This window comes from Phalacrocorax carbo, chromosome 9 (assembly GCF_963921805.1).
Source record: "Phalacrocorax carbo chromosome 9, bPhaCar2.1, whole genome shotgun sequence".
NCBI lineage: Eukaryota > Metazoa > Chordata > Aves > Suliformes > Phalacrocoracidae > Phalacrocorax > Phalacrocorax carbo.
The window spans coordinates 20,710,565-20,825,525 of record NC_087521.1 but is presented as its reverse complement, the minus strand read 5'-3'; the positions used below and the strand labels follow the sequence as shown (position 1 = coordinate 20,825,525).

General features: G+C 39.9%; 1 protein-coding gene across 3 annotated transcripts; it reads right to left on the bottom strand.

The window, feature by feature from the left end:
* Positions 1 to 3,162: 3,162 nt before the first annotated feature.
* Positions 3,163 to 104,617, bottom strand: SLC24A4 (solute carrier family 24 member 4). Of its 3 annotated transcripts, none has more exons than XM_064460605.1 (17): positions 103,960 to 104,617; positions 101,468 to 101,578; positions 46,916 to 46,992; positions 45,623 to 45,697; positions 43,221 to 43,305; positions 38,906 to 39,009; positions 38,103 to 38,177; positions 37,105 to 37,130; positions 36,347 to 36,400; positions 35,132 to 35,274; positions 30,207 to 30,376; positions 27,342 to 27,486; positions 17,063 to 17,229; positions 14,708 to 14,822; positions 11,972 to 12,084; positions 11,268 to 11,333; positions 3,163 to 9,496 (listed from the first exon to the last, which is right to left on the bottom strand). In XM_064460605.1, the coding sequence occupies exons 1-17, from the start codon at positions 104,114 to 104,116 to the stop codon at positions 9,344 to 9,346; spliced, it is 1,836 nt and encodes a 611-aa protein (XP_064316675.1). In that variant the 5' UTR covers positions 104,117 to 104,617; the 3' UTR covers positions 3,163 to 9,343. The 3 variants fall into 3 exon arrangements, with proteins under 3 accessions (XP_064316675.1, XP_064316677.1, XP_064316678.1); XM_064460607.1 differs by having other exon boundaries at positions 35,189 to 35,274; XM_064460608.1 differs by lacking the exon at positions 3,163 to 9,496 and adding an exon at positions 9,512 to 10,709.
* Between the last annotated feature and the right edge of the window lie 10,344 nt (positions 104,618 to 114,961).

The window sequence follows — 114,961 nt, the reverse complement described above, 5'->3', positions numbered from 1 at the left end:
TTAAGTGGTCAAGTAGTGTTTGCTGTACTGGAAACCCGACTGAATATAGACCAGCTGCGGAGCTGGGGACTGATAGATCTGCTGTTAGACGGGGCTGGTGGCACTCCTCTTTGGCAGTCCTATCATTCCGGAAATATTTGATGTTAGGAGAATACATAATGGAAAAAATAAGGCGGAAGTATGAAGCAAAGGCAGAGAAAAGCAATTGCATGGAACGGAGAGGGAGGCAAAGTAACTTTTTGCCCCTTTTATCTTTAGAAGGAACTTCCCAGCTTTGTAAGAGTAAGTAGACTGTGTGCCACACAGCCCACAGCAGAAATGCAAACACCAGGCTGGTGCCAGTGTGTCAGCATGAGGGAAACCACACCTCGCTGTAAACTCAGAGCCAATTCTGCTGGCACTAAGCTAGGGAGAGTCACAGGGACCTTTATGATCAAGTCACACCTTCTGTGTAACACAAGAAAAACTCTTCTCAGGGTTTTTTGATGAAGCCTGCAACTTTTGTTGACATTAGAAAATTTTTCTTCTAGCTTTTAGAAGGATTTCTCTTAGAAAGTCAAAAAGCCTGACTGAAAGGCTACATGATAGAAAATTCACCACCCTTCTATATAAGGTGTCTCGGTGTTTTACTGTGGAATTATTTAAATTCACATCTGATTTTTTGCCTTGTCTATTTTTAAATTTTCAGCTACTGTATCTCATAAAGCTTTTTTCTACTAAATTAAGGAGCTCCTTGCTCCAACTCATGCAGTAATTTCAGAGGATTATGACCTTATTCAATGAAGACTTTAGCCGTCTTAGATAAACTGGTTGGCTGAGATTCACTCATCCCTCACAGCAACTTGTCAGATCTCAGCTCTGAATCCTTCTGTTGGTTCTGGGCACAGAGGTCCAAGAAAAAAAATACGCTGTAGATTCATTCACCTTTGAAATGCACCTTGGGTGTTGGCATAAGAACAATCTCCTAGATGCATCACACAAATTCAACTCTACCCCAGGTTTTTGTTTCCCTCCACTGCAATTTAACAGGGACCGGGCCCACTCAGAGTTTACCTTTGCTTTGCTGGAAAATAAGTTTGCCAATACAACAAACTGTAAAGGTGTGCTGTCCTGCAGGGACCTGCCCTGATGGGGGAAATACGTCTTCACACAAATATGCAGCCATCCTAGGCAAAGACCTAAGATTTTGCAAGTGCAGGTCATCAGTTTTCAGAAAGTGTGAGGCTTTTCCAAAGATGCTGTTAGGGAAGAAGAAACAAAAGGACTAGACCTATTAAAAAGATCCAGGAAAAAATGGCAAAAATATATAATATAAAAATTCACTATTGTGGCACTATTTCTGTTTGACATTATTTGAGAGAAGTTCATTTTTTGCTTTTTTGTGAAATCTTTCACAGTATTTGCAATTTAAAGAATGTAGTTTCAGAAATTTGAAGTTTTGAAATGACTTTTTAAAAAAATATTGACCAAATTTCATTTAAAATATCTCATATTTTTCTGCAAAATACTTAGTATTTCTGCAACATAGTTAAGTATTTCTGTAATATATTTAAAATATGAAAATGAAGACAAATTTTAATGTAAGAAATTTTGTCCGAGAAATTTGACAGGTTTGGAATGTGACACTGCATTCTGTATCAGGCTTTGGAAGTAAACAATTATACAAAAGCTAAATGACAAAATAATATCCAGTTGCTGCAAAATGCCGCTTCTCTGTGATAGATCCAAGTCAAATGGCGGAATTCTTGTCTTTCCTAGTACTGACTCACCCTTTCCATCTTAAGCCACAGCATGTTGCAGATCTTCTTTGTATTTTTATGCAGCTCAGTTGGAAAGGTTTAAAAATGGCTTGTGGGGGAAGCCCTTTAGTACAATGAGCACTTTGGCTAGAATAAAGGGCTTTCAGCATATGCACAGATTATACGACGGTTCTGCTTTCCATACAGTAGGAAGCGGCTGCATCAATAATATGGCATATAATAAGAACCCACAGGAACTGTCATTTGTATTATGTCATTAATCTATAGATTATGTGCCTTTTATAGAGCCTGTGACATAACAGATCATGATGGGTCATCATGTCAAACCTATGGGGGATTAAAAGAAGAGTACTTGCCACATTGAGATTTTGATTTTTAAAAGTTAATTATGCGTTTAAAAAGGAATCTTTTCCTTTCCCCAGCTTAGAAAAAGTTAGCCTAGCATCCACCAAAGAATGAACCCATACACAAAAGTCAAAGAATGCAGGACATCCCTTTTCTCCACTTCACTAGGACTCTTCTGTAGATGCAGAAAATCCACAGCGGCTAATGACAAGTTTATACAGCAACAGGGATTCCAAAAGCATGAACAGTGATTAAGAAAAATAAGGTCAAGCTTTGTTTAACTTGCATGTCCTGGTAGTAAACTGGCTAGCAGTATTCATGTGAAGACTTGTCTAATGAAATTGTTAATACACCAGCACATGAGAGGACGTTAACTCCTAGCTCCTCCTTTTCCAAAGAACTGCATTTAAAAGCTTTTCATCACCACAGAACAGACTGTACCAGAGACTATGTATGTATACCAGAAGTCATCACAGAACCTGAGGTGGCCTACAGGGATATTGGAGATGGGCAGACAAGGGTAAGAGGGATTATTCCTCCTCTTCACAGTATCTCCAGAGCCTAGTCAACTAGGAAAGGAAAACAGTACTGTGTGGCTATTGGACCTTGCTTCCATCACCTCTCGTCAGCAGCCAGTACTCAGTGTGAACCTCCTGGATGCCACTACAGCACAGGATGAAGCAGCCAAAATACTCTTGATCTGGGTGTTTCTGAGACTGCCATAATTGCTTCTGGATCAGTGCCTCTGTACAGCAAACTGTGTTCTCAGCAAAGCACACATTTTTAGTCCCAAAAGAGCAAACTGTATGTCTCAGAATTGTTATGAATGAAACTGATGCACTTAACTCACCCCAAATAATGGCTTGATCCAGGTGCTACTCCCTGGAATAGATGAAAATGCGGGCCTTCTGTCATTCAGTTCAGCAGGGTCCAGATTTCACCAAGAAAGTGCAGGGACATATCCTAGTTGGGTCCTGAAAATGTAGATTTTCAACAAGAAACATGAGAATGTTTCACACGTTCTCAGCATCTGAGAAAAAAACCAGCAAACACTCTAGTTGTTTATATAATTTATTGATAGTGTATGTATTTTTATACAGTGCATTACAATACTGACTGCTATAATCTTTTATAAATGCTGAATTAACTATTTTTTAAAATTTTCACAACAAAAATAATCAAATATCATGCCAACATTTTGTAACAAATTATCACATTAAATCCATTTGGATTTCATGACATATCTGTACAAAGGACCCCATATCACAGAGCATTCACAGTGCATAAGGTCACAGTCATTGAAAAAATAAATAACATGATAAATAGATTTGTTATTTACAGTTTACAAACCCATCCCTTTCTGTTTTCAAAGTAAGCAGTTCTAGAAAGTTTTTATAGTATTTAAAGAGGTATTGCACCTCCTAAGGGTGCACTGCAAATGCCTGCAAGTATGAAACACAGAGAATTTTAAAAGTTTCAGAAGTTATTTCAGTGACCATAAATGATTCCAAATACTCTCTTGCAATGGAGGGGATAGTGGGAGCCAAATTCTACTCTCAGTTCCACTGATATAAATTTGTGCCAACTACCAGGACGTTAAAGAGCACTGGCACCATTCCCAAGAACACGACGGCAAGAATTTGGTCATAACTTTGCTGCAGAGTTTCAGCCATTTGAAACATAGATGCTTCTGGGGAAGCAGACTTAAGAGTGTTCTTTGCATACACAACTAGTACATGAATGAAGGCCATAATCTGGCTGTAAAAGCCCTCTGAAGGAAGCATCTCATTTGGTATTAGCCTTTCTAGAGATTATACCTGTCTGGGTTTGACATATTCTGATACCTTTAGATTTTGTCACAATTCCCTGTTGCTATAAATCAACCTTTATACCTGTCTTTCAAGTTTACCAAGATCATCTCAGTGATAAGATGGCAATGATTGCCTACATTCTTTGTGCAAGTGAATAAGAAAAATAAATGGAATTAAATTCAAACTGGTAATCTTTGTCAGAAAATATCCAAACAGCGTTAGTCTCCCATAATCATTCATTTCTTTCAGACAGTGCTTTGTATGTCAGAAGTATGGTAGCAAGCAGAACAATGTGATGTACAAATTGCCACAATCACAAGCCTGTGGAGAAGGAGCTACATGTAGCTCACATTTCAGGACAGGGATGTATAGGATTTCACAGCTTTCTCCGCGGAGAAAATACCAGGACCCCACATAGGGGGAAATGTGAGAAAAGTGTATCCTCAAGTTATTCAAAAGGAGTTTTTTAAACATATTCACAATAGGACAGAAACTGGAATGCACATGTCAGTTGAAAGACATTCTTCTCTTTAGCAGAACATGGAACACTTGCATACAGATTTTTCAAAATAGTTCAAGGGAAAAATAAAGGGTTTGGTTTAGAATTGCTGGACTAAATGATGACATTTACCTGTGCAATTAACATATAAATCTCACTACCCAACAAAATGAAAAATCCGGAGCTCAAACTCAAAGAAATAGACAGGAAATTGTGTAAATGCACGAGCTGCTGAGATTTTCTTCTGAGTGCTTGAACACAAATAACTGAGAGATCTGAGGCTTGCAATAAGAGAACGTTATGCTCAAAGGTGATGCATTTCAATTAGGAAGATTCTTTGGTTTCACCTGGCTATCAGTGTTATTTTAGTGTCTCTTTCATATTACATTAGGTCTGATCTTTCCTTGGCATGAATAATCAGGCAGAATTAACACAGCTTAAAGTACCAAAAACATCTAACTGTAAGACACAAATAAATGGTATTACCATTGCAAGAAACCCAAGAAAGGAAGACAACAAAACTAATGAGGGATTTGTGCAACTAGAGCAAACACATAATAGAAACAAGTGTGTGTAATTAGAGCACAGTCAGAAAGGAAACTGAGGCAGAATAGAGTCTTCTCTGTAACTGCAAAGTGTTAGACTAGTAAAGACCTTTTTCATTTGTTTACATGTTGACAGGATGTTTACAAATATAATCTAAAACCAGAAAATAATTATAGGTTTGTTACAGCTGCAGCAAGCATATAAAAATAAAATAAAATTGGCACGCCGATGACTGAGCCAGGAGAAAGGTGGCTGACTATGCTGTACCTGTTGGGAAGACTTACGGTGTTCTTCTGGGCTAGACTTCAACACAGAGAGCAGCCCTTAGGTCATCAAATAGTCATTAAGATAACCATAACTGTAGCTTTTTAGATTTAGACATGTAGATCCTGAGCCTGAAATCTTTACTTCGGCAATACTTTTTAATGCAGTACAATTGTTAGGGTAGATAAATGGAATCAAACATTGTTGAACTCAATGGAAACACTCCCACTTGCTCACTACAGTCAGGATTGCACCCTGTGGGTCTGTGTGGGGCTGTGCTACTCCAGTGGAACTGCAGTGGAAAAGAGCTCCTAAAAACTCTCCTTGGCCAGCGGTAATTCAGTTTTGAACCTTCTGTACACCAGGGCAGATGCATGGTTTTGAAGTCTGAAACAAGGAACCAGTTCTTTTATTTACAAGACTGGAAATCCAAAGTGGTATCAACAGACCAGAATTCCACAGATTCTAGCCAAAGCTTTTAATCTGCGAAAGAAATAAAATCTTTAGGCTACGAACCCAATAGAGTATGAAAAGATCTCAATACAACAGAAAACCTGGAAACCATGCTCTGCTGTCATCTTAGGACACAATCCAGCAAGGCACTTGGATATATGCTTAGCTTTAAGTATTGAGTCAATCCTACTGAAGTTAAGCTTTGCTGGATATGGGGTATCTTTTTCTGAGTTGGATTACTTTTCAGAGTTAGTGTGCTGGCAATTTTCAGATCACAGTAACAGTTTTCCCTCTCACATCCACCAGCTTTCTTTTCACTCTTGAGCTGAACATTAACTTACACAACATTGTGACATAGATTCCAGACTCAGCCAGTTTTGCAATAGTTAGTACAACAAAATGGCTACAAAATTTTACAGACAGAATCTGAACAGCTGCAATATAGAACTGTACTAATTGCAGAGAGCCAAGCACAAATCACTCCTTTTCTTGATTGGAAAATGGCAAAATTTGTAGTGGTTGCCTGACTACATGACCACATTTTTTTTTTCGTACACACGTGAAAGGCACTGGTCTGCTATTACTCAGCAACAGCCTCCTGAATTACTGATACATTCTGATCTGGGTTTATCTGACATACAACAATTAGTCAGTCAGATCTTCCTCAGGCCTTCAGTTTATTTGCACGGCTTGGTCTATCTTTATTTATTTTAGTACATGGATAACGACTACATAGGGACTCTTTAAACTACTTCATATGATTATGTGTCATCAATGCCCTGATACAGCATCTAATAATTCTTTGGCAAACAATACAACCCTGGTCATGTGGTGCTGTCACAGGAGAATCTTACTAATGTTATTTATAATGATAAGCATGGTATGGTACCTGTCTCACAGCAGAAGATGCACGAAATGCAACGAATTCAATAAAAATTGTCCTGAAGTGGGTCTATGTTTTATGGGGGACTATAGATGACAGGACTGGCCATGCAATTTAAGGTCAGTATTACCTTCTGAGACTGTCTCTTGCTACAACAGAACACTCTGGTTTTCTGGAGCAGGTGATATTCAGTTTAGGCAGAATAATTCTAAATGATGTCTAAAGGATTCATGGCATTAGCAAACACAATTTTATGCATATTTGGGCATATTTGCTACAGAACAATTTGGTGCCCCTATTCTTCTAAAGTTGCCCGGCTCAGAAATATGAAGGTACAGTACGATTTGCCAGGTCTGGCACTGTAAACATTGATGCCCTCGTCACTGTCAACTCAGCTGATGACTAGGCATTCATAACTAGATTTTGGAACTACTCTTCTGTAGTGTAAAGACATCTGAGCTGCCTGAACTGTGCACAGAAGAGCAAATGTTTGCTTGGAGATGGCTAGTGCTCCAAACCCACCCAACAGCAGAACATAAGAAAAACCCATTTACTCAGCCTCTCTCTCTGCTCCTTTCAGCCTCACATGACAAGATTTTCAGCAGCAAACTGTCCTCTTGAAAGATAGCAGGGAAGAGAGTAAAATGACAAGAGGGATGCTCCTACAGTGGCGCAGCAGTATGCTGCATCTTCACAGCCTTTCTGCAACAGAAGACTCATAAAGATGAACATGAATTCCGTTAATTCCTCAACTTTACACTGCAGCAAAAATGTCTTGAATGCCTGGAAGTGGGGTCACCGGCATACTTGGATCAAATGTGTTTACTGTCATGCTTGCCTATACAACAAAGCATTTTAATAATGCTGTATTTGTTGCCATCTTTAGGACTGGCTAGTATAAGTACATAACTACTTAAGGTGAAAAACCCTACATGGATACTAATACTGACATTTGTAACAAAGTGTAAAGCAAATAACAAATAAGTTGCTCTTTTTTTCCTTAGGATTACATTGAAATGAACCAATTCCTACAAAAATTCAACAGCAGAACACACTCCTTAATTTGTACCAAAGTAATTTTTAAAATAGCCTTACTTGTAAACACATTGCCTGGTGTAAACAGTATTCTGCACATGAGCTGGCTAAACAGAATTATTTGTCATATATGTCAAAATAAGGAACTTTATGATTTAGCGCTTATTTGATAAGGTTTTATAGTATGTTCGCATTGACACAATAATGGGATTTTTTTATATATAGTCTTAAGTGCAAAATATTAATATATTAAAAACACATCAACTGTTAGTTGGTAGATTTGTTTTGGTTTATAAACATTAAAAAATTAAAAAAATCTATGTATAAAGTTAACTGTGCTTCTTTAGAAACTTTATGTGATCATTCACATGCAGCTTTAAAATATTTTCAAAGTTTAGTAGCAATTCAAAATACCACTGTCTCAGTGGTTTGCAATCATATGACTGCTACAATGTGGAATGTTACCCATTATTTTTAATACTCTGGGCCAGATCTTGCTGTCAATTACATCCAGAGTAATTCCTTATATCAGATTTATGCTGGTGGAAAGGATATCAAAACTTGGCTTCTACTGGGGGTTAAAAAGAAGTATATCGTCCTTCAAAACTGGTACGCAATCAAATCAAGGACCGCATTCTCTTGACAGACTTGCTTTTGTCTAGGTGTTTATCTGCAGTGCTCAGTGTCAGACACTCATCTTCATTAAGCTTCTGAGAATAAATAAAAAATGGAGAATACACCTGCTTCTTGACCAATGAAATAAGCTTCTTCCCCCCACCAATCAAATAAAATATCAGGGTGGGTTGTTGTCAGAAAGTCTGGATTATGTTCAGATACTACTCTCAACTGATAACAATAACTAATAGTTACTGAGCACCCAGTTTTATTTTATTTGTTTAGTTTCTTCTAAATTTACACTATGGGCTTATAAGGGCCAATGCAAAGTTTTAATTGTGGTGTAATATTCCACAAATGTTAGTTTATATTTACGTATACAGCATTCCTCATTAATGGTAAAGCGTATTTTTCAAGTATGAATTTCTGCATGTAATTCTCTTCTTCAATATGCAGATACTCTGACTTTTAGTGTGCATCATCACAAGTGATACAACATACAACCATTTCCTCTTCTTTCCCTGCCACATTGTTCATGTACATTGAAGAGAGTGACAAATATCCAACACTGCCATCAAAAACTGTCAGTGCAGTTCCTCTATAAGCAGAGCACTTGAAGGGGGAAATGATGTCCTCAACAGTGCATGCCATGATATGTGCCTTGGACTTTCTGGTCCTGTAGTTGAGATATTTTGACGGAGCCAAGAAAAGTTCTGAACTTTCCTCTTATTCTTCCATAGAAAGTAAATGTCAAACCAAAAGAACTAGAAAGATTTTTCTCTCGTCCTCTTGCTAAATTGGTGGTGGTGGTTGATTGTCTGCAAAAGGAGAATGAAAACCGCAATAGAATGTCCCAGAAATGGGTCATTTTAGAGTCCTGCATCAGATCCATCCACACATCTTTCTGACTGAGCAGCAATATCCAGAAAGGAGGAAAATGCTTTGGTTGCCTGGAGCTAGCATGATAAAAGAAAGGTATGCTTTCCTTCCACACAGGTAAAAGTGTTTGTTAGCTGATGAAGCAGGAACAACACTCAAATTACTGATGGAAAGAAGGTAGAAATCTGAAATGCCTCCTGTCATTTACAGCACATGTAATCAGAAGAATTTCAGTCTCTTTCCCTATTGTGGTTTAAAGTTCTTCTCGGCACATAGGGAAGTTGACAAAGGTGAAGACATTAAATTCTATCAATATAGAGAAACACAGGAAAATAGCATAAAGAAACAACACGTAGATGCCTAATTTCCTGTCAAGTTTCCACTTATTTACATGGATTCCAAACACCTGCAAGCAAACAAAGTGTTAGTTAATTAAGCCTCGAAGGAGACTTTTGGAAATAAACATTACAAGCAAGAAATTAGTGTCTTTTGAATTAGAGATCCTGAACAAAGATAAAAATATATTCTAAGTATTTTATAGATCAAAAAGGCAACATTTGTTTTTCTGATCAAGAAGGAATGTAAAAGCCCAAACTAAGAACTCAAACCCTGCCCTGACTCTCAGATGTCCTGAGATCCTTCTACAAAATATTAAATGAACCTGTTTTAAGGCCCCTTCACAAGACCTTTCATGTAAATGAGAAACAGGCCCCCTAGGTGCTCAGTTTCAGTCTATGGTGCATTTTCAGAACATCAGGCATGTTCTAGTCAGGCAGCACTCATTCATTGATTCAGTATAAAGTAAAGGAAGGCACTGAACTACATGAATGCCTCTCCCTTCAGTGTTCCCCTTACAGATCCTCTATGTCCCAGTAGTACACAAGCACCTAATGTTCATTCTTCCAACAGCTTCAGAGGAGGTGCTTTCTTTGATGTTTTGCTCAGCTCCAGAACTAAGGGGAGTTACAAGTTACAGGCCGCAAAGCAATGAAGTCCTCATGAAGTAATCTATTTTCAATGGTGTTGAGTGCCTCTGAATTATTATTCATTTTGCTCAAAACTCTCCATTGAGTTTTGCTGGGAGGGCCTGTTCAAATCAGGGTATCCAGCATAACAAATGATACAACAACAGATGCTTTGAACTCAGGTGCTACAGCTTCTGCTATGAAAAGACTCTTCAGAAAAGCATGAACAGCTAGCATAGTAACACATCTGCATAATCCTCCCATTTTTTTCCAAAGTGCTGATTACCAATATGCATGCAGCAACATCAGATACAAATATCTACAGAACATCTTTGTTGGTTCACAGGCACTGTGCAGCATGGCAGAATTGGGGATAAGAAAAGATAGGCTCCCACAGCTTATGTATTGGGTACATTAAGAAGTTAGTGGCAGAGTGAACAGCCCTGGTCATTCTATCACTTAAGTCATGCACAGGTGATGCAGAGTTTTGTAGGACCTAGTCATGCAACAGTGTGAAATCTCCAGTGACAAAACCCTCCTCTACAGAGTCTCCACAGGTGATCAGTGAAAGACATTAGTATAAGTGAATATTTTTATACCTTTGGGATTTGCTTCTTCCCACAGAGGGTTCCCTGGGAGTCAGCAGGATCAGACCTTAAGTACCAGCAAAATTGACTTTTGAAACAGAATTATTGTTTCAACTTAACAAGCCATGCGTTACAAGGGTAAATATCTTATGCTGAGTGACATTTAGCATGCCTGTTCAAAGTCCTGAGGTTCACAATCCTCACAGACTAGCCTTCATTAAGGGTTTTGGCTACAGCACTTCATTAGTCCAAGCTGGCTCTGGAAATCAGAGACAAGGGCAATGGGTGATTACCTGGGTCTTGTCCCAACGTAAAGTACAGACAGGCCTGGGGTATGCAGCTGAACACAGGCACACAGGTGTATTATTGGATCCCACAGTTTCAACATGGCCACTGAAATCAATGGGACCTACATGTATCCAGAATCTCTTACATAAAATGTCATATTTGAGTCCTCACTGAGGACAATGTTAGCTCTTGAACTCATGGTATTGCTAGAAGAATGATACTTTACAGGAATCAATGCTTTGGGGATAATAAGTATTGCCATTTTGTCCTTCTATAACGTGTAAATACCCATTAAATATTTTGCAATTGGAATACTTGGACACACTCAAATACTTACAGTAAGTGCCACTGATCCTAGCAAAAGTGCAACTGAATAGACCAGCCCTTTGCTGTTTATCTTAACCTGTGGGAATTAGATAGAGAAGAGACCTTTAAAATGCTCAGCATATAATAACTGTGCTTTGGAGTTATTTACACTACAGATCAATTTACTGATCTATGGTCCACCTTCTGTTTTGAATAGTGACTGACTTACACATTTTAAACTATGTGACAGATTTATCAAAATGAAGAATGGGACGATTAAGGAATCAAAACAAATGTATAAGTAATCCCACCTCCGTAAAAACAATTTGGCATTTATAATGGATTTTATATTAAAAGATCCTCATGAGAGAGAGAGATATGCCATTATGCTCATCTTACAGACAAAAATACTAAGGTACAGGGAGACAGGTGTGCTTGAAGTTGTGTAGTGAGAAAATGACAGAGCCATGAATGGATATCCATGGTGCTATTTTTCTTCTATACACTATAATGTACTGCAGTTGAGAAACTCAGAATTAATTGCAGCTTTTGGAAGGAGAATTGCTGCTGTAAGTCCTGGATCCTTGGCAAAGAAATAATAACTTATTTAGCAAACAATAACATGCTCAGCGGGTTGTTGGGGTTTTTTTAGAATTTTATTTGCATGCTTTCTTTTTTAGGATTTTTTTTTAATAGACAAAAAGAACAAATTAAAGATTTGCCAAGTATACATACAGTTGATCCACAATCAATCACCATGGTCTGCAAACCCCATGGAATGCCAAGGCCCACCAGAATGTCAAAGACATTGCTCCCTACTGTGTTGGATACTGCCATGTCACCGAGGCCTGCAGAGAAAAAAAAACAAACTCTTGGGTAAAAACAAAGTATAGGACCGTTACTTTGTGTACTAGAAGGGAATGATCTTTAGTACTTCGTGTACTAAAGGGGAATGATCTACACTGATCCAAGCCCCCTTGGACTGGCCAGAGTATCTGAGGTAGGGAGACAATTTCCATAATCTTTGCATGACTCCTGAAAAAAGTACCCAAATAATTGCACAGTCCAACTACATCCTCCTTGTGTCTTGGAGAGCCTTTGCTGGGCGTGTGTATCTGTTCAGCACCCAAGTTCAATGCCAGTTAAAATAACAAGTCTTGTTCTAGGTAGTCTGCAGCCACAGGGAACCTGGAGATTATGTACTGGATTTAGTTTGTGGACAGGTGGCCTTTATCTCATGCGAATGATGAAAAGTGATCCTGGAAAGAACCCAACCAGATGTTACTCAAAGATATCAAGCACTTCTGTGGGGCTTAATCAGCACTGATAATACTCCAGGAACAATAAAATGCTACAGGAAAGGAAAAATAAAAGAGTGAATGGTGGTCAAGTCTGAAGGCATTACTCAAAATCGACTAATGCTCATCACTGCTGGCATCTCATTCTGCACCAGTGTCAATGGGTGTGAGGAAGGCATAATTCTTCTCTGTCCCTGCTCACTTCCCTTAGGCACTGGCCTAACTATCGAATCACTTCCACAAAGGGAATACTGGAAAGGAAGAGACACACTGACGTAAATGGGACATGTCCCACAAATACTTTGAGAGTACAGAGTGGAGACAGACACTACCATGCCACAGCATCTTCTTGCAGGAAGCTGCTGAGAGAAAGGTTATGCTTTGGATCCATGTTATGGTAGCATCCATCTCTACTTTTTAGGTATTTGTCTGCAATCTGTCAGTAAACATCTCTCTTGAATCCAAGGAGTGCAAAGTCCCTGTACTGTCTTTGAGAGAATAGGACTACTTTTTGCCAAGCTAGTGCTTACCTTCACTTTGAGAGGAAAGAAACCCTACAGTAGTTTTGCCTAATGCTAAACCATAAGTAATCTAAAGAAGCAGTCTGTTAATTTTAAAATGTAACACATTTTCCTTCTGCTCTTGCAAAAGTCTGTTCACTTTAATACTATACATGGAAAACTAATTTAGTAGGAAGTCCTGTAAGAATCCTGAATACTTTTTTGTCCTGCTTTTTGTGAGACTTTCCTGCACACGACAAATAATGCAACCTGGAAAATGGAATATTTTAAATATATAATTCTTCTCAATCGAGCAACATTTAACAGCACTTGTGCTGGTTTTGGCTGAGAAGGGGTTAATTCTCCTCACCGTGGGGGCTCAGCTACTTTTCCAGCTTCCCTCTGCCGCGTGGCGGGGGGGCTGGGAGGGACGGGGCCATGGTGGGGGCAGCTGACCCCAGCTGGCCAATGGGATGCTCATTCCATACCATGTGACACCATGACCAGTATATTAAGGGGCGGCAGTTTGTGGCTTGGGGGTGGTGTGAGGTTGGTGGTTGTGTTGTGTGTGGTTTGTTTTGGTGGTTCGTTGTGCTCCCTCCTTCCCCCCTGGGGTTTTGCGCTTCTCGTTGTTCTCCTTTACATTGCGTTTCTGTTGTTGTTTCTTTTAATTATTAAACTGTTCTTATCCCAACCCATGAGCGTTACCCTTCTGATTCTCTCCCCCATCTACCGGTGGGGGAGTGAGCGAGCGACTGTGTGGGGCTGAGCTGCTGGCTAAACCACGACAGCACTACTCATCTCAAACTACAAAGGTGGGGGGCTTTTGAATACTTAATTTGTCACTTCAGAACCCTTGTTCTTTGCCCAGTGATGCGTGCTGGAGATCTCATTATCTGGAAAAAAAGACTATGGGAATTGGAATAGTGGAAAAGAAAATTAGGACCTTTTTTTATTCTACTGTAGTACAGGATATCACACTGTCAGTTTTAATGGTTTTCAACAACAGGAAGAGATGTGGCTACAGGTATTTCTCAAGTGAAAAAGGAAATGTAAAGAGCCTTAATCAAAACTTAAAGACACATGAGAAAGCCTTTGACAATTTCAGCTGGAAAGCTGATAAGGACATAGCTGACATTTACCTAAAACCCCTCCAGTGTGGCTATCCGTATGTCCCAATGGGAAAGAGGTCCTCGTCTGGATGAGAAGTATGCCTGGAGCAACATCACTTCTGCCAGACCCTCTTAAATCACTTCACATCACTGGGCTCAAGAAGTCTTTTAGAAATCAGTACAAGTCTTACATGGACATGTGTTGGTCAGCATATATTCTTTGATGAAGTTTTCCCCAGCTGATATTCCAGTTTTGTCTAATGCTTTTATCTTTTTTACCCTGACTGATACATACCATACATGGGATAGCTGAGTGTTGAATGACCTTCTAGAATGCTAGGGTGTGCCCAGTCCCAATAAGCAAAAGATAACAGGACAGGGATTATTTTTTTGGTTCACAATAATTAGCAAAGTGTTTTGGCTTTTAATGAGGCTGTGAAACAGTAAATATAAAAGAAAAAAAAAAAAGAATAAAATTGCATTGAGGATTTGTGTATATGGAGGAAGCAATTTAGAGAGCACGTACATAAGATTGCAGTTGTGCTTCAGCAGACACAGTACCTTGTCTTGCAACTATTAAGCTGGCCATGCAGTCTGGGACGCTTGTTCCTGCAGCTAGGAAAGTAATGCCCATGATCACATCTGGTATCCCAAGGGTGTACCCAATCACAGTCACCTGAACAGTGAGGAAAACAGATTAATCTATCATATTTGGAAAGTCTCCTCATTCTAATGTAGTTGTGGCATACTCTTAACTTTAATTTCTGGTGTGGACCATAACAGGATTAGATTCAGGATGCTTATCCATGGCTGCAAATTAAATTATTGTGGAATAATCAGCCTAAAACCAATGCTGTGAAAAGGAAAAGTACTTTGGGTTATATTATTTAACATTTTATGAGCAAACAAAAAGCTCAATTTTCTCTACTTCTAACAGGACACAGAAATCTTTTAAAGAGGAGCACAGACACAATCCAACCTGTGGGATTTTTTTTAATTATTATTCCCAAGAATGGCAAGATTCTCACTGGTTCTATTCTCAAAAGGACTGCAACCAATTTATATTGTGATGTAGGGGCAGAGATATGAAGAACTTATTTTATGCCAACACATGAAGAAGGAACCAGTTCCTTGCACGACTTCTGATATAATCCCAAAGTGAGCAAGCCTGGATATATTGTTCCCTGAGAGTCCAGATGCAGCTTTAAAAGAGCTTAGGAAATGGCTGATGCTTGTAGCAGAGATCTTGGAAAGGACAGGGAACTGTATTTAGCTAGAACATCAGAAGGCGGTTGAAAAAACATCAAGAAAAAAGGCTGAACAGGCAGCTGAAAAGGAAATAGCTTTGTGAGAGTGAGAAGACTGAATCAGGGACAGGCAGCTGCTTCCCTGCTGAGCCTGCTAATGGTGGCAGTCTTTAAGGCTCTGTGTTGTTTTTTTGAAACAGTTTGCCAGTCTCTTACATGAGGAAAACTGGACCCTTTGCCAAAGAAAAGGTGTATTTTAGGGACCCACTCATAAACCTTATTCTCAGGGGCAAGCTGTGGCTCAGAAATAGGAGTGGGCATGCTTCCCCTGCTGTGAGTGATAATGGGGTATTAAGGTTTGGCTGCCTCTTAAAATAAGCAGTGTTGCAGCCTTCATGAGCACATCTCTCATTTGTGAAGGGGATATCTACAGATAGAACCAAGGTACAGAGCATGGCCTTTCAAAGGACATATGGTATGAAATGAATGTGTGGCTTTGGCACCATTATGCCAAGAATGAGTGGCTGCTATATGAATTTCTCCAAAACAGTCTATGTTAAGAGGAAAGAGGATTACATTACAATGCAAAACTTACATAGGAAGTTGCAAAAAGTATATAGAAAACAGAATCTTCCATGAAAGGAAACATAAATATAAAGCAGTTTGCAAGTGCATGACACATTTGAGGAAGGTAGAGACGTTCTCCACCCAAAAAAGATTTTGCAGGTAATAAGCTCATGAATAAAAATCCTTCCATATGTATGACTAAAAAAGTATATATATGTAAATATATATGACTATGACTGTATATACATGACACTACACATATTCCAGTATGAAACCAGCTGAAGGTTTCTTCACTATATTTTCCTCTGAAAGGAAAGATGGGCATATAAATTCTTCAGTGGCACATCCTATTAATCTTCCAATTATAGGCATATACAACTTTTTGGGTTTTCATCTTTTAGTGTAGAAAAAGGTAACTTTCTATACTTCAAAATATGGCTAATTTTTCCATCACAGAAACTATTTGAGGAGCTTTCCTATTCATGCCTCTTCTCTGACTGAAAATGTAAACTTGAGAAACTGAAAGAGGGAAAGAAAGAAAAAATAGGAACCGATTCAAATCTTCAAGGAAGCATGCTCCTGAATTGACAATGTTTTACAGGCATGCACCTCATATACTGCTTCTCACAGACCTAGGGCAAACGGAGACATACCAGCAATCATAATACTCTTCACTAAGAAGGATTTTCTTGCTTTATTCCAGTCTGCCCAAGGTCTTTTACATCACTTCTGAGTCTTCAAATTACGCCATCCATCTTTTGTGAATGTTTCGGCATCAGACCCTGTAGCCAAATTTCTAAAGGTGTCTCAGCTGCTGAGAGTTAAACATTTTCATGTAAACTCCTTTTTACTAGTAGGATGTGGACGTCCACGTTCTCTTGAAAATCAGGCTGGAACCTTCCTGTACTGTATTGGGCCCTATAGAGTAAAGGCCCAATTCTTTGTGCAGAAAAGAGCAGCAGAAAGCTAGAATTATAATAATTAGAGTATGAGCTGAAGAGACTGCACTACAACTACATGCCTTTCTTTAATAAATGCACAAAAGATCTATTTTGAGATGCACATTTCACTCAGTATGGAGAGTCCTGCTGCATGCACTTACCATCCACACCATGAAGTAGGAGAACAAGGCAATCCAGAGAGTGGATAAGATGAACGTCACCATAAAACATCTCTCCCACCGTGGTTTGCTGCAGTTTGGAATGGTGCAAAAGAGCACGAACATCAATGGCCATGTCAAAATCCATTTAATTTTGTTCATTTTTCCATCTACAGGACAAAGAAAGGAAAGAACCAGCTTAGCTTTCCCATCACTATCCCAGGTCCAGTTACACCTCTCTGAACACAGCAGATAATCCCAGAAGGATGCTTACAGCTGTGTGTGTCAGCTCATTTTCCAGTGTACCTTTCATCTATACTTGCTCTCATCACTCAGCGAAGTTTTGCATGTGCATCCAGAAACTTATAGTCAAGTCTGCCAAGGTCTATGTAAATCCATGAAAGAATTACAATGATTTAAAAGCATGGCTGCTTTTAAAACCAAAATTAACGGTCATGTTTGTTGCTCTTTCAAACACCTATATTACTATTAATCCAAAATAAAAAAAAAAAAACACACCACAAAACAAACAGAACCAAACAACCTTTTAAAAGGGAAGATGGAAATCCTTGTAGTGAAAATAACCTATACCTTCTGTGCAGCAACAGAAAATACTTTCACAGAAAACCAGAGCACAGACCCAACCTATGAAAATGACAAATTTGTTTCACATGCCTCAGTCTGGTCACTTGGGCAGAACTTTAAACTGGTACTTGGGAGATCTAGACTTGTTAACTCTCTCCAACTGCATATAGCGCTACCTTGAGATGGTCTCTTATCCTCTATAAAAGGAAACTGAAGATAATGACTTCCCTTGTACAGCTCTCCAAAACCAACTGGTGAGAAATACAAGAGAACTGTCATTAGTGAAGACAGGTACACACCTTCTCATTTTTTAAAAATGTAAAGTGTTGTTAATGAGCATATAAATCTTAATACACAAAAGAGAATTATTTTATAATTGGGCCATAAATAAATGGGGCATTTATATTTCTATGTTTCATGAGGTATCTTGCTAGTAGGATAACAAATTTGTTTATCAGGCTAAACCAGATTATCACAGCCAACAGCATGGTGTGGTTTTTTTGGGTTTTCTTTACATTGCTTTAGAATTATGCTAGTAAGGATTCCCTTCATTAACTGATAGCAATATGCATGAGATCTAATAAAATATGCCATTTTGAATAAAATGGTTGATCACATTGAAGAAAATTCCCAGATACATCTTCAGTGAAGTTATTTAGCTAAATTACAAAGGGCAGGTAATAGTCAGTGAAAGCCTCTATCAATTTCACCAGGAATTTTCTTTCAGCAAAGACACTGGGATTTAGGATTTGTTTAACAGGAGTTTCTGTAAGTGAATTTAATTAGACTGAAATCTGTTCTCTGGATCAATGTGCGGTAGATGCAATGCAATTAAATACTAAACATTTAAAAGTTAGTAATACTTTTGTAATTTATGAGGCTACTTACTAATCTAATTTTACTTGGTGACTCCAAATGCATGTCTTCATTAATTTACTTCAGTATGCATTCTATACTAAATTGTCTTGCCTAAGTTATGAATCAGCTCCTTAACTTGAGATTTCCTTGTGAATTCTGAGATGCCATCAACCCACCAGGAAACCTTAGACTAAGCTTGGCTTTTTATTCCCATTTAGCTTGTGGCTGTGGCACTTCTAACACATAAAACTACGGAAGTCTTCTGGGGTCAAGTCTAATTCTAGAATTTTACATGTCACTGGGGATCTATTACAGATTTTACAGGAAAAATCTGTTATACAGATTTTTAAAACAGTTATCTTTTATTTGTTCTGTCAAGAAAATGACACTTCTTAGCTCACATCTCACTTCAATTCTGTTAACAAGTCTGTAAATATCCTATGGTAATTTATAACTCCCCCTGTTTAATTTGTTACAGTTTGGATCATTAAAAGACTCCTGTTAGTTGATTTGTACTCTTTTGTCTACCCAAGTTGCTAAGCTTGGTTCAGAGTCAAACAAGTCAGCATGGCCTAGGCCTGTAATTTCCTCAGTACATAATTCCAAATGCAGGGCAAGTGGGCAACAGTTTGTCAGGAAAAAATTATGGATCTGATTCTGATCTGATGTGGGTATAATCTCACTGACTTCAGTGCTGCTACCCACAGGAGATTCAGTCCCATTTCTCTTTTCGGTAGCATGAGCATAAGAAACAAAATTGCCAGGAGAACAGAGAATAAATAGATGCACCCAGCCTCTGCTGGGGAATATCTATCTTGTCAGGGATCCTGTCTAGTGCCATGAATTACTTAAACGCTTAACTCTGAGAGTTCACAGTGCCTTACCACCGGTATTGGTATGCTTGCTCAGTTCCAAGAAAACCAAAATGTTAATGGAGGAGGACTTGCCATTCCCTTATCTTTGCTCCGTTTGAATGGATGTGTGTCAGATTAAAATTCCTGGCTCTATTAGTGGTTATACTTTATCTACACAACATAATCAGTAAGAACTGTTTTTTATAGCTAGATGGTTTGTGGAAGTGACATTTGCATTCATTACAATGCAACTAGGCTTGAGACTTCTGGGAACAAGAAATGCATGTGATTCTGGGTTTTCTTGGGTTAACAGAGGATCTGTCTGGCCATTTACCGTTAGCCTGGTGTTTAGTTCTGAACCACCACGGCCAAAGCAGCCTACTTGACTCACTTTACATTGTTTTCTCTTTTGTGCCAGAATCTGCCAGCTTTTATAAACTTCTCTATAAAGCCTTAAGCATATCTGGCTTCGGTTCTGCTCAGACGATTTTCTTCAGCTCCTACTATGCTGGGTCATAGAATTTGTGTGGCGCCCAGTGCTAAAGAAGTCTACTCTTATTCTGTAAACTTGGCAGTTAAGTAAGAATTTAGTAAGTAAGTTTAGCAGCAACCTCGATAAAGTTAGACTTCATTTCCTCAGGAATGGATGACTTTATTCATTTCACCTGGCTTCAATGAATGCACAAACAATATATAGCTTGAAAATTTTTATTTTTAAAATTTCTTTCGAAATTACTTCTTGAGCTGCTCTATTGTTTGGTTTTTGACCATCCACTCTAAAATAATCATTATAATGATTTAGTGATAAATATGTTCAAATTGGGGTACGCTTTTAGTTCATGACAAATTGTTTTATGATTGTTGCTTAGCTCACTAGTACATCTGCAAGGAAGAAAATTATCATCTTCATCAAGGCTATTATTCAATACAGAGATGTTCTGCAAAAACAAACAGTCCCATTACAAGGCCTTAGCTCAGCTGTTTCAACAGCAGAACCAGGCACTCCTGCATGCCCTGGGTCTGAAGTCTCCTGCAGCAACCCACATAGCTGAGGAAAGGTGTATTTTGGTTGTCGGACCTCCCATGACAATAATGAAAGAATATTGCCTTATTACAGAAAGCACCATGGGTTTATATTCTGTTCACTTTGCCCTACTGTGAAAGAAAAATATGAGGGTTTTTGCATGAAGTTGGTCCTCCTATTTTATACATGCATTTTTCTGCTTCTCCAGATATCTTGAAGCCAAGAATGCCAAGTATTTCAGAGAGGTATCATTACAGGACAGCCTGATTACAAAGTTTCTGAAAACAAAGCAGCATCCCTACAACAAAGAGCCCTTTGCTAACTTTAAATATATTTCTGGGGTTGTTACCTTTCTAGATGTTTTGCTCACAGTAATTACTTTCACATACAGGTACTGTCCTGGTGAATGAAGTCAACAACACACATTACAGCACAGACAGAAAAGGAAGGGTTCCTTAAGGTACTAAAGCAAGTGCCTTTTTACAGGAAAAATACTGTCCGATTCGCAACGTTCACAAAGAATTGAGAGGAGCTCAGTATAAAAGTATGAAACTACATTTCTGTTTTCATTTGGATCAGGACCGTACCCTTGAAGTAAATCTCCTGATTGTCCCCATTGACTGTATTTTGATTTGCAATTTTACTGTATTTTAGTTTGCAACACAGAGCAGTCTTGCATCGCACCAACGTGATTCCCTTGGTATAAAGCTGAACCAGAGGCACAAAGTCCAAGGTGTTCCAAGTAATAGTGGGCGTTTAGTCCTTGGGACCAAGCTAGAGCTGGTCTGAAACAGAACTTCCAAACGCATATAGTGTAGACAGCCTAAGTGTCCCAGTCAAAAAGTTGCATAGAGAACACTTTTGCTGAGTTTAGACGGACTGGAGTCTGCAACTACACCATCAGGAGTCAGATCTAAGTTACTGTAGTTAGTTAAATGTGATAGCTTTTCCACTTAGTCTTCCCTTTAAAAGTGTGGCAGTCAGGCACAGACCACTGCTCCGCACATTAGCTACTTCAGAACACGCCTGAACCTTCACATGTGAAAAAAGTATCTCCTTACACAAAGCAATTAGTAGCTGATCGATCTAAAAAACCTGTAACATCCCTGAAAAGCATGAACCTAACTGGCACACAGGATTTTTCATAACTGTATTGTTATAAATCCATATAAATCTCTAATTTAAAGGAACTTGAAAAATGGGAAAGGTTTTATCTAATTTAAGTCTACCTGCAAAATGAGAAAGGCTTCCTGGAGTTTACTACCTATTTCTATTTTTCTGGGATTTTGCTTTTGACAATGGTAAACTTAGAAGAAAAATAAGGCCTAGGAAGATTATTGCTGCTGATTTTTTTTGGTGCTCCACTTTTTCATTTTTAAATTCCTTTTATATCTTTTTAAATCTCTCTACCATTTTTCATTTGGGGAAAAAAAAACCCAAACTGTTTTTCCCCCAATTAAAAGTCTCCTGTCCCCTTGGTCCTAATTAGGCTTTATGTTTACAAATATATATTTACACCCACATATCATTAGCAATATTAATTCACATTTCAACCTGAAAATGTCTAACAGTAACATCCACACCCCCACACTGAGAGTTTTGTACTAATCCAGACAGCAAGTAAATTTCTGCTAGAAAGTACTGTTGTTTATCAGAGTTGAGACTGACTGGAAAATTTTAATATATGTAAATTACCCAATCTGAAAAGCCTTACTCATTTCTGAGCATGTGAGGAATCCAGAGGGATATAAATTTTTGACCCAAGTACAGGACTCAATATAGAAACAACTGAAACAGATATAACAAACTAGATCCATTGTGAATTTTCCATCAGAATTATTTTCCACTGAAAAATGCCTTTGTTGCAAAATAAAAAATTTCTGAGAAAATGGTTTTCAATTTGCTGTTAGGAAAACTAACACAGCAGCTGCCTCTCCACCTTCTCGGAGAATCCTTCTTGATTTCAGCTCTGCAACTTTCCTTAGAAACTGTGGAGGCAACAGATGTCTGCATTACCACACTAGAGACAGAATACATAGTGTGTAAAAGGGTATCAAAGAAGGCCTAACCTTTGCCAGCCTTCCAAGCAGGCAGTTGACCTACTAAAACATTCCTACTGCAATACTCCTGCAACACAGCTTTCTAAACAGTTCTTTTTCTGTGGAAAATACTGAGGTTTTACTTCTTATCCTCACCCAAAAAGACAGTATTTTCCAAACTACTGACACTTTTCTTGGAAGTTCCATTTTCCAGAATACAAGTTCCAAATTCCAGACCATGAGATCTGTCCAAAACAACTCAGATTTCTATTTTCAGCCTGTGACTTTACTACACTTTGCATATTTGGATTTATGCCAGTAATTTTTTCTTGAGGACACATTTTTGGTACAGTGGGAACTGGTCCAGAAAAAGAATTTGCTCCAGTATGCAGAAACAAGCCTTACTCTCAGAGTTACTATAGGTTTACACATGACAATATTAAACAAAAATAAAATGTAATTGAGCGGAGATACTCCCCATATCTTGTTTGACTTCATTGGATTTTGGCATGGTTTATTTTGTATGTTTTAACCTTGCTGTCTACTTTATCAATGTTCTTTGTAAGGGAGAACTGGGATTTATAGAATTCCTCAAGTCCTTCTTTGACCTTTCAGAATGAAGTGATGAGTTATTAGACTAAAGCCTTGCCCACTTCTCTTCCAATTTATCCTGTGTATCCTCCTCCAAGGCAGAGCACACTCATTGCTCTTCTGGAGCACATTTTCCAGTTTGGTTTTCTACAAAAGGAGCCTGGTTCATGAGCTCCAAGAGCATGATGCAAATAGAAGTGCAGTTCATAAGGACAACAGTGAGATGTGCCTCAGAAGCACATTTGTGTTCTGAAATAAAATTCTAAGGTAGATATGCCATTACATAGGCAGTGGCAAGAGGAAAAAAAAATTCAGAATTTCATTCCAAAAAACATTTCAGAATGCTACAGTTCATTCTTGCTCTGAACTACCTTCTTCGAAGAACTTCTCTCTTGTAACATCAAAGAAGCTATGGAAACTAGCTCTCTTCCTAACTCAGCCGCTTCATGTTTCTAAACTTTGGCAAAAGCACCATAAAGCAGGCCAAAAAGAGAGTCTGAGGAGCAACTACAAAGAGGAATCAAAATTCTCAATAAATCTTACTTCAAATACTTAGGAGCAGGAAGTCTGCTGGGTCCACGAGTGATCAAAGTATAAAGGAGCACTGAGAGAAGATAGGGGCATTGCAGAGAAGCTAAAAGAACTCTCTGCATCAGTGTTTGCAGAGACAGAAACTACAGAGGTTTCTACATGGAACTCTTGCCTGTCTTTAGCTCAACCTTGAGGACATACAACTCCATAGGGGATATAACAAAGAGTTACAGCATCCTCAGTGTTCAAGTGAGGTACATGGGGTTTGCTTTGTTCACTGTGTTTTCCAATAAAAGAAGACATCAAATGAAGCTAATAGGAGCCAGGTTCAAAGCAAGTAAAAGGAGACAGTTCTTCACACAGCCATGAAACTCCTTCCCAAAGGATGTTGTGGGTGTTAAATTTTTGCAAAGATTCAATGAGAGTTAGACAGCTTAATGAAGAAGAAATACATTAACGATTTTTAAATACTTAGACATTACACCCAGTCCAGGAAGATACTTGAGCTGAAAATAGCTGAAGGCCAACTTGTCCTGTCTCATTCTTCCCCAGGCTTCTTCATAAAGTCATGGTTGTAATCAGAATATTGGGCAAGACAAACATTTGGTTTGACCAAGTAGAAACATTTTTAATGTTATTAGCAGATACTGTTAATTCCTTTTTGTGTTTACCCTACGTGTTGTCTTCGTATTTGGAATCCATACAAAATGGGCAGGATTGCTAATCTCATTTTAGCTCTGGGAATTATTATTCCTATTTTAGCTAACACCATCACAATTTATATAAAGCATGCATGGTCCAGTCCTGTAAAAGAAGGAGCTCTTCATTTCTCTGAAACAAGCAGGAGCTGAGAACTCTGAGTATTTTAAAGGATCCTGAACATGTGACAGTGAATGGGATTTAAGCATCCATTAAGAGCTGCACAGAAGTGCTTTTCTAAGTCTAGTCTCTAAAAGACTACTGAGCTATGCAAGGATTTTTACATATCATTCCATTGTCAACATATGCTTGCTCAGTTTCATCCTGCTTTATTCTGATCTGTGTGGGTTTTTTAAAAGTTTAAGACCTGTTTCCAAACAACTGTAGAGCAATCGAACTCTAAAGCATCAAATGAGACTTTCTCTTGGAAGGTAACCATCATGGCCTAAAAGTTAGGTCAAGAAATAAATTCTTCTTTTAAAGGGACCGTTTCTTCCCACACAGAAACCAAAGGCAAAGGCTGGTTTGTATGATACTGTAGGTAGTTTCCACAAAAACTATGTGTTGTCTGCTGTTTCAAGATGGGTCTGAACCACGGCCTCGGGCTGAATCTCTGAATGTTTGATATATGGGATCTGGGCTGGATGCTGTAGTTTGAGGCTGTTTTCATGTAACATTTTAATTCTCTATTTCTGTGTGCTAAAGCCCTACATTTATTGCTGATCACTACCGTTGATTGAGGGTAAAAGAACATTAAGAAAAGCTTACAGATGGTAAATGATTACTGGGAATCACTCAGAGATTATATAGTGCTTTAAACTTCACTTATATTTATTTGTTTCAGAAAAAACTTGTTGCTGCAAAAGGCTGTAGAATACACTATTTGAAGGAGGAAAGACAAACCCCAAACTAGGCTAAAAAAGGTGTCTACAGAACAGCAGAAAAAAGGGTTTGGTCCAATTCATGGCCATTTCTGTTGCAGCTCTTAAAATACTGGAGGGAATTTTCTACTTAGCACACTGCAAGCACTTGCCTTCGAAAGTTGTGCTGGAAAGTGAAAGCCTATTCTTCACAGAGCTCTTTATAGTACTGAAAGAATACATGAACTTCTGATCTTTAGAAAATATATGTGCCTTATTCCTTGCCTGAAAATATATCAAAAGAAAAACAGAAGGGATCCTGGGAAACTGTCTGCAAACTACCTTTTCCCTAAAGCCATTTCTAAATGTCAGGATTTTTTTAGGCTACTGATTGTGCCACAGTATTTAAATAACAACAAAGCATGATGCTGATTCTTTACATTTTCTCCGAAGTTATTAAAGTGATACTTCTGAAAGCAAAAATAACAGAACTGTCCCTCAGAATAAATGAGTTAAGCAATGAGAATCCAACCAATAGATAATCATCTCCAGACAACAGGAGTAACAAAACCTGAAGATAATGATGAGGATTTTAAGCAATCACTTTATGACTTTTATACAGCTCTGAGTTCATGTTGAACTTCTGCTCCATTCCAGTATGAACTGTATCATCAGTGCTTCCACTTTGGCCTGTTACACCTCCATTATCTTTAAAGACTTTCTAAAAAATGCAGAAAAACTGCATTTAAAGAAGGCCAATGGCATAACTAATAACTCTGTCCTTAATTCAAAGCATTTTGTCTATTGTGAATGTCTCACACTTAGGAAGCTCTACTCCTAAATCTATTTTTTATTCATAAAGAAGTTGTCTGAGTTTTGAACAAATCCAAATACAGTCTCCAGGTAATGTTGCCCCATGTTAAGATTTCTGCATTGTCCTGGAATGTAAGAAGAAATGCATGATTGCACTGCCCTAATTAAAACTAGAATCCAAAAACTTGATAAAAACAATTCTGTTAAAAAGTCTTCTTTGCCAACACATGCATTGAATCCTGCATTTTTAAGATCGTTTGGGGAGACATTTTTGGTTTATAAAAGTTGTTTATTACTGTTAATATTATTATTGTTGTTGTTGTTAACAACATGTTCATGTGCACAAGCATATTGCTGACTTGGATCCACTTATTTCGCCATAAAATAAAACCAGTTTTTTCATTATCTCATTGATTATCATGAGCCCTTCTAATGGGCCTATCTTCAGTGAATCAGTTTGTTTTCGTCCTTCACCCCCAATGAAAGTCCATAACTGCTGACTGCAAGAAGCTCCTGTAAGAGCAAACAGTACAGTAACACATGAAAACATACAGTTTTATCCAGTCTTCATATAGTATGCCTCAATGTTTGTCAGTCACAAACTTCTCTTCTAAAATGACAGCAACAGAAGCAATCGGATCTCTAAGAAATTAGAATCACATACAATGTGGAAAAATCTTCCTCCTTTTTCACTGCGTGTGGTATTCATTTATGCCAAGTAATATTTGTGTTAAACAGTAACTGTGTGACAGACGACTGCTGACTACATGTCTGTAAGGGGTGATCTAATCTCTGCTGTCTAATCTCCAAAGCATTTGGGGGAGCATCAACCTGCGATGTGTTAAGGGCACCAACATAATAAGGTTGGTTATACATAGCCCTTCAGACCAAAGCATTTCCAAAAAAATTGAAAAGGTGAATATTATTACATACCGCTATTCTAAGAATTTTAAACACTGTCAAATATATTAAACATTCTTTCTCCCCCTAAACCTTTCTTCCTCTTCATCCAAGAAACCTAAATCAAGTTATTATATATTTATACACCTAACTGCCTCTGGCCTATCAATCTCCAGCAGGCCATTATTAACTACGGACTTCAAAATTACTAGCAGTGCAGTGCTTATTGGGTTGGTCTCACATGATTTTTTAATATAAACCTGCCTTACTTGCTTTCCCTTCGCCTCTGGCAAACCAGCACTTCTACCGTTATTGTGCATGATGGCTGGAAAACACTTTCCGAAGACCTGCTTTTAGCCATGAAGCCTCCAGCCCAGTTCACCTGTCAACAAATCCAGCCTTCAGAGAGTCAAATCAATCCCCCACCTCCTCTCTCCCCACATATATTGTCTTTTCTTACAACCAAGTCTTTAGCATTTTAATTCTCTTCTGTTTTCTTGCAATAAACACCTGGAAAGTAAGACTTACCTGGCAATGAAAAAGGAGATAGACTGTCCTCTTCTTTCTCCTCCTCTTGGTTCACCACAGGGATGTTCCCATTTTCAATATTCTCACGTCTCCCATTCTGAAGTGGTTTGCCTGAGCCATTGGCAGACTGGATTAACCGCTGACGCTGCACAGTGTCAAAGACAAAACTGCCATAGTATGGAGAATATTGACTTTGTTAAATCTGGGGTTTGCTGTCTGTCTAGCCCCAGTCACGCGAGCCGTGATGTTTCTCCACAAAGCCTTCCTTCCAGTCAGCAACAAAAAAATCTGTCTGTGGCCTACCTGTCTTCATCAGGCCAGTGTTGACCATCCACCTCAAAATTACTGGCAGGAGTCTTTCAAGCCATGATGGAGAAAGTTGTCATATCTGTTCTTCCACACCATGTTTTAATGAGCATGGTTATTCTGAAGCACTCCTTACCCAACAGTTCCCACTCAAACCAGCAATAGCACCATAATCTAGTGGTAACAGTCAAGACATTTACGCACTGTTAGAGTTGGTTTATGAATGACTCATTACCCAAGACTAACTCCTGTTGCCCTTGTCTGAGTATATACTTTCATGAAGCTCATAACTGCCCCTGCAGACATGTGTAAGACTGCTACATTGCGAATACATAGTACAACAGTTACACGGACAGGATTTAAATGTCAGTATATATGCCCAGTAATACACTGGAGAACGTGAGATGTAACAGTAATTGTCTATGTTTATAAAGAAAGAAATAACTTTAGGTTTTCAGATGAGATAATGCAGGGTTGATAAGTGTTCTCTTCTTCATTGCAAATTGTTGCAACTTCCTAAAAAGTGCTCTGAAATACCTTGAAAAAATAGTTACTGCACAACATGCAAAAAAATTCTGAACTAGTAGATCTGGATAGGGTGGAAGAGTGGGCTAACAAGAACCTTATGAAGTTCAACAAGGAAAAGTGTAAGGTCATGCACCTGGGAAAACATAGTCCAGGAGTGCAGCACAGACTGGGATCCACCTGGCTGGAGAGCAGCTCTGTGGAAAGGGACCTGGGGGTGCTGGTGGACAGAAAGCTCAACATGAGCGAACAGTGTGTTGCTGCAGCCAAGAAGGCCAACAGGGTGCTGGGTTGCATCAAAAAGGGCATCCCCAGCAGAGATAAAGAAGTCATTATCCCGCTCTACTCAGCGCTTGTCAGGCCACACCTGGAGGACTGTGTACAGTTCTGGTCCCCACTATACAAAAGGGATGTGGACAGGCTGGAAGGGGCCCAGAGAAGGGCCACCAAGATGATCCAAGGAGTGGGAAGCTGCCATACGAGGATAGGCTGGGAGAGCTGGGTTTGTTCAGCCTTGAGAAAGGGAGGCTCAGAGGGGATCTCATCACCACGTACCAGTACTTAAGGGGCAGCTACAAAGAAGATGGAGACTCCCTTTTTACATGGAGTCACATGGAGAAGACAAGGGGGAACGGGCATAAGTTGCTCTTGGGGAGATTCCAATTGGACATGAGGGGGAAATTTTTCACATTGAGGACAGTCAACTGTTGGAATAATCTCCCCAGGGAAATGGTTGACTCTGCCATGTTGGACACCTTCAAGAGTCACCTGGACAGGGTGCTGGGCCATCTTGTCTAGACTGTGCTCTTCCTAGAAAGGTTGGACTAGATGATCCCTGAGGCCCTTTCCAACCTGTGATTCTCTGTAATTAAAAATAGAGAAAACTCATATCTGAATACTTTCCAAAACTTTAGCAGTGAGAATACCTAAGAACATAGATCCAAAATGCTCTTGTTTAGAGAATGTTTTTTGCAGGTGTTGAACTGGCAAGTATCAGCTCTCTGTGTGCTTATCCATTAAGAAAGAAATATTTTCTGATCAGTGAATTGCCTTCAAGGCAGAACTTTTACAGGGTCAACTGCTGCTGTGTGCCCTAACTGATGTTCTGCTCGACTGTATACCACCAAACTGACTTCCTAATAAATAAATAATAAATGTTTTACTGTTAAACTGAACTTTTAGTACAAATATATTAGTGCTGCATTCTTTCATTGGGGTATTCACAGTACTGGGTAGACACAGGAACTGTGTTATGATGTTCAAATTCCAGGAAATTGCTAAAGTTTGTATTTCCTAAACTATTGGAATTAATTTATTTGCCAAAGTAAAAACCTCTCATATTTGACATTGTAGAGTGCAAAGGATAAAATCCTGCCTTCGCAGAAGCCAAGGTTGGCAGGCCAAAGTTTTCACCCCAAGCACTTCATACAAGCTCAGAACAACATCACTTGGCCAGTCCTGTCACTTCAGCTGCAGCGTATGAAAGAAGCAATATGTGGTGGTGACAATATATCAAGAAAGAGTTAACAGAAACTGTCTAGGGCAAATTCGCCTCATGAAAATATTTTGGTCCCCTTTGGTTTTGCGCTGAGGACTATGCTGAAGACTAAAGAGGTAGGCAAATATCTGATGTGATCCTGATGTGCTGCTAATGTAAGAGCAGTTCTTACAGATTTTTGGTTGCCCTGTCCATTTTCCTGTCTTAGCCTGACCACTTTTGTAATGATCAAAAACAATTCTTCTGCTGCAGATAAAATCCAAATGAGCATACACACCACAAACACACACTGAAACAAACATCATCTGGCAGGGAGATAAGGGAGTCCCTCCTTGATTACTGCCCTCCCATTAAGGCAGGAAGCTTCACCAGTTGGGAATCCATCTTCAAATCTGCTGTGACACATCTGCTAGAGGAAAACATAGCTCTACCCCATCCCTAGGAACATGGCAGTATTTGACCTGAATCACTATGAGCACGGCTTTTTGGCAACCCCTCTGCCTCATAGTCATTTATTGCTTTCTTAATGAACCTACCTCATTAATGATGAGTCGGCTTGCCATCCGCATTCTGGTACGTGGTCCAAACTTATTTGTAATCATAATCCGTAATCCAGCTTCAGGGAACCGGTATTTGGGGGGACTGGAGCAGATGATCTCATCCACCATCACAACACTGTTTTTGCCATACTGCTGCATTCCCTTCACTAATGATCACAACAGACAGAGTTAGTTGTGGAATTGATCTTACCATCTTTCCCATCACCCAGAGCCATTCTTTTCAGGCTCAGGTGGGGGTAATATTCATCTGAATGCTTGAATTTATGAGTGACTTCCTTGTAATATTTCTACAGCCTGATGAATCTGCTCATCAGTTGTGCACTTTGTTTAGATCACATGCTGAAAAGGGATTTCACCCTGCTAAAGTAGCCACCAACCCACTCTCAAATGAGCAGGAGCAGATTTCACCCAGCCATTCATGCTGTAGTACCAGTATTCATTACTTGTCCCACTATGATTTTGTAAGCCTTCTCTAAAAGCATGTACACTGTGGCAGTGTAGACAGCACTCCTGAAACCACTGAAGCTATCCCATTGGATCAGGTTGTTGCACATCCAGAAGTCCCTAATGTTGTGCTCACTCCTTTTGGAAATCTTCACTTTACTGTCACAGAATATTATCAATATCTCTAACATGACATGATTTGAAATTATGAAAAACAATTGTCACAAACAAATACATGTTATAAGTAAGCCTTTGTTAATATAAAGGAACTTGTACCAAGGTTAAGAGTTTTGTTCTACTGTGTTAAGAACACAAAGAGACAAACTTTTACTGGGAATCAACACAAGTACAGGCAAGGACTTTCAGAGCTCAACAACAAACCAATATTCTCACAAATGCTACAGACTACACATAGCAAGCAGTGCAAGGCTCAGCAGACAGGAGACATACCCATGTGGTATTAGAAAGCAGGGCAGGAAATAGGCATATGACTGTAATAAATATTAATTATTACATGTAATAACATGTATGGAAAAAACCCAACAAAATTCTTTACTGCTTGTTTTCTGCTTTGCTTACCTTGGCTTCACCCTCCCACTCCCCTTTTGCATTAAGTTACTTACATTAAGAAGAGGAAGAGAATTTAGGAGGTAGAAGTGAAAGGTAATTATTAGTGCATGGTTCCACTCAGGGAGCAAAGGAAATCTAAGAAAATATTCAACTCAAACAAAGGAATTAAAACAGACCTGTTCTAAATACACAGAAATCTGTATTGGTTTTTTTTTTTTTGTATTGCTACAATGTTGAAACATTTTTGTTTTTCAAGAAGAAGACTGGATCCATGCATGCATGTAAACCACATCATGCAATAAAGGCTTTGCTGTCTCAAGGACCTTCTAACGTATCTCAAGTTGAAGAAATATATCCTTCCACTGTCATTCAACAAGAAAAACCTAGCAAGCCTCTAAATTACCAATAAACAGCTATATCTTTTACCCTTAAGCATTTGAGTGTCTTGCTTTGTTTAACTAAAATGGGTTTTCAGTTGGTACACTGGGGTCCCCTGAAGTGTCATAAAGAGATCTTTGGTTTCACAAAGAAATACGCCCTACTCAAAGAATCCATGCTGTAGTTTTGTCTTGCAGCTTAGTATATCTCTAATAGAGAATAGGACTAGTAGTAATTTGGTAAACATAAAGAAGCAATTATCCTCCCCCGGCGCCGACATCTAAAACAAATTAACCTTGATGAGTACTGCAGCTGATGACACAAATAAGTAGCAAATCCATTCCAATGACTCTTAGAGTGTAGCACCTTTTCTATGAAGGAATATATAGCCAGACAAGCTTCCTAGGAACCAGTCCTCACAGAACAGGACTCAACCACAGTAGCGTAACATTTGCTTTAGTTAGACAAAGAAAAAGAAATGTTTGACAGCAATCCTGGTAAGGTTCCATCGGATTAACTGTTCTCAAGTGAGTTTCTCCAGTGGTCTCCAAAGTGCTTCTTTATTTTACAGTGTAATGAAAAACATGGAAGCATTGCAGTTTCTCAGAGCACTAAGGAGACAGTGACCAAACATACCCAGCTTTGATGCGATACCATGATAAAAGCCTCAGAACTGATGTAGAATACATCACTATAAATATATAACTAACTGCAGCTATTTTGACTTACTGCAGCACATTGCTCTTCCGTTTTCATAACCTCTCTTAATTCTCACTCCCCATGCCCATAAACACATGTACATTGGCCCCATATACATTGGCCCTGTACAAACAGGCTCCACCTAAAAATGGCAAAAGTGGTTTTCACAAATGTGAGATGGAGAAAAGGCTTTTTCACTTCTCTTTTGTGATATTCCTTAGAAAAATATCTTCTGAGAACAGCTTTTGCTTTTAACAAACTATCTAAACTTTATGCTCACCATGAAGAGTCATCACCAACAACCCTGTCAAAATCAACAGAAAGCTTCTTGCTGGTATTAGCTGACTGCTGATCAGGCCCTCAGAAACCCACTTTTTTCAAGAGTTTCTGGTTTGAGGCAGGAATCAAACCATGCCACCTGGTGGAAATTTGGGTCAACATAATAAAAGCCAAGGACAGTGAGCCACATGTTTGTACTTTTAAAACAGGAGCATTATAAACAACGTACAAATGTTTCACCTTTACTTGTGTGTTCGCCCTTGAAATTGAATTTATCTTATGGTGAAAAGCTCTTTTTTCTCTCTGAAACTTGAGTAATGGAAGCTTTTATATTGTGCCATTGGAAGCTCTTGAAAGTAATAAAACAAGCATAAAAGAGAGCTGTGCAGCATGTGAACTCCCCTTTTATCTGCACCTTGAGCAACAGACTAACCATCCGTGGCAGGAAGAAAGTTCCTCACCCAAAGCAACTCTTCTTTTTTGGGAAGTAACCAGACTTTCCTCCTGTGGAAAATCAGACTAAGGTTAGACCTACATCTTGGTGAAGCCAAGAGAGATTTTTTGGTGGATCCTGAAACTTGCTAACCACTGGCTGGAAGTAAGGCAGAAGCCAGCTCTAGTTCTCTCCCTGCTACTAGCAGTGCTCCTGTTGCTGAAAGGTGCTGCTGGGATGGTGCGACGCAGCTTGTGAAGCCAGCCAAGTGTCAACTAACAACAAATCACTGATAGGTCATGGCATATTTTGACTCAACAGAAGGGAGACGCAACAGGCAGCCATGTGACTGTTTTCTAGGACAGCTTCTTGACACATAAAGCACCCATCTATAAAGCAGCTAGGCTAACACTGCCATCCTCCTCTCCCACTGCTCACTCCAAATCCTGTCACCTCCTTAATCTGTTCTTCATGTCCTCTTTCATCCCAGGTAGGTTTGCCTGTGATAATATCTATACTCTCACACTTTGAACAGTAGTTCCTCCAATGGAACATGTATTTGTTTAATGGATGCTGGAGAAGACAAAGGGAATCTGACTGAAACTGCAGTCTCAGTGCATCTTTGAGGGAAATTAGAGAAGAAATCTGCTGTGGACAGTTGCTGGTGGAGACACTGTTCTCATGAGTCCAGGTTTTTATTAGCTTTCTTGCTCCTTTTCCTAAAAGTTCTGCATGTTCCTCACAAGCACTAAATAATCTTCACATTTCCTGAAAAGGAGCTAGGTGGACAGGCAAGCACTCTGTACTATTATGCCTTTAGCACATAGTGGCTAGAGAGGAGAGCATGCAGGGAGATGACATCAGAACCCAACAAATGCCTCAGAAGTAAAAACCACTACTATCTGTGTTCTTTCACTGGATCACCCTTTTCTTTGTCCCCACTTGAATATGTAAGTAACAACTGCCCTAGGAGGTATCCTCTGAACCTTGTGTGTATGTACCTCAACATCCAAGTGACAGACTTCACTATATCCTAGCCAATGCTCACAAAATTCATTGTAAAATGAGATAACAGTATTTCAAAGACATATTCATTTAATTATGCTACAATGTTCTATGAGAAGCAATTTAAAATCTCTATTAAACTATTGTCTAAATACCGTGTGTGCTCTCCCTGCACAAACCTATTGTGACAGTACCTACCTTGAAAAGATTCCAGCCTAAACACTAAAAGCAGAAGAGTGGGATTCTCTGAGTCTGCTCTAAATTCCTGTTTGCCACTATTTGTTATTACATGAGGAGCTTTCCAAATGCTACCTACATTGCTGCTGAGCTCAGTCTCCTAGAATGGGAGATGTTTGCAAAGAACAAAACAAGGAAAGTTCACTCATGAAGAATAGCCCAAGAGCTCACTAAATTATATGGTTTGTGCTTTGAAGGTAGGAATGATTTTGCTCTACAGAACAAAAAGGGAATGGAAGAGAAGAGGGATAAGACAATGATAAAAACAGGCTTACAAAAAAGCCAAAATTACCCAGGTAAGTTTGCTTACCTTCTGTACCAAAAGTTGGGTATCATCATCTTCCCCTTTATGACAAAGACACAGACAGCAAAGAACCTGTATTTCTCAATTTACTTATGTGCTTGGCAATGTATGCAGAACCATTTAGGCATGTGAAAAGCCAGTCTTCTGAGGATCTGAACTCAACATGTAATCCCTCTTGCCCACTGATCTGCCCATGTCCTTTCCTTCAACACTCAAGCCCCAGCTTCTAGTTCCAAAATAATTTTTGAAGTGAAAATTACCTTCTTCCTGGCAAAAAAAATGTATTTCTTTCACAGTGTTGTAGCTCACCACTGAACAGGAGATAAAAAGGGAGCAAAATTGCCAATGTGCAAAGCAGTTTGTTTCCAGAATATAAAAAAAATTTTCATTGGGTTTTTTTTATCTAGCAGTCTGACTGCTGAATTGTCAAGTTAACCCAATAAAAGTTTCTGCTTATGATTGAATTGTAATACTGTTTTGATCCGCATTAAAGAAATAAAAAGAATATCCTGTGAACTACTCTTTTTCCAAGTCCTGTCTGCTCAGCCTTACCTTTCCTTAGTAATGGAATGGATGGGTCATCACAACTAGAGGCATAACATTTATTACCATCTTCCAGCTCATTGTTGACTGTGTCACCATTTCCAACATTCTTGCTTTTAAGGTTGAAGAAATTTTGCAACCTCATATTGTACCTGAAAGTGCAAAGTAAAGGTCTGAAAAGGTTGGATTGTTGCATTTCCTCGTCAAACTTTTAAGCACCTGAGAACAACTTATGCAGGCAAGCAGTAAAGCCTAGATGCATGTTCTCTGACAACTAACAGGAAGTTAAGAGAAAGGACTATACAATTTAGTGGCAAGCTGATAGGAAAGCAAGGGCTGTACCTATCTCTCATGAGACACAACAGACTGCAAAAAGACACTAGAGCAGATTTATTGATGGCAAAACGCTGAAGCTGCAGATTTTGGAGCCAGGACATTCACTATACAATGGCTTCTTCCCTCCTGCATCAGCCTGCAATCCATCTCACTATTTATCTCAGTACTGTTTTCCCCATGGCAGGTGCTTGAGCATTTCTGGGACTGTTGACCTTACCCTTCTAAAGAAAGATGCACGTATTTTAGCACTGGGGTGGGACCTAAGAGGGCTGTCAATGAACTCTGCTAAGACCTGATGTAGAAGAAAAGGGAGGCTGAAGTTCCAAAAAGGGTGATTTGTGAGGGAAGGGCACCAAGTCTAAGTAACTTGCAGTAGACAGGTGAACTCACAGACCCTTGCAGTAACAGTCAGACCTCTAACTCTCCTGTCAGAGGCAGTGACACTACAAAAGAAGGATGTCAGTATACAATCTGGTATGAGACGATCTGAAGACCATTACATACTTAGCAGTCTGTGTAACGCTACTTGACCCTGTTCTTTTGTAACCTTGAGGTTATAAAATATGTCTAATAACTGACACGCTGTGTGCTTACAATCCAGGGTACCCAGTGGACTTTTTAATAGATCTCTGTATAAATGACATTTTGTCTCAACTTCTTCTGAAAGCTACTTTATTTCAGTGCACTATGAAAAGAATGCATGAAAATATTTGCTGTTGACTGAGCACAAATCTAGATGAAACTGATTAAGCACAAAAAAGCAAGGGATCTTACACAGAAACATAACTGGCTGTATTGTCCTCAGCAGGAAGGCCAAGGACAAAACCACACCAAAAGAATGATGGTTATTTAACACCTAAAGGGCATACGGAGGAAAAAACCACTTACTTCATGATAAGTATGTAGAATGAATACATAATGATGAGTACAAGGCTTTCCCACCTCAAAGAGAAAAAAACCCAAAAACACCTGTTAAAAGGCCATTCAAACAGCTGTATGCTTTACAAGTTTGATGTAGGAGTGTGCATTAAACATCTAGTACAAGTCACATTTTTATGTACACAGGATTCACATCATTAAGATTAGATGGTGTCTCAGCAGACTGGGGGGAAGCAGACTCTCAGGTTCCAATAAATTGCAAATAAAATGTAATGCTTATATTTCAGAAATGTGCTATGCAGACTGAAACCATAGCTACCCTCTGAGGATCATAATGGCAATACCTTTTGTCATTTCAGTGCTGAAGCACAGGCCACACACTCTGAAAGGACTCTTAGAAAATGCTTATGATCTTCCACTAGGAGCCTGCTTGGACTGTTCCTAGGGACACCTAGCACCCCCATAAATGTTAACAGCCAGAATCAGAGCAGCAGAACTTTGGTTACCCTCTCTGCATGTGTGAGTCTTCAGGCCTTACATATAGCTTATTTACTTCATTAATGTTTCCAGGTTCTTAAATTTTCTTTTAGTTTTCCCTGATCATCATAAAAAATATAACCAAAGAAAATACATAGGATTTCCTAGGTGTCAAATCCAGCTCGTACTCCCAGTGGGTATGAATGAAAGTTAATTACACTGCAAGTCTAATTTACTGATCGAGTCTCATGGCAAATACAGGACTGTAGGGAATAATTTACACAACTTACCATTCTATTTTCTCATCATATATGAACTAGAAGAAGGAGAAAAAAAAAAAACATAAATTGACCATTTCTCTCATCTACCTTGAAAAACAGTCGAATTTATTTAATAAATATCAGTCATATCTAGCCAGAAACCACTCAAGCTTTGACCCTTCCTAATCAGAACTTTCACTGTATGGATTGTGCCCCTCACAAAGCACAGACCTCATGAACAAGGCTTAGATACCTCTCAGTGATTGTTATAAATACTATTTAGTAAAAGAGTGTAAGCATGTGATATGCACACATGTACTTGCACGCTGTGCGGTAGAAAAGACAGCAAGTATTCTGAAGATACCCAGCTCTGAGTCCTTTTAACAGCTAGACAGCAAAAAAAATCAGTCATTTTACTTCTGCTCTTAGGCCAAAAGGTTATACACATTTTACTCCACCCTATGTAACTTCTGTAACTGAATGGGTGGCAAGTGATTGATATTAATTACCAAACAGACTAAGTGGATTCTTGCTCTCCTTGCCACCAAACACAGTAAATGCGTATGTTCAAGAACTACTACACTGCTCTAGATGAACAAAGTGGTATCTCACCTCTTCTCTATTTAGAAATATTTACCCAGAATCTGTGAAATAAAATTACTGTGTAGAAGCAAGAAACAGCCACCTTCCCTATTTAAAATAGAGATGCAGCTTAATTTTTTTATGTCCACAACAAGCAGTCTCCTAGGTCAGAAGAGAGTACTGCTCTGTTTAACAGTAGCCTGCAGAACCTTACAGGCTGTAGGCACAAGATGAATGGACATTGATGAACATGATGGACACATATTCTGTGGGTCTGTATGAAGTTTTCATGTTTGAACCGTATTGTGGAGCTGAGCCCTCACTTCCAGATGTCACTAGAACCAGCTAGAGAAATAAATGTTTACCAATGTGTATCAATGGTTAGCAGGCTGGTCCTCCAAAAATTCAAGCAATGAAACACATTAATTGGTAAGAGAACTACTTACAACAATAAGTATGATCACAGATATTGTGTAGTACACAGAGTCCCGGAACACAGACCACTGGGTGAGACAAACCACCTGAAAAATATCACACCTTCAACCAACAAAGTATGTGATTTTAAAGACAAAACAAAGGGGTCTATCTTGCAATCACTTAGGTGTGTGAGCAGAATTATTATTAGCAACAATTCTGGAACCAATCACAGTTTTATGCTAACAGGAAGACATATCAATCTGTTAGACAATGGATCTATAATAGCCACCAGTAATAAAAATCATACAGAAACTTCCATTAATGAAATACATTTCTTACTAATGATATTTTAATTATCATAATTTCAACTGTAAAGTACCATTCATTGTACTGCAGTAAATCAATGATTCCCACTTCATTATATCTGTGGATATATCACACTTATTACTTGAAAAAATATGATACACATTCTAACCAACTACTGAGTAGATGGAGCAAATCTCATGCTTGTGTCCTAGATTCTTTGATCACCATCAGTACCAGGAAGGATTAGCAGATACCATGGATCAGTTGACTGTGAACACATTATTGTATGAGAAGAACCAGTTTGCTCTGTATGGTACATGTTCAGAGTGCTGGAACTACAGCTTAACTTTTTGGAAACATTTGCTATTTTTATAGCATTTGTACATTCTTTCCAACATTTCACATTTTTCACAATGCCAGCTCATTTTTGGCTTTGACTAATGCTCTTTTTTTTTTTAAATAACTGCCCATGGAAACATCTAAATTGTAAGCAAATGAGCTCCATAAAGATAAGTATCTTACTAACCTGTCCTGCAAACATTCCACAGACACCAACAATGCAGAGGATGTTGAAAACTGCTGAACCGACAATGGTCCCTACTCCTACGTCTCCATGAGTGATAAATACACCTGCAGAGGGAGCAAAACATGCATTATTACCTCTGCCATTTAATTTTAGGTCACAGGCAATTACTTAGAACATGTACCACCTGAGAACAAGACATAGTTTGAAAGATTAACCAAAACAGGTTTCATAATAAATGCTCACTTCTATGTGGAATACTTTGTGATTTTAGTCTAGCTAGCAGCTCACAATTTTTGACTTAACATCTCTACATATATATTTTTATTAAAAGTAAATTATTTTTTAGCTAGTAGTTCAACAGTGAGTCCTGTATTTCACAGCTTAGTTGTTAGTGATGCAGTAATCCATTGAAATGAGTATAAAATGCCTCCAATCATATCAGGAGCAGAGAATTTATTTCAAACAGTGTAATAAAGCACAGAAACCTTTCTCCCAGGTATTCAATATTTAGTGTGTTCTTCTTTGCAATGTCTCATGAGAGTAAGAGATTCTTCCCTCAAAAAAATGGTAGTCACGTTGGGTGCAGTATTTTGTGCCTTCTGACTCGAACAGACAAGCAGGATTCAGACCTAACCTGTTCTAGTACTGACTTTCAGTTTTCCCTTAGTACTGAACCTACCTATGCCTCAGATCTGTACCTATGTCTCTATCTGTAACATAATTGTATCAGAATGACAAAAATTAATGGCTGGAGTGGAACTCCAGGGATTATCTAATGTAATCTTCAGCACTGAGACAGAACCAAAGATAATGTGAATGCACTACAGGGCTGTATCTACTTGTACTTTAAATTGTTCACTAATGGGAGCATTAAAGGTTTACACTCACTGCTTTTTCATAAGTTGGACTTGAGCTTATAGTGCATTCCCTTTAGCCTGTATTTCCCAAAAGTTTGTAAAAATGTCAGTTGGGATAGTAGCAGGAAGCTTACTAAGGCTTTACTAAAGAGAGATTTATCAAACTTAAGGCACTGTGCTGCTAGAAAACTACAACCTAGTTGCCATTACTGAAACTTGGTGGGACAAATCCCATGACTGAAGTGTGGCTATTGATGGCTACAGGCTGTTCAGAAGTGACAGGCGAGGAAAGAGGGGTGGAGGGATTACCCTCTACATGAAGAAATGGATAGATTGTGAAGAGCTGTCTCTGAAGAATACTCATGAGCAGGTTATAGACCGAGGCAACAAAGGCAACCTTGTGGTTGGTGTCTACTACAGGCCACCCAGTCAAGGGGAGCCTACTGACAAAGCCTTCATACTCCAGCTACAGGAGGCGTCATGCTCGCAGGCTCTCATGCTGCTGGGGGACTTCAGCCAGCCAACATCTGCTGGAAAAGTAGCACGGCAAGCTGTAGGCAATCAAGGAGACTCCTGAAGAGCACTGACAATAAAATTTTAAGCCAGGTAATATACAGCCCTACCAGAGGGGATGCGATACTGGACCTGTTGTTCACCAATGCAAGTGAGCTAATCAGTGACGTTAAGATTGGAAGCAGCTTGGGATGCAGTGATCATGCACTGGTGGAGTTTGCAGTCCTAAGGGATATGGTTCAGGCAAAGGGTAAAGTCAGAACCCTGAATTTTAAGAAAGCAAAATTCCAGCTGTTCAAGGAGTTAGTCATGAAGACCTCCTGGGAAAGTGCCTTCAGGGGCAAGGGAACAGAACAGATCTGGCAGATCTTTAAGGATACTTTTCATAGAGTGCAAGAGCTCTAGGTCCCAGGTGTAAGAAATCAGGAAAGGAAGGCAAGAGACTGGCATGGATGAGTCGAGCCTGCTGGTCAAACTAAAGGGCAAGAAGGATATGCACAGGCAACGGAAGCAGTGACAGATATTCTGGGAAAGAGAGTAGGGACGCTGCCCAGTTGTGTAGGAATGGGGTCAGGGAGGCCAAGGCATGGCTGGAGCTGAACTTGGCAGGGGACACAAAGAATAATAAGAAGGGCTTCTAGAGGTATGTCAGCCAGAAAAGGATGGTCAAAGAAAGTGTACCCTCTTGATGAGTAAGACTGGCAAAGTAGTAACAATGGATGAGGAGATGGCTGAGGTACTCAACTATTTTATTGCCTCGGTCTCGGCAACCTCTCTTCCCACACCTCTCAAATGGATGCACCTCAAGACGGGGACTTGGGGGAGCAGAGTCCCTCCCACTGTAAGAGATCAGGTTCAAGACTGCCTGAGGAACCTGAACATACATAAGTCTATGGGACCTGACAAGATGCATCCCAGAGTCCTGCAGGAATCGGCTGATGTAGTTCCCAAGCCACTCTCCATGACATTTGAAGTCATGGCAGTCAGATGAATTGCACTCATTTTAAAAAACAGTAGAAAGGAGGACCCAGGGAATTACCGGCCTGTCAGCCTCACCTCTGTGCCTGGGAGGATCATGGAGCAGATGCTCCTAGAAGCTATGCTAAGGCACATGGAGGACAGGGAGGTGATTCAAGACAGCCAGCATGGCTTCACCAAGGGCAAGTCTTGCCTGACCCAACCTAGTAGCCTTCTGTGATGGAATGACTACATCAGTGGACAAGGGAAGCACTACAGATGTCATCTATCTGGACTTCTGTAAGGCCTTTGACACAGTCCCCCACAGCATCCTTCTCTCTCATTTGGAAAGATATGGATTTGATGGGTAGACTATTCGGTGGATGAGGAATTCGCTGGATAGTCACATCCAGAGAGTAGTGGTCAATGGCTCAATGTCCAGATGAAGATCAGTAACGAGTGACGTCCCTCGGGGGTCCGTACTGGGACCAGTGCTGCTTAATATCTTCATCAATGACATAGTGGGATCGAGTGCACCCTCAGCAAGTTTGCAGATGACACCAAGCTGTGTGGTGCAGATGACATGCCTGAGGGAAGGGATGTCATCCAGAGGGGCCTGCACAAACTCAAGAAGTGGGCCCATGTGAACCTCATGAAGTTCAACTAGGCCAAGTGCAAGGTCCCTCCGCTCCCAAGGCAACCCCCCATATTAATACAGGCTGGGGAATGAAGGGACTGAGAGAAGCCCTGCAGGGAACAGCTTGAGGGTACTGAGGGATGTAAAGCTGGACATGAGCCAACATGTGTGCTCGCAGCCCAGAAGGCCAACCATATCCTGAGCTGCATCAAAAGAAGTGTGGCCAGCACATCGAGGGAGGTGATTCTGCCCCTCTATTCCACTCTGGTGAGACCCCACGTGCAGTGCTGCATCCAGCTCTGGAGCCCTCAGCACAGGAAGGACACGGAACTGTTGGAGCAGGTCTAGAGGAGGGACACAAAAATGATCCGAGGGCTGGAGCTCCTCTCCTATGAGGACAGGCTGAGAGAGTTGGGGTTGTTCAGCCTGGAGAAGAGAAGGCTGCGGGGACACCTTACTGAGGCCTTTCAGTACTTAAAGGGGGCTTATAAGAAAGATGGGGACAAACTTTTTAGTAGCGCCTGTAGCGATAAGACAAGGTGTAATGGTTTTAAACTAAAAGAAGGTAGATTCAAACAAGATATAAGGAAAAAATTTTTCATGATGAATTTGGTGAAACACTTGAACAGGTTGCCCAGAGAGGTGGTAGATGCCCCATCCCTGGAAACACTCAAGGTCAGGTTGGACAGGGCTCTGAGCAACCTGATCTAGTTGAACACATCCCTGCTTATTGCAGGGGGCATTTGGACTAGACGACCTCTAAAGGTCCCTTCCAACCCAAACTATCCTATGATTCTATGACATTTATTGCTTTCTTCCTTCTCTGTCAGTATACTCCTGTGTACTTCCTTCTCTTAATAGGTACTGGTTTTGCCATTTAGACCTCCTTTTTATACCAATAATATTTCAGAGATTATTTCAGATAATTCTGTGATGTACACCATGTCCTTCTGCCTTTAACAGATCTGACTTACCTACGCATTAATTTGTTCTTCTCCCATCTTCCCTGTTCTCATACTTCCTTGCTAAAATTAAGTTCCTTTATTTGTGAAGAAAGAAGCCAAAGAGTCATTAAATACCTCAAACCTTCTCTCAGGCGACTGCAATAAATCTCTTCTTTTACTTCCTATGTTCAGAACCAGCCTCTCCTCTCTGTGTTTTGAGAGGAGATTCACAGTTTCATGAGATATTTTGAGTAGGTAATTATACCATGAACTACAGACTAGCTGACAGCTGCAATTGCTGATTATAAATTGACAGAAGAATGGTAGCACTTTTGGATACCTCTGCTTGATCTGCTGCTGGTTTTTTAAGAGCAGATCTCATAAAAGCTAGTATGTGGGCTCCATACCTATAACAGATGCAAACAGTTCTGGAGTGGAGCTCCCTGCTGCCATGAATGTGGCTCCAGCAACATCTTCACTCAAATGTAGTTTCTGGAAGAAAAGCATTGGTAATTGCAGTGCTGCTACTATATTTACATTGCACAGTTCTACAGTTGCAAAGACAGAAGCTCTTCATTTTCTGTCCACAGTGCTGTTAAAGGATGAACAGTCACTACGATGCTAAATTAGACACTGCCTTTTGAGAAGGCAAATAGACTTTGGGCAAGTAAAATGTTTATGCCCTAACTCAGTGAAGTGTCAGAAATAAATTACCTACTTGTATATAATTGAATAGCCAATTGTGGGTTACATGTAGCTGCATAGAGAAAAGCATCTCTGCCGATTCAGAAAGATTGTAAACATCTCAAATTGTTTTCATTAATTTATTTGGGGACTCTAAACACAATCATTCAAGAATTAAGGGCAATTCTCAAGGCTTCTAAAATTTGAAAACAAAAATCTGTAAGAGAAAAATATAACCTCTGTGAATAAGTCTTACAAACAGCAGGCCTGATTCTGGGTTCACTTTACAACTGTGTTAACCAAAAACGAGTCTGCTGACACAGACAAAATTAGTCCAATTAGACACCAAGAGGCATGTGTACTGTAGACAGTTCTATTTTTATGAGTGTGTCTTAAGCTCTAATAGGATACAGATAACTCAGACCAGCAGAAACGTGCGTAGCTCCACAAGTGGGCTGCATCAATTTTGTAATGTCTGAAGATCTTTCCCTTGAACTATAAAGGAGGTTTTATGGAGGAGCTTCTTCCTTTTTGAGAGTCTCTAGACTCATCTTTAGTAACTTATTTTCCTTCCAAGGACAGAAAAGTGATTAGTGACAAAAGGACCAGTACAGAAATCCTGTATTTTTCAGTCAATATGCAACATTTTGAGCTGATGAAAATGACATGCTACAGAACTTTGCAAAACATAAACACAAGCCCTTAATGTACCATTTGATCTATTACCAGTCATACTGTTGCAGGAGCTCAAATTTAAGTGTGGTATCTGAATTCTTCTTAGCTGTTTTAATGTTCGGCAGAACATGAGACAAAGATTTTATGAAGTATTAGTGACAACTTAATTGGTACAACAACCCAACGGGTACAACTTAAATATGGTGTATAAGGTGCATGCTGGAGACAGAACATTTGAAAAGGGAAAGAAAAGATCCCTGTTGAGTATTTTACTATTATTGCCCACCGTCCTTATTCTTCTCTTTGTTCTTCAATTAGTAAGTGTAAGTATATAGCTCTGAGTAACACTAATAGGAATTCAGTACACATATCCATAGGAAAATAGACTTTTTAACTAGCTACAGGAGATTTTCAGAAAATGGTCACACACAGTTTTCTTAAAAAGCAAAGGAGATGAGATTTTCATTTTGCCTTCAAGAAGGAATTAAAATCTAGCTTTGTATTTCGTATTCATGTTGTAGTTCACCAAAGCCTTACCTAACACAACATTTACAGCTCAAGTATAAATTCTACCCTGCCCCAATCACCTCACTTAAATAGAATCCTACATGTAATTTTGCAAAGCCTTCTCAATAGTTAGGTAAAAGAATTGCATTTATGTTGCTGTACGCTTCTATGGGAGAACTTATCTTGGGCCGCATATCTCCGGGACACAGGGCTCTACCCACCCTGGGGACAGTGATGCACAGACATCAATATGATGGATACAAAATGTCCGTTTATTTAGCTGCGTCACACGCTTATATAGCTCTTGCGCTTCCTGTTCCTGCCACTCCTATGGGGAGGAGTCTATCTTTCCGTCACATCCTGTGATCTTCCGGTCGCCGATCCCTGTCTATTCCCCTACACATTTATTTACTAATTTTTTGCATATAAAATATGTATTCTCATTCCGTATCAAACCGAAGTACATACTTTCCTCATGCATCCTCCCTTTTCTTGCTTTTCTCCACCTGTGCTAGGACCACATATGCTTGCTTTCTCCTTGCTGATACAGTGGTAGATGTGCAATAAAACTTGCATAGCCAACATATTAATTTGTCTGGGTATGATTTCTTTTCACAAGTGACTTTTAAAACTAGGAGTACAATAATAAATCCAACTCATCCATATGTCATATCCATTCTAGCTACACGCTTCAGGTATTTAAGAGTGGATTTTACCATCTGATCTTATTAAATCTTTCATTTTTTTCTCCTTAGCATGGCCAGGGGGACCAATGTGCCCAGACCACAGGTTCATTTTTTGATGGAAAGCTTAAATCATTTGAAAAGGACCAAGGCCAGAAAGGTGACAGGAATGCTCTCCAAACAACAATGGCACAAAAGGTTTGATTCTATAATAGTTTCTAAATAAAATTGCAGAAGAGTAATAAAGTTCTTTAACATACCTCACAAATCTTCTCTAAGGATGGAACAAAGAAGTCATCACATACTATAGCCAAAGCATAGAACATATAAAGAGCCTGTAAAGAAAATAAATTCGGGAAATACTTCAGGTTTTTCCTGTACGTGAGAAGGAGGAGGAAGGCAATGCTATATTTATTCAGACTAACAGAAATATATAGCTTCATTTTCTATTCCATTCCAAAGATAAATCCCTCTACTGATCAATTTACAGCATAAAAACAGATTCTTGAATGTAATATTAAGTTTAGAAGAAGAACTTTTGCCAGACCCTAGAATATGAAAGGTACCACAGTTTGACAGAATAGGGTGCCACAATAGAGTTCATATACAGGAAAGTAACTGGTAAGGCTTACAGTTACATAGTCATCATCTCTGTTTTCAAGTAATTATTGGACCAAGTAATTAAATAGAAATTTTGTTGATTAACAATACTCAAGAAATTATCACACCTGGAAAGAATCAGACCCTGACCATGGCTCACTGCACCAAACCCCTCAGGAATGGTCCTGGCTCCCTGCATACACGTGATTCTCCCACTGTCTTATGTGGCTTTATGTGCTGTGCTTATGCAGTGGGCCTAATCCTGCCATTGTCCATCAAACACAGCTCCTTTTTAATTTACTTTCACTGAACTGGGAATGGAAAACCAGAGCCCACAGGCTTTCCTGTTTTGGTTTTTTTTTTTCTATAATAAAATATAAAACTCTACACATTTTCTATATTTCTTCAGGGTTGGTTTTGGGGTTTTGTTTGTTTGTTTGTGTTTTTTTAATTACAATTGCATCATTTGCATAGAGGCGCACTAGGAAATACAGAGAATCAAGAAACTTCCACATCATGTTTGATGGCATCAGCAAAGGAATCCCACATCCTGTTTATACAAGATGAAATACAAACAGACACAAGTCTGTGATCCATGGGGCCAGGATTTTATCTCCAAGAGGCTGAATGCACAGGCACTGAAAATTCAGACTTGCATAATTTGCTTAAATAAACCATAAAATCATAGTTTCATTTAGGTTAGAAAAGACCCTTAAGATCATTGAGTCGAAACCATTAACCTACCACTGTCAAGTCCACCACTAAACCAAGTCCCTGAGATGTTACCTTTTGAACATTTGTACCCATACAGACATATCAGAAATACCGAAATCAATGCATTAGAAACATGTTGATATATGCAGGGCTCTATTTAGTAAGGCTACTAAGATGATTAACTTCTTACAAGACAAATAAAAGGGAAACAAAAATGAAACTCAGTAGAGCAAACTTACAGCAATGATATGAAGCAGAACTCCTCCTTGCTGCCGTTCTTTGTTTGTAAATACATCTTCAGGAAATTCATTAATGGCTGAAAAAGAAATATACTTTTTTTTTTTTAATTGTACAGCATCTATAAAAGGAAGACTGAAAAATAAGGATGCATCTGTAGAAATATATGACCAAACATGAGTGTATCTTCCAATTTATCACTTTATAGCTTGTCACCTTAGAATCTCTCTTCTGCTCTGTAGAAACAGAGGACTGATACTTAGGTATTATTAATTATCATCATTCCAGTGACTTAAAACAACCTCCACTGTAATGAGTTTCACATTCTTAATGCCTTATTTTTACTTTTGTCTGCTCTGTATGTCCTCTAAATATACTTCCAAAGTGACAGGCACAGGCACAAAAATTCACCCTGAAATAAGAATCCTGGCTTTAAGTGTGCCTTGCCTGAAAAATTATGCAATAGTTGTAACCTTCTGTCAGATTCTTAACTTTTATAGGGCTCCACAGTCTTGCAAATCATTTCACAAGAATTAAAGTGATTCCATGTACTTTCTCCAGAAAGTCTACTATCTAAATCTGGTGAAGGAAGGAATGAAACAGAAATGGTAGATGGACAAGAGGAATGTGCAAAGACATGAATTTTGGGATTATTTCTGTTTGACGGTGAAGTTGTGTGGAGCTCATTTAAAGGATCTATGTCCCATACAAAGGCAACAGAGTGAAAAAAAGATTCCAGATGGTGGAGACAAAGACAGCGACTAAACCAAAGGCCTGAAGAAATACATGAGAGAAAAAACATCCAGATTGACAAGACAGGCAGGGATAGAGATCTACAGTGCCTCAGACAGGAGTCTGGGAAGTTTAAGGGTAAAAATTATTTCAACCACTGAAATCCAGATGCACTGAGGTGATTAAATTATTATTCATAACAACATGTTCGTCTCTGCAAAGAGTTGTAGATGTAGGTTGACAACAAGATAAGCTCCAGAAGGTTCTTAGGAATTTACCATAGTATACTGAAACTCAGGGAAGGAAACAGAGGGAATATATGATCATCTTCCCCATATTCAAGTCTGCCAGTTTAAAGAAATGCTTAAGAGCATAATAGATGATATTTATGCTGTTCCATTTTAAATTTCAATGGTATATTTTCTCAATTTCCGAGTATAATTCTGAACACAATAACCATGAACATAGAAACCAAGAATTTGAGGTATGGTTAATGTTTTTAGCTATTAAACTTCAAACATGCTTAACCAGCCTTATTTTCAGGAAATGTTGCACTGTAACTCTTTGAAGATTACACTTTTTAGAGTATCTTAAATTTGAGTTATCTATAACCACCAAACACGCTTGAAAATCTTAGCTGCAGCGAGAGGATAATCTAGTTTCAAAGGCCCAAATGACTTCTCATCTCCTCAATCTCTGAGTTTTATACAAATACAAAAAGCCTCTTCTCAACCATACTACACACACCTACATATGTTGCATATGTCTAGTTTGACAAAGACTTGAACAGTGTCTCTATGCAAAGCTAAAGTTCCCATAGCTCTGTTTTTACCTTAGTGCCCACTACCATAAATGTATTATTTTTGAATTAATACACTGGCAGCAGGCAGTGTTTAAAACCTTACACACGTAAATCACACCTTTCTTCCAAAAGTCAAAGTCACCATTTTATAAAATCTCTCTAAATCCTCCAACATAATGTTTGAAAGCCACTATATTTTTGTTTAAAACTATTAATGGTCTGTAAAATATTTAGCATAGAATAACGAGTTCATCAACAATGACTGACTGCAGTTCCTTTACTGATTTTCATTAGGATTTTCAAGAAGACCTGTTCTTTCCGTCGTACTCTGACTGGAACCAATATCAGCACTTGATACGTTAAACAGAGCTTTCCCAAGACAGAGGTGCCTCTTTTCTTTTAAATCTCAGACAACAAAAACTACATAAATCTATATTAAATTTTGCTTAGATATTCCTGAATGTGATTTCCTACTCCTAGGTAAATGTTCTATTCCTGGTCCCCCTTCTGTAATCACCAGGAAAAATGAAAGCAATAGTGGATATAAACACACAAATGCATCAGCACAATAACACAGAACTAGCTTCAAGAATGTGGATCTGCGTTGCTACAGAACTCCAGAGGTTTCAAGGTTGTGATTTGCACTGTAAAGAGATTTGTGACCTTACCCAACAGTCAGGAATTAGCATTGCTATACAAATGCAAACCACACTGTAAATAGAAGACATTTGACTACTGAGATAAACAAATTCAAGTACTTCTAAAATCAAAATATGGGAGTAAAACATCTTCCTTTCTATTTGGTTTTAATCACTGTTACCCTCAAACAAGGAAAAGGATAGTGGAAACATACGTAAACTGGGAGAAAACTGGTTGCATTGTAGTTTTGAGACACTGTGTATTTAGAGTTGACATTCTTACTCTTTTACTGGAAGGCAGTGCAGCATAATCCACAAACTATGGTTGAGATGCAGCAATCTGCAACACTTTTATCTACAGATAAACCTTTTAAGGTGCCGGCAGAACCTCATATGCATGCAACAGCCAAGCACGTTCCCTGTAGCAATATACTGCTATATATAGTAATATGAAATAGAGTAAAATAGAGTAATAGCATTCCCCCCATGTAGCAATCAGGAAGGAATACCCTTCTGGAATAATACTGGAATACCATCAAATTTAAGAACGTCTCAGCTACACTAGCTGCCAAAAGCAAAATTTGTCAGAGGAATTATTCCCTACCACATGAAATAAAGTATGGCCAAAAAAAAAATCAGCACCCAAAGCATGTGATTTTAAATAAATTCTGCCCATTAGCAATTAATATTAACTAAAATGATTAATAATTTTAAAAGCATTAAGGAGACTTCTCTGGGAGAAAAGACCCAGAGCTACAGCTGCCAGCATTGTACAAAATATGGTTGTTCTTGCAAGACTGGCTAAAATACCATGCCCACATGATTGTATTCAGGACATGTATACTGTTTTTCTTATTGCATCCCCCATTTGTCCTCTGCCTCCTCCATTCAAGCTGTGGCTGTAAGAATACACGTATTCCAGCAATGCACTAGGACAGCAGAGACCAGAGCCCTGGCTTGAGTCTCTAGCAACGATAGTGTGACCTTGCACACAGGGTACGTTCTTTCACATAATCTGATGCAAAGGTTTGCAGCTCCCATCACAGGTGCTTGTGCCAGGAGCACCATCCCCCTGCTGCCACTGCAGAGCAGAGGGAATATGACCCTGTCCCATAACCTGACAAAACAGATATATTATCTGGGAAGCTATTACCTACCTGGTGATCTCGTTCAGTTGACTGTAAAATATTTCACAGTATAAAATTAAAAATGGTTAAGTCAGTATAAACTGAAGTTTCAAGAAGCATAAATAAAAATCACTATCCTTCTAATGTGACTTTACTTATTCGAAGTTAATGTTAAATAGGAAACCAGACAACCAGATGTCAAAGGTAAGAGTCAGAAGATAGAAATGAGCCCCGGCATCGGACCGCCAAGCAAAGCAAACCACCTCCACTGCAAACCATCTTGCTGCATAGCTTAGGCCTGGAAATGAAAGTGACTTAACTGAGGGGGGCAGCGGTATTCCCTCGTCTGTATGAGCTGACAGAGGGGATATGACATTACTATGGAGTTTGAGCAAGCACATTGTGCCCTCATAGTACAATCTGATGTGCGTGCACAGCGGGGCACCACTCTACTTCATGCAGAGATATTTTCTCGTGTATGGGAGATGGAGCTATCTGGCAGCCCGAGTGGGAGCTACATCTCCTCAGTTTCTACTGAAAAGAGACAGAACAGATGGGAGAAGGAGATGAAATGAAGAACAGTACATCTAATGGGGCTAACCTTTGCCAAAAAAAGGAGGGGAACATACAGCGATCATCTTAAAATCAGCTAGAAATACAGAAATATTTATCCTGCTGGGACTGTTGCAAACCCATGGCTCCCGCAGCTCATCTTATCAAGCACAGATTTACTGAGGGGGAAGGGAGGGCACGAAGAAAGCCAAGCCTATATTGGAACTGTCATCATTCCCTCTCCCTGGTCATAAAATGAGTAGGGAAACAAAAGCAGCTTATCCAGCCACAACTTGGAGGGGACACTGCCACCTTTTTCTCTGAGTGATGGAAACAAAAAATTCCTTGATTATGCCATGACAAAAAGGCTGATTCACCTTTGATAAAAAGCTCTGGTTGAGCTGTCTGTGGCTAAAGATATACAGAATATAACAGCAACTGCACAGCTTAAGCTGTCTGCATGGCTCTGGAGTGAAGGTCTGGTATGAAGCAGCTGAGGTAACCCAGGCATGCCCGTGACACCTGCCCAGACTTAGGCTGTTACCGGATTACTTCTGGGTACCATCAGAACATTGTTCCCATATGCCCTACCCATACGGTGGCAGGCAGGCTGTCAATGAAGTTAAGTTTCAAAATCTCCTAAGCCTGACAGTACATCTCAACAACCACGTGGATCTGTGGTTTTATAACCTGCCTTGACATGTGATCTCTTCACCTTATCAGCAGTTGATTCACCCACAGAGGCAACAAACACGCCAACTCTTAATACCTGCTAAGCATTCAAGCCTGTTACAATTCTTAAATTCCTCCTCATAGGGAGAAGGGAGCTGTAGCTGTTTGAAAGGACACACGCAATCGACTCCACTCTGCCTTTGCAGGAAGTGGGTTAGGCAACTGATATACACAGAAGTCCACTTCTGCATCTTGTTCCTCTGCCTGTGTTCCTCTGTCCCTTCGGGACATGTTAGATCTACAGATAGCAATACCTACCCCTGTGCCCTGGAATTCAGGGGTTGTTGATCATCAGACTCACCCAAGGCAGAGGTATAAGGGGAAGAAGAACAGACAGAAGGCAGAATTACATACTTCCACTTTTATCCCCTCTATAATCATATTCACAAGCCAGCTTGAATATTTCAAATTTGTGTCATTTGTTTAAGCACTGCAAGCAGCTTTAGGCACCTCTGCACTTAGTGTATTTCTGGTTATGTGCAATTCCCTTCTCACATTGCAGAGCGTCATCTTCTGAAGGCCTGGTGTTGTGTTCATGCACATGTATTTGTGCCTCAGGGACAGCAAACAAACTCCTCACTGTGTGCAGAAGTGAACTTCTTTATACCTGTTAAACAAATGCATGCATCATTACCTGGTGTCAGCAGCAAAATGTCAACAGTTTGTGCACTGAGAGTTGAACTTGCAACAGCCTTCACAGTATTGCAACTTACACTAATTTATAATTCTGTACTAACAGAATGTGTTAGAAGATTTGAGTGAAAGCCAAAAAATCATTACTACTTCTGACCACATCTCCCTGAATGCAGGGGTCCTATATGAGCTGAGTTGCAACGAATGGGATACAGATGTCTTAGAATCACCCTTGCTTTCAAAATATTTGTGGCTTTGGCCCATACTGTTCTTCAAAATCAGTGCACTGGGAACATTTTTATGGAAAGAAGGTTAGGCACTTTGAAAGCACACTGATGGCAATGGGAGAAATTCCTCCCATATTCTCTTTACGACCAATGTCAAGAGTGTCAGTCCCTTGTCACGTTTCACATATTAGCTCAGGCACTGAAGTGGTGACAGTCTCGCCAAACAGGCACGTCGATAGTCTTGGGGAGTGGCATAATACACTCATCTGATCCTCTTGCATAACCTGTGCACTGTCAGTATTGTGACAGCAATTGTGTACTTTAGAAAGGAAGAGCAGGGTTGCTTTTGCTCATAGAAATGTATTGACCTGTTTTAGTTACGTATTCCAGTGTTAACACTGGAAATAAAGTCAACCTGAAATCATATTATCAGAGTGAAACCAGTTTACTCATCTATAAAACGTGTCATATGAAAGTCCTCCTTTTCAATACTACTTCCCAAATCAGACACAATAAATTTTGACAGTCATTAGAAAATCATAAATGTGCCATAGTACATTAAACCTCTATTTTTTACAGAATTACAGAAAGCCTAAATTCATGGGGAAAAAAAAATCACATAAATCTCAAATTTTAAAATAACCCTTTCTAACACCACAAGCTAACATCCCCTTAACTCTGAATTGTCAGTTGAGAAAAATAGTATACTCAACAAGTGCTTTTATACACCTTAAAAATCTTACAAGGACCAAAGAAGAAAAAAAAAAGAACAATTCACTGATAATCCTGGATGCCATCCAGAAAAAAATAAGAATTACCAAGATTTAAGCTCCCATTCCCATTAGACAGCTGTTTCCAGTTTTCTGTAGCAGGATGACGTGGATTTTCCCTCAAATACTCACTTCAGCTTCTGCTGGATACTAATCTAGGCATCAGTGTTCAAGCAAATCAGGAATGGGCAATTCAAAGAAACACACACATTTACTTGAAAAATTCTGCAAGGAAATTCCTTAAGAGACAACTCTTTAGTAAACTGGTTTCATGGATTATATCACCTGGACAGCAACAGAGGATCTGAATGAAGCGCCATGAAATGATATGAAATACCACCCAACTTCTCTGAGAGACATTTGTGCATCAGTGTAATGCTATGTGATGCCAAAGATCAAGCTTTCTATTTACAGGCAAAGTACTGTATGGCAGGAGGCACTGTAAGCATCCTCCTCCACAGTCCTCACCTCACATACAGTAGAATTATGAGCAAATTTTATCTCTGTGGTATACTAATTCAATTTGCATTGCTCAACCAACAGAGGACTGCCAAATGCAATTATCAGTGCAATGGTAAGTGGCATCTTATGAAGCAAATAACTGATTCAACTTTAAACTATTAAATCCATTTAATATGTGTATTGTAAAAGATGGTATTTTAATGAAATAGCCTTCAAAACTCTCCTTCCATCAACATTAAATTATGACAATATCTAAACAAGACTGGATTAGCTACAATAAAAAGTAAAATTAATACCTTATTAAGTCCTGGACTTACAAGTAGTTTCTTTTCTCTTTTATAAAAAAGTATTTGCATTCATTAAGGCAATGTCAAACAATCAAATAAAAATACATTAACAATTATCTGCCAGTGAAAAGAAAATTGAAAGGCATGATGAAATCTCATCTCCTGACCCAGGGAGTCAGTGAAGACACATGAATGCACAAATACTGCAACATGGGGATGTATATCAGAGTGCAGCATTTCACGTGTACTGGGCTTTGTGTTAATGGTTTTAATGTCCTCAAGATAACTCTAAAAGGACCCCAAGATTTGGGACCATGGATTTTTTTTCTTCCCTGGCCTCCAGCTGATATACTCTTTAGAAACTGCCTTTAAAGAGCTAGAGATCAAGAACCTCATGATGAGTTTTCTTTCTGACAAGAGCTATTATTTCACATTATTTTCTGATATGGATAGTTCTTGCCTAATGCCTTCATACAGCTGTATCTCAACCTTATTACCGTAAAGTAACAGTTCCATAAAAGATGGCTAGAACCTGCCTGAACACCTCTACCACGATCCAGGATTTCAGCACAGCCAAACTGTGAAATCCTCTCAAGTTAACTAAGAATGAGGACATGGAACATTCCTAAATCAGTGCTGAACAGAGGTGAAATTACCAACACCTAGCTTTATTACAGTCTAAAACCAACTTACATTAAAAGATTTTAATTCAGTGCAGTGCAGTGCCCTAAATCTGCATCCATTTGACAGTTCTACAGTGCTTATGTCAAATAACCTGTTGGTCTCAGTGACCAGTCACAGAATTTCTGATCTCTAACATCATCTGTGGTTATGGTACTGGTTTTCCACAAATCACATGTGTATTCTTCAAAACCTCACCCAAGTGCATCAACCCTTTTATTTTACACCTCAGATTCCTCAACCAGGATACTAAAACATTTTTCACCGTCTCCCCTTTTTTACTTACTGTCTTATACTGCCTCAGCTGTGTTTGCACTACTCTGAGCCAAGGCTGCCAAAGCAGTTCAAACACTGGCAGGGTCCAGCACTGGTGCAGCTTATTTGGACATGTCATTTCCCAGCTTAGGGGAAATAATATGGTTCATCCTCCACTCAGGACTGAATAATCATTGTGGAATAATGTGAACGGGTTTAAATTGTGCCACCTCATGACTGTTCTGTGAATTAATCAGACATCAGTCACCAGTAAAAACTGGTGTCTTCTACCTGGAATTTCCCTCTGGTTTTCTGACTTTGAGTTTCATACGTTCAACCTCCCCTCTCCCCTTCACATTTCCCTCATTTTTTGCTTCCCGAAAGTTGACAGTTTCTATGGTCTACAGCCTCTTACTTCATTTGAGAGAGGGAGCCCTCTGGCTATGCAGGGTTTTAGACTCAGCTTGGCTGTGTCCTTTTTAAATACAGGTAGAAAGCAATGTCCCTGGCAAGTTCACTACCTGACAGGAAAAAAAGTTTTGGAAAAGGGATAATGACTGGATTAACTATCGATACTGTGACCTACATAAAGACAGTTATTAAAAGGTCAGGCAATTTTTCATCCCAATAGAAAAAGAATAATTCCTTATGTTTTTCACAGGCAAGCTTTCCAGCTGCAAACAAGCTGGAGAACCAAACACCGCTTGCTTTCTATGAGTTTTTGGTATTATCACCTCAAGCTCAATGAGGTCTTGTTTTGTTTGGTTTTTGCTTGGGTTTTGTTTTCCTTTTTCTTTTTTCTCCCAGTCAGACTTTTAGATTTCTTCCAGAATTAAAGGATAGAAAGTATTTATGCTAGTTGTTCAGCCTATCCATTTATAACCTCAGTTTGTTCACCTCTACACAATAAGGCCAAAAACCTGCTGCCAAGGAGAGGCTGCACTGCCTGCAACATCAATGACATCTGCAAGGGGATTTCACTACAAATCTATTAGTAAACTGTATAGCCAGGGAAAATGACAATCTGGTTTCGATACCTGAGGGCTTTGAAAATCAGCCAGGCAAGCTGTAGCACTTCACTGAAAAGATTATGAAGTGTAACACAATTTTAAGACACTGTGGACTAGTAACCCTCCTTGAAATAACACACTCCATTTGGCACAAAAAAAAGGACATTTTTACAGAAGGTGGGTTATACCTCCCCAGTTTTGTTACTGAATATACATTGGAGCTGCTTTTATATATACTGTTGTTGTATTGTGTCTAATGAACAGCTCGACAATCAGAGTAGACCACTACCTCCTCCTTTGTTCTCAAAATTACTCTTTCAGCAGGTGCATGAGAACAACCACCACAGAAGTTGGCCTTGACAGATTTCCCTACGCGACAGAATTTCATAGCTGGAATATCTCTTTTCTGTGCTGCTTGAATATGCAAGCAAGACAGATCAGTTAAGTGAATCTGGCCCAAGGTTGAAGTCTCCTTCCTCTCTGAACATCTGAAGAGCTCATTTGGCAGATGTCACCCATTCCAAAAAGGGGATGCATTATTATTCCATTGATGCCATGTAACAATGGGATCAAAACTGCCCTTCAAAGACAAAAAGAAAAGCTAGCTACCAGTGGCAGAGCTAATATGAAAGATTATCACATTTATGAATAGATATAGATGCATGAAATAACATTTTTCCTTAGAAAATACCACTGATACTGTTTAACGAACACCTCTGCTTGCAAACTGACTATAAAAGTATTTTTCTTTACAACCAAGTTCGTTCTTCCTAGCCTTCTTCAGATAATAAAATAGGGTGTTATTACCTCAAATAACATAGAATATGAGGCTATTTCCTGCCTAGTACATCCACAGATAGAAGTGACAACCCCATTCAAATGGCAAAATGACTGGCAAAATTTGACTTGATCAAAGTCAGACCACAGATTAAGTTTGAACTGCTGGTAGCCAGTAAAGCTACCAGGTTACTTGAAAACTGAACAGATTGAGAAGGAAGAAACAGCAAGAGCTGATAGAGCAGCTATCTTTCAGAATAGAAGTGCACTTCAAATGAAACTGTGCTATTGTGCCTTCAGCACAGTTAATGCATAATAACAGGCTTTTGAAACCCTTCTACTTTAGCAAAAGCTGTAGTATGGCTCATTTAAAAGCAGCTGTATTGGCAGACACCATTCTTTTTCCCCACATGCATGGAAAATGAAATTAAATTCAATATTTAACATATATGTATTTTTACCGTTTTTCTGACACCAAATCCAAGTAGGGATTTTAACCATCCAGGAAAATTGGGTTACCCTCCAAATGGAAACAGCACAAAACCTATACATGATCTCTTCTAGCAGGCTAAGATTAAGTTAAATAAACTGTTTTTCTAGAAACAAATGGGCATGAGGTAGCAGAGCAACAGTAGTCTTTAGGTCAGGCCTACAGAGACCAGAGAAAGACATAAAATGAAGTCAGGCATTAGTATTGTTTGCACTTTCTTTACTTTGAAGTTTTTCTTTCTGGATATAGAAGGAAAACGCTGGAAAGCAGCAGTAGAAAGACCTACTCAAACATTTATTCCACCCCCACCAATTCAGGATTGTTTCCAACAGTGAGTTTTCTTGAGCTTTGTCCAAAAAGCTCCATCAGTCAAGACGGAACAGGTGAAACACAAAGACACAATATTATGACAGAGGAAGCCCCTCAAAGCTGTTTATTAGGTAACCTTTCTGGGTCCAGAATTCCCAAGAGGGTTCAGCACAGGCAAGACCAGTATTTCAAGGAACTCAGCTCACCAGACACACCATGCCCAGCCCTTATAAAAATCAGGCTGTTGATGCCATAAGCTGAGATCAGCTGATTCATTCTCTGAATTTTGCTTTTATTTTGGAAGGAAGATCAATTTTGAAAAGATTGTTTCAAGTTGCACACATTAAGCTCTCAAAAAAACAGCATCAAAAACCACTGGATCTATAATGAAGTCAGGTTTTGGAGCTGAGTATTTAGGATAATTTTCTGTTCCATGTACCACTTGGTGTTTTGAAAAACCTATTTTCATACGGACAAACAGAAGCACAACAGTTTCTCCCTGTGAGCCATGCTCATGTGGTGTAGCCAATTCTCATTACTTTGTTGTAAACCATGTGATATTTGCTTTTTACTTTTCCTGAAGCCATGGTCCTGGAATCATGCAATTATGTAAGAACATCAGCTTTCACTTAAAACAAAAAAATCTGCTTCTAGCCTTTCTGTTTGTGGAAGAGGGCCCAACCCCAAAAATCAAAAGGACTTATGAACCCCAGAAGACAAAAAAAAAAGAGAGACCTGACTTCTTGTTTATCTTTTAAACAAACATCACAGTTTTGCAGGGTCAGGTTTACACTTTCTGAGCACACAGGATTACTAGTATTACTCCTCAGTTCATATGCTTTAGCTCAAAGTCACAAATATATGCACATTCCAGTCTGCAGTTTCTGCCTGATGATATCAAATGATGCCAATGTGCTTCTTACACCATAGGCTAAAGACTACTTCACCTTTTCCATGGAAGTAAGCCCATCTACGGCAACCAAGATTTAACCCTCCAGCTCCTATGTCATGATTCATTTACTACATTAATAATTTTTCAAATGGCAGATTTGCACAGTTCTCTGGTTGTTTTCCCCAGACAATATCCCTTGGGACATTTTGTCCTTACTCTAGAAATCCAATAAGGAGCTGTAAACGCTACTGGAGTACTTCAAGAATGATCCCTTTTCAAGTCCTACCCTCTGCTATATACTTCATTTGATATGAAAGCTGGTAAAAACCAGCTTCTTAAAAGATTTGGAGACTTCCACATATTTAGCAGCATCTTAAGCAATGCTTAAGATTTGAGGAAGGGAGAGTGATTTTTTTTCCTAAATACATATTAATTATTTCAGAACAGAAGTAATCTTAATCCAGAATAGAGGCATATAGAAGGAGAGTCCACTGCTGGAAGGTAAGAAGATAAGCATTATAGTAATTCCACAATCCAAATTTACAGTCCTTTTCACACTGTCTTTGTCCACGTGAAATTCTATCTCATGATTATTTAGTATCTGTAAATGAATGTTGCAATGAGCTCATACCAATTCACAAAGAAGGAGACCTAACCTTCACTTTGAGCAGAGCATACATGAAACTGAGTACAAGGCCAAAGGCCACAGAAGTGAAATTAGCAAAAGGAAAGGAAGAGGGAAAAAAGGTACGTTGATGTAGCGATGTCACAGGCCAATCACAAAAGATTAGTACAGGGCTTTTTTTTAGACTTTAGAAGTTAAGCATAGAATGTATAGTTTAATACAACACATCTCTCTCTAATCTAGCCAGGTCAGCTACCAGTAATAGGAGAACTACTTTCACAGAAGCCCCAGCACACATGGTGCAAGCCCAGCTGGAAGCCTGGATATTTAGGCCATAACTGGAGCTTCTGCTTCGCTGCTGCTGGTACCAGAGCTAGTTCACTGAAACTCAGGTATTTCTCCATTACTGCAAAAATACTCCAGCAGTAAGTTTGGAGTGTTGCTGTCTAAAAACAAGCATCACACTATCACAATCCTGCATGCACATACACTGTCTGAAACCAAGTCAGAGAACAGCATTTCTCATGCCAAAGCAGCCATGAGAAGTGCAATTTAAAGCAGATTTTGTTTTAATTTATTTTCAAACTTCATTGGCTGACCAGCAAATTGATAAAAGTGGTACCTAGAGTTCTCTCCAGCTTACTTTGCAGTGGTTTACTACCCAGCATGCATACAGACTACGGGGTAACCCTCAGCAAAAAATCCAAATCAGCACATCAGAAATGTATTTGTACCCAATGGACATCTGCACTTGGCTCAGCAGGCACCAAACTACATTATCCGGTCTTGAGAGGCAAGAAAGGTACATTTATCTGGAGTCTCAGAAGGACACCCATGGGAAACAATCCCTGTCTATAAATATCACTGAGGTAACTATATAAATAAAGGGAATTATGGAGAGTCTCAGAACATGGCAGGAAAAGAATGAATATATGAAAGCTAAAGAAGAAAAAAATATCAGTTAAATATATGCACCAAATTCTTCACAGAAGGAGAAATAGGAAAATTACATACCCATCCTACCGAACAGCAGGTATTTAAGACAAATATATTAAAAAGCACTTTCTGAGACCACATATAGCAAATTAAAAAAATCTCTAGGAGCACCGTCTAAAATATTCTCAAGAATCATCACACCAAGATGGTGCCCAGCAAAACATACATAGCTAGAAATAGCTGATTCAAGGTATCTTTTTCAGTCTGGTCTGCATTTGGCTAGACTCCAGAGTCACCCACATCATACTTTATAGAGCTATTCAATGCACTAGGACCATACAAGATCTAACCAGCTGCAAAACATAGAAAATGCTTTCACACCTGTCCATATAGGAATAATATTGCATTACTCTTTCTTCAAATAAGCTTGTTTCATCTTTGCCTCATTGCATCAGGCGGTTCAGAAATTGCTTTTGCTCTCCTACCACTTGTTTAGATGAACTGAAGAGGTAAACCCATCTTCCTAATATATATTACAAATACACAGAAAAAAATATATATTCTGTTTATATTCTCTCTACATACATCTATTTAGGTTTGCCTCAAACTGTTAGGCAAAAAAAAAACCTGCCATGCAGAAATAAGGTGGTTGCCTGTATTCCTGGTGTGCACCAGAAAACGGAGACAGAATCATAGTAAGAAATCTGATAGAATATGGTTGCGGGAGCACAAAGGTGCTGAAAGACCAGCATGGTCACAAAAACAAGTATTGCGGACTAGGACAGTGAGTACTCAAAGGCAGAAGAGCCTCACCACAAACTTCACCTGCTTTCAGCTGATGTAAAGAGAGCAGACCAGGAGTCATGGCTTTATCTGCTGATCTGATCGATCATATCTCACCTGCCCAGACAGCCAGATCTAACATTTCAAAGATTATTTATACGCCCATGTTGGATTACTAAAAAAATGAATTAACTTAACTTATTGTGTCACTGTGTCATGTAACACCAATCTCTTTCACAGTCAGAACTCATACTGTTTGTACCTCCCTTCAACAGCCTGGCTGAATGTAGGTGATGAATGCAGCAAGCTGACTGACCTGACCATGTATTTCAATTTAATTGGATTCAAGAATTTGCAAACCTGTTACAAACACCAAGGGACATGACCAGATAAGTACCATTCTTCCAGTCTTTTGTTCTGTGAAAATGCTTCTTCTATTACCTTGCAGTCATCAAATACTGGGCATAAAATGTACCTGGTTTGTGAAACAGTAAGGCCTGGTAAACCTTTCTTGCTTAATAATGGATTACACCTTTTAAAATCCTTAACGTGAGCACAGCAGTGCTTTGATTTAAGTTGGCTAGCCTGTCAGAAAGCACTAGTTACAGCTTACATTAGCACATCTCATCAGCCACTAACAATCACTCTGCAGTCATTCAATCACTGTGTGAAGTTCTTGAGTTATTTTCCACTGCAGTCGCTCTCATCTATGTTAACCTAATCCAAGATAGATCATTCAAGTTAATTTTGCAGTGAAGACACAAGCTGAATGAGAGAACATGATTTTCCCAACTACATGGCACAGTTAATGCCACAGTTGGGAACGATACCTATGAATTTGATTTCCAACAGTTGTTCCATCTACTAGATAAACCTCTCCCATTCCTACTGTGAAAGCATATATTGTGGTTTAATACAAGACTGGGCAGTTGACCAAGTAACAGCTTGTTTTTTTCAGTTCAGGTTTTTTTTCCTAAATTTAACAGTTGGAAGATTTTGAAATGTATCTGCAGATGAATCAACAGCTTAAATGGTTCAGTGAGCAAAATGATTGTATGGAATTTTTTTTTTGTCAACATGGGGATTTTAACACATTTGCATTTGGCGACATAACAAATTTGAGTAAACTCATTTCAGTTCAATTTCTGTTCTCTTTAACTCTCATTCCTTAATCATATTTCTGCTGAAAGGCTAATATTGAAATAAAGAAACACAGCTCTACAAAAGTCAATCGACTTTCCTGATTTACATCAGCTTGAGATTCCAGCCAACATATTTTTCTTTAATTAGAAAGGTTCAGAGGCATAAATAGTGTAGACACAGTAAGTGCATGATGCTGTTCTCATGTATGAGTTTAGAACTAGACAAAAGAATTCTGAAGTAGAAAAAGACATGTGGATGGTGCATTTCAACAAAGACAGAAAGTTTTCATGGCTTTTTGTAACAACTACAAGGCACAAATCAAGGACCTAGATTCCGTAATGGGCTATGAGTGCTGTGTCCCTTAGCCCAAATCCAGCCCACCAGTTACTGCTATTAATGTTGGTCCCATTTCATTTAGACCTCTTGTTTTTTTGAGTAAGGCACCTATTTAAGTACTCTGCTAAAGCTCCTGTGATGATCTCATCTAAAAAAAAGTCACCATGCAAAGACATATTTGCCGTTGCAGTTTATTTCACTGATGACAGTTCAAGCTGTAACTAAACAGCAAAACTGCATTCTACTAGACTACAGTACTATTTACACCGAGGAATAATTATAAGGAATTATCACTGGTAGGTGAAATGAAATCGAGAAACATATGTTGACATTTTAGCCATTAATTATAATCAATGGCACTGATGCCCTTTTCTAATGGATTCACACTAGTAAGGTTAACAGAAGTCCAGTTCATGCAGCTGCTATACAAACAGCACAGTCAAAACAGAGCCGAGCTAGCACACAGGCTCTGCTACATCCTCAGAACCACTGGTACTGCTTTCTACACAACTGATGGGGAAAAGTACTGAGATAACTATGTCAGACCAGGCTCCTTATTCCAGCTTGTAATTTGGAATTGTGGGCACTATGCTCCACTAGCTGCATGGTGAACCAGTGGTAGCTCTGCATAGATGTGATCTGAATTACTTAGGCACTCTCTTAAAATGTGATGCCAAAAAAGCTGCCACGCCTAAGAGATTCCTTGTAGAAAGCAATCGGAATAATGAGAATAAAATAAAATAGGAATAATCCCTTAAGGAAGCAAGTATAATGTCCAAGTATTAGAGAATTCCAGCCATATACAGTAACATACACTGATAACATCCCAAGCTATCCTTACCCCTTTTATTCAAGGGGTGCTGTGGCAGTTAGGAATGTGATTGCCAGACTGGCACAGGAGATATCAGAGGACTCAAAGACACCAGTGGTGTTACACACCGGAAGAGGCCTGCCTTGGTTTTTGGATGAGGAACACTGCACTTAAGAATGGGCTGCAGATGGTGAAAATGTAAGGAAATGATAGATTCTGACACATACAGTAGTTAACTGTAGACCTTAACAAATACCACGAATATCTAGTAATGACAGAGAAGACTGCAGCCAAGGAGGAGTAATGGGGTACTGTCCACAGGGCTCCTCTGCCACCACATCAAGTGAGAGGAAATTTGTTTGAAAACGAAAAGCAGGCACAGCTTCCGAGAAAAGGAGGACAGCGCAGCTGTGCCAGCAGGCTGAGGAGGTGTCAGTGGCAGCTGGAAGAAGCTGAGGAGGGGGTGGTAATTGTCTAAAATTAACATTTAAAGAAGGAACAGTGTACACATGGATAACTGACTCGAACAATCACAAGACAAGTTGAATGTTTTCCTACTAATAAGTGCAGCTACATAAAGGCATCAGAATGTTGACCAACCTTCACTGAATAAAGCACCATTAAAAGTAGTGACAGCAGGAACACTGTAGGAAAACTAGATATAGGATACAGAATAATGTTAGTGCATACAGGAAAAAAAAAACAAAACCACATACACAGACTTTACAAAGTCACATTTCCCCACACATTTGATCTGAAATAAAATATTTCATTTTCCCTCAACAAACCAAAGAGGCCCCACCTGGCATAGCTCTAGTTTAAGGGATAGAGACTGCACGAGGCAAGGGTTTGGAGGAGATTCCTCAAAGCCAATTACATGCATTTGGCTTAAACGTCAGCTGCACTTCTAGTAAGCCTTTAAATGCTGACATCCTAGAGACATGAAAGTGAGATCACAGGCCTGTATATGTTTAAAATAATCAAGTAACAGCCTAATTTTGCAAGCAATTTCCTACAAGTCAAATCCAGCGAAGTAGAGCTACAAATCAGTTCACACAAAAGTCATGCCATCATTACGGCATGTTCTTCTTAGAAGCTGCAGATTATTTTCACAGCATTCTTAAAATTCATTATTACATATACACTATTTGTAAAAGATATGTACATAATAATACAACTAAGCACAATAGTTAATGTCATGAAAACAAAAAGAAATCAGACAATACTACACAGGATGAAGAGATTACTGATAAAGAAACTGCTATGGAAGTAAAAGGTTTTAAGGAAAAAATAGCATGTAACGAGAAGAAATCAGAGACTGTAAAAAGACACAAAAAGCTAAGAAAAAGAGGACTCAAACAAGTGCAGAGCATACAGAGAAGTACAGAAAATAAAATGAGGAGTTGGAAATTGCACAAAACATGCATAGTAAGGAATAAGTACTGAGAGGCAAAACGATGTACCATTTTTGACTAAACATTCAGGGATAGGCTAATGAGGCGCAAGGACATCCAGGAAGAAATGCCTGAAGGTTCAAGATCTGAGAACAGAAAAACATGTCAGAAGCAGGTACAGACACACATACTTGGAAATTACCATCAGAGAAGTTGTTATGATTGAACAGGAGGAGGGAACAATGTTTCAGGTTCCTTTTCATTTACTGAATTAGAACACATTTGAAACTGGTTATAAAGCACATCTGTAACAAAACAATAAAGACTGTACTAGGTTTTGGTTTGGGGCTTTTTATTTTCAGGGATTGTTGGCCAGAGCAAGGGTATATAACATTTTCCTATATATTCTTCCTAGTTTTTTCAATTTACAGCTCTCTCTCTATTACAATATAGCCCTAAATAACTAACAATTGCCCCTTCTCCTTCTATTCCTATCTTTTAAAAGTTCTCAAAACCAGCTATTTTAAGGTAACTGGTCACAACAGGATACCGAATGACTGAGATAAACAGCTTTTATCCCCTACAATGAAAGGAAGCAATTAAGAAGCCAGAAACATCCTTCTTGGTCTTACAAAACTGCAGCACAAAAGAGGAATACTTAGTAGCAAAAGAATGAAGATTCGAGGTTTCAAAGACAACTGAAGAAGTAAGTCCTATTTTGATTTTATTGACATTGTGTATCCACATCCCTTAACCAACTGTGAAAATTTCAGCTACAAAGTTCAGATTCCATGACGCTAGAGGGAAATTGTCTAAAATGCTGGTTTCCATGTGCAGTGTCATATAGGAGATAGTACATTCAGTGGATCTAACAAGATACTCCATTAAGACTCGTACTTCAAGTATTTTCAAGTAAAATAACATTTCTAACATGCTAATTACCTTAGAATCCAATTTTAAGTGTTATGTAAAACAGAATAATTAACTCCAGCTAAAAAGCTGCCATACTGGAAGCCTAAGAGTTCAGCTCCTTGGATCATATGTAAAGAATTAGAGAAACTTCCAAAATTTTGCAAGTTGATCCATTTCTTCCTCAAAAAAGTGACAAAGGAAAAATGAAGTTTAAAAAATATAAGAAGGAAGTAATAAAGAAGAAGAAGCAAAGACAGGAGATGAAGATACAATAAACAGAATCCTGGAAACTTTTCCAGTCATAAAGGGTGTGATTAGTACTATCTGGCTTTATATGATGCACTCTTTCCTGAGTTTTCTATGCCTATCTGATACAGGGCCAAAGGCCCAGCACTTTCTAGGTGCTTAAAAGAGGAGAAGTAGTAATTTCTATTAATAGCTAATGCATGCAAAATTTAAAATATGTATTCAAACCAAATATACTGCTCACATAATGAGGTAGTCAAACTGAGTGCTAAGAAATCTATTCTTTCAGAAATTTCAGCCCAATAACTATGCTTCAAGAATAATCTCTAATATAGGATCAAGGTTCAAGATGAGTCCCTTACTGCTTGTACTATTGCCTTCTGAGATAATCTGGGATAAAAAACAAAGTGCCAATACACAGTTTATCTTCCCAAGAAAACATTAACTTGCTAGGAATAAGAATTGCAAAGCCTGTATATTACAGCACCACCTGGTGTGGCTTGCCACAGATACAAATTATAAGTGCACAAAACCTTATCTGATTTACCTGTCAAGCAGTGCAAAATTCATCACTATAACATAGCTTTGGTGCTTTTAATTTTCTTTTTTGTTTTACATTATTTGTTTTGGAAGACATTATTAATATTTAATCAGATTTCTGAACAATATTTGATGCAGAAGTGGGTTATAAAATTCCAGTTACAAGACTGATAGTTCAGTTTTAATTAACAAATATACTGTTGGTAAACCCCATGACTTCCCACATCGTGATGACTGTCCAGCAAGCAAGAAAACATGCCACTGTCTTCTTGGAAGTTTAACTTCATTAAGTGTTTCAAGCAGAAAAATGGGAAATCTCAATGTGAAAACATAAGGTGGATTAGAAGACCAAGTTACAAAGCAGCATGGCCCCTCAAATCCTACAAGAGAAGGTCTTTCAGGTGATAAAGGGGCATTCTGCTGAGATTACATAGTGGGCTACACAGCACACTGAATTGCATTGTGCGTAGCTATTTACATGCTTAACTGCTTTGCAAATTATAAAAGAGAAATTAATTCTTTCATTATTCTATCAACATTAGGATAGACAGCCTTCTATGTATCTGGGTCACAGGCACCCTATGCATTACTTTATAAAGTGTTCCATTTCCCCTTACCTTTCTCTGCTAAAGAAGAAAAGCTATTGCATGATATATATAACCCAAAAAGCCAAAGGGCTTATTTACTTCTTGTGCTGTCATAAATGACGACTAGTTGCATGAAATCTAACAGAATGTGAACTGATACAGATTAGCAGAAAATCTGCCCCAAAAACCTCTACTCCATAAGCCAGACCATTTTCTTGCCAGAGACAAAAAATGAGTTGGTGTGCTTAGCTACACGATTCTCTTTAACACACAGGTATTAGAGCGCTTGTGTTTATTTTTTGTCCCAGGCTACTGGTAGGGAGGCAAATATCTGGCCAGGTACAGAACAAGCTAGCATCTGTCTAGTCACACAAAGGTGCTGAAATTTAGAACAGAATATAGAAATCTTATTTAATCCTGCCAAATCCTAGTGTCTAAATATTCTGTAAAACTGATTTGTGTGTGCATAGTAATCCATTGTCCTCCATTCTGCAAAAAGAAGAGTATTCTTGACAATAAACCACAATCCAACTTTCATGAATAAGCTTGCATATCTCACTATAAAGTGGCATAACTCATTATAAATGTGTACAAAAGAAAAGGTGAAACTAACACTGAAGGATGGACAGAGCTCCTTTCTAAAACACTGGATAGTAATATTATCTACATTCTTGCTATGTCATTGTCATGAATTTGGATAAAGGCCAAGCAACTTGCAGACAGGCCTTTCTTTACAATCAACAGCTTGCTAAGTTTCTAATTACCTCTCAAATTCTGCCAGACACTTCTGGCAATTTTTAAATAGTTGGGGTTTTTTTTGTAATTGCAATGCCATTACAAAGGAGAATCTGATAAGCTAAATCACTTCCATAAGTTCTGAGTCTGCATACAAAAAGCTTGTGCACACACATCACCCACTGCCCCATAAGATAAGCCCCTAAAAACAGAGTATTAACACTGTCATTCAAGCTGAAACAGCCTAAAGGAACGAGTAAATTTCCTTTATTACATTTTTAATTTTGAAGACACCATCTGCCAAGTTCTTCTGAAAAACAGAGGGGTATGTTTCAATGGAAGAAAAAGTATGAATGTTAGTCACAAATACACACAACGCTCAAGTGGTAATTGAAAATTCATTTTGCTGTTTGCTTATCCCCTTCACTTCTCATTTTATGTGTATGTAAGTCATTAAAGTTTCCCGTAGGACCAGTCTACGCTTATTTTTTCAGCTTCTTTTCTTTGAGGTTGAGAGTATGCATCACCAGAACATCATCAACTGTCAGCAATTAAATTAGGTAAAACAATATCAGGCAATTTTGAAAATAATTTTCAAAGAAACTACTCCCTCTGCAAGAAAATTAAGTGAGCAAAATATCTGTAACCCCTTGTCAGTATCCTGAAAAACTAATTAGGTCTATGCTTTTGATAAAGTAAGCTGACAAGAACTTTTCACCTCTTCTGTAAGATCCAATTTGCCTTGGAAATTTCTAATTTCTCTTTTGGTGTGTCACATGTGACTCATCCAAATACAAAGAAAAAAAAAGGAAAGGAAAGATGAATTGTTTTTGGATGTGTACTAATGAATAATGTATATCATTATTCCAACCATAGTATAAATTTTCAAATTTAAACTTTCATGCCTAACAGTTTATCAAACACTTTCAAAATTACCATAAAAATAACTTGAGAGTGTTTTTTTACCAAAAATAGTACAACCTGCCAGAAAAGTGGTTTAAATTATGACCTCCGTTCTCCCTCGCTAATAACACCAAACATGCAAAAATAGGTTTAGGGAAGTCTTATGGTCCTTGGGAACTGCTGAATCTATAAGATGTCCAGCTCACTGTGGTATAATGTTTTGCATACTTATTTAAGCTGGTCTATATGAAACACCTTGGTGACTTGACTCAGCACACAGGGATCTTGGAAAAACACCTTCCACCTTACCCACCACTACTTTTGATGTTAGAAGGGAGAAAGCAAACCATATAGTCAATTAGTAGAACTACATTCTTCATTTGTGGGCAGTCCTCCTTCAGGAAGGCTGAAATCTTTGAACAAAAAGACTCAACTCGGACTGGTCATATGTCCAAGAATCTGAACACCTACAGTCCCCAGAAATGAAGAGGCAGGGTGCCCATTTTCTCACTTACTCTTAAATTTCATTTCAGTGTGTCTTCCCATTTCCTAAGAACCAAATCAAAACCAAAAAAAACCCAAAGAACAAAATATCAAGTAGTGATCGTCTTTCACACACTGGGCAAGACTTTTTTAACATCCATTTTTTAAATGCTAACTACTATTTTTTCAAAGAGCAACTGGTGTGGTGTCTTTTAAATAGGCCCTTTGATAGGGGATCATTTTATCTTTGCTCTCCCAAATCAGGAATGCAATATTCTTTGTCCTCTGAATATTTCATATCAAGTTCGCAAACACATGTAAAAATCAGTGAGGTGATACCCTAGCATAAGTTTCTATCACAGCAAATGCTATTTGCTCTTTTCCAATCGATCTTCATAGATTTGCACGTTTTGAAGCTAGGAAGGACCTTTCTGATCAGGTATCTTAATCTTCTAATTACCCTACTGCAGGATAGGTTATGTCAAGAAATCCCACATAATAATTTTTTTATTAATACACTCTGGATTTAAAGACAATACATTATGTTTCTAAGCATCTTTTTTGAAGCTAATTACACTCTCTGTTAAAACATTAATTTGCTTTTTACTGTGACATTATCATAGACTTGCTTGTGATTTCCATTTCCTGCTGGATTAAAGTGCCAGTTTTTCAAAGATTTCAGACAGTTATACTCATTTATGTCAGGTAAGGATCACATAATGCAGAGTACAGTTCTGCATCATTACTGCTTAAGACATGATGAGATATAAAACTGCAAAATTTTCAAGAACTCATCTAATAAATTATTTCAAAATGCTGATAAGCATATAGGCACTGAGGCATTCAGTTCTGTAACAAGAAAAAAGATGATGGGCTATTTTGGTCAGGGATGGGTGTTCCTGTGTCCTGAGTCACAGAGGCAGACACAAGCTTATGTCCATAAATCTTGTAAAAAGCAGATTCTGTTCCTGACAGGGGTTCTTGGTGGCTAATGTTGTATATCTACATATTATAGACACAAACAGTGTTATTTTTTAGTGCTCGAAAATCCTATTACAACCAGATATCTTGGTTGCAGACCTATACTTAGACATCACTGTACAAACATAAAGCAATTACCAAATGCAGCAAATCACTTCTTATTTAGGCAAAATAACAGTTACCCAGATCTTACATACATGAAGCAGATAACTTTATCTGCATTTTTCTTTATTGTTTCACATGGAAGATTGTTAGGCTTATGTGCCCACACCAGTACTATTAAAGCACAAATGATCACGAGCAAGACTGATGCTATTCCTTGGTATTCTACCCAGAGGTAAACACCTGCTGCAACCTGAAAACACTACCTTGGCTGGACAACTGTCTCTGATTTGCGTTCAGGTATGGAGGCTAACCACAGTGAAATGGCTGCAGTGACGGAGGCTGGAAAGAGTCCATGGCTTACAGCTTCCCTTGAAATGAAGAGCTGATGCTTACCATATGAACCCTGCCGGGCTGCTGGTGAGGAGTTGAACCCCAGCTGCACCACTCAAATGCCAGAATTGCAGAACAGTTTATACTGCTGTTAATCCATATTGTGAAAAATGTAGAAAACAGCTGAATCCAAAGAACTATGTCTACTCAGAGCCATCTCAGGCTGGTGTGATAATGGCACCCTTTAAAAGATCTTATTTTTAATAAAAGGTCAAATTATGCCACCAAACATGTACACAGGAATAATTTTAATACAGAAAATAAAGCTGTAGGCTACATTATACATCATTAGCTAACTTCTCTATATTGACAAGAACAAGAACATATCAAAAGCGAGGATTTCAATGTCAAGGCAAAAAAACCCTATATCTGAACTAGTATTCACTCATTACTAATATGCATATGAGTCAAAAAGATGCACATACAACAGGTGACTGCTATGTTTACATATTTCAGCTGTTTTCCAGATCTGAAAATAACAGTACTGAAGTTGCATGCATGAATGGTGTCAGACCCAGGAGGAGTACAGAAGGAATGCATACTCGGAATGAAAGGAAGGATAAAATTTAGAGATAACAGGGAAATGGTCAGATTCAGCAACTCAGTGCTAGTATCTACGTTAGGGGGGTAAAAAAGAGAGTGAAGAAAAGACTGGGAGAGTGGGTAAAAAAAGAACCACCACAGATTTGCTGAGGAATAGGCTTTCCAAAAGACCTTTCCAAATATGTTTGGTGGCATGTGTACCCACACACACATTCCTTATTGTTACCTAATAATAATGTTAAAAAAGAAAGCATTTGGCTACAAGACATATGAGATGAAGCCATAAACTGTCTCTCTCGTGAGATCTACCCAAAGCTGACAGCCTGACTTAGCAAAAACAAAGTTTCCAATGTGTTTGGAGAAGAGAGAGCTTAGGAGCAGCTTGGTTTTGGTGACAGTCAGAGGACAACTCAAAAAGAAAGATATGAGAGTCACTTGCACAAAGATGGCAGTAAAAGAATGAAGAGAAAAAAGAATACCAATGACAGACACCTGAGGGATCCCAAAGGATGACAGCAGTGACAAGTGACTTTTGGAAAACACTGGAATGAATAGTACTTCAAAATTAAAAAAACCCCAAACATGTTATTTACATGTTGTGAGATGGTCCTTTAAATGAGTGCATTTAAAAGAGCAATAGGTGATCCTGCTCTTCACTCCTCATGCACTGACACTCTTTTCCAGTCTCTTCAGCTGGACGTACAGGAATTCTCTTTAATTAATGCCTGACTGTTCAGTGAGAACTAAGCACAGCTGCGAAGAGACCACACTGAAAAGTACATATGGGCTAGAGAGACAAATACATAAGCTTGAACAGCTACTAGAACGCCTAAACTAGATACGGATTTAAACAAGACTTAAGCTTTTTAGTAAGAGCTGAGCATACCTACAGCACCGAAGTCCAGGTTATTCTAGAGATTAAAAATACTTCTAATTGCAAAGACAACATGTATCAAATAAACCAGCATTACTCCTTATCACTATTAGAGTACTGGCATTCTACTAGCAATACAAATCAAGCTGTTCCCTTGCACAAAATGCTTACATACCTCAATTATTACATACAACCAAATAAGTGAGAGCCACAGTGTGGCAAAAAGTGGTAAAGCTAGTAATAAGACAACAAAATACATCTGTAATGTTCCTTAGTTACAAAGTCAGTTTCATCTTCAAAACCTGAACAGCACCACCACCTTTGTCCTAAGATTTTAAGTTGTGAAATAAAAATCCACACTAAACCCTGGCTGACTGTAGCCAAATGGAGCTTTGATTCAATATAAAATAGACCAAATTTCATAGACAATGAACTCCAAGTTCTTTCTAATAGGCATGAAAGAAACAACTGCAGACGGACACCACCTAACGCCAAAGGCACTGTATATAATTGTAACCCCAAGACATGCAGAGAACAGCAAGAGTTCTGTCTCAGCTTTAATTCTTTGGTTTCAGTGGCTTTGGTATACTGGATGCCAAGGGAAGTTTGATTCATGAAACTGAGTAGATTTTAAACATTCTGCTTACACCAATAAATCCTTGACCACTGCGATGGAAGAGCCAACACTTCACACAATCTGGTCAATAAAAGAAAGGAAACTAAGTGGTCGTCAGGTATAGCATAGCAATTTCAGTATTTTCTAAAAGAGTCTCTGAAATGTATTCTCATTCCCCAGAATACAAACATGTTATACTCTGTGTACCAGCCTACAGCAAAACAGAGAGTTGCATTTGACTGACTTGGTTACAACCTATATAGTATTTTGAGCTGAACTGACAGAGGAACTGGTAATCTAATGGTAGTTTTCAGTGCTAAAAAGTTGAGCATAAACACCTGTGTATAACTTTTATGCTTGCATTTCTTTATTACATCATTTCACCAAAGCACTTAAATTTGGGCACGTCAGTAGCTTGAGTAATAGCTAGAAGCTTTTTTGCATTGGGCCCTAAGGCAGTGCTGATGAGTAGAGAAGGCCTGTATCTAGAATCAAAGACAATTACATAGTAGACTGTTTCCCAGACCAACATAATTCTTCAGCTCATTTTCAAAACAGCAACAATGGCCTCAACTAAATCACACACCTGCCTGTTATACATCTACAATCTTTTTGCTGTTTAATATTCAGAGCTTCCCCTTATTGTCATGAAGCTATGGAATATTTTCATGCCCATGTCATCAGAAAGAAATTATCTGCAAGGCCGATTTTTTTTTTAATGTGGCACAGGAAATAATTATTGGGTATTATTTATGACTTTAAAAATTGCTAATTTCTGCAAGACAAGAACAAGCTTTCAAAGCTCTAGGAACTACATACAGAAGAGCAGATAGCGTTTGCAAACTCTATTCACTAAGTAGAAGAAAAAAAGAAAGAAGAAAATATCATAGTAACAAGGGACACAGAAAAAACTCAATCCTACTACCTACCTTGTCACTTGATATACTGCACTATCATGTTTATCACAGCTGTTGAAAGAATGTTTAACCTTAAAAAACACATCCCATCTAAGGCACAGTTCATATTTGCATTGCCCAGGATTAAGGTAGGAATCGGAGGCTCAGGACCATCAGTGCAGCCTGCACATGTATGCTCAGATTTCAAAATACAGTATTTATCAGATCTACGCTCTCCTTCTAGAAAGCTGAAGCCATTCTATTTTCTTCAATGTCTCTGGATTTACATCTCAGAGCAGAAAGTGTCCCTCGGTCCTTGGTTTATCTGGGGCAGGGGGAGGAGGTAGTTTCTGGCTAGGGGAAGAATCACATATAGGCTCAGATTTTTTGGAGGTCTCAAAATCAGCAAAGCACTTTTGTGGACACGCTATGGTTATTTCAGTATTGCACAGTACAGGGCTCTGCAGGCCCAGGAAGCAGATTAGCCATCCTAGGTGGTGCCGCACCAAGGCTATAACTCCACATGTAATTAAAAAACCCCAACCCTCAGGTGGTGGCAAAGCTGGAGTAAGAAGTTCCTGTCTTGTTTCTGCCCTGCCACACAATTTTTTCCCATTTTTGTTCTCCCCACCATCCAAGCTGTGCATGTACATCTATTCTGAGATGCCTTCAAATAACGGCAGTTCTTTACCTAGAGCTTTACCTGAGATGCTTTACAGACAACAAAAGCAACAATAAATGGGAGTAAGGCATCAGAAAAAAGAGGTCAAATGTTAGGTCTTCTTAAGTCAGTTTTATCACCATAGCCAGCATCTCATAGAGGAGCTTTAAGATTTCACATACTTCCAGACAATTCCTACCTAGCTGCACAGCACCAGACATAGCAGCCTAGCACTACTATGCTTGCCTGAGGCCAGGTTCTGACAGATTGCCTGTACAGACATGTAGGAAGCAGTACACATCCATTTACTCACCCATACAGACACAAAACCTACAAAAAATAAAAGTAGGATCTGCTACAGATCCCCCTATCTTCCTTTATGAGGTTAGCTACATTTTCTTCTCTCATTTAATTGCATCATATGTCATATGTGTGGGGCATAATTGCACAATGGATGTGACATCCATGCCTGTGTATGCAATAAAGGCGTATTTCAGTAACTGTATGAGCATCTTGCGCTCCATTTTCTTATGCTCTCAGCACTTCTAACGCATATATGACCACAAAGCACAATACGAACAGAATCAAAATACCCTCTTTATAAGCTGAAAAATATTATGTTGGGAAGAAAATTTCAGCCTGATGCTTTAACACTATAAGATAGCACATCTAGTAATCTCTAGTAGCAACAAACAGCAGGCATTATCTCGCTTACAGTACAGTAGGTACTCTGTTTCAAGAGACATTTGGAAAAGCTTTTGATGGTTCACAATTACAATGGTTTTTAGATCAAAATGTACTCCACAATTTCTTCTCTTTTAGCATGTGTTCACAGATGACTCAATTTTCTGACAAATACTTATTTAATACTTTTGCTTAATAGAAAAACCAGTGAGAAAAACAGAAAAATACTGATGGGAGATCCATAATAAGAGTAAGGTGCCTACTCTCAATTTTTTTTTTGCTTTCTGCTAGCTCCAAATGTTTGATTTATTGGCTGCCCATTTTGTATCATGGATGTTTTGGGTAGGTGTAAACCCTATCTATTTTTAATGCAGTAAGAATTTAAGACATGTATTAAAAAGAGTTACACACCTACAAAAATAATGTCTTGGCAAAAAACTGCTTCTGGTTTTGCCAAGTGGAATGTTTTGAAGACACTTCAGGGGAAGTCAGGGGAAACATTAGTAGTTCCTCCTACTGTATTTGAACCACCCATAAAGCACATGAAATTATTTCACATTGCTTAAAATATAAGAAAAATACCTGATAAGGCTTAATTTTGGCCAATAGATCTAGGCTAAAAACTTATGACCTAGATGAAGAAGATTCCATTACTTAGACCCACAGATGGAAAGATGCTTAGGTCGTATGATACCAAATATCAGCCTGCTAATCTGTTAGGTAGCAGCTCTATGAGCAGGAAGAGTGAAGTAACGGTATGCCAAAGGGGATCAGTAAAATAATCACCCCTCTTTCTCGAGTTTTACAGTCTGCCTCTGTTCTAGAAGAAGATGTTGAAAAACAGCTAGCAGAGATAGCATCTAAGATACGTGCAAATAATTCCCTTTATACCTAGCCCATCCAACTTGCTAGCTGAATCAAGAGGTTACAGAGTAAGGTGCCCCTCTTGCTTGCTGTTCATCTTGATCAAAGATTAATCTGTCTTTTCCAGGAAAGAAAAGAAGTGGTAACTCTGCACTACGCAAAGCAGAAATTAATAAACTCCTTTTAGCTGCACTTTCCCTTAGGCACACTCATGCAACTTTCCTGGCTACACAGTCATCCAATTTCAGCCTGAAGGATGTACTATGCTTTCAGCTAGACTACTTAAGAGTCCTTACTACCTAGAATCATTTGGGTTGAAAAAGACATTTAAGATCATCAAGCCCAGCCGATAACCTAGCACTGCCAAGTCCACCACTAAACCATGTCCCTAAGCACCACACCCACACATCTTTTAAATACCTCCAGGGATGGTGACTCAGCCACTTCCCTCGGCAGCCTGTTTCAATCCTTGACAACCCTTTCAGTGAAGAAAACTTGCCTTAATATCCAATCTAAACCTCCCCTGGAGCAACCTGAGGCCATTTCCTCTTGTCCTATCACTTGTTACTTGGGAGAAGAGACCGACACCCACCTCACTACAGCCTTCTTTCAGGTAGTTGTAGAAAGCAATAAAGTCTCCCCTCAGCCTCCTCTTCTCCAGGCTGAACAACCCCAGTTCCCTCAGCCGCTCCTCATAAGACTTGTGCTCTAGACCCTTCACCAGCTTCGTTGCCCTTCTTTGGACACGCTCCAGTACCTCAACATCTTTCTTTTGGTAAGGGGCCCAAAACTGAACACAGTATTCGAGGTGCGCCTCACCAGTGCCCAGTACAGGGGCAAGACGACCACTGCCCTGCTCCTGCTGGCCACACTATTCCTGACACAAGCCAGGATGCTGTTGGCCTTCTTGGTCACCGGGGCACACTGCTGGCTCATGTTCAGCCAGCTCTTAACGAACACCCCCAGGCCCTTTTCCTCCAGGCAGCTCTGCAGCCACTCCTCCCCAAGCCTGTAGTGTTGCATGGGGCCGTTGTGACCCAAGTGCAAGGCCCCTGTTGAATTTCATACAATTGGCCTCAGCCCATCAGTCCAGCCTGAAGAGCCTTCCTACCCTCAAGCAGATAAACACTCCCGCCCAACTTGGTGTCACCTGCAGACTTCCTGAGGGTGCACTAGATCCCTTTGTCCAGATCATTGATAAAGATATTAAACAGAACTGCCCCCAGTACTGAGCCCTGGCGAACACCACTTGTGACCAGCCACCAACTGGATTTAACTCCATTCACCACATGTTTGGGCCCAGCCATCCAGCCAGTTTTTCACTCAGCAAAGAGTACACCCATCTAAGCCACGAGCAGACAGTTTCTCCAGGAGAATGCTGCAGGAAACAGTGCCAAAGGCTTTACTAAAGTCTAGGTAGACAACATCCACAGCCTTTCCCTCATCCGCTAAGCGGGTCACTTTGTTACAGAAGGAGATCAGGTTATTCAAGCAGGACCTGTCTTTCATTAACTCATGCTGACTGGGCCTGATCACCTGGTTGTCCTGTACATGCCACGTGATGGCATTCAGGATGATCTGCTCCATAACCTTCCCCTGCACTGGGGTCAGACTGACAGGCTTATAGTTCCCTGGATCCTCCTTCCGGACCTTCCTGTAGATGGGTGTCACATTTGCTAACCTCCAGTCAGCTGGGACATCCTCAGAAACATGGCTTTGAATCCACTTAGGCTGTGATGGAAACAATGTGACTCACTATGAATTCCCCAAGCAAGCCTCTCAACTCCTAGACAGCTACACAAAATGCAACCACTGTTGTCTCTCCTTCAGCCACAGCTTTGAGAGAAAATGGCCACAGTTTCCCTACTTGGGCTAAGCTCAGTGAAATGATATGCTCCAAGCACACCACTACACCATTTCTGCAGGGGAAGCTCAGGTTTGCAAATAGTGTTGGCATCAATACTGAACATGGGCAATACCCATGGTGCACACCAGAACTCTGAAGTAAATTTTGGTGCTTCTTTCTTTCATTGCACTTTGTGGATGACCAGATCATGCAAAAATTCAGGCTAGAAGAGACATCAGGGGGTCTTCCAGTCCAACCTCCTGCTCAGAGCAGGATGAGCTGTGAAATCAGACCAGACTGCTCAGTGCTTACACACTCACATCTTTAGAAATCTCCAAGGATGGACACGGCATAACATCTCTGTGCAACCTTGTCCAATGCCTGGTTTCCCTCATGGTGAAAAACCTTTCCCTTATACCTTGTCTGAACTTTTCTGGCCTCACTCCTTTATGTGCTTAAATTTGCTCCTGAGCTCAGTTCTCTGTGTAAAATGGGTCCAATAATTGTTCTCTGCGTAAAATGGGTCCAAGAATTATTCTCTGCCTCTAGGAACAGGAGAGGTTGTAAGAATAAATTACTTAATATTACTCATTATTGTTAGATCTATTAGGTGAGGGGCTCACATACGAGAATGTTGTAGGGCACCTATGTAGAAAAGATACTTTAACACAGCATATATTTCACTGAGCTCTTAGTCTGGAGCTGTCAGCTGACCAGTTTTGCAGATGCTACATGATCTGTAGAGGGACTTGGCAGGGGGAGGGGAAGAGTTGGAATGAGATCAATAGTTCATGCAAGAAGAAACCTCCAGGTTTGTTTGTAAACTCAAAACAGAAGAAATTAAGTGCTGACATCACATTCACTCCTTAAGATTCAAAGCACTGCTCTATGTTATGCTTGTGCATAATCCAATGTATGCATGGAACAGGTAATAACTAGAAGAGATTTTGTTTCTTTTCATACAAGCAATCTTTCTTTTCAACAGCACTGTTTCACAGCTTCTGAAGGAGCATCGCTCTGCCACAATAATATCAGTTCAAAAACAAGAATTAAATTTTCTTTGAGAACTCTAAGAACACTCAAAATTTCTACCTTCAGCAGAGCTTGTTAACAGCGTCGTTAAATGCTCTCCTGAATTAGGGCCATAATTTGATTATGTATTGCATGAGATCAAGCTGGCATTTGATTTTAAAATATTTCCTTAAAACATCCACAGATGTAGTATTATATAATTAAGCTATTTTATATCATTTAATGAGGTTTCAAAAATGTACTGATAGTAATTTGTAACTTGAGAGCTTGTGCTGTTGGACTTATGGTTAAGTAAGGCAGCCTGCCTTACTAGAGCAGTGGAACAGGAAAAAAAAATCTTTGTGAAAAAAAAACACAACCTTCTAAACATTTTAATTAAGAGTAAATTTGCTTTAATATCTAGAGTAAACAAAACCAGAGTATGATACGGGATACTATACAGGTTTTATTAGTATTCACTTGAGATGACCTCTGTGTCCTGGTTTCAGCTGGGAGAGAGTTAAATTTCTTTGTAGTAGCTAGTATGGGACTATGTTTTGGATTTTTGCTGGAAACAGCAGTGATAATGTGGAGATGTTTTAGTTGCTAAGTAGTGCTTACACTACTGGTCAAGGACTTTTTCAGCTCCCCGTGCTCTGCCAGGGGCACAAGAAGCTGGGAGGGGACACAGCCAGGACAGCTGACCCCAACTGACCAACGGGATATTCCATGCCATATGACGTCATGCTCAGTATATAAAGCTGGGGAAAAAGAAGGAGGGGGGGACATTGGGAGTGATGGTGGCTGTCTTCCCAAGTAACCGTTATGCGTGGTGGAGCCCTGCTTTCCTGGAGACGGCTGAACACCTGCCTGTCCATGGGAAGGAGTGAATGAATTCCTTGTTTTGCTTTGCTTCCGCGCGCAGCTTTTGCTTTACCTATTAAACTGTCTTTATCTCAACCCATGAGTTTCCTCACTTTTCCGATTCTCTCCCCCGTCCCACCAGGGGGGAGTGAGCGAGTGGCTGCATGGTGCTTGGTTGCTGACTGGAGCTAAACCACGACAGTCCATTTTGGCGCCCAACGTGGGGCACGAAAGGTTTGAGATAATGACAGATTTGATTGGAATGTGCTAAGTGGAATTTATAGCGGTTATTGCTGTTTAGCTATTAATTGGCAGGCTTCTGTGCTTGCTATGGGGCTTGTCTGACTTACCGTATACCTTAAAATCTAGTGCTCATTAGTGGTACTTTTTGCTTTCATTGCTTGCTGTACTGCTTATCACCTTACCCTGCCGGGCCTGGGAACATTCTGATAACAGCCATGGCGATGCACCTGGGCTGGCAGATGGCCAGGGCCCAGCTGCTGTTTCTGTGCTGCTACACTGGACAGGCTGGAACTCTAGTGTAAACTTGAGTCAAAGGGACTGTGACCGGAGGATGAGTCCATGTGGGAGCAGGACACCCCAAAGCATCTGTGTCTGTGTATAAGCCTGTGCCAAAGCAGGTATATCTCGAAGCATCTGTGCCCTTGGTTATGTCTGTGCCACAGCAGGTATACCTCTGAGGCAATTGTGGCCCAAGGATATATCCAGCTTGGAGAAGGTACACCTTGAACTGTCTGTGGCTGTAGCTAAGTCTGTGCTGCAGCAGGTACACCCTGAAGCATCAGTAGCTGTGCATGAGGTCATGCCAGAGCACCTCAAAGTGCGTGGCCATGGATAAGCCCAAAACGGAGCAGGCTTACTTCTGGAGGGACTGACGCCATGGGGCAAAGCCATGTTGGAGCAGGCTTTGGAGGGACTACAGCCATGGGCAAGGCTGTGTTGGAGCAGGTTTACTTCTGGAGAGACTGCAGCTGTGGGTAAGGCCATGCTGGAGCAGGTGTAGCTCTGAAAGCATTGAGGCCCATGCAGAAGGCCACCCTGGAACAGGCACACCTTGAAGCGACTGTGGATCTGGATAAGTCTATGCTGCAGCAGGTGTGCCCCTGGAGAGACTGTGGCTCCTGGGTAAGGCTCCACTTGGAGCAGGTACAACCCTAAAGGACTACAGTCTGTGGCTAAGTCCAAACCAGAGCAGGGGCAAGGGGAGGAGTTCATTACAATGTTAAACCTGATGGTCTCATCCAAATGGACCAGGGGTGGAGATTGTAATGGAAATACCTTTAAATTGTTCTAACCCGGGATTTGAGTTACATACTATGGAAATTACTATAGCAGAAACCCCTTGCTGCTAGCCAGGCTGGGAGCAAGGGGAGGAGTTCATTGCAATGTTAACACCTATAACCTGGCCCAAAGGGGCCAGGGGTGGAGACTGTAATGGATATACCTTTAAATTGTTGTAACCTGTGATTTGAGTTGCGTGTTATAGGAATTACTACAGCAGGAACCACCTGAACCACTGGAGGACAAGCGTTTCAAGAAGCAGTGCATATTTACTAGCACTAGCATATTTAAGCATTGGAAACACTAACAAAATGTTCACACGACAAAAACACAACTGTTTATTCTGCTCCTGCTTCAGTCACTCACCACAAGTGCACACATCAGTGACAGTAGGCATGTGGCATGCATCACAGGATCTCTCAATTGGGCATCTTAGCCCTGGGGGTTTTTTTTTGATAATTATGCCAAAGTAACATGACTTGCTCTTGCAATCTTGTCTCTCAGAGTTCAAAATTCAGAGTCCTTTCCTCAAGAAATCTGTATTTAACAAGTGCTCCATGGCAAACAATTTACATACAAGTGGCCAGAATCATAAAATAATGCTGACTACTGAGTGCTTGAAATGGACAGGCTTCGTTGCTGTTCCAAAGGTTACAGGACATAATGGAAATGCCCTGCTATAGCAGAGGAAGATGGCTATGAGCACTGGTCTTGAGTGTGTATACTCAGACGTTGTATGTTTCCACTTATTTTTATGAGCTTGGCTGGTCAGCCAAATTTCCATCTCCTGTGCTACACTGCACCCATCTGACTGATATGAGGTAGACTTGCTTTTCACAAAGAGGGGAAAACACAGAACATGGTAAGACTATAAAGAAAGGGAACAAAATATTTCAGCTTTGATGTTTCAGCAAACATACATACTTACGTAAAAAAAAAATATAGTCTTTGTCTTCCCGTCAAATGCACTCAGAACACACATATTACTGAATGGACAGAACCACGTCAGTGTTCGTACATGGGGCTGGGAGGTTACCAACACTGTCCAAAAAAAGATGTAAGACAAACAAGTGAACACGAGGGGGAGCTGTAAGTGCAGAGGGAGAGAGGCACAAACGGCACACCATCAATCTCTTGTGATGGCCCAATTTCCTCACAATTTCAACAAAAAATACTCTCTCAGTTCAACACCTCTAGTTAAAAAGCGACCCACACTCAATAAGTGCCCCAACTTCATTATGGTTTATGTTCTTTGGATGGAAAAAGCATTGCTATGCATGCCCAAAAATTATGAAGTCTAATTATGACCTCAGCTACTCTGCTGTAACATACTTTGAAAGTGAGACCAATAAGCAGTGGGACATGCAGAAAGCCTGCAGTCCATGCACATTTTAGTGCCATTCCACACAGGAGCTAGTGACAATGTACAATGAGGATATAAAGACTGGGAATTGTTTAAATACAGTATTTAAAAATGTGTAGCATGAACAAGATATGCAGTGCTGCTACTGATAGACTGTGTGAGCATGCTCAGTAGATGAATAAAGAAATCAATTTAAAAAGCACTCAAAGGTACACCGTAGAAGGTAACAACCAGTAAGATGATGTATGATATAGTGTCTAAGGAACAGTCTCAGCTTCTGTAGAATTGAATCCTCCAGTGCAGGTTTAAGTCACAAGAGCACTAAGCTGCTGCCTGGGGCAGTAAGTGACAGCCGCAGTGGTGGCTGGGCTGCCTGACAAATTTGGCGATGAACAGCGTTCGAGGAGTGAGTCAGCAATGCCTGCTTGGTGGGAAAAGCAGATTTGGAGCACTCTATATAACACTTAGGGGTAAATTGCAAGTCTGGGAAAAGCAAGGAGAGGACAAGAGTCCTAAAATACCTCTAGTGCCCAATATGAGAGCCAGACCCTTGGAGAAAGAATCATTTGGCATTTTGAAATCGCATACTCCATATGCAGATGGTAAGCTGAGTACCCTGATTTTTACTTCCTAAACCTCTTTACTACATGTAATCAATAAGAAATTAGTAATGAAAAGGTCCAGTTGCATTACACATCTCTGTCACTTGTTCTATAAGACAGAGCACTAATGCCTACAGCAACACAAATGAAACAAACGTCCTTCAAAGTCACACATATGCAATTTCTTCCAAAATAATATTTTAGTATAAGGGTCTCTTAATGAAAGCAATTCACAAAAGTCTAAGACAAAGCAAAGCAAAATTAAGTGTCATGGGCAAAACGTGAAGAAATACAATGCAATAGCAAATTAAGAGAAAAGTTGGTCATGTTTCTACCATCTTAGCTGGGCCTTTACCAAAATGTACTCAGAATTGCGTCTCTGGAGATTGAATTTCTCTCATATAACACTGACTATGAAAAATGCTTGTTTTAGAAGAGAAAACTAAGATACACCAAATTCTTTCAACCTTCAGTGTGCAAGGTATTTGGGATGCCTGTCTCCACTGAGGATAAACGTGGTCTACGTGACTAACAGTCTGAATTTTAAATGGCTAATGCCACACGGAAGTTATTCCCATCATAAACAACCAACATGATATGCATTACAGGGAATGAAACTTTTAACAGTAAGTGTTCACTACTGTCTAAAGAGCCAAATATTCAACCGTTTAAAAAAACAAACAAAAAAACCCACTGTCATCACTGCTTTTGAATGGGTGAATATTATTTTAAATTCGCAGATACAATAGCTATAGCATAAGTCTTGGTATGTCATTTGAAAGGTCTGTAATTTTGTCAAGAAATATTTTCAGAGAGGAGTTATTTAAAATTAAGTGTTCAATTTGAGAAACAATTTAAGTCTATCTTGGGCATACATAACTGCCTAGTGTCAAGTATTCTGTGGTTATGACTTTCTGTTTGTAGGACTCTGCAGATTCCACCACTGTGGCATAGCATCTCAGTCTATTGCATGCAACTTCACTGTTCTTTTGTGAGACACAAAAGTATTTTTAGTCAAAGCCCGTAAATGAGGCCTTCAACACACAGGATTAGATCAGAACCACCAAATTTAGGACTAAAACAGGATTAACACAGAACTCAAGTAAATAATTCTAAAGAAACAATCCAGAAAGCCTGCACTAGCTGTTACCTATTCCTGGAGGAAGCAGGAATTCAGCACCTCCCTGTTTATCTTGCAGGTTCCCTAGGCAATTTCACCTGTGCAGAGCTACCTTCATCTGGGAAAAGATGCAACTAGGTTTTACCTGAGCAACACTACTCTCCAGTAATTGAGTAAAACAGCATTAAAATCTGCCAAAGCCCCTGGAGAGGCTAGATCAATTAGGTATGCTCAAAGTACTCCTTACACATCTCAGTAAGACTGAAGTAAGACTGCACAAGCCACGGTTACTATGGCCATTTTCATTAAAAAAAGGTAAACCTAAATCTTTCATTTTCCAGACTAGCACTCTCACATCTCACTGGTTGCTAATTCAAGAGAATACTGCCTCTCCCTGCCATCCCCTCTCCCCCCAAAAATAAAACAACAAAACACCACCAACCAACCAAAAACCACCACCCCAGATTATAACTCTCAACTACAGAGCTAAAGTTGATTCATACAGTATAACACGTTTGCATCTTTGCACATTCACTAATAAGTCAGTCCAAATGAGTAAGAAAGTGTTGCTAGCAAGGCGAAACAGTTCCACAGTTCCAAACCTGCTCCACAAGAACTGCTAACTTTTGAGCATGAGTTTTCTCCTACAGTCAGAGACTTCTGCACTCTGCTACTTCGCTGTCCTCCACTCAACAGCTCCTAGTGTGAAAGATTCTGTACCAAGGGCAACTCATCCAATCCTACCTGAGGTACTTGTGAAAAATCCATTTCGTGTTCAGAAGTCCTCACCAACTTCACTGGGAGTGCTGCAGGTGTGATTTAGGGTTAGAGACCTACAACACTCCAGAGAAAAAATACAGTTCTAAAACATGGCAGAAAGTTTTCTTTAACTGTTGAAGTGTCAAGATGTCCAGGTACCTAAGGACGCACTTACTGAGACTGCCAAAGACATCTAACTCCAACTGAGATCCAGAGAACTGAGAACCTTTACTCCAGAGATTTTACAGAGAATCTGTCTATATCTAACTATTGAGGCCCTTAAAATCCCCCTCTGTACCCTGTTTCCCTCTCCTGTTCAAGGGAATTTTCCTTACTGACTTTAATGAGAATGGAATCAATTGTTTTTTAGTAATATATCCAGTTATTTCACTGTCAGAGAAACAATTTCTATGGACAGGGGTACTACTCACACTACAATAATATTTTGCATTATTAAGCTGCCAGTATCAGTTCCATAGCTTTGGACGCACAGAAGTAGGTAAAGAAATTCATTTTTAAGGGGGACACAGTGATTTTGGACCACATGCAACACTTGCTAACATCATCTGGCACTTTTCCACAGGGCAAGGATGACAGTCTCAAGCATAGAGGTTTACAGTTTCTGTTTTATCACCCAAAGTCATCTACATGATTCAAGGCACTTCTATGCAAAATCTAGCACAAGAAGATTGCCTGGAAGTAATTAATTTCCATCATCTTCCTCTCTGAGAGGGAAACATTTCAAGCAACGGCTACTTTGCTTTCCACCAGGCAAATCAGTTTCACTGTGATCTTTTTCAGGTGTATAACCCACGAATTTTGAGTTGGTTGTAAAAGTCCACAGAAACCCGGTTTATCATCTTCCATCTGCACTGATTCAAACACTCTTCTTGAACAGCAACAATAATAGTTTTAAAGAGTCCTTTCCCTTGGCTCCCCTCCTTCCACCTACTTATATATACATTCTAATTATTTTGATGACACAGGGATACTTCAGCACTTTAACAATAAAATTGAGCACATCAATGTTTTCACTATGTAATTAGTGGAGGAAATACAAACACCTGATAGCAAACTCTGTGACTTTGTATGATTTAATATCAGAAGAGAGTTCCACTATTTAAAATTACAAATAAGCTTCATAGACTGCTATGTAGTCCTGCTGTGAAAGATGATTTCACAATAAATCAAGAGAAAACTTTAAATTTTTTCACTTTTATAAGGTGCATTAGTAACACAAATCAAGAATAATGTCTCTGAAAATGCCAAAATAAAGGATATTTCTCTCAGTGGAATTAAGATTTTAATACTTTGCCTTTGAGCTGAATTACATAGTATTCTTTAAATCCAAGAGCACAAAATTCCAGGCCTCTCTAAATAACCTGGAGTTTTCTAGCACAAATCTGTAAACTCCCTCTTCATCTCTCCAAAGACTGCATTTCCAAAGGTCATTAGATGGTCAGCTCACACACTAGCTTTACAGATCATGTAAATATAACAGGCAAAGACATATAAAATCTCCATTCCCCATTTAAGTAGCAGTGCTTCAAGCCTATCACCCCTGATGTAAATCAGAAAACCTGCAGGCAATAATAGCAAGATGCTAGCTTCCACTAGATGAAGCAGTCCAATGCTGCATTTGTTGTTTATGGAGAAGTCCTACTGATATAAACAGTGGCTTAGGAAAGGCCAGTGGGGCCAAAACACTAAAAATATTCCTTGGGGAAACACGGGGATGGGGGAACGGGACAAAAAAACTAATAAAAAACCCCAACCAACAAACCCCACCCCAAAAACCTTGATTCCTGGGGCCAAGACCCCATTTTGCCTGAACACAGGTTGAAACCTGAATGATCCTTCCTGACTGATACTCAAGGCATTGGAAATGTCACCATTTGAGAAAGGATCAACAACTTCAACTTACATGTTTAAAATTAAAGTTTTCCATAAATGCTGTATTAAATCAGAATGTTTGCTCAAGTGAGCCAAGTAAAATAACGAATTAGAACCACCATGAGTATATTTAAAAATTTGCCCATCAAACTGAAGTGAATGAAATGTAGTATGGGGTATAGTAACAAACTTGCAGTTCTAGACAGCTTTGTTCTGAGGCAAAAATGGTCCCCTCCAGGGACTGCTGTTTGTGAGCTAGTACTTCAACTGCAAAGCTCCATTCCATGGCCTCCATTTCCAAAAAGTGGACAATAAAAAAAAAGTCAATTAAATGAAAAATTCATCCAAACACCAAAAGTAAAAAAATACAAACTTCTAAATCTAGCCATACATTTAGAATAACTTTGAGAGAGAGGACTATTTCTGTAATACAGAAGTGCAGCCATGTTTGTGTGGGTCATTTCACTTTAGCTGAGATGTCACTCCAGCCTGTCTTCAATGCTATGTGGGAACATGATTTACAGTAATCAGCTTTTTCTGAAGTTTAAATTCTAGTATCACATCAATAGCTGTTACACAACAACAAGAAATACGATCGGTGCTGATTTATGAAAGCCAACCTGGTCCTATTTTCAAGCATCTGAATTAACAGATATTTTCCCACATAAAATTATTTTACATCATAAAGTTCAATGTGTTAGTTAAGAACAAATACAATGATGCATCGTGCTCTAAAAAGCCAGAACTATTTTACAGTCAGCATTAACTTTTTGTAAGCGGGGGGAGAACAAAAAATATTTTGGAGATTATTATCAATGAATACCTCACAACAGTATGGTTTTTCTCACAACTTATTTGTTTCTATCTTAATATATTGGAGAGTGAACACTTTCCCAGAAGGGGAAAAAAGCTCACTCCTTTCCTGACTTTGTTTCAAAGAAAATCAAATTACCTGAATTATTTTCTCATGAAACATAGACCATACAGCTCAACAGCCAGTAAAGGCAAATCTCTATTCTTGGTTTTCATTATTTTGCAGTAGTAAAGCTGCCTGGCACTCACAGCAGCGTCTGAAGGAACACCCATGGAACTTAAGTCTTTTAAATTCTTCCAATATCTTTCAGCTAGCAGAATTTTTCTCTAACATAAAAAAAAAAAAGAGCAAAACTTAAAAAGTCAAATACATGTCCAGTCAAAGCACATATGTATTCACATATCAGACTTCAGGAAGATTCAAAACATAGTGTAACTCTGGTTAATCTCATAATTGCAAGAGGCTTTTATCCATGGCCGTTAAATAATATGATCCAAGTTGCCTCTCCAAGATTAAGTGTATAAAGTCACCATGCAACTAAAATAGCAAGTCACTGAAGGGTATGCTACACCATTTACATAAAACTCAGTTTTTACTTATGTAAATGCCTAATCTTATACACTATTTTAAAACAGGAAATCCATTTGTTTTTCCCATGTTAAAGATAAATTTTTCAGGCAGAAAAGCAGAAAAGGTATTTTGGCAGAGGAAAAAAGAAATAATCAGAGCAATGAACTGAATAATCTGAGGATAAGAAACAGGTGCCTCATTGACAAGCTACACCACATTTACACTCATTCTAAATCAGAATTTATACTGTGGCACCTAAGTGCAAATTACCATTGGAAAAGCCAGGATCATCTTCATTCTCTATGGAGAAAAAGGCTTGCTATTATAAAGATGCTTTTCATGTTCAGACTCCAATCTAACTGGATAATATTTGTAGAAGGGATAAAGGGATCTAGGTTTCCCACTAGTGTTCAATTAATTTTTTGCTCCGGGGGATGGGGGTGGGGGAGTGGGGATGGGGGTGGGGTGTGAGTCAGAGTTTGTGGAGTGAAAGAATATAGGGGAAGATCACAAAGGGCAGTCACTGCTGCAGCCACAGCTAGAATTGAGGGTTTCCTGGTCCCCGTGCCATGCTGAAACACTGGATCTGGGTCTCTTGCAGTAAAAATTGGCGTATAAGGTTATTATGCAGCCCCGTATATTTCATGTCAAAGCACAGAACTACAGAACACAAACTTTAGCTACTACATTAAAATAGTCATTGCAACAAGACAAACATGTCTGTAACTTACAAAAAGGGAAGCAAGATTTTGTTTTAAAAACTCCAAACAAGATGAACAAAAAACTGACTCGACTTAACTTAGTTTTCTACACAAAACAGATTAAAATCTGGTTTTTATAATAATGATCAAGATGTCAGTTTGGGGTCATGTCTGTAGGCTCTCCTGAATTGTGAGATTCATGTGAGATATCACCCCCTACTACAGCCTGAGCACAGTGAGATGTCACAGGGCTAAGCACCTTAGCACAGACAGGCACATAGCCAATGCTGTCCAACACAGCCATTTTCCACCCTACACTTTGGATAGAGGAGGTGCTTACCTCTTCCACAAGTTATCACATGCAGCCTCTCACAGCTGAAAAACCCTTTGGAGGACAAAATTGACCCACAGACCACAGCTGGGGCCCTGTCAAAAAGTATCTGGCAGAGGTGCAATCTGTCCTCCTCAGAGATGCACAGTGGTGCTCAACCCTAAAAGTCCCGTCTGGAGTCAGCAATGCAAGAGGACCAAAATATTTGGGATCAGTCACTGGATGGAAGGGAAGAATTTTAGTCGTGGAGATAATAATTTTATTCATTAAGCATATAGTACATGCATCACTATTCCCATCCCATCTGCAATCTCATCCCAGAAGAAAGTAAGGCTAGTGGCATGTAGCTTTACATGGCATAAATGTTAAGAACATTCAACCCTGCAAGGGCTGTAATGGAGATGAAAACATGGAATTTTGAAAAAGTCCAACAAAACCAAAAGATTCTGCAAATGATTTTATGCATTCCACCAAATCTGACTAATTTCAAATTCAAACTGAGCTTATAGAAACATAGTTCTTTTAAAGACCCTGAACTGCTGTATGACCATGGCAACTGTCCTTTTCTCAATGTAACATCTCTCTTACATGTGCAAATTGGTCTTGTGCCTACATTGATGGGTACAAACTGGTGAAAGTTACTGAGTAAAGACAATTTCACAAGTAGTTCTTTAGCTGAGACTTAATCAGCCAGTGTGCATTTTTTTCTCTAAAGCAAATTTGAGTCTAGAGTGCAAAATGGATACCCTGATTGTTTCATAAACAGCTAGAAATACTCCTTTCAACATAAGCAATTGGTGCTAGTTTTGCTACCACCAAGACTACATGAAGAGTAATATTATTTCTGCTGTCAAAACCCCATAAAACACTAGAAAATCAAATTCTGAGTTGGGTAGGACCAGACTCTGCTATACAGAAGGTAACACTGAACCCAGTCTGCTGTCTTGCAGAGAAAGCAGCCCAGCTCCAACGTTTAATTACCTAAGTAGTACTTACTAAACTTAGTTGCCCTGAATATCCACAGATTAAAGCAATTCTGGAGATGATCCCAGATAGTCTTCCAAGTAAGAACTCTCCCATCAGGTCCTGTTACTAATCAACCCTGGACTACCAAATAACTATAGTAAACCCATACAGAATTAAAAAACATAACCTATTAACTTCATATCTCAAGTACTTGTTCTTTACTCAAGTCATTACAGCCAAGACAAAGCCTCCCCTCAGCCCACCAATCCCCAATCAAATAACCCCCCCCAAATAGTCAAAAAACCTTTGAATCAAGCACAAGCAGAGGTTTCCTCACACATGAGGAAGTACTGCTGAATTCTTTCTTTCCTTTCTTTTTCAGCCTCCATGCAACAAGAGATGCTCATTTTATCAAATGGCAAAGGAGTGTTGGTATTTTGTACAGTCCCTCTCACATAGTGGTCCCAAAAAAACATTGCACAATGGTAGAACCATCACCACAGCAGAGATCTGCAACTTCCCTAGTCACAATTATTCATCTCCATTCTCTAGATAGCAGCTGGCCCACAGACGGGCCAGCCAGGCATCTCCTCATCCCCTTGTGGGAACAACTGAAAAGATCTATACGTTCCACAGTTCCTCCATCGGGCCTTCTCCCTCTAAGAGGATACTTCACTTGACAACCTTTGGGTATCACCATAAATCAAAAACATTCAGCGTACTGAAGGAGGTCTGGGCATATCCTCGCCCCATATATATTAATAACTAGTCTTGGTGGCCTGTTTTAGGCTTTGTAAAAAATATCCAGTGGGGGAAAAATATCTCTATTGTGAAAAGTTACATTTCTCATGAAAAGAGCATAATAAAAGAGTCAAGTCTTTACAAACTGGTCAGGAAGGAGAGCAGAGAGGTGATGGGAGTAGCCAGAAACAGCTCCAGGCTCAATGAACTTAGTATGGCTACAATTTATGATTAAGCAGAGGAAAAAAACGCAGCTTAGCTACTGACCCTCTCTGCAGACTTCAGGCAAGTCACTTGGCCTTTTTCAGTCTTATTTTCCCTTTTCCTTGTCCATTTCCATTAGACACTCTTAGGGACTGCCACTGCATCTCACAACAAGGACAGACAACACTATAGCTCTATAGGGACCCTCCTCCCTCCACCCTCAACTAGCAAAGCCTCCGTGCATGACTGAAACAGGACTAATTAATATGCTAGCTTTGACTTCTTCCCTGTCTAGCCAATCCGCACTGGCCTATCTCCTGAGAGCACAATGATACTCACAGCTCATGAAGTGAGATTCAAAAACAGAGAGAATTATTATTATTCCAGATAGTTTCTTTCACATACTAATCTGCAAGGGGCACAAAAATGAGAAGAAAAGGCAAATGGACATTGGAAACTCATCTGAAAGTTTCAGTGCAGGTAAATGAAGCAGACAAAGACTAGCAGCAACAGGGAAGGGGAAGACTTGTGAAAAGCTTAAGAAGGTAAGAAAAAGCCTCACAATTTTAGGCAACAGCAGCCAAAGATCCTGTGGAGGGATTTAAAGATAATATATCATAATCATAACATAACATAATCAGGCAAATAATGCAACCTTTATGAAGGCATGAAAAGTATTTAGAGGGAGAAGATTCTCACCAAAGAACTAAACCAGAAAAAGCATCTTGCCATCCAGCAACAAATCTGTAGAGCAGAACCTCAGCTGTTGTAAACTGTCACAGCTGTAATGACATAGTGGAGTTAAGACAGCATACACCAGCATGGATATGCTCCCAGAAGCCCTAAAGACCAAACACCTCTCTCAGAGACTATGGTTTGGGCTAAGAACTCACAAAATTCAAAGCATATCTTGATTCACAGTAATGGGGGGGGAATCTGTTTTCCCCATTTCTGTCTCTTTGAGCTTCTAAACATAAATTTCATCCATTTTAACTTTACTATTCACAAAGTTTAAATGTTTCCCACCATCTATGAATATTTACATCTTGCTATTTGAAGGTATAAATACATCTGTCCAATAGACCCAGTCACATTACCCTCAACCCACTGAACAAGTGAGTGCATCATATGCAGAGGAAAAATAATTCATCAGGTTTTGGCAATATCTGAGAATAGTACAACAAGCAAGTATGTATGGAAACTGAACAGGCAGAGTCTAAATTATCTTCTTGCTCCCAGGAAGGTACATTTGCCACTGTTCCCCACTATGGTAGAGCATATCACTCTCTCAAGATTGTTAATGCACACCTGTCATTAACATTAAACTGTTAATTTAATGTTGCAAAAAAAGAAACAATTGAATGAGCACTTCTACCTGAACTGTCTGCTCTGCTGTACTTCAACTTATCAGTAGAGTCCCAGCAGGAATGAATTTGACTCAGTTTCTAAGGCTATTACTTTTTCTACTATAAAGTCTTCAACGTCCATCAACTTTAAAGGATAAAGGAAACCGCCAATCTATTTGCCTAAATGTCTTGCCTTCCTGTAGAACAGGAGTGATGCCAGTTTAATTGTCAGCAGGTTCCTGGAATATTTTCAGTCTCCTAGGTGGATAACCACATCTATTCCGTAAAAAGTCATTGGCATTAATGAATACAGTAATCACAGAATCCCAGGTTGGAAGGGACCTCAGGGATCATCTAGTCCAACCTTTCTAGGAAGAACGCAGTCTAGACAAGATGGCCCAGCACCCTGTCCAGGCGACTCTTGAAGGTGTCCAACGTGGCAGAGTCAACCATTTCCTTGGGGAGATTATTCCAATGGGTGACTGTCCTCACTGTGAAAAATCTCCCCCTCATGTCCAATCGGAATCTCCCCAAGAGCAACTTATGCCCGTTCCCCCTTGTCTTCTCCATGTGACTCCATGTAAAAAGGGAGTCTCCATCTTCTTTGTAGCTGCCCCTTAAGTACTGGTACGTGGTGATGAGATCCCCTCTGAGCCTCCCTTTCTCAAGGCTGAACAAACCCAGCTCTCCCAGCCTGTCCTCGTATGCCAGGCTTCCCAGTCCTTGGATCATCTTGGTGGCCCTTCTCTGGGCCCCTTCCAGCCTGTCCACATCCCTTTTGTATAGCGGGGACCAGAACTGTACACAGTCCTCCAGGTGTGGCCTGACAAGCACTGAGTAGAACAGGATGATGACTTCTTTATCTCTGCTGGGGATGCCCTTTTTGATGCAACCCAGCACCCTGTTGGCCTTCTTGGCTGCAGCAACACACTGTTCGCTCATGTTGAGCTTCCTGTCCACCAGCACCCCCAGGTCCCTTTCCACAGAGCTGCTCTCCAGCCAGGTGGATCCCAGTCTGTGCTGCACTCCTGGACTATGTTTTCCCAGGTGCATGACCTTACACTTCTCCTTGTTGAACTTCATAAGGTTCTTGTTAGCCCACTCTTCCAGCCTATTCAAATCTTCCTGTAGAGCAGCTCTCCCTTCTGGAGTGTCTACTTCCCTACTCAGTTTGGTGATATGTATAATAAAATTTTGTAACTTCTGAAAAAATAATTCCATTATGAGGTTTCTTATCAGAAATATTAGCAGAAGAAAGTTTAAAATTGATTTACTGTAATGAAATTGCACACTGTGCCTAAGTGTATTTTTAAGTCAGTCATTTTGACCCTCAAAACAAACACTGAGATTCAGAGAGACACAGCTGAGGCTCAGGAGGGCCTGGTTTTGGTGAAGCTTTCTAAACTGCTTTATATCTAGATGCTGTCATCAGTACAAGCTCTGAAAATGTTCTTTGTTGATACCCAATCCATGGTAAAAAAAACCAAAACCAAACAAAATCCTAATAAATAAATAAAAGTATATAAATTGTGAATGTTTCTACTTTTATGTGCCAAACACAAGGTTATGAAAGGTAGCTCTTTTGTAACTTAAGCCCTTTTTAGAGGTTCCCTTTGCTTTTCATTCTAGATTCCTTGCCCAACCAAAACCAAACCTCTCACTGCATTTTGCTTTTCATACTTCTTTTATCACTTTCACTGCTTACTACTTCCCAAGGCCTGCCTCCTTACCCTGTTATTCCCAGGATTCTCCAATGGTTCATTATCCAAAATCAGCCTCCCTCCACTCTTGTCTTTGTGTCCCTTTCACCTATCCTCCAACTCCAGGGTCCATGACGGGATAATCTTAGTCCTTCTACACCCAATTCCAAACCCCAACTTTCTCTGTTCCTCTTGCGGTTTCTGGTGACCATTTTCTACTTCCAGGTGCTTTTCACAATCTACTTCCCTGCAGTCCTGCTCTGTACTTGTCCAGTTTTGCCTGTCCTCCACGTTGGTGGTCCAGGCTATGGACTGATGAAACACTGAGAGCACAGAGATGAAGTAATGAATGCAGAGTTTTAACATTTATTAAAGAACCCAGTACCTCATAAAGACTCTGTCCTAGGCTGATCTCAAGAGTATGGATTAATGCTCACAGACTGATTTAGAATGCCTTTTCATCGCACTTGATATAACGACAAAGTGAGGTGTGGTAACAACTGTGAACGATACAAAGCAAGACAGCAGCATTTTCTGTCTCAACTGCAGTACATGATGACATGTCACAGACAATAAGGTAAAAAGTAAGGAGTGAAAATGAAATTGCCATGGATGAGGATGGGTAAATTTAAACACAGATTTTATACCAACAGCAGTTTTCCGAGCAGAAAATGGAGCAGATTTCCATACAAAAATCTCTATCTGCAAAGTCCTACTAATGAAGAACAGATGTAAATAAATACACATTATCCCACATTAAGGGTGAGACAGTCAGTGATACCATGGAGATCTGCATGCCCAAGTCTCATTAACTTTGGTTTGAAATCCACAATTCAGGATTTCAAATACATCCCGAGTGAAATGTAATTCATTTGGCTTCCGTACTAGATCACAGGAAAACTGATGTTGGATAGAACCTCAGAAGGTCGTACTAGTTCAAACATCATCTTTGCAGGAGCCTACATCAGGACTGAGGTCTCTGGTTTGATTCTTTGTTCTACCACATATTTCCTCTTTGACCTCAGGTCTCTAATTTACACAGCTGCTGTCTGCTTGAGTTGTCTGCAGTCATAGAAGAATAGATGTTGCACTATTACTATATTTGAGAAATTTGCATATTACTACATTTGAGAAATGCTTAGGTAATGTGGTTTGAAATATGGGCAAATCAGACATCTAAATATTAGAGCTGGGCTAACACAGGAAACTTTAGTCTAGCTCTCCAGAGCATTCAACCTGGGTATTCTGTTCCATTCAAAGAAAATAAGGGCCTGTGTCCACAGATGTTACATTTGGTTCTGAAGTTGCTACATTTTAGAAATTCTGATTTTTGTTTCAAGTCTGTTTCTTGGTTTCAGAGCAAACAGGTAGCTTGTAAAAGTCCTTATCCACAGTGTGCTTCAACTGGACCAAACCCAACTATAAATAAATCTGAGTCATATGAAATAAAGATTATATTAAGTAACGTTTTTATTAGGTTGAAGAATACACAGTAATATATTGAGTAGTATTTCTTTTGTTTCATCTGGCCTTGTTTACTACATCTCTAAATGGCATTTTAGTCAGACACTTATTTGCTGCCTGTTAAACTACTTCCTGCAAGCTTGGCACCTAGACCTGGGGATATGGATAAATTATCCTGGAGTTCATTTTCTGTTCTCACCTCTTTGGGGGATGCCACTGGCAGGTTGAGCCAAAGCACAGAGATGTTTGTCTCATTTCTTTCTACTATTTTGGATGCCAGTATTAATACACTGTTAGAAAATTAACAGCTCAGAGAGAAGGTTAGTTATTTTTTCAATTTCTAATATCAAACAAAACACATTTCCTAAACTGGTTCACAAAAAAATAAACAAAACACTTTTCCCAATTAACTTCAATGACACCTACCTGCCAAGCCTTTTAATACCCACATCAATAAGCCAGGCAAAGAGTGTCAGAAGTTCAACCTGAATCTACGTGTGAATTCTGTTTAGGAGACCTTGGGAGCCACATAAGAAAAACTTGCCATTAAACATTTGCCCTCAACTAGTCCACTGAAAGTGGTTTCAAATCATCACACATCTATCTCCTCCTGGAAACAGAAACCATCCAAGTGAGATCACAATCAATAAAGTTTACTGCTTGGCATCTACAGGGACAAGAGTGATACCAGAGACACAGTGGGGGTGGGCAAGGAACAACCCAAAACTGACCCGAAACAAAATCCTGCAAGTATGACTAGTGGCTAAAGAGACAAACTACATGCAGGCTGGTTAGTGAGTCTTTCCACTACCTAAGTATGTGCACCTGTGCATATATACACACACACGCTTGCTGGACACTGTACCTATATGTTATATGAATACCATATGCATAAAGCAACTAATAAATTTTTCCTTAAACATTTCCTCATTTTCATTTCCTTTTATACCAGTGCAAGAATAGGATATTTAAGGGTGGTAAATTGCCTGGTCTTTGAGAGCATAAGACTTTGAAGTAAAGAAACATTTCAAATCAAAATGTATGCACTATCAAGAAATCTATCGTACTACAATAGCTGCACATTTTCCATGTATCAAGGTAGAGAGCAAGTCTGACTAAAAGGCCAGTGGGGAATATTTGCAAATAACAAAGTTATTGTCTGTATTACCTCAATGAGAGCATATTTTCTGCGCTAGGTACTATATGAATGCATAGTAAGAGAACCTGCACATTGTGCTGAGCTAACCAATTTAGACTGTTCATGAAACAAAGGTTTATTTGTGAAGTTATTAATACCACCTCCTTAAAAGTGGGGGTCTAAAGCATTTATCTGTGCTACAAAGCAGAAGTTTGATCTAGGGACGATCATGAGCACATTCACATTGTTTAAAATACAGACATAATATCACATTGTTTAAAGACAATTTACATCAGCACAAAATTACATTCCACCAGCAACAAAAGTATGTTTAGATCAGAATTTATTACACAAAGTTTATGATGAGTTTATTAAGGTGCCTGTAAGGATTAAGAAAAGATTGATACATCAATCCAGCATATTGAGAATAATGCATTTAACTAGGCACTGCATTTGTTCAATAAAACTGGTGGAAATTGATGCTTCCTGCATTGTCTGTACTACAAATGTACAAGAAATAGCTTTTTCTATCCTTTTGGAAAATTACTTTGAAGAGTCAGTCCTGTCTTCTCCAGTCAGTGAGAACACCATCATCGATTTTTGTAGAAAAAGTAACAGGCTCTTGTACTCTCTATGGTATGTTAACAAAACTGTCTAAGATTTCTGTAGTTTCTCTACAATGCATCACATCCTACATGAGTCCCCAAGGTTATAACTAACAGTGTAAAATATACACAGACTTAATGACTTTTGATCCTGACTCAGAACTCAGTTATACACATGCTGCTGGGAAACACACTTTAATTCACTGTAGAGGACTGATTCTTTCTCACCGCAAGGACAGAAAGCATTCCTACAATGTGCCTTTTATTCTAAAGTAAAAAGGCAGCATAGCTCAGGAAGAAGTGCTAATCCCTGCCTTTCCCCCAACCCACAATTCATCTTTATCCACTGATAACAACAGAAGAGCGTACTTGAACCAAATCCCCAGCTATTTAAAAATCAATGTAGCTCATGAACTGTCCGCAGCTGACAAACTGCTGGACAGAAAACCCCACCAACTCTTTCAGTTTCAAGGCAGCTCACTGACTGGTGTCAGAAGACTAACGGAAATATATTCTGATACATTTCTAATTCACAGCAAGTAGTTTAAATATCATCTGTGCTGTATACAGGGATTACTTGAAAATATTCGCAACAGAAAGAAGTCCAGATCAGTTGCCGTAACAGCCTAACATGACCCAGTGGAGTCACAGGTTGGAAACATTGCACCACCCAGTAACCTCACCTTGTAATTGCTCTGGAAACGTTACTCAGAGTTCTGGAGGACATGGAGACATGGGAACATTTTGAAACAAGAGGCGAGCCATTGGAGCAGAACAGCTATAAATCAGACTTGCTGGGCAGATGGCACTGCAAGCTAGCGAGCTGATGGCAGATGGAAGTGAGAGCTTGGATAAGGCAAAAAAACTGGTTGCAAACTAATGAGATCTGTTAAGATGCTAGAGACAACAACTCACCCTTTCTGATCACTCTGCTTTAAGCGAGGGTCAGATGAATCCCTCCTCCCACAGAAATTTACGCAGGAAGTTTTCAGAGTGATAAAGAAAAGGTAGTTTGGTTTCCCTCAAAGAAGGACACTCACAGCACCCACCCAGAGAGTTACTCAATGCAAAATAAGCATAAGATTCATAATTCAAAAATCCCAAGGATCTCATGAAATTTTTGAAGTCCAGAGCCTTCTACTTACAATCTATAAGCCCTCCAGCCTGGCTGCAGGACAATATAAAGACTTGTATCTTTTCACAGCACAGGAGCTTCCAACAAAGGGGAAGTTTCAAGCCAGGAAGGATCTTTAATGGAAAATGCTACACAACACATTAACTTTAGTGAGGATTTCATCTTAGTCCAGACTTGAACTGAGGTTGGCTTGGTGCTCACAAATGCTCCACCTCCTTCCTGCAGCTGGCCTACAGTTCCTTTTCTGCTATTGTAGGATAGATAGCATCTATAACTCCTTATGACTACAGAATAGTTACCAACAGAAAAATGTGTAGCACCTCTTAAGATATTAATGAATATCAGTCCCTCTAACATCCACATGTTAGAAAAAACTTTCTCTTCTAGTTATATATAATACACATACATACATACACACACATGCAGACATGTATTTTTTCCTTTCCTTTGTCAGAGCCTCAGGGTTCTTTTTTAAAGCAGCATTGCCAAGACTTCAAAATTTTTTTTCTGATCTGATACAGTGGCCCCAGAAGCATTAATAATGTTTTCAGAAGAACACAATACAAAATCATCTACTTTAGTAAATGAGACAATCTCAGACAGTGTAGGCTATGTGAGCTTCTAGCAGACAGCAGCTTCCACAAGTTTCTAACATTACTTCTAGAAGCTTATGGAGTTTCTCCTCCCAAGATGTATTACCAAGGGTGAGCCTTTCTTACCACTGTCATGAACTGCAAGGTTCTCATGGTCTTATAAACTTCTATAGCTGCAATTTCTGACAACTGGGTATTTTTTATTTGCATGTAAGTCAGAAAAGGGGTTGAAGTGGTAAATAAATTAACTCTGTTGAGAGCCTTTGGGAAAAGGGAAGTAAAGCTGCAGACTTGTGTGGGAAGCTAATAAAGAGGGAGCACAGCAATAGCACTGCAATGACACAACGGATTAACAGGCTCTCAGCAAGAACTTGCATTTCCCAAGGTATTATGAAGTTCTCGTGTCCTAAACACACATAGAAAAACATCCACATAACCTAAGAAAACTGCTATATACCATGTACACACCCATACATTTGTAGGGCCCCTAGCGCTTAAGACAGATACAGAAATGACATAGGTAAGAATAAGTACTTCCCATAAAGGAGCCTAGAGAGAGCACTGTATTCCTACAACATATATACATATTAATTATCTGCTCTTAAGACTAAAAAAAAAAAAAAAAAAGACCAGAAATAAAGTCCAGCTACTTAAAGTGTTTCACAGCACATTCCTGAGATTTTCATTGCATGGGAATAAGCACAAGACTGAAAGCTTGCATATTCCAACTGAAAATCTACATTATCTCACCAATTTTTAATGCAATTTTCATCATGTCTCTTGACCTTCCTGGGACTACTGTTTCCAGATGTAGTCATGGGGTTACACAAGCTACATTCCTATGGAGGTGAGCTATGCTACTCGCTCTTTTTTGACAGGTTTTAGGTCATTGTACCTCCTTTTCATTACAGGGAAAAATCTCAATCTCTGGCTACCAGACATGAATGAAAAAAAAAAAAAAAAACCAAACAAAAAAACAACCCACCCCAAACCAACCAATCAACCCCAAAAAATATCAAAACCCAAAAAAACCCAAATCTACAGAAGTTGTAACTGAGCAATAACAATCATGGGTTCTTACAGACCCATTCCTCTCCAAAAAACATCAGCTTCAGGTATTTTCAGATACTCCATTTAACTGCAGCTATCTTACATCTAGTCACTCTCTCATCTAAATCCCCCCTTCAGCTGCAGAAAATACAGAGAGATAAGCTGTACATAACTGCAGAATAACAGGAAGTGACAAAAAATGCTACAGTTGCAATCCTGTGACATATTTGATCTGTAAATCTGTGTTCTAACAGAAGAAACATCTTTAAAAAGAAAGGCTAATTCCAGCACTGTGACTAGGAATCATTAATTTAATGCAAGTCGCATGATATTTTTCTTAAAACCTCAGCATCCTGAGGCATATTTGGGCCTCTCGTGTCCAGCTCTTCTGGTTACAGAGAAAAGTGCATCTCAGTGACCTGAATTTCAGAAAGCACATCAAAATGACCCTACTCTATTTATTTATTCCAGTTGTTCTTAAACTAATCTTACAATTTTAGAGGAATGGAGGGAGCCAAGCTATTTGTTCTAAACATCTGGAGAAGTCAGCACTGCTCCTGGTATTCTAAATTACACATAAGCATATGATTTTCCTTGGCAGTTTTAGCATAACATTGTAAAAAAGTTCTCATTCATACTAAATGGAAATCCCCATCAAGAACTTTGATTGGCTTGTTTCTGATCCAGCTTCTGTGATTCTGTGGCCTTTGTTGGCTTTGCTCCAAGCGTGCTGCCAAGTATGTGTTCAGACACGATCACATCGATGCATCCACATATGTGGAGAAATATGAAAGAGGAGAGGGAAACAATAGTATTTTCTGACTATTCATCAAGAATAATTACATGCTTCCAAAAGGTCATTTTTGTCTTCTTTGTCTGTGAACAACTTTGACAGACAAATCAACAGCATCATAAGGTTACAGATGCAGACAACAGCAAACTAAACCAAGACGTTTGTAACAGAAGCACAGAGAAGCTCTTAGACATCAACATGATACAGTTAAAGCTTTTGGACCCACATACTTTGCACAATGTTCTTCCACTCCTCTCTCAGAAGCGGATATGCACAGCAATGATTCTCACCTCAACAGGTGCTTCAGCGTTACAACATACGTGTAACAGGGAGGAGGTGGGGGTATTGCTCCAAACTCTTCGAGTGCCTGGGGCTGACAGTATCCCAGAACTCATGTTGTCACTGTTTGCAAGAAGGCAGACTCTGCTGTCATCAAAGAGTTGATCAAAGACTCATATTAAAAACAAAAAAAAAAAAATCTGAACTTTAAATTAATTTGGCAGTGCCATTGGCAAAATGTCTCGTCTCCCACACACTGTAAACCACAGAGAGGCAAGAAGAATGAGAAAAAGGAAATACACACTGGAAAGACAGATGGGAAGATGAAAGCACTGTGGACTAACACTGATACTGAAATGTGTCGTCTATCCCTGCCCTCAATCAATTATTATGACCTGGCCAGGATAGTAACCTGAACTAAAATGGACTCCAAGGCTTCCACATTACTTACCTCATCATTCCCCTCCACACAATATGAATTCCTACTCTGAATAGTTTATCATTAAACTAGCAAAACACAATTAAATGTATAATGGTAATGAACACAGATTACTGGGCTCAGATGGCATCTCAAACACTGCATGTTTAGCTGCCCATAGTTTCAAGAAGAGTACACCTCTCATTACCAGTGCAATACACACAGTATCAGCTAGATAGGAATAATCACCAAAAGAAACAAATTAGAGAAATCAAATTGTCAGCACAAGTCTCATAAGAATGTTTTGGGGTCATTATATCTGAACATTAACTTCTGCTTTTGAAGTCATGGCATTATACAGCACAATAAACATCATTTCTACAGAGAAAAAAATTAAAAAGCAGGACTGTTAAGTTTGACACTTTTATGTTTACCCTAACATATCACTGCAGCTTGATCACGACAGCACTACACAATACATCTCAAGAGCTTATAAGACATTGCAAAGTTTTCCCATCCTACCTGGCTCTGTGCAGTTCTTTTCTTCATGTGTCCTGTTAGGTGATGCCATCAACCTTCTATTCCTCCATATTTCTGACAAAATGCCTCTGTCTGAAGTAGTTGATTCTCGGCCTATATTAAATAGAAGGAGGTTATGTCCACTGTCACTAATTTTTTCCTGCATCATCTTAACTGGACTATATGCCCCCACTAGTGAGGAGCATGAACAGACCATCATTGTGCAAATACAGCAAAATCAAGGTGTGACTGGGAGACTTGCCAATGTATATATGCTAGGTGCTCCTGGCTACAAAGGGTGAAACTAGCTATGAAGGTGCAGTGTCAGAGCCATTAGCATGTTCTGGCCATCAGAATACCTGGCTGCGACCCACAACAGGAAAATATTCTGCAGCAAGCAAATGCTGAAGCCTGTACCTGTGAAACTCAACAGTTAACAGTTCCTGTAGATAAAACAGCCCAGCTCTGCTGACAAGAGCAACAATCACACTTCCATTTAGTCATATGCACTTGCACATATTGCATTACTGATTCCTAAGAAAATAAAAATGCATATGGGCATGTTCCAATTACATTTTGGTTTATTCCGAGTCTAAGGGCTGATCCTTTCAGTGTTGGGTATACTTGATAATACCTATCCCTGCATAACTTGTCAAAGAAGATGGAAAATAACCGCACTGTGAATCCCCACAAGTCTTAAGAAAAACAAACTTTTTTAGAAGTCAATGGTGCTTTTGGCTAAACTCATATTCCAGAAGCATTCTGAATGGAACTTGCTGAATAGAGTACAGAAGGAGCACTTGTAATAATGCAGGATATGCAATTATAATAGTCAAGGGAAGAATACAACCTCTTAATTAAATCACTTCCATCTCAACCTTATCCATTTCAAATGAACATATTATAGTAACAAAAATTCTTCCACAGCTGATCTTAGAGTTTCTGTTCAGTCATCATGTAATGCTTCTGCTTTGCTACATGGACTCTTGCAAAAAAAATCTAGCTTGGAAGTTAGTTTGGCTAGAGTATTTGCTAAAATATTCTGACGCCACAATTACGAAAAACATGGAGAACAGATGGTCAGTGTTTATATACTGTAAATTAGCCAGATAAAAGAAAACCTACCTGATGCAGCATACCATCAAAAATTAGGTTATGAGGGATTTAGTTGATAATGCAGGAGATTAGAAACTTTCGCTAGTAATGACATTTTTCATGTGAACCTAAATAAGTTCTGGAAAACTGTTATCTGCAATTAAAAAAAAGCCTCAAACTGTAAACTTAATCATACCGCAATTACTTGCTTTCACAAACCAGTAAGTTTATGAAAATAAATAGCTGGTACAAGGGGACAGGGGGAAGCATAGGCATGCCAAACAGTTCTAAATAAAGAAAGCAACAGTATACTCTAAAACCACGATTTAGAAGAGTTGAAAGTTCTAAGATGAACAATATGCTAATATGGTCTAAGACACTGAATTCTTATATGGGTGGCTTGTTGCCATTCTAGAGATGTATCTCAAACAACCCAAGCAATAATTTGAGCACAAGAGCATTACAAAGTATGACAAGTTCCACAAGATTTTTCTTCTCTAAAGCACACATTTTAACTTCATCTTTAATTTAAGCAGATGGCACATCCTAATTCTGCTGAATTCTGATTTTCTTACATTAAACGTGGATCTAGGATCTGGGCTTAGTTTGATTTTGTTCTTAAAACCTCAAGGACTGTTGACAGTCCTACCTAGAGACCCAGGCGCTGTCCCAGCAACCTTAGACTTCGTATCAGAGGAAGAGGGCCTGAAGCTGCACACTTATAGCCCAAACTGTGCTAGTGGTAGGGAAAAAAAACGAATGGGAATGATGTAGTTTATTATGAATGCATCAGTTTACCAACACTGCACTTGCAGAAAGGCTGCAACAGACTTTGTCTCTAAAACATGAGATTAGCACTGCTCCTGGCCTAAAATACGGATTTTTCTGTCAAATCCACACTGTAATGGGGGGGGGGGGGGGGGGGGGGGGGTGTAGAAACGAAGCAGTTGTAGCTGATGGTGGTTTACAACCTAAGGATGAAAACGAAAGGTGGTCCGAAGTTGCAGCGGGGTCCATAAGCGACGGGAGCTCCGATGCAGCGGCAGGGGGGAAGCTACTTCACGGCCGTTCCCGGCACGCAGCTGCCCGATGATTCCCCTTCGACTCCCGGGCGGAAGCCCTCCGAGGGACAGGGCTCGGTGCCGGCAAGCCCGCAGCCATCAGGCGCTTCTCCCCGGGCCGCGGCCGCGCACCTGCCCGGCGCCGGGGTTTCTCCTGAGGAACCCGAGCTGCTCCTCCGCCCGCTGGGGTATTTCCAACGAGAAACTCAAAAGGGGAACAGCCGCGGACGCCTGACCCCGCCAACCCCCGGCGGTCCCTGGGACGGCAGCTCCCGGGCCGCTCCAGCCTCCCTCCCGGCCCTGCCGCTGTACGCCGGTTCCGCCGCCGCGGCCACTCACCCAGTCTGGAGAGCAGGCTGGACATGCACCAGACGAAGAAGAGGATGGCGCAGATGAAGCCCAGCTGCTGCAGCAGCATCTCCCGCCTCTTGCGAACTTTCCTCAGCACAAGCAGCATGGTCTTCGGCGGCGCGAGCGGCGCCTCGTCCGGCTCCATCGGAGCAAGCGCGGGCGCCGAGGAGGCGGCCGGCAGGTCGGTCGGAAAGCAGGGATCACTCCCGGCGGCTCCCCGCAGACACCTCCATGTCGGGCGGGCTGTAGCGCGGAGAGAAGCCGATGCCCGAGGCCTCAGGTCGGCAGCGGCGAAGCGGAGAGGCAGGTAGCGACAGGCAGGGGCTCAGGGAAGGCGGCGGCAGACCGGGGAGGGGGAGGGCGAGGCGCCGCTCTCAGCGGCCGGGCTGAGCCCCGCGCACCTCACGCACCATGGCCGGCAGCGGCGGAGGCGGCACGGCGGGCCCCCGCGCTCCTCTGGCAGCGGCCGCCCCACAGCGTGCCGCGGGCTGCGAGTCAGCACCGAGGGACGGCGGCATCCATGCGGCTCTCCGCCCGGCCGGCCAAGTTTAAAGTTTATCCCTTTCCTTCCTCCCTCCCGCCGCGGCCAGCCGTTGGCGGTAGGTGGGCTTAACAGCCGCCGCCGCGGGAGTAGCTGGCCTCACAGCTCTCAGCGCGGCGGCGGGCGGGCGGCCGCTCCCCCGAGCGCCCGGCCCCCTTCTCCCCGCCCCTCTCCCGCAACTTTCTGGGTGCTCCTCCGGCACCCATGGCAACGCGCAAGTACCCTCCCCTCCCCCACCAGGAGAATTAACCGGCTAAATTAATCCTTTCCCCTGAGCGGCGCAGGAATTACCTGCTCTCGGTGTCGCGTTTGGCGGGGCCATCCGTGCGAGGAGGGGAGGGGGCAGCGGCCGGTGCTGCGGCGCCGAGGTGCGGGGGCCGTTGGGGAGGCGGGAGGGAGGGCTGGGCTCGCGCCGCTTGAGTGCGGGGGGAGAGTGGCGGGGTGCCGCGGCGAGAGGCGGGCCGGGTGTTGATGGCACCTGGCTTCTCCCACCTGTCTGTAGGAGATGCGTTTCACGGTGGACTTCCATGAGGGGACATGGCACTTTTCTGGTCCCCACTCTACGTAGCTTGCACGGTAACGAACGTGTGGTGTTTAAGACGACAAAGGGAATGACCCATTTGGTGAAACAGCAGTTAGTTCCAGACTGTCCCAAAACGTTCGGTTTTTTTGTAACTAAAGTTCGGTATTTACATTAATGAAGTGGTTACTCTTAGCCAAAAGAACAGTTCTGGGAACTTCCTACAGCAGCACAGGCATAGGTTCTGTATTCCTTCCAGGTATCCAGAAATGCTGTGCGTGTCAGGGAGGATAGGTAGACAAAACAGGATTAACTCATCCGATCTTATTTTCGATACAACATTTGGTTTACAGTGGAAGACCTTTCAGCTGGTTCCCTCTGGATCTGTCTCCTTGTACTTAAGAATATAAAATGCTTCATATCTAGCATTGTTTCTAACAGTGTCATAATACAAATATCCTAGCTTACAAAAGCAAGTCTTCACAAATAAGATATCACTAATCCTCTGTGTTTTCTCATCTTTGTGCAAATGTGTTTTTTTCTTATGTTTATGAATTATATCTGCTATAGTGAGATGTGGCAGCACAGTGCTCAGGGTGCTCTGGTGCACACCACGTGTGAAATTGCTCTAGATTCATGCTGAAGGCTACCCAGTTGTCTCAAGTGCAAAAGGCATTACTCAAGCTGGAGAACCAAAGAGAAGCAGCTATGTTCCTTGCTTGCATGCATGTAGCTACAGAAATTTCTGTGCCTTAACTGTTCAAGCTCCACGGGCACCAATGCTCTGATGGGCCTTTGACTTCCTGATTTACATTGAAGCAGGAAAACAACTGCATTTTAGAAGAACGGCTCTAAGACACAACCCAGTCTCCTAGCTTTCATTCAATTTATAGCTGCTGAGAGAGGAAGAGTAACTCTGAAAGCTCTTGCCTACTATAAAAATGGTAGTGGAGAAGATTACAAGTCAGCTTATGTCCCTTTGTCTCCATGGCCATGTTGGAAATCCCACAGTTGAACCCCGAATGATGAAAGCCATCCCTGACTGAAAGAACTTACAGGCTGATAAGATGGAGAGGCATGGGGAGCTGGATAAAGGCAACTGAAGCTCTCTAGACCAGGACCGTTATTTATAGTGGACTGTTTTATCGTTGAAGACCTTAAGCTTCAGGGAAGTTGTTGGTTGGCTATGTCAGCAGAGGTGACACTGCATAGTTAGATGCCACTGCATATCCTGTCAGCTGTCGTAATGCCTGAGAGCTGGTTCTTCACGTGGCTTTTTAACACCTCTTTTCTGGGACTAAAGTCTTTCCTTTCACTCAAAGTGGCAATTGCAACATCAGTCTGCCATCCCCTTGTTCTGTGTTTAAGAAGAGTTGCAGTGCTGACAAGACTAGTTTTCTCTGTGAAGATTTCATCTAGCAATGGAAAGATGGTGACACTGGAAGGGATTGCAGAGATTTGTTGTTTTTTCAGTATCCACTTGCCTTAAGCTTATAATCTTCACTGATAAAGCAGACCATGGCTTCAGAGAGGCTGTCCTGGTGGCTGGGTTTCTCTCCACAGCTGACGGAGGTTGTCTGTGGTTTTTATGTTTATCATGTTTATTCTCTTACTTGCTTTTTACACAAAAGATATTTTCAAAGCCATGGCACTCCTAATCTGAAGAGCTACTGATATTAAGACATGCAACGACAAGTTTGTCTGGAATTGAGGTGAATTTTAGGCTGGAGATGAGGCTGTGATTCACAGATATTCCATATTTGTGTCTATAGGTTGTTTACACAAAGACCATAGAACTGAAGCATTGTTAGAGGTCCTGAGTTTCACATGTGAGGGATTTTCATTAATTCTGTCGGGTCCTATGAACATCACATGGATCAAACCAAAACACATGGTTAGTTACAGGAATGCAAGTATAATATTGCCCTTTTTTGACATAAGATTTTTTCCTTTTTCTGGCTGTTAAAAAGTTGTCTGTTTTAGAGGTAACAGTTAGTGACTATAGAAACCCCAGGGCCATCCCTGTGAGGAACTGAAAGCGAGAAACAAAAAAAAAAAAAAAAAAAAAAAAGTGAAGAGATCTTTTGTGAACCCTTTACACAAATTTGACTCTGTGAAAAGAAATCTGCTACCCATGAAAGCAGTTCTTAGAGTGATTGTGTGTGTGTCTCCCTCTCTGTGTACACAAATGAGGCAGATCAAAGTTCAGACAGTATTAATCTCCTAATCATACAAGCTTCTGATTAGCATTTTTAATCAGTCTGGTGATCACAGGGCAGCCTCAAAATTATTCTGGAATACTAAACTTTCAGAACAGAGTTCCAACTCACTTTTTATTTTGGTGTTTCCTGTGAAAATATGTCAGGTTACTATTTGTGTAGGACATCTCAAAGGGATGTGGTGCACTGCAGAATTCAGCTCCAGTTACCTCTCCCCCAGCAGCAGGCAGGACCCGCACCTGGAGGGTCTGTCTGAGTACACTCAAGCCATTCACACTGAGGTCATTACTGGAATAACATCCCAATGCTTCTTCTAATTTGAGAGATCCTTGCTGTGTATGACAGAGTGGTGATACAAGGTCAGAGGCAAAAAAAGAAGCAAATGCTTTCTGCGTAAGGTGGCATTAGAGAAATTTACATTCATTTCTTAAATCCTAACTTTCCGCTATCTCTTATTGCAACGAGAAGAACTGTATATAAATTCAATGGGGTCTTCCCATTAATAGTCTCAAAATTAAAAAAAAAGAAAAGAATAAGGCACATGGTTTTCTGAGTGATGCCTTCACAGTGAGTAGTTTGGTGATACTCTAGATGTTCTCTGTTTCCATTATAATCACAACAAAATGTTTTCCAGACTAGATCTAGGAATTCTAGTGAAAGAATTACATTTTGGAAAGTAGAGGTATTTGAGAAATACCATCAAAACAAAGCATAGAGGAAGAAAATATTAAATAGCACTTGTCTTAAACTAAATCAGACGCAAGACATAATCTGTCTTTCTTACTACTGTGCTTCATTGTGGTCATTTAACTTTCATGTATGTCCCATGCTAAAATGTCTTACTAGAAGCACACACTAATGCTAACTTCATCTAGCACTGCCAAATTTGCTTGTTTTTCATCTCAAGCACAATTAGTATCTTCAACTGAGTAACAGCCAACAGGCTTTGAATTAGGGAAGCGTCTCACAGGAGATCCATGAAAGTAGCTCATATGAGAAGAAAATATTGATACTGCTGAAAGTCAAAGGAGAAGTATAATGTTTGGATTAATTCTTTATGGCACCCCCTAAAAGGAGTAGGAAAAGCAGTAGCAGCAGCACAGCAGGGTAACTGGAAACTGAGACCCTGTTATTTGGCAACGCAGACTGTTCCAGCACAGAAGAGCTGAGAGTGCATCAGCTGAGAAGCCCAGAGGATTAGGAGGTCATCATTTGTGACAGGCACCCAACCAGCCCTAGGAGTCTGTTCAAGTCCAGCTTTTCCAACTGATAGAACCAGCATCCCATTATCAATCTCTCTGTCCACAAGCTCAAGATAGTATCAAAGAAAAGCCAACAGTGTTCCTTAAAAAAAGACCAAAAAATCTCCCATAAGCCATAAAAACTCAACTGAGAGAAGAGGCACTGGTGAGGGAGGAGACTGGGATCCTGCTTTTGCTATTTGGTCAAGGTGGTTTGTATGAGGGAGCCATGGAGAGAACATTAGCTTGGTGCTGTCCACAGTCATCTGCCTGTCAAGAAGGGGACAATCCTGTGCTTATTTAGGACCCAGTCCCTGGCAAAGAAGCACACACTGATATGACTTGACAATATAAGCTTGCAGAAAGCAAATATTAGCACATCAATATTTAAATGTTGAACTGTAACTCAGGCTACCATACATCCTTAGATATATACCTAGGTGGCTCTTGAAGCATTGGTGAAAAGTGCTTTGCTGAACCATACTTGAAATTTAGAAAGCAGATCCATTATTGGCATCAGCATTGAGGGTTCTGCCAGAGACTCTGCGACAGGTAAACCCTGAACCTGGGACCACTGGATTTACAGAGAAACTCCAACTGTAGGACTCATCCTTGTGCTAAGATTCTCAATGTCTTTCTGCTTGTTCTCAGATTTTTATCTCCCATCCATTTTCCAGTTCTAGTGGACAGTTGCCAGCTGTGTTATCATATTTACTTCTGTGTGCTTCAAAGGCAGAAGTTTTCCGTAATACAGAGTTATTTTGTAGTTTAACTCAGACCTTTGTTTTGGTTCCAAGGCTATAAAAAACTCAACCCTGAACTGGAATTTAAATGCTATGAAGAAGTCGTCTGTCTCACACTGTAATACGGAACTACATCTTCCTTTAACTTACCCAACTCCTCCCTTGTGTTCTATATGTTGCAGTCTTCCTACTGCTGATTTCTCTTTAAAAGTCTTGGATAACAGTACTTTCTATTTCTGACAAGCATCTGTGGTTACATGCCACGTTCAACACTTAGCTAGCAGCCACACACTCACCCAGACCCTACTTGGAAGTTTAACAATAGTCACTTAACAATAATGGGATTCTCCCACAGTATGCAGGAGTGCTCCAAGCAAGAGTTCCTCATCTTATGTGCCATAAACAACCTCACATAAGCCCAGGAAGGAGGTCAGGCTGCTACCTATAATCTTCTTGCTATACAATAAGAATAAAAGGTACCAACCAGATCTAGGCTTTTGATGTAATTTACTTTAAGCTACAAGAAAATAAGATCAGTTGACTCCTGATGTCCCACATGTGCTGTTAACATATTTTACTTTAGGTGCATTGGCTCTATTTATTTCTCGAAGCCCACAAAAATGTCTACTTGCAGGACAGAATAAAAGACATTATGCATATCAGTAGGATTCAATGTGTTCTTCTTCTGCCAATAAGATTTCAATCAATATCTACCTAAAAAAAGGGAGTTTGTTAGAAAAACCTCAATATTTGTCTCCTTAAATCAGCATTGTCTAAGCCCTCCAAATTCATCACAGCATCTATGTTTAACACCCACTAGATTTTGCAGGGATATAGGCATCTGCTTAAATGCGTGCTAGATTTGAAGAACTCATGCACATGCATAAAGCCATACCAAAATGGGGGTTAAATTACAGGGACTCTGTTACACAGCATACCCTCCCCAAGACACATACCATTTCTGTCTTTCTCAGTTTCTCAAGCTTGCTATCGCCACTGAATCCCAGCCTCAGTTGATTTTACTGGGTTTACATTTTGCCAGTGACTTTCTATTCCTCTCTGCCCTCACAGTCACTTTCTCTTCTGCCTGCTTCTCTGCTTCCCCTGTTCTTTCCCTCTGTTTGCTCCACATGACTTTGTCCCCCACCTCCTGACCTTCTAGGCCCAGTGCAAATTTTTCATTTGTTCCACACTCTGTAAATAGAATTCCTTCCTCCTCTTCAAATCTCCCCTGAAATCTACATGTGGGCTTGAGCTTAGTATTGATTCTAAGCCCTATTCCCAGAGGCTTGGGGAAATCTGGCTGTGCCTACCCATAACTGTGAGGAATGGGGTTAGCTGACATCATGCCAAACATGACCTGGCTGGTCAGAGCTCTGCAGGTTAACTGCAGCACTCTCTTCCATCACTATATAACACCCTTGTTTGTGCTCCATAATCTCATTCCTCTCCCAGATAAAGAAACTAAATTCAGTTCCATAAAATGCTCTCCATTTTTTTTCTGTCTGGAAAGTTTTTGTATGACTGTGAAATAAATGAAATTCGAAACAGCTACTGAGGAGACATCCTCACACACCTCAATCAACGACACTTCTCTTCAGCGTTCATACCTATGGAGATCTGTTTCCAAAACCCTTTGCTAGCCCCTCAGAATGAGTAGGATCATTAACTAAGCAAAAATTGATCCATTACAGTGAGAAAATTTTCAACAGCTATGTGTTCTTAGCCCAAACCACAGACTGCTGTGATCTTATGAATACACAGGAGGAAGCTGTGGAGAATTCTCACACATGAAAAGCCTCAGAGGATGTCAGTGCTTGAAAGCCTGGAGGCTGAAGAGATTCAGTGAAAGTTCTGTTGGGGTAGCTGGGAGATTCAGCAGAGCAGCTCCTTTCCCTCATTAGATTAGTCCATCAAAATCATTAAGAGGAGCAAGCATTCGTCCTTAGTGACTGTGGAAAAAACACACTGCAGACTCCAAACGCTATATAAGCAGGTGCAGGAATCTATGTCCTGGCAACTGATGTCCTTGAAACAATATTGAAAAGGTGAGAACTGTCTTTATTCAGAGACTTGTAGAACATATGCTTGAAGGAACCTGGAAAGGTCATCCTGTTCATTTTCTTCTAAGGCAATATCAACTCTCCCTAATGTTGAGTGGGCTTGCTCTGAAACTTAATATCCATCTTGATACTGAAATTGCTGTTTGACTGACTATCAAAGCTTTTAAAATAAAATGATGGTGAATAAGAAAATTTACACCTCCTACTTTGGCTGGCATCTTTTTTTAACACTGTTAGTGAGCAGAGCTTGGAGAGTTCTGGGAATTTTCCCCCTCATCTGACCACAGATTTTCAAAAAAGGAATTTATTCTATTGAAAACCTATCATGTTAAAGCTGTCAATCAGAGAAGGGGAAAAATATTCATTCTTACCATTTATTTCTTTAAAGCTAGTAGAAATCATGTTTCTTTATAGAGAGTAGGAAGAAAACAGCCTTGCCCTGGGAAGATAAATTCAGTGTATAAAATCATGTAAAATGATAGTCTAGAGGGAATGGCAATCAGAGAAATCAAGTGAGCGGGAACAGTGCTAAATGGAGTGTTTTGTATGAGGAATTCAGGTCATTTATTTCATTGCTGTTTCATGTTGTCTCCTGTGGAAGGGATAAGAAAGGAGGATTAATTTGCTCCCCATTATGATCAGACAAGAGAGGGGAGAACAGAGAAGGCTGGTCCAGAGTCCAGATTCAGAACAGCAAGGGGAAAGGTGTTTGTCTAAGGAGGCTTTTAAGGGAAGGAAAGGAGAGCTTTGGTACACAAGAACAGGGAGATGGTTCTAAGAAAGTGGGCTAGGCACAGCCATCTGTGGGAGCGGACAAAGGGAACCGTAATCAAAGCGGATCGGAAGGACAAGTAAAGCAAGCTAAAATGGGGAAATGAGCACCACTGCATCCACTTTGAAGACCAAGTCTTGTACTGTGAATTTGAAAAGTGTCGGTGCAGCAGGAGAGAGAGACATCGCTGTAGCTGCAGTACTTTAAGAAGAACATCCTCCATAAAAGCTCCCTTTAAGTTTACAAAAATTGCCACATCTGCAGCACAGCCTCCTCCAAACCCAGATAACTGATGTTCATTACCATTAATGAAAAGTCATGGTCAAAGCAAACGTTGGCATATTTTCAAGCATTGGCAGGAACACTTTTTACAGTATTTCCATGTTAACTTCCTAACAGACTTCACAGTAAAATACTAAGACAATTAGTAGTTAGTGCTGATTTTAACATTAAATGTTTATCACTGGCAAATAATAACTACAGTACTCCTGCAAATTAACTTCTTTGCTATTCCTAACTCCTTGTAGAGGTTAGCAGCAGGCTCTTTCAGCTAGCCTTGGTCCTAACTGTGCTCAGCTGCCTCTCAGCACCAGGATAGCCCAGGTTCAGCCTAGCTCCTCTGAGCTGTCTGCTCTTTTCAGCTTGTAGTAGAACAGCAAAGGTGGCAGTACCCCATAGTCCAATTTAATAGCATCTATTGTGGGTGTCACCTACCCATCATATCTGACTCATCCCACCATCTTTTTGTTGTTTTCATTTAAATATTTAAACACTCAAATATTCCAGCCACCTTACGTTTCACCTCCTCAGAAAGAAGCAATGTTTCAGAGGTGTTACCATGGAAACAATGGAGTGAGGAGGCAGCTAAACATGAAAGACAGTCGCCCAACAGCAAATCCAGAGACATGCTTTGGGGTAACTTGAAATTAAAAAATGTATCATTAACTGGGCTGTTGCTGAGCATATGTTCATACTTATTGCTTTCTTATAAGTGACAAGAGGCCACCTTTTTGCCTGTGACAAGAAAATAAAATTTCCCTGTGCAGAATTTTCAGTACCTAGAGTTCTTTTTGGCACAAGAGGTAATACCACTCTTTAGAGATGACCGCCAGTGTTAGTTATCAGCAAGATCAGGGAACTGAAAAGGTATGGTTTAAGGGTCAGCAACACCAGCTTCTTCAAACAAATCAGTCCCTACTGATAGCAGTGGGCTGTGCGTGTTGGAGAGTTGTGATCCAAGATATTTACAAAGTTTTATCAGACTACAGGAAAAAGATCAGCATTAGTAGAAGTAAAAGTGCAGCTAGATATGGCAAGCCCTTTCCAATTATGCAAATGAATACATAGAGCCATTCTGCTCAGAAGTGGGTATCAAATTATCCTTGTGGATAAATATAAAAGCATACCTTTGTCAATCTGTCACCATATATCCTGAAATACCATAATTACCCTTCTCAAGATTAGGAAGGAGCAACTCTTGGCTACTGCCTATGCTCACATCATAAAACGATTTCCTGTGAGTGCACAGCTTTAGCTTTACTGAACTATATGTTGTCTGTAGTGAAGGTAACAAAGGAAAATCCAATGTTTCAACTATGTGTTAGGCAAGGAAAGCTCAAAAAAAGCCCTGTAATGAAGATAGTATTCACTTCACGCATTGACAAATTGACCACAGAAACACTTAATACATTTAAATATGCCACGCAAAATGTTCTGTTCAGAACAGATTTGGAAACAGATCATAAGAGACTTGAGCTTTAGTTGCTCTTCATAACCCTTTAGATCATGCTTAAAACCATTGTACTTTCACTTGTGAGCAAAGGAAGTCCCCAACGAGATGTCTAAAATCTCTCCCTAGGGCTGGAAACTGTTTTGAGGATTAAAAGAAGAATTGTTCCTACCATCACTGGCCACTAGAAAAATTCTGTCATTGCACACTGGCAGAGTAGGATATGTCTCTAGCAAACTGACAGCTGTGGTTTGACTTGTACACTGAGCACCTGGCTGTTGGTGCCCAGGGTGGCCTATAGTATCGACTCCACAGCTGCCCTCCTTAGAAAGGGTGTCCAGCACCTGCTCAAAAGGTCGCCCTTGGCACCAACTGAGTTTTTTACTGACTTCCAGTTTCTCCTTGGAACAATGGTTTTCATCTTCGCATGGATCCACAAGGAGATGGAAGCATTACTGGTCATTCTTCTTGTTCAGAGATTTGGCAGCCTCCTCTGTGCAGGTAAACGACTGGCACTGCACATTAGGAGTGCCTTGAAGAGAGAGGGCGCAGGCCAGATCCTATGAGCCTGAACCACTGATTTAACCATGCACTGTTGAGAGTGCCTTCATCCTGGAGGGTTAGGCAGAGGATCAGATAGTAAATGAGATATCCATATAGCCCACAAATTGAGTAAATTATGAGGGAGCATGAGGGGACTGGTCTACTGAGGCTTAGGACACTGGTGGGACCTCGATACCAGCAAACCCCGAGAAGCAGATCCTACGCACACCCAGCTGGCATGGAAGCACGTGCAAGCAAACAGCGAGGCCAATTCACAACAGGCTGGCAGGGCATCAGACAGGTTGTAATGGTCATCATAAAATATATTCACAGCTTTTGATAAAAGATAGTTTATACAATTCTGTACACACAAAAAAAAAGTATATCAAATCTCTTTGAACTAGCATAACAGTACAGCTAAATAAAAGTTTATCTGGAGAAAACTGATCTGCTGTCCATTTCAGAATAATTTTTAAAAACTACTGAGTTGCATTTAGCCTTGTGACTGGTGGAGTCTCAAGCATAACAGAATTAGTTATGCTGTTGGCATTGACTGTGCAAAGGAAAAGATGGACTGTGTTTTATGCAATTTGGTTTTCTCACTGTTGGAAATCTATCA

Bases quoted from the DNA above. Each gene is read 5' to 3' on its own strand.
- SLC24A4 (XM_064460605.1), bottom strand. From the start codon at position 104,116: ATGGAGCCGGACGAGGCGCCGCTCGCGCCGCCGAAGACCATGCTGCTT. The intron at 46,993-101,467 runs GTAGGATGGGAA...TTTCTTTTTCAG, and splicing joins AAAGAACTGCACAGAGCCAG to CCATTAATGAATTTCCTGAA. The intron at 30,377-35,131 runs GTAAGGCTGAGC...TGTGATCATTAG, and splicing joins CATTCCATTACTAAGGAAAG to TGAAGGGAATGCAGCAGTAT.